The sequence below is a fragment of the Podarcis liolepis genome, assembly GCF_965112155.1.
Source record: "Podarcis liolepis genome assembly, chromosome: 5".
In the NCBI taxonomy this organism is placed as follows: Eukaryota; Metazoa; Chordata; class Lepidosauria; order Squamata; family Lacertidae; genus Podarcis; species Podarcis liolepis.
In genome coordinates this window covers 52114501-52258679 of record NC_139556.1, presented here as the reverse complement: position 1 = coordinate 52258679, position 144179 = coordinate 52114501, and the positions used below count along the sequence as shown (strand labels likewise).

General features: G+C 41.4%; 3 protein-coding genes and 1 long non-coding RNA gene across 12 annotated transcripts in view; 1 reads left to right on the top strand and 3 right to left on the bottom strand.

Annotated features, from left to right (window-relative positions):
• GFRA1 (GDNF family receptor alpha 1) overlaps positions 1 to 68016 on the bottom strand; it is a 187129-nt gene extending 119113 nt beyond the window's left edge. Inside the window, exons 1-3 of the mRNA XM_083504983.1 lie at positions 66286 to 68016; positions 64758 to 65060; positions 63101 to 63184 (exon numbers count right to left, since the gene is read on the bottom strand). Of these exons, the coding sequence (XP_083361109.1) occupies positions 63101 to 63184; positions 64758 to 65060; positions 66286 to 66325 (427 nt within the window). The 5' untranslated portion in view covers positions 66326 to 68016. The remainder of the gene's footprint in view (positions 1 to 63100; positions 63185 to 64757; positions 65061 to 66285) is intronic.
• A 9854-nt stretch (positions 68017 to 77870) lies between these two features.
• Positions 77871 to 83198, bottom strand: LOC310707723. The gene is made up of 2 exons (XR_014526694.1): positions 79387 to 83198; positions 77871 to 78946 (listed from the first exon to the last, which is right to left on the bottom strand). It is a non-coding gene; the product is annotated as an uncharacterized lncRNA (long non-coding RNA).
• A 1991-nt stretch (positions 83199 to 85189) lies between these two features.
• On the bottom strand, positions 85190 to 132111 carry LOC310707687 (uncharacterized protein). Of its 9 annotated transcripts, none has more exons than XR_014526638.1 (5): positions 128070 to 132111; positions 92579 to 92755; positions 88653 to 88714; positions 87562 to 88554; positions 85190 to 87349 (listed from the first exon to the last, which is right to left on the bottom strand). XR_014526638.1 is itself a non-coding variant. In XM_083505038.1 (5 exons), the coding sequence occupies exons 1-5, from the start codon at positions 128200 to 128202 to the stop codon at positions 86831 to 86833; spliced, it is 489 nt and encodes a 162-aa protein (XP_083361164.1). In that variant the 5' UTR covers positions 128203 to 132111; the 3' UTR covers positions 85190 to 86830. The 9 variants fall into 9 exon arrangements, 1 of the variants encoding a protein (XP_083361164.1); XM_083505038.1 differs by having other exon boundaries at positions 85190 to 86878; positions 88486 to 88554; XR_014526641.1 differs by lacking the exons at positions 88653 to 88714; positions 128070 to 132111 and adding an exon at positions 113571 to 113781.
• On the top strand, positions 113139 to 140339 carry CCDC172 (coiled-coil domain containing 172). Its single transcript, XM_083505025.1, is given in 9 exon segments — positions 113139 to 113438; positions 114458 to 114543; positions 117367 to 117483; positions 119201 to 119366; positions 122489 to 122590; positions 123462 to 123564; positions 137875 to 137962; positions 139552 to 139560; positions 139563 to 140339. Coding segments are annotated over 9 exon segments (774 nt in total). The 5' UTR covers positions 113139 to 113359; the 3' UTR covers positions 139587 to 140339.
• Positions 140340 to 144179: the final 3840 nt, after the last annotated feature.

The window sequence follows — 144179 nt, the reverse complement described above, 5'->3', positions numbered from 1 at the left end:
AAACCGTTAAATGGTACCAAAGGGAATCCATTATTCCCTCACCTCCCACCCTCTCTTCTTCCCCCAGTTCTGTGGATCAAATAGAAGTCCTTCTTTCTTCAGAGGTGGGAGCAGATGGTGGCTGAAGGGTTACAGGAAGGAAAAGTCATGGTCCATCCTTTTTCATTACAGCTGAAAACAGAGCTCCTTTCCTGTGACTGTTGTAGGAAAGCACATATGCAGACCACAAATGGGAGCCTCTAGAAAGCTGTGCAAGTTTATTCATGCTCACTCATGTTCAGCAACATTCCACGCATGGCATGATAGCCAATGCCTTCCCAAAGAGTTCCTTTCTGACCACACAGAAAGCACCAGGTGAACAGACCTTTTCCCCTAGAGAGTCATGTGTTGTCTCACTTTATTTTCTCTCAGTATTTTCCCTTCTTTTAAAGATCCTTTGTATTTGCTACCTACATTCTTGTTCACATTACAGCAAAAAGCCCTTCCTAAGAAATGTTGTCACTGTGAAAATAAGAGCCCCAAGTCATAAATCCATGAGTCTTGTCTAGCAATGCTCAAGGACTTTGTCCCACCTGTATCTTTAAGTGAACCAACTTGATTCGTTCTTCCTGGAATAATATGAGGAGATTGTGTTAGTTACTTGTGATGTCTAAATCAGCCAATTCAAATTCCTCAAAATCCAGATCCCTGCCTGCTATATATAAGTCCTTGGCTTGTGACTTGATGGTGTTGGAATCTTCTAAATCCCAGAATTCCAACCCTCCTCTGGTTGCCTGAGTTCCATGGTCCCATTGACTAACTGACCAAAGTTGAAGCATGATGCTACTTTGCAGATACTGTCCTCTCACAGCATACAGCTGATGAATCTCTTTAACAGCAGGATTTGGAGCGTCCCACTTCACTACAGTCTACAACCTTTTTAGGTCACCATTGCCCAACCTTTCACAACATAAGGCTAATATTGAATTTACTAGGAAGATGCATTTGCATGATCTTAAGCCTACTACAGTCTTCAGTGATGAATCTGTACCCCTTGATTTTACTTACTTTACACAGGACCCCATATGTGGGACTGCACGGAACTCGTGAAGAAGAACTGCCAAGATAAACACAGCATCTCCAGGATGCAACTAGCAACTTGAGAGACCGCAGGTGCAATGATGGAGAAAGCTTCAATCTGAACATCTTTTTGCCAAAAAGAACATTACATTCCTCTAAATATCTGCGTTGGGGACACAGTTGTGCTTTGGCTATTTGTAGCTGCTTCCATTCATACTTGTTCCTACTCTTCATTCTTAAAATGTAACCTAGCACGGAATCCCCATTTCACTCACTTTGCCCAGTGGGACTTTAGTGTACCTTCTCTGTAAGAAGTATTTAGCAAACTTTGTTTTCTTACTAGACCCACATTTCAAGGATGTGCATCTTGATCCATTTTGCCAGTCCAGTTCATTGATTTTGAAATACGAGCAGGGAGAGGTAGCATATGAGGCAGCTTTTAGAGTAACTGTACCAAAATATAGTCACTGAAGTTAATTGATGAAACATGAGTAGAGAAATGAAAAACAGCAGGCCGCAGCACTGCATTAAATGATTTCAGTAAGAGGTAGGAGGGGGGCAATTTTAAGCCATTAACCAATTTATCACCATGTTCATGCATCACTCATATTCTCTCAAATTCCTTGTAATGATCAAATGGGTTGCAACTGACACCACAATGTTTGAAGAAATTTGATAATGACTGGCTCACTTTTCAGTATGTAAATGCCTGCTGAGTTAAAATCCAGGTCAGTCACCTGCCATGTTTAATTTCCAAAGTTAGAAGTCCTAGAGTGTCCATTAACTCATCATTGTGTTATACAGCCATCACTGCTGCCGCCATCATCATTAAACTATCTGCCTTTCACCAGGGTTAAAACTATTTCGAATTCAGAATGAAAAACAGTTAAAACAGAGTGCAGGTGCAAGAATAGGGTGGGCCCTGAAAACACACATTTTAGGTGTCAGAGGCCAGGGTTAAGAAGTACAGTGGTACCTCGGGTTACATACGCTTCAGGTTACAGACTCTGCTAACCCAGAAATAGTGCTTCAGGTTAAGAACTTTGCTTCAGGATAAGAACAGAAATCGTGTTCTGGCGGCGCGGCAGCAGCGGGAGGCCCCATTAGCTAAAGTGGCGCTTCAGGTTAAGAACAGTTTCAGGTTAAGAACGGACCTCCGGAACGAATTAAGTACTTAACCTGAGGTACCACTGTACATCTTCAGCATTTGCTGAAAGCTGTATATAAAATACACACCTCTGCGAGTAGGGAAATTCACAGCTTTGGGGCTGCCCCAGAGAATGCCCTCTTCTGCGCCACCTCCTTAGAGAAAATATGAATCCAAGTTAGAGGAGATGTGTATGCAATGCCCTTGTAGAAAGGGACACACACTTTCTGATTTATCTTCCAAATGCTGGTATGTCACAAACAATACAGCAAAGTTTCATTCAACAATCTTACTATTCCCTGGAGGGAAGAGCACATTTTATCTTGTTCCCTCAAGAACCCTAAAGCCATCTTTCTACAATATTTATATTCTAATCTTTCTATGTTCACTTGTAAAAGCTGATAATTAGGAAAGCCTCTTTGATGGTCAGAAGCTGTGCACTATTTCTGTATGCATGGTAACCAGATGAATCACTGGCGGCACTAATCCTGTAAGAGTGTTAAAGGTCCCCTGAGACGGTTACTGAGAATGCTAAACCTGCCCTGTATTATGCTCTTTCCTGCTAATCCCAAGAAAATGAATGTTAATTTCTCATGAAAAGGGGTTAATTATACATTTATTTCTGATTCAGCCATATTAGCCTACTTTTTTGTGGGGGGAACACCCAGCTGAATTTATTTCTTCAAAGAGTATGTTAAAGGTTGCACCTTAAGCATTCGATCAAACAATATTTACTAAGAAATAACAGCTCTTGGGGGAAAGAGACAGCATAATGAGAAGTAACAATGATTATCTTAATTTAACTTAACTTACGGTACAATTTAAACATCTTTTGCTTCTTCTCCCCCCCCCCCGCCTTTTCTCCTTTTGCTGTAAACCTTGAAGTAACTATTTTTCTTCCACTTTCTCAAACAATAGTTTCAATATTTGTGCAGCTGCCAAGCCTGATCCAAGATATTGGCTTTTCTTTGGTTCCTTATTATTAAAGTAATAACTTGCACAATAAAACATTGTTCTCTTCTTAAATATGTTACAGAAATTAAATTAAAAGATCTAGCTGTCTTAAAGGGAAATGGCACACAGCTCATGCTTTGAATGATTTGCAAAAATTAGCAGATGACAAATGGTTGTAATTTTATTGAGTATCATGAATTGTTTTGCATTGCTGTTTTGTTTTGCAAAAACCGTTATTGAACATTTATTGCAAAGTGAGGCACTTGGCATAGTCTAACGGCCTGACCCTAAACCATTTCTACTGCCAAAGCAGGGCAACAAAAGCAGCATCTTATCCTGGCAACTGGGGCAGAACCTAATTGAGGCTACCACTCTGTACCACAGAACAGAGGGTGGCTGTCCTGACTTTAGTGGAAAGGCATTCTGTGAACATAGTGTATATCTATGAAGTACATATTTACATCCTATTATGTTCATTTCTGCACTTACATGGACAAGCAATTAAGCTCACAAGTAAGGTTGAATTTTAAATACAAAAAATCTCAGACCCCTTGCACTTGACCTGGCAACTGCTGTTAGCGTAGAAAGTTGTAGCACAGTTGCGACAGCATATAGCACCGATGTCTCAGAGAGCTGTACTAGTTGCCCATTCGTTACTAGACCAAGTTCAAGGTGTTACTATTGGTTTATGAAGCATTTAATTGTTTGGGACCAGCTCACTTGCAGGATTGTCATATATGCGCACTGAGCCACTGATACAAGTGACACATAATACCCATTTCACATTTTTAAGAAATCAATATTTTAGAGTTGTTGGACCTGCATTTTGAAACTCCCTGCCTATTGGCATCAGGCGCGTGCCTTCTCCATACCCTTCTCAGCACCTGCTTAAAATGTTTTTGTTTAGGCAAGCCCATCCAGACACATGGATGTTGATGCGTTTTAACCTATCCTACTGTTTAAAACAATTAAAAACAATTAAGATTAACTGTTTTGTATTGATAATTTTAATATTTCTTGTAAATGGCTTAGCCATTTTACTACAATGAAGTGGTATATAAATTTTGTTAAATATAAATCCAAAAGAGATGAGGACCTAAAGCTGTTAGTTCTGTGCGAGAAAAGGAGGATAGGTTAGCCCTATTATGCGCCATGTGTATAGCTGTGCTCCTGCTCTACCCTATCTTTGCGCTGTGCAACAGCTTTGAACATGGCTACAGTACTGCTTCCAGCAATGTAATTGGAAGTGCCGATACAATTTTCTGAATCTGCTTGTTTCATCAGGACAGCACCATAGGCTGCAATGTTACAATGGTATGGAAGTAATTTTCCAGCAACAACCACCTGTGTGCTTGCTCAACAAACCATAAAACCAGATATTTAGACTGTCCGCTCTTTTAGAGCAAGACTGGCTCTTCGCTCTATAAAGAGTCTTGTACATCAAGGGTACTGCATACTGGAGGAAATGAATAGAAGTATAGTGCTTCAACATCAAACCACTGGTTTTTAATAGTTTACAAAGATTGGATAGGATCCTAAAGCAGCTTACATCAATGAAATGAGAGGAGTAAATGATTTTTGAAGAAAGATTTATAATAAAGATTTGCTTTATCAATTTCGACTACAGAGTTTGGGAAAGATTATTACTGCCATCATAGTCCAAATGGAAAGTGGACAATAATAATAAGGGAATAATATCAAAATCCGACCTAACATGCAATTGACACATAAATTGACGTAAAAAAGATTATTGCCAGGATCTAGTGAATAACTGGTAAGTCTAGCTGGACTCTAAATTTTGATGTATTATGTCTCCTGGACAAAAGAGTGGTTCCTGAGAACTTTAAGGGGACGCTGGCATTGATTAATTACTGGTGCGGAGTTTGTTGTACTGTCACCATAGCTGTCAACTTTTCCCTTTTCTTGCGAGGAATCCTATTTGGAATAAGGGAATTTCCCTTTTAAAAAAGGGAAACGTTGACAGCTATGACTGTCACTTCTGCCCCCATGCTACAGGAAACCTCTGTATGGAGCCATGTGGATGCTTGGGCAAAACACCAGCAGCAAGTTGATAACATGCAGCTCTACCTTTCTTTTCCATCTTCAGATATCAAATGGGCTACTGAATCTGGGAAGCAGTGCTGGAGGCACTGAATTAGATAAGGACAAACAACGAGGTTAAATCAAGGGGAGATGGAAGTGCTGTGGGTAGGGAGAGTGCCAGTTCTGGAATGAGGACTACAACTGGCATAAGATAAAAGACCTAACCTGAAGTTTGGAAGCAACTAAGAGGCCTAGATAACATTGGTAGTCAAGGGTTTTATCCATTTTGGCTGCTACACCAACCATACCCCTCTTGAGAGGGGCAGACCCAGCCACAGTGATCTTTACAAAACTAGACTATCGTAAAGCACTCCATGTGGTGTGCAGCAGTCAGCTTCAACAATATCTGTATTATACCTGCCATACCAGTTGCCAGAACATTTCCAGCCCCAATTTAAAGTGCTGGTTTTAACCATTAAAGCCTTGAACTGTTTTGGCTAGAGCTACTCTCATACCTTCCTGCCTGCACACTGAGAACTCAATTGGAGGTCCTCTGGTGTCTCCACCTCCTGGGTCTGTGATGTAGGCAGGAGTGCCAACTTGAATAAAATATTTGGGGGTCCTGGGAAGCCCTGCCCTGCACAAACAATCACAAGACATGGCACACACACACCACTTCAATGGCAATGCCCATCAACTGGGGGGGCAGTCCCCTCAAATATTTTATTGGAGGGCCTGAAGGGACCTTGGCTTCTATGGATGTAGGCGACCACAACAGAGAGCTTTTTTATGGTGGCTCCACACTTTTAGTCCTCCCTCCCAGCAGAACTGCAGCGTGTGAGTACCATTCAGGTTTTTTACAAGGCTATTTTTTGTGTCTAAATTGCTGGATGGAGGCTGGAGTATTATTATGCTGCTGTACTTCTGAGTGTGTTTTATTCTTTTGAATCTGTTTTATTCTTGGCTTTGGTAATAACTTCTCTTTTTTATTGTTGTACGCAGCTTTGAATGGACTTCACCCCCCAAAAAACAGACACATAATATTTTAAAATAAATAAAAACAAATAAATAGGACACTCTTGATTTCCCCCACATTTGATAAGCTAAACCCAGTTCCTTTCAACAGAACCACTGTTAATTCCACAGCTTTTCTAAATGCAATATCCAATTTACTAAAAGGCAAGAGCAAATTAATTCCTTGCATCATCCAACCAACCTTTTCAAAACATTCTTCAGCTTAATATACTATGCATTTTAATTTTTTGAGAAACATTTTTCAGTGTCTTACTCTTGGGTCTGCAATATATTATGCTCCATTTTCTTCTTTTAAAAGACTCCAAAATGAGTCAAAACAGATTTAGTTTTAGCATTCAGAAATCAAACTAATAGGTTTTAATTGAAAGGAATGTCTGTGGCTGAGGATAGGCAAACAAATGGATTCAATTCCCCACCCCAACTTCTATTACTTGACCAATGATCTCTCCGTAGAATGCCAACATAATATACTATGATAGATTATCAAAACTGACTACTCAGAGCTGTAAATTATTCATTTGAAAGGTTATGCACCAGTGATAACATAAATTATAGTTGAAAAATATTCATGTTACATTTTAATAAGCTTTAAAAAATGATTTATCTGCAAATATTTAAAACTAAAAATAATGTTAAGAATTGGAAGAGTTGTGAGTTTATCTCACATTTTGAAAATCTCCAGGCAGGTTGATTTTAGAATTCAGGAAAAAACCTAATCATTGGCATATTGACTTAAGATTTAATTATTCTGTCAATCAAACAAAAATAATGCATATATGAATGTATCGGCATCATTACTATAGATGTAATATCAGCCATCATTCTTGCATACTCAATGAATACGTAAAATTTATTGGACAGCCTATATATTCCCCCCTTTGTAATTCAGAAGGTCACACACGACCAGTGTAGGATGTAGTTCACTTAGTCAACTACTTTGATGTATATCACTAAACTTATTATTTTAATGCATTTGATGGTTGCTTTTAATTTAATTCAATGTGTGATCGACTAATAAGACATCTCCCTATATGGGTGTATCCTTTTCTCTCATTCTGCTTCTATTTCTAAACTAAGACCTGGGGATCAGGGATCCACAAACCATCACTGCCCCAGCCAGTCTTCTTAGCACATGCAGTTGGTCTGGGGAAATGCAGGAATTTCTCATTTTTGCACTGGAGTATGGAGAAAGAAGGGACGCGGGTGGCGCTGTGGGTAAAACCTCAGCGCCTAGGACTTGCCGATCGCATGGTCGGCGGTTCGAATCCCCGCGGCGGGGTGAGCTCCCGTCTTTTGGTCCCAGCTCCTGCCCACCTAGCAGTTCGAAAGCACCCCTAAGTGCAAGTAGATAAATAGGTACCGCTTTATAGCGGGAAGGTAAACGCCGTTTCCGTGTGCTGCGCTGGTGCTGGCTCGCCAGAGCACCTTCGTCACACTGGCCACGTGACCTGGAAGTGTCTCTGGACAGCGCTGGCTCCCGGCCTCTTAAGTGAGATGAGCGCACAACCCTAGAGTCGGACACGACTGGCCCGTACGGGCAGGGGTACCTTTACCTTTATCTTTATGGAGAAAGAAGGAAAGAGTGGGAAAGACTCCTATTGTTTTGTATCTTCCCCACACCTCAGCACAACTGAGAGAAAACTCCTGTTTTCCAACTCCTTGCCACCAACTGCTTCCACTGACAAAGTTCTTTAGGATGTGCTAAAGGTTTTAACAAGTAGCAGCATTTCTCTCGTTTCTGCTTCAGTTTTGAAAATCTTAGAATCAATCATCAGCTCCTGTCTTCTTCATTTTTTACACTCCTCCAATTTTCATCACAACTGAAAATATCCCTCTGCTAGACAACAAGAAGACCAGGAGAAAGACAGGATTTCATTTCACCTGCACTGAAGTCTGATACAATAAGGAACAGGAGGAGACACAATTGCTGCTTCTCATTTTCTTCAGACCAAAGCACAAATGAGAGCCTGTGGGGAGCTACTGGGTGCCTTTCAGGGACAGTTGTGCTCAGCAAGTGGGTTTCTGGATTCCTGCTAATGATAGCAGGTTTTCCAGTTCGTGTTCCTGATGGACATGTCACATCCATGACTGAATACGATGAAATTTAGTCCCACTGTTATCCTCCAGCCACAATTTACTTTTTCTCCCCCATCGCATTTCCACAACTGCTGACACCAAATGCCTAAGGGGAAAATGGGGCAGAAGGTGACCACTTAATCTCTTATAAACTATTAGTTGTTATGATGGTGCATTCAGAGCTTCCTTGTGTTGGATGGGGGGCAATGCATGCTCATTTATTGTAATCCATTTTGTCTACTCGGTAATTCTTTCTAATCAAACATCTAATCTAGTCAGACAACAGCATCCTGACCCAAAGCCTTTCCAGCTGAGAGAGGGGTGTGAGAATTCAGGAAAGGCCACAGCATTTACTAAAGGAAAGGCTTACCATTCATGTTACTTCTTTTGTAATCAGACACATTTCACCATAAATTTGGTGCATATGACAAGAAAGCAATTTGTGAAACAAAAGGCAAGGAAATAAATACTGCTCATACATTTCTACAGACCTTCTATAGTATGCATTCACCCTCCACCTCCAAAAGATATTCATGTATTCCTAGGTACAACCTCAGAAGTTCCAGTATTAAGTGTTTTGGTCCAAAGACTTTGTTACAAGTCAACAGCCCTTCCTTTTAAGCACTGAAGTAGAATAATAGCCTTTAAAAAAAGAAACAAGAAACCGCACAACGAATAGATTGTGCTAGTTATGCACCATGACCTTTAGTATCATTGTCCCCTTAGTTCCATGGAGCCAGCAGATTCTCTCTGTGCATTCTGAATTATTAGGCCACATCAATGCATATTTAGAAACACATAATGGCCAGAATCCAGAGTTTTAGATTTTTATATGTAGGGTTTGCAGTAGTGAAAAGGATTTATACTGTTAGAAGCAGCTGATGAGAAATGGCTAGATAGAAGGCTCTTTGTGATGCTGTATTTCATAAGAAAGTCAATTCCTGCACTAAGGTGGATTTTTATTTTAAAAAACCTCCGACGGAATTGCTTTAAACTGAGTCAGACCACTTGCCTGTCTGACCCAACAAAGTATGTTTCGGATTGACCGTGAATAAGATGCTGTGGGGGTTCAACGTAGGGCCTGCATGAACCAACCTGGTGCTCTGCATCATTCACAATGCTGGTAGACCAAGCTCGGTGCTTCAAACTGCAGTACCAACCCTGTCACCTGGTTGAGAACTCACCAAGCTTACCTGCAATTGCCAACCCCTGTCCACTAACTTCTATTAAAGTCCCAGCCTCAGAACTTACTCTTTAGTCTGAACTATTCATTCTACTGGAGAAGGTGCCACCCATGAGGAATCTATGTAATTGTAATTGTAATTTATTATTTGTACCCTGCCCATCTATGGGTTTCTATGCTTATGTTTTCCTTTATTGCTGGCTTTTGGAACCCAACTGCCTGCCTGCCTGAGTTTTTCCCCCTTGAGGGTCAGATCAGGCCCTTGGGGGCTAGCCATTCATGCTTTAAACATTTCACTGTGCTGAACTGGTTGTTCTAGTCTGTGACACCATATTACTGCAGCAGCATTGTGAGTAGTTCATATGCAAGTTAATTTACATAAAGCACACATATAATAAATATTTTAGTGTTCATGTCTAACTGTCTGCAAATTGTACAGTCTCCAGACATCTCATTCTAGATGTGACAAGCAGTAATGCTCCAGGTGGAAAGCAAACTTCCATAGTGTGATGATGGCAACATCTTGAACGGCACAAGAAATGAGCCAGACAAACCACGAATTCCTTGGAGAAATGGTATAATATACTTCCTGAACAAGCTGGCAGCTACACTACCTTTTCCTACTACATGTAGCTTCAAATTGCCATTTAAGGATCACCCTATGTAAAAATGGACTGCCACAAATACAGTCACACTGGTAAGAACAATTCACAGCAAAAGAGTTCCAGCCACAATGTTACAAGAAAGGAAACAAATGGAAGCTTTGGACAACTGTTGCCTTTTAAGACCACACACAATCATGATTCTTAAAATCCTCTTTCAATTACCTGCATGTCTTTCAATCACCATGAAGAATTTTGATGCATTTGTATAGACTCTGTAACATCTCTCCAGTAAGCAGCAATCCCCTCTGCCAACTATACCAATAACGTATTTAGCATTCATGCTCTGATGTTGTCCAGACAAGCAAGAGAACATATTTGATTTTGATGATGTATACTAGAGCACTATGTCACCTGAAAATAAAAAAATTAACCGAATGTCACATGTCACATGAAATGGCTGTTGGCATCCGTCTGTCTCCAGAGGCAGTGGAGTGCGCCTCCAAGGGTGAAGTCAAACTGCTGTGTTAGCAGCACCGAAGTGACCTTCCTGAGGCACAAGGCTGGGAATTGTATATGAAGGTCCTGAGCTGAACAGACCTTGCTGATGAGGTCCAAAGGAAAGTGAAGCAATACGTTTGGCACCAGCTTGGCTGCAGGAGTTGCTGGAAGGAGGCGTACAAGGCGCCATCCAACTGCCTTAGGGACTCCACTCTGGATTTGTGTAGAGTTTACTCCTTAGCCTTTTCTGCAGAGATTCAAGACCAGAGCTTCCCCTCTTCTAGATGGGCTGCATTCCCATCTTGAAGAGCCCCATCTGCCCCTTGCTTCTCTCTACAGCATGTGCAGAAACCGTCTTCTTGACTGTTGGAACCACTTTTAATCTTGTCAGCTCAATTCACCAGAGCCTGCCTTTGCATGCAGGGGAAGTTCCTAACTCACTGAGGGTTTGAGGCTCATTGGCTACCCTCACCTGGCTTAGCCAGCTAGCCAAAGTCATTTTCCATGCTGTGGCCACTGTTGCATGCTAACAGCTTCTAGGAGCCACAGCTGATGAATACAGGGTGGGGACCAAAGTGGACAAACTACCCCAGAAAGAGCATGACATGTCCCCCACCAGAGGTACTACCCCTCCCTTAATACCCCATACACATGAGATGGTAATAAAATGGTTATTTTCATGAGGAGGAAGAAGAGGGAGGGAGGGAGGAGAATGGCTCACCTGGAGGGCATACATCCTCAAAGAGTGCCCTTAGTTCCTTCTTTGTTTCTATGCACAGATGCCCAGTGCAAACTGTTGACTCTTCCTGATCTCTTAACAGTTTCCCCCTCCTTGTGTAAATTTCCCCTACCCTTCCCCTTTCACTTCTCCTTTCATCTTAAGTTTGCAACCAAATTGAAACCTTGATTTCAGACTCTGGTTTAAAGTTAACCACAGTTAGAACTGGCATCAGTGCAAACAAACCAAAAAAAAAAAAAACCCAAAACAAAAACCCAAAAAAAACCCCCCAAAAAAACCAAACCACCAAGCTGGCTTTACCATTAGTCTGAATGCAGCATTTGCCTCAGGGAGCTGGTTTGGGTATCATGAAAGATTAGTAACAGCATTTATTATTCTTGCATTTTTACTGCCAAGGAGCGAGAGAGACACTTGTGGGGTTTAAGAGATCAAAAAACTTTAGATCTGCACCCAGCCATAGAAAGCCACCGAAGGCAGTGTGTAAAACTCTCCCATTTTGCTTTCCCACATGCCTAGCCTGTATAATTGAGAGTGTTACGATTAGATGGCAGTCTAAAGTCTTATCTGACCAAAACCTGGTCAAAAAGCCAGTCACTTGTAAGATAGTTTATATGGCTACCAACACTTACAGGTATTACTCTTGTCCCTGGATAAAATTTGGTTGTTGTTTTACGATCATGTTACCTTTCCCGCAAGAATATGTGTTTTCCACTTATTGCCTGGTGGAAGGTTGAATGGCTCAGGAAATGGTGGAAATGGCTGTGTACTGAGTGCCTTCAACACATACAAAGCAAGCAAACTGGATAAAGCGGAGAAATTGTTTTGCCTTAGATCACTTTCAATTATAGTTATCTTAGGTGTTAGAAGTAGCATTAGTAACACATTTTCAGGCAGAAGTGTGATCCTCCCCCCCTCCCCCGCTGATGGTGTCACTTAAAGCTGCTCACTTTTGGTTCCGACAAAACGGGTTATTTCAGGAACAGCACCTCCAAACAACAGCAAAGAATGGTTGGTACAATATTTTTTAAGGTTACAGTGAGAACGTCACCTGATGCTTTGATTTTTTTGTTGTTAAAAAAATAACAATGGAATAAATTTGTAGTCTCAACATGGTATTAAACTAATTAATGTGGCTTTTATCGCTTGCACTGGGCTTGAGCTCAGTGTTTTGTTTCTGAATTCCACAGATTATTCAGATCATTGTAGTGAAATGCAGGTTAATTTATACCGGTAGCATAGCTGATAGAGCAGAATCTCTACAATTTTTTTGTAAAAAGGAGACTCTTCAATGATATGAAACAGCAAAAATAAATAAATACTTTGTATAGTTGTATTTTGGGATATCATATACACCTATTCAGGCCTGGGGTTATCTGTAAACCTTAGTAGGGGTGATGTGGCAGTACACATGTCACCTGCCCCCAAACATCCCTGTCACTCACCTTCACTTCCCACCTTTGGATTAACAGGGTCCCCAATTGTGGGGAAGGTTTCAAAAGCCCCCTTTGGGCTTTCATAAGATTGGAAATGGAACAGACAGGGACATTGGAGTGGGGACAATGTGGGTGTCCTTGTGTCCTCTACATGAGTTGATTTTAACCCAGATAGTGTCTGGGAGGAACACAAACACCATGGTGCACCTGTAGCAGCACAACCAGACGTCTTCATCTGCCCCACCTGAAGTATAACATTGTCTTTCCCATATCAGTGTCTACAGTCACAGCAAGGACTGTAACTCTCCAACAGTCAGACTTTACCCCCAAAGGTACACTCTTCCATTGTCTCCCAAGACAGGCAGATGCCAGGAAGTGGCTGAATAGGGCTTATTTCTTAAATCTATTATACAACCATCTAAATAATACTAATAAAACAATATATGGTCAAATACCCTGCACTCCACAGAATTAGAGCTTCACATGATTTTGTCTCATCATGTGATGACACAGATGTAACAGGAAACAATGTTTTTCCAGTATGCAACTGAGCTAGGTTGTGCCTCCTGGGCATGCACTCCTTGTTCTTACTAGCTGTAATTTAAACAAACCATAGTTCCATGAGTTCAGGTGTCACAGGGTACACTGTTGTTGTTGTTTAGTCGTGTCAGACTCTTCGTGACCCCATGGACCAGAGCACACCAGGCACTCCTGTCTTCCACTGCCTCCCACAGTTGGTCAAACTCATGCTGGTAGCTTCGAGAACGCTATCCAACCATCTCGTCCTCTGTTGTCCCCTTCTCCTTGTGCCCTCCATCTTTCCCAACATCAGGGTCTTTTCCAGGGAGTCTTCTCTTCTCATGAGGTGGCCAAAGTATTGGAGCCTCAGCTTCACAATCTGTCCTTCCAGTGAGCACTCAGGGCTGATTTCCTTAAGAATGGATAGGTTTGATCTTCTTGCAGTCCATGGGACTCTCAAGAGTCTCCTCCAGCACCATAATTCAAAAGCATCAATTCTTCAGCATACACTAGGGTACACTTCGGCGTACACAGGGTACACTATGTTTGTTTAAAAACAGAAGTGAGGGGAGGGGATACATGAGATCAAGGCTCACCATAGGCCACTTATGCATGTTTTTGTTTTTCATTTTGCTTCAGCTGGGTCAGTGTAAACTTTTTCTGTTGAGAACCAAACTAGATGTTTAATGGCACACTAGAGTTTAAAATGAACCATCATTAAATAGTTGAAAAATACCAAAAGACAGTAAGGTTTGGAGAACAGTGACTGTAGGAGAGGAGAAGGTGCTCAATCATTGCCCAGACTGCCACAGTGGAGGGGCAGCATGAAGGTGAAGCACCTTGCCCCCTTTCTGTTGCTTCCATACACCAAACTGCACCCTTGCCATGCCATTTTTTCAGCAGTTTGACAGTAACTAGGTTGATCAGACCTGGATTTTCTGCCAAACAATTAATTTAATCTTGAAATACAGAACAATGTGAGCCAATGTGAAAGTTAAATCTGTCATGGCTTATTTGCACATGTATCGGTAATTCGCCAATTAATGCTGCAGTGCTCATGTGACAAGCATGTGCATATGAACCAGCTGTGGGGATTGATTTGCATGTTATACTCATCACAGGTGTGCCATTACTTGACCACATTAAGGCTTTCTAGATCCTCACTAAAGGGTACTGGCATAGAGACCTGCACCACAATCACAGTTATCCGGGTCTTCTTTTGCTAGATCAACAGTAGAAAAAGTCTGTCCATCAGGCAAGGCTTGCTAAAAACAATGGCAAACAGTAGTAGAAGAAGAAGAGTTTGGATTTGATATCCCGCTTTATCACTACCCGAAGGAGTCTCAAAGCGGCTAACATTCTCCTATCCCTTCCTCCTCCACAACAAACACTCTGTGAGGTGAGTGGGGCTGAGAGACTTCAAAGAAGTGTGACTGGCCCAAGGTCACCCAGCAGCTGCATGTGGAGGAGCGGAGACACGAACCCAGTTCCCCAGATTACAAGTCTATCGCTCTTAACCACTACACCACACTGGTACCTCCGGTTGCAGACGGGATCCATTCCAGAGGTCCGCTTGGATCCCAAGGTTTCCACAACCTGAGGACCGCTTCTGTGCATGCGCATACGGCAAAACCTGGTTTGCCACGCGCGCATCCCAAAATTTATGTAACCAGAGGGTTACGTAAACGGAGGTATGACTGCATAGCTGCTTATAATATACTATATTTAAGAGGCTTCTTAAATGTCCATTTATATCTGCTTTACTTACACACCACAAACTGCAAACTATTAAGCTACACACATACTCACATGCATGCACACAGGAAATTAGGAAAACAACCTGTCCTCTTTGCCTGCTTCATAACAAATTTTATTAGCTTGACTTTTTTAATTACATTTCTAAAAATGCCACAGAATTAAAAGTAGTCCAGAGTTATATTAATATGTGAAAATATGTTTGTATAGATAAAATGTGATATACACGTTTTATTAATAAGGGACAAAACAGCAAAGGGAGAAAAAGTGTTATTTCATATATAGACTGTGACAGTTTCTAATTATTGATGCATCACTAAGCAAAGCTTTGCTAACAGCCAAATGAGTTATTGCACTTACAAAATGAGGGCATGTGGCATATCTGATTAGCTTTACTTGTATGTTATGATATTATATAATTCTAGGAGACTGATGTCTCTTTATCTCTGGGAGGGGGCATGTGCCACTTTAGGAAAAAATTAGTGGCATTAAAAGCCATACTGTTTCCCTTCCAATTATCTTTTGAATTCTCCATGCAAATGAAAAGATGCTGAATGCTCATATTAAGGTGCTATCTATCATGATCATCATTAATTGTAAGAACAGCTCCCGTAGCACTTCAGTGCCACACAAACCATACAGGAAGTAACATGTTTTTAACAAAGGAAGAGCCCTATAAGAAACACGTTTTCTTGCAAACTAAATCAAATAAGCACAGTACCATAAGCACCTGCAACCAGCAGCAACAGAGCTTCAGACAATTTGGTTCTGCTTCTATTACTGAGTTCTAAGCTGATGTTCCTCAAGCTGTGCCTTTATTTATTATTAGTACTTATTAAATACACTTATTAACTAAAGGATTCAGAACACAGTACAGCATTAAAACACAAGTAACAATAAAGTTTAAATACAAGAGAATGAAATAACCTACTCAATAAAAACCATATAAAAACAACATAACCCCCCCCCAAAGCTGCGTTCACATGTGGCATGAAGCCATAGTCTGGGCTAACCGACCCCATGTTTTAGACTTCCAGGTGTAAAAAAATGAAATTCTGGTATTGTGCTACTTGTCTTCTTTTGTTTCCCATCTGCTCAGGGCTCAGCTTCATAGGTTTACTCCCATCCCCATGATACAGCAAGCAGGCTGTTGAGGCACATCAATTCCTATGGTTCAACACCTTCTTGAGGCAGAGTTAGCAATAACTCTGATCTACAAACCAGTTTCAGACTCTTGTTCAGACATTAAAACAAACCATGTGTGAGCATTATGCCTGAACTCTCTTTGCAAAAGAACAGGCAGCATAATAGACCCATTATGGAGAACGAGAAATCCCCATTATGTCTCCCCCCTTCTAACTGGCCAGGTTTTTTGAGTTTGACAAATCTGCTTGAGAGGACACCTGCATGGGAATATGGATGGCATGCAGATGACTCCTATTGCCTGCAATGGCCCACTGCTCTTCTATCTGACTGAAAGATGGTGCAAACAGAAAGGCCTCTCAAGCAAGTTTTTTGGGATGGGGAGTCCAAAAATGTTCAAAAACCAAGGCACGGCTTCCGATTGGCTGCAGGAGCTTCCTGCACTTAATTGGAAGCCGCATCGGATGTTCAGCTTCCAAAAAACGTTCACAAACCAAAACACTTACTTCCGGGTTTGTGGTGTTCGGAAGCCAAAATGTACGAGAACCAAGGTATGACTGTATATAACCTCCAGGACTGCCTGTTATGCTTACCTGAGCAACCTGGGGTCAAGGGAAAGCACAAGAATGTCATGGCAACCTGCCAGTTCAAAATCTGGCATAGATATCCCCCCCTCCCATCAGTGTGGACAAATATCCTGAAGTTTCTTGATGGCCAAATCTATCCAATTTACTTTCTGCCATGGAAGGCTGGGAGGCAGGATATAAAGTGAGAGAAGCTGAGCACACATTTCAATATGCATTGGGATGTGCATCCAAATGTGCATTTCCATATTTAAGTTCAGCATATGTGATGACAGCTAGAGAAATATGGGCAAAACCCAATGCACAACATAAACAGGAGAAAACATTTTTGACCCTGCAGGTGGCACTTTCTAGAATGGTCTGAATGCACATGCCTGCATATACTCCTTTGCTCTTCTCAGATTGTCTTGGTGCACACGCACATGCGCAAAGTAGCAAGGTGTAATGGAAACTGTGGCACAGTCAGCAAGATTTTGCATGATTTTGTGAATGCTAAATCTAAACATGTACCTTACCACTTGTGTAAGTGATACTTTCAGGGGGAACCTCCTGGAAACCACAGGAAAAACAAGCATACAGTGGTACCTCGGGTTAAGTACTTAATGCGTTCCGGAGGTCCATACTTAACCTGAAACTGTTCTTAACCTGAAGCACCACTTTAGCAAATGGGGCCTCCTTCTGCTGCTGTGCCACCGCTGCACGATTTCTGTTCTCATCCTGAAGCAAAGTTCTTAACCCGAGGTAATATTTCTGGGTTAGCGGAGTCTGTAACCTGAAGCGTATGTAACCCGAGGTACCACTGTATCTGAAATGTTCTGTTAATTTTCTGGAAGTCTCAGGGAGCAAGGGGAGGCAACGCAGAAAACTGCATGGAACTAAATGAATATAGTTTGCACATCCCCAGAAAGCACTTCATAGCTCCTCTACACCTGTCAGACAATCTTCACCCACCCTGACTTGGCTGGCATCTATGCCTGTGTACCTGCCTGGCTTATTCTGCCTTGACCTACCTTGCCTTGCATTCTAATAGGACCATTTTGATATCTCCCCTGACCATAGCCTTCATAACAGCTTGCCCCCATCTACCTCAGTCCTCTATAATTGCTGAAGTCTGCTCCTGTCAAGGCCCAGAGACACAGCACCTGACAGAAAGATTGAAATCTGTTATATTAAAGGGTGCGTTTTGGCCCGTCTTCAGTGACTTGAAATGGCACAGGTATTCATGACCTGTAAAAGCCCAGCAACAGCTCAAGTAGCTTCTTTTTTTTTTATGGAGATTGGCTATAAACCTCCAGGTCTGACAGTCTACTTATTCATGAGCTCAATTGTTCTTCCCGCAAGTGAAAGAGGGTTGGGAGCATTTGGCTTCGTGAGACTCCAATAAATATATTAATGGAATCTGGCTGACATCTTTATACTGTGGATTATGTCTGGCTGGTGGACAAGAATCCCACAGCATGAAAGAAAAGCAGGGACACCCACACCCACGTTCATAGGTTAGAATCTTGCAAGTACCATTATTACCAATATTTATTTATTTATTATAAACATTTTATACTGCTTAATAAATAAAAAAGCTAACCTGTTTACATGAAAACAAACACAACAAAAATCAACACAATAAAAACAAAACACAGCTGCATATCACAATCAAAACTGAGCCACGTACAAAAACAAAAATAAATTAATAGTCAAAACTTCAGTAAGCATTTAGATCTTAAACAGTACTTGAAGATCGTTAGTGCCTTTGCCTCACAAATTACCAAAGGGCTGGTGCTATCATCGAGTCAGATACAAGGAAAACTTGGGCAAACATATCAAAGGCATATAAAGGCCACTGCTGTCTCTACCTCACAAGCTATTTCAGAGGGTGGAGGACAATCACTGAGAAGGCCCAGTTCTGTGTTGTCGCCAAATGGCAATTCACCAGTCACAGAATGACCAACAGAGTCTCCTTGAGAGATCTTAAAGATTGGCTTGGTCAGTACCAAGGGAAGCAGTCCACTAGCTATCCTGGTCCCAAAGTTGTTTGGGGCTTTATTAATTTTTTTAAGTAAGATTTTTTAATTAAAGTTTTTCACAATACAATAAGATAACAGCTACAAAAATACAACAGAAACAGTAAAATGTGCAGCCCTCTCCTAATGGCAATTCTCAGTCCCCACCACCCACAGAAAGTAGCAGCCCCTCCCATCTCTCACCTGGGATCCTTCCTTTTTCCTCCCAGACTCTCACCCATGTCTCACCACAGACATGCCCCACCCAGGGTCCTCCACCAACTATCTACCACCCTCATGAGTACACAATCGTTTGGGGCTTTACAAATCAATGAAAAGAACTTCACTTGGTAGCTAATGTCAGGGACCAACAGTCTGGGTCCTCTTCAGAAGATGAAGCAGAGGACTCCAAAACAGAAGAGCAAAGGCATGCAGGCCATTCTCCAAAAGCACTGACACCTGATGATCCTGGAGGACCAGCGGGCACACCCTCCACCCCGGCCAGAGGACATGACACTGCCATTTTCAGACTCAGATGACTCCATAGAGGACTCAGTGTGACCATAGGACTGCCCCTCCCCACCACAGTAACTGACTAATGGAAAGGGCTGGTGGGTGGGGAAGCACTCACTATCACTTACTGCAGGAGATAAGTGCTACACTCTTATGCAATGCTTCTCAAGTTTGCCTGAAAGCACGTCAGTACTATCATGTGAGGAAACCTTACTGAAGAACTCTGCAAGCCAAGCTCCCAGGGAGTTTAGGAGAGAAGCCAGCTGGGAACAGCTGCACTGAGAGGAGGCAGTGAAGAGAAGAGATGACTGTCTGCTGAGCCATAGAGAGAAAGAGGATATTTCCAAGGAGAACATCCAAGCCTATGCAGCCTGTTTACAGAAGGAAATACAATACCAACTGGGACCAATCGGGAGAAGGTTATGTGTTTCCTGAGATAAAAATCATAGAGTGAAAGTTGAAGGCACTGAGGTTTTCCTGTGAAGAACAATAAGCCCAAAGCTGGCAAAAGAATGGCAAAGTACAGCAATGCAGAGTACCACGGTTGGCTTTGTAGCATTCTGCAGCTGTTACTGCTCCACCCTACATTGCTGACTTCTTCTGTTGCTATGGCAAGGATGGAGAGCCTGTTATCCTACAGACCAGGGTTTCCCAGATATGGGTCTACAGCTGTTTTTTGACTACAACTCCCATCACTAGCAGAACCGGTGGTCAGGGGGGATGTGAACTGTAGTCCAAAAATAGCTGCAGACCCAAGTTTGGGAACCACTGCTCCAGACATCACATCAACCACAGCAGGAATGGCAAATAACCAAGGCAGTGGGAAGGGTTCATAATTACAGACCTGGCCTCCCAGCACCAACATCACTGCTATTTCCTGTGACTGTGCTTGAGCAGGACTCCTGCGCCCCGTCCTCACAGCTACCCTGCTCTGCCCCAGAATGCTGCAGCGATGTCAGTGTCCTCTCTGCCAGACATTTTTGATGATGGGATCTGTCATCCAAAAATGTATCTGGAAGATTCCTGGTTTCCCATCACTGTGGTATGGAATGAAGACCTATCCCTCCATGCATTGCTGCAGTAGCTTTTATGTTGTTCTTTCCCTTATACTGGTTACTCTTTTACGCTTATTGTTCAGGCTAAGCTTAGTCAAACTGGTGCAAACCACACCCCCCCCCCACACACAACAGAAATCAATAAAACATGTTCCTCTCCCTTTCAACAATTTTCTCTTAGGATCCCCCCCCCCCGGCTTTCTAATTGAATATTGTGCTTCTATTAAAACTGTGAAAACATCAAAATAACATTAATCACACATACACACCTCAACACACCCCAGTCCACTCACCACACAGCACTCATTGAAGCACATTTCAGACAGTTTTTTTAAAAGAAAGAAACACCCTTAAACACATTACAGTAATTTGACAATTTAAATTTACATTTAGGATCTTTTACTTTTCTGGGCTAGAGCAAGATCTCACCTGTAGCACACAAGAAAGAAAGTGAAGTTTCTTTCAGTTTCTGCCTCGTGTATTCCAACAATAAACAATTTTCTTAGGCTGCAATAACGTATTTTATTTATATATTAAAAGGTGTTTCTGTCAAAACACATGAGAAGTTAGTATTTTCAGTTCCTCGCAAATACTGCAAATCTTTCAGTCTTTCAACGTACATAACCGACAGCTGGGAAAGCAATCTTAAGATATGAAAACTACAGAGAAAAAATAGAGAAGGCATGCTGTTCTTTAAAATACAACTTTAGCCATTATAGCTTGCAACCTTCCCCAAAATGGAACTATAACTCCCATCAACCCTGATCACTGGTCATGCTGGCACAGGATGATGGAAGTTTGGAGTCTGGAGAGCAGCAGGTCTTTTGGGGTATACCTTCCCCACTCAATAGCCTCTGCCACAGATTAAATATACAGACTACAGATTGCCAAGTGGTTAATATATAAGGAAGTTTATCACCTGATAAGGTCTCCAACTTTTACCACTGTTTAGAACCAGATTAGGACAACTCTTGGACTCCAACTCCCATCATCCCTAGCTATTAGCAACACTGGTTAGGGAAATTGGAGTTCAACAAAAAATATTGAGGGCACCATATTAGCCACTGCTGTGCTGGAATGCATTGCAAGGAAACAAAAATCTCACCCCATTTGCAATCATGTGTATGACCAAACAAACTTGTGACATAAATTCTGACCACTTGGCACACTGGTCGCTTTCACTGCTCTCTTATACAGTGAGAAAACAGCCAACAAATCTTTGAAGACTAGATTTTCAAAGAGGCTGTTTTAGAATCAATCATCCAGAAAATGCAAAGGGTGCTGGGGGCGAAATGGGCTTTGAAAGTCCACTACTGTTTTACCCAAGGTCACTACACAGGAGAGTGTCAGAGCTGGAACAGAACCTAAAAATGTCTTAATCCCAATTTAGAAAGCTGTCTAGTGGACACTTCTGCTTCCTAAGAAATAGACCGTACACACTTCCTGATAGCTTGACCCTAAAACATAGCTTAGATACATAAACCAGATCCAAAGCTTGTCTCCTTGTATCATTTCAACTAAATAGCTTCAGAAGTTCCATACCCTCCAGTGATATAATGCTTTAATGAATATTAACTGAATATATTCATAAACATATAGTAACAAATAAAAAGGTTTACAAGTACAGAAGTCACTGCAGCGCTATTTGAATTACCCACACTACAATTTAAGCCAAGGCTTTTAAACCAATTAAATCAATTACAACGAACAACATTCAAGCTGAATATTATCAAGCAGAGCTTATCCTTTGTTAGCAAAACCCTAACTCTATCAAAGAAATTAAATTCATATGAGCCACCCTTAGAACGAGCATTATGTTGGCTCCCTACGTTCTAGCAAGCATGGAGCAAAAAAAGAGGTTGAAAGATGTTCTTATCACATAAAACACAAGAGGTGCAGGGAGAGATAAACTTAAAAATTCATTTGTTCCCATACAGCCCAAAGGGCACAAGGCTGGTGCAAAGCGCTTTGGTATCAATGCAATAATTTCTGGATAGCTGCCAGCGCGAAGGTTAAAAAGCAATATTACAAGGCTTCTGTGATGACAGCCTACTGGGAGACATTTGTTGAAAACTGCTTTGCCTATCATTTAGTCAGCATAAAAGCACACAGTACTAGTTATGTTCGAGCCGTGTTGAGTGTGCATCTATAAATGATTCAGATCACAAGCTTCTAAAGCCCCCATACAGGTGCAATCATCATAAAAGCCTCATTTTCTTGTTCTTATTCTTAACTCTGATAAGCTTTATACATTTTCACCATATGTTGCTCAAATGAGTACATATAATTATAACGGAAGTACACGCCTAAGATTTAAATTCTGGGTTCAAAAATTAAATTTAAATGACATCTGTTGACAACAGGTAATAAAGTTTTCAGCCATTACAATGTGAATGAGGAGAGGCCTCATATATCCAGCAGCATCAACTAAACTGGCACAGTTCTAACTATGCCCTTTAACTCTGTAGGAAATGGCAACATGCATTACAAGTGCTAAATTGCAGCATTTTAACTGCATTATACATACACCTGTCCCTTAAATTAATGGAAACATTTTGAAGCAATTGGTAAGGACCCACCATTCATTTTTCAATGCTGTCTTCGGACTCAGCTAGACTGGTAAAGAAAAAGCGATTTATATGCATTGTATATGCAGTATAACATTGTGCTGCCAGATGGCGATGTGGAGTCCCATTTTTCTCTACCGGTTTTCTCTGTTTAAATATACAACGCTTTAAACTGAAACGCTTCTTTGATGTGTCTAGATCCAGCCTTTGTGGATGTTTCCTTGTTACACCCATTCAAAGTCCTGAAGGTCACTTGCTCAATTCCCAGTAACTGGCTTTGGGGTGTGTAACAACATGAATTGATTCGCTCTATTATAATAAGCAGGCCCAATGGATGTCTCATTATTCCAAACATCTTGACATATTTTTCATTATTGCTACATGTGAATATGTCCACAAAACGTAAGGATCATGACCTGATACAGGAAAAGTTGTACTATTGTCTTTATTACACAGCACTATGGTGCTACTCTGCACTCTCCTTGTGATCCTCCTATTTATCATCTGATCTTAAAAGTCTTTAAAAACTCAAATGCCCATTTAAGAGGGTCCATCCAGGTGAGTTCTATTAAGTAATACAAAATATAAAGGAAACAGGATTTATTTTTGTTTTAACAGCACTTCTAGATTTTAATTCTTGCAAAATTAACCTTTCTATCTATTCATATTCACCACCCTCCCCCAGGGTCTAACTAGTTTTCAAAGAATGGCAGGATAAACCGGGTCATGGCTGAATTCTATATGAAGTCAATAATGGAACTGTGGTAATAATAGCGCGGTAATAAATTCTAGCAATTTTATTTTTTCTTTCCACAACGGGATGGAGGCCCAACTCAAATGAAACTGTTTAAATGGTGAAATTATCCATCACCCACTTAGCTACCTTTGTGCTTTGCTCTAAATCAGGGGTCGGCAAATTTTTTTGTGGCTTGGGCCGGTTCACGGTTCCACAGACGCCACGGTGGGCTGGAGTGCTCATTGTGCGAGCGCACGCACAAACGCCATTTCCGGTGCTCCTTCTGGCACAGAGGTGTGTGCAGTGTCCCATTGGCTGCAGGAAGCTCCTGCAGCCACTGGGAAGCCAGCCAGCATCGCGGAAGGCCGTCCCCGCTCTGCTCCGCAGCGCACAGGAGCTGATCAAGCGGGTGGCAGGGGTCCCTGAGCTGGTGTCTGGGGTCCATGGGCCGGTTAAACAACCCCCATGGGTTGCTTGTGGCCCATGGGATTTAGGTTGCCAACCCCTGCTCTAAATGCTCAGGGCTAGATCCAGAGGGGCCCTTGAGAAGATAAGGAGAGCCTGCTGGATAAGGCCAATGATCCATCTAGTCCAGCCTCCTGTTCTCACAATAGCCAACCAGAAGGCTGTGGGAAACCCTCCACTGACTGAAGGTGCTGTGGTCCTGGGGAGGCATTCCTCCATCCCACTTTAGCCTTCCATGTCACCTCACACACTTAGGAGAGCCCTCCAGTCCTCCAGAGCAGACTGTGGTGGCACTAGTGGCTGCAGGAGGGGTGGGATCACAGGCCATGATGACAAGAAGCATTGTAATTGCACGTAAAAGTTCCTGGGAGGTCCTATGGACCACACAGTAATTCCCTCACATGATAAAGCAGCATTCATAGCCCTGAGGAAGGCAGCATGCGAGATGTAGCAGTGATGGTACAAAAGCTGAAATAGTGCTTACATTCCCTGTCAAACAAAGTATACTTGTCAATAAAACCTCTAGATGCATCCCCCTTTTATTGGTTTGGAGGGAACATTAAATAGACTCAGAAAAATCAATCTCTTGAGTGACATACATTTTATATGTTGTTGACTGTTGCGGCTTGTACGATTAAAGGATTTAAGTTTACATATAACAGAGAGCAAATGTGTGCCCTTTTAGAACTCAGATTGAGGTATTTACATCTGGAAATGCTGATTGTGAGCTCTCACTGTAATAGCATAATAGAAGAAAAAGAAGAGGGAAACCCATGTTTAACTGTATGCACTGGAGTTTTTTTGGGTTTTTTAAAGGGCTGAAATTAAATATTAGGAAGGACTCACTGACTATTCAGTACGGGAAGAGTCATTCTATAGAGATGGAACTTCCTTGAGAGTTTTCAAAGTTATCTCTTGCTTGGACTACTGCAATGTGCCCTATGTGGGGCTACCTTTGGAGGTACCTTTGGAAACTACAACTAATCCAGAATGCGGCAGCTAAACTGGTGACTGGGAGCAGCTGCCGAGACCACATAACAGCGATCTTGAAAGACATACATTGGCTCTCAGTACGTTTCCAAGCACAATTCAAAGTGTTGATGCTGATCTTTAAAGCCCTAAACAGCCTTGGTCCTGTATCTGTATACCTGTAGGAGCATCTCCACCCCCATTGTTCTGCCCGGACACTGAAGTCCAGTGCCGAGGGCCTTCTGGTGGTTCACTCACTGCGAGAAGCCAAGTTACAGGGAACCAGGCAGAGGGCCTTCTCGGTAGTGGCTCCCACCCTGTGGAATGCCTCTCACCAGATGTCAAAGAGAAAAACAACTACCAGACTTTTAGAAGACATCTGAAGGCAGCCCTGTTTAGGGAAGCTTTTAATGTGTGACAGACTACTGTATTTTAATATTTTGTTGGAAAGCACCCAGAGTGGCTGGGGAAATTATTATTATTATTATTATTATTATTATTATTATTATTATTATTATTCAAAGGAAGTCTGAAAGTCCAACTGTTGGGGATGCATCCAGATTGATGGTACCATGTCTTATAGAAGGGCACCTAGTTCTGGACCAGATGACATATAGGTTTTCTTCAAACTCTATGGCCCTAATCTAGAAAGTAATAATTCACATCGAATTTCCATTATTAACTAACTGTATCTGAGTGGATAGAGAGGTGGAGACATTAAACGATCTGACTGGTACTATCTGATGGAAAAGGATGTCCCATGCAAAATCCACTCTTCTTTTAAAAGCATGACTACACTTCAGAAGCACATGCTCCCTCATCCCCTGTACCAAATAGGGCAGCCTCTTAATGAATTACAAAAGAAGCTCCAAGAAGTTTGTGGCTCTTTGATATACATCTGCTTCCTTTTCTAAGCTGGGAGTACAGCCCATACATTCTAGAGCACGTGTGCAACTCTCTGGAAAGGGGACAGAGCAAAGAAATCTGTGGTGCTACCTCCCTGCATGAACGCTGCTCCTGTCATGGGGTGGGGGTGGGAGGCTTAAAATCCATCAAATCACAGGCTTTGCACATAAGCACAAAAATCTACTTGGAGTTTTACATGAAGTGGCAAAACAATATTGCACGGTGTTGTGCTTTTCTAAACGAACTGATACCCAATAGTACTCAAGCCAATACCGCTGTGCCACCATAAAATCCAGCCCAGTGGAATTTCTTGAGCCCACTGCCACACGCCAAAGATCAGATAGAAGAATTTGGGCCAATGGGTAGCAGGTGGCATGTGCCTGGTAACCAGGGAACAGAAGTGAATATGCCAAACATCTCTGTATGTGTGCCCTATCTCTTGGCTGAGTAACTGACAGATACTGCTAGCAGCTACAGAAGCTGAACATTACGCACACTGGCCAGGAGGTGAAAACTGTGCTGGCAGCAGCAGTTGGGAAAGGGGTGGTGTGTAGGAAATAAAAAGCACATAGGAAGGCTTTCCCCAGCCAAAACAGATAAACACACTCACACTTACATAACGTCAAGAATAATCACTGCAGAATAATCCATCAAAAACAGCATTGAATGTTTCCTGGAGAATTGCATCTTGTTCCCAGAAGCCAATAATCTAGCTACAGCAAAGCTAGTGTGGAAAAAGTATTTAACCACCAGTAACAAAACACCAACACACAAAATAGTTATTTAGACTCGCAGAGACAAGGGCAATTAGAAAATGTTGAGGTATGCAGTCGCAAAGCCATAATTTATGCACCATTTTGAAATATTAGTGGCCATGTTGGTTCCAAGCAGCCTTCTCAATGACATGTTCTTCACCCAGCATAAACTTGGCACATACAATATATTTAATTCTCCCCTCCAAATCCCTTGCAGTCATTTCTTAGTGATCATGAAGCTTAAGCAATGCATCTCAACATTTGTTTTGCTTTGCCCCTTTACTGTATTTTCTAATTTTATTGTGTGGCTTATTGGAGACATGGGTTCAAACATTGTTCATCATATATTAGGGAAATTCTGAATTAGAATGGCATTTCTTGTATAAAAATGATTTAAAGAACTGATTAAATCTCTTTGCCTTCAAGTTGCCACATGACTTTTGGCCATTTTCCCTCCAAAATTTATTGTATTCATACCGCTCTCCATGGGATGTTTCCACACATGATGTGCAAAATTTACACACATGAGATGCATGCTTCATAATCACATATATCTGGAGGCAAGTGTTTTCAAAGCAGATTGCTCTTTGAATCACAGTACTGAGGTTGAATCAATCATCTCTGTTCTGTCTTGATGCTCCTTTTGTGTTCCAAGTTAACTCATTCCACACACACACATACGAGTTATCTATTTGTGATAAAACACGGCATTCCTCCTGATCCTGTGAATGCAATTCCAGTTGCTATGACACAGCTTTCTCTTATAAGCAGAAGCTTATGGGGTCAACGGTAGGTTTATCTAGAGTAGGTGGTCATATTTGGCTCTCAGTATTGCTGATTCCTTCAGCAATATAAAGCAGCAACTAGAGGCTTGGAAGTGAAAGGGTAGATACAGGTAAAGTCCTATACAGTGGTAGGGGGTAATTCTGTGATGGAATATAGAGTAACACATTGCAATACTGTGGCTGAAATAGTCAAAGCCAATTTAAGCACCAGAGAGCATGTCAATGTCAGATACCGGGGAGTGTGCTAGAGCGGGTGTTCTTCATTACACAGTAATGATGTGTGATGCATTTTCTGCACTGAACACCATGCCAAATCCAAAATGGTCACTGGAAGAACAGACTGAGGCTGAACAAAAAGATGTGGCGCTATGATGGAAGTATGTGGAGGAAGGCTTTAAAAAATATTGGTTTACTTTTCTTTCTGCATTTCAAGTTTCTTCAAGCTCTGATGTCTTCTCTGCTGGCTGGCCATATTATCTTCTCATTGATGGATCACACACAAACAAGACAGAAAGTCTTTGTGTAAGTCTGTCAGTTGAGAGCGGAGCCTCGCCAGGTGATTTAAACCTTGGCAAATGCCATTTTCTGCTGATGGTTATAGAACATCAACATTTTCCCTCTTGCATTGGAAGGGAGGAAAGGGGGGGAGAGAGAAATTACAACAATCAAAGAATAACGCATGCCTGTCTAGCTTAACGTTTTAAAGGGGAGCAGAACTTATGGACATCATCCAGCCAAAGCTAAGCACTTGAAAGTCCTATGAATTTTAAGGGAGCAACATAAAGGCATACTTAAAACTCCCACTAAAGGTTGTCAACTGGATTGTGCCCTGTATTTTCAGTTTAAGGAACATTTTAGGGAAATTACTCTAGTTCAGCATAACATTTCTTGTATTCATACTGGTCTCCCATGAAGTAGTAAGCAATTTTTTCAAGTGACATCTCGTCTCCAGTTAGGATGCAAACAGAACCCATGTAATACACAAGATGCAGATGATGCTACATGAAAAAGAGAGTTTTGCACACATAAGAGGCACATTTTCATTTACCATATTAACATTTTGTCAGTTTTACTAGGCGTATGATTAGATTTCATGTTCATCCACAGGCTGCCAGAAATATTTACTGGATATGGGGACAGTGGGGTGCACATTTGTCATTTAGCAAAGGTTAAGCCACGATGTTAACACACAGACACACACACACAAGCTTTACAAGTCACTATGAAGTCACAGCTGTAAAATGAACTGCCTGCTGAATAGCACAAAAACATATGAAGACTTTTTTAGTAGTAAGTTAAGATTACTTACATCAGCCGTGGCCAGGATTATTGCAAACGGAACAATTTTGTTTTTGAGATCAAAATGAGTTTCCACTTTTGCTCAAGTGGGGTAGAAATTAATCAGGATTCTGTGTTTTATATAATTTCAACAAGCACTGTGTAGTGGGGGGTATTTCTAACTGGTTCCCCATGAGAAAGAACAGGAACCCAATCCTATTGACACGGGCAAATGACATTTTGCTGACAATGGCTGTCAATCACTGAGGCGCCCCTTAGGCACCGTCAACTCTTCCTGGAAATAACTTGCAGAGATTCAGCACCATTAGAGAAAGTGGCGTTGAGGTTGATGACAGGTCTAAACTACTTTTGACTCTTCCACAGCATCTCGGAAAATAAAGTTACCATGTGGTGAAGGGCTGAGATATTGTCTAAAAATGGCAACATAAGATATGTTCCCATTTATCACATGTGCTGTACTTTTTTTTTTTTTTAATGCATCCAGTCTTTGGAATGATAATGCAATCAAACACACTCACCAGTCAAGGTTGTTGTTGCTTTTAATCTGACAGCTTTCTTTTTCTTTAACAGGCAGTACTATGGATGGGAAAGAAATGTGATTGTTTGCATTTAAAGGCAAACCTACTTAATTCACTTTTTCTTTTTCTTTTTGATGGGTGGGGCATCCCAGAAACCAAAACAGCCATCCTTGCAAATTCACACTTCTCCAAATTTTGCAAAGCAGTTCTTCAGCCAAGTAATGTGCACCAAAATCCATACATAAGGGTAAAGGATGTGTATAGATGCAATAACATACAAAAACACTCTGCAGAATGCGTATATTAGAAGAAATTCACACTAAAATACTGACAAATGTTCAAGAGAATTTTAAGAATTGCAAACTAATGTGGAAATGTGAAGAACTGAAAATTGGAAAAATGAGAAAATGAGAGAAATCTAAACCGAAATATTCACTCACCCCTACTCAGCACCACTTTTGTACAATGCTTTGAGGGTTTTGTTTTGTTTTGTTTTACAACCAAGCAGTATATAAAGTTTATGTAATAAAACAAAATAAAAAATTACCGTATTTTTCGCCCCATAGGACGCACTTTTTCCCCTCCAAAAATGAAGGGGAAATCTGGGTGCGTCCTATGGGGCGAATGCAGGCTTTCGCTGAAGCCTGGAGAGCGAGAGGGGTCGGTGCGCACCGACCCCTCTCGCTCTCCAGGCTTCAGGAAGCTCTGCGCAACCCTCGGGAGACCGGCTCCGAGGGTTGCGCAGAGCTGCCTGCAGTCCCCGGCTCAGCACAGCTCTGCGGGGCCATCAAGAGCGGGGCACTAAGTCCCGCCCCGCTCCGGATGGCGGCGCAGAGCTGCCTGCAGTCCCGGGATCAGCGCAGCTCTGCGCGGCCACCGGGGGCGAAGCGATGACTTAGCGCCCCGCTCCGGATGGCGGCGCAGAGCTGCCTGCTGTCCCGCCCCGCTCCAGACGGCAGGGCAGAGCTGCCTGCCGTCCCGGGACTGCAGGCAGATCTGCGCCTCCATCCGGAGCGGGGTGCTAAGTCCCGCCCCGCTCCAGACGGCAGGGCAGAGCTGCCTGCCGTCCCGGGACTGCAGGCAGATCTGCGCCTCCATCCGGAGCGGGGCGCTAAGTCCCGTCCCGCTCCAGACGGCAGGGCAGAGCTGCCTGCCGTCCTGGGACGGCAGGCAGATCTGCGCCTCCATCCGGAGCAGGGCGCTAAGTCCCGCCCCGCTCCAGATGGCGGGGCAGAGCTGCCTGCCGTCCCGGGACTGCAGGCAGATCTGCGCCGCCATCCGGAGCGGGGCGCTAAGTGGGGCGCTTTATTTCCCGCACCTGGGGGGGAAATAATTTTTTTTCTTTATTTCCCCCCAAAAAAACTAGGTGCGTCTTATGGGCCGGAGCATCCTATGGGGCGCAAAATACGGTAGGTATCTCAGGGCATATGAAGACCAAAAGTTCACTGATGCAAGTACTATACCCTCCTTTGTGGATGGAGCTTTCCTTTTGTTCTCCTTCCTGTGAGCTTAGAATTTGTATTCTTTTTTTTCTTCTGTGAGCTCACAAGTTTCTAGCCATCATGTCTGAGGAAAGTTCAAAAGGTTAGCACCCACGACAGACTTGCAACCTCAAAGAGAACATTAAGCAGAATGAAAGGTGGATATAGGCCTTCTGAGTAATACACCAACACAGAGACATTCCTCGTGTCTGATACTCTCACAAATAGTACTATGTATGGTCTCAACTGCAATGTCAACAACATAGCCCCTTCTGCTTACTTGTCTTGCCACCCAACATTCAAAACTAATAGAAAACCATGTGCTAGGCATCTACTCCAAATCTTCAAAACACTTGCTAGTAAGAAAACCACCAATTTCCATCTAGTGATCTGGAAGCTCTCAGAGGAAATAAGGAAAAGGGGAGATGCTGTTTTTTAGATGTGAGCAACAACTGCTAGTATATTTTCCCCCTGTCAACTTCTTGCCATCTCAAGAGTGATTTCTAGGACAAGCACAGGCAGTTGCAAAAGCATATCCACTTCTGGAGCAGTTTGATCAAATAATGCTCACTTCACTGTTACTGCCAATGATCCTCCCTTTGGTACTATATCTCACTCCAAATTTGATCCAAAAATATTTAAATGTTGATTATTTCAAGACATTGCTCACCTTTCTACACCCTTTTTCTAAATGAATCTGAACATAATGCAAAATTAAGATGTGGGATATGTGGAATGAAATTACTAACTCGTCCAAAAGCGAAATAAATGAAATAAGCACTTTATTAATATAGTTCAATTCATATTTAAAACTTACTTTATATTCCACAACAGAAAACATAATTCTGCTATGCTTAATTCAGTCAGTTAATTTTCAAATAATTGATCTAGATGAGTTATTTTAGTTTAGAAATCAACCCTACATCTTGTGCAGTGCTCTTTTTTAATCACACATGGATTATAAAACAAACTGTCAGCAGAAAATTCTTGGATCAGTTACTCGCCTGTATGCAAACTTTAGATTACTGAATAACTGCAGTAGTGGGGGCTGTTTCGTCCATATTCGTTGGCCCCATGTGCACAGAATGTTGAAATTGCTTTTACTGCAGGAATGTGCTGCATTCATTCTTTAGAGGAAAGTGTATGGGGTTGATTTCTACTTTCCCCCATTCTGACCTAGTAATCAAATGAAGTAAACATTTGTTAACCTGTGTGGTTGCTGAGAGGCAATCCTGCGCACATGAGATGCTAAAATTAAACTATTGATTTCTTGTTGAATGGTAGGTTATTTTGCAGAGAATAATAGGTTTAGCATTTTTTTAAGGTGTTTTTTTTACACCCACTAATATAGTTGTGAGGTAGGTGGTCAGATGTTGAACTTCTGATGTGTAGATTTCACATGCTACTTCTAGGCTAGGGGATGCATAGCTTTAGACTTGCACTTTACAAGTGTGTCTGAGGTCAACGTGTAGCCAACTTCTCATTACAGTGATGAATCCACCAGACAATTACTCTCTCCTTAAAGCTGACATTGGTTCTGTGGCAGTCGGAGGATCCTTTAAATTGTTTCAAAGGGACTTCTTCATTGAGGACTGACTGACATACTTTTAAGACTCTTTTATATACGTAATAAGATTCACGCAGCTTTGGCCCAATTAAGACTGCCAGTTTTAATATTTCCTGGTACCACCACCTTGGTCACAATATTGTCAATCTCATATAACTTGTCACAAAAGGGGTCCCCAAGTGCTAAAGTGATTTCTATGGCCTTTGAAACACAGGTGAACCCTCTAATGTTTACACTCTGGACCTGTGGATTCATGGTGGCTTTTTACTTGTTGGCAGGTCTTGTATACCACCAACCTGTGCATATTCTTAAAAGGTTTTAAGAGTTCTGGCACTACAAGAAGGAAAAAGCTATCAATGGATGGAATTCTTGCAAACAGCAAGTTTACAGAATCTGAGTGTTCTGAATGTTCTCTGAAACATTTACTGTTTTATTAATGGTCAGTTTTCACTATGTCTGACAGGAGCAGCCATAAATAAAAACTGACTGTGCCTAGCTATCCCTCCCGCAAGTGTGTTTGCACTGCACTGACCTTGCTGCCACCTCAAGCCTCCTTCTCACCCTTCCAGTTACGCCACAGCATTAGCGGTGATGGGATCCAGGTAAACAGAGCGATCTTGCCCTCCCAACGGCTACTAGGAGCTACATTTTAACAAAACTGGTCTAGACTGCAGTAGACAGTAACTTCCAAAACTATTGAAAACTGGGGAATACATTTAATAAAGAATACATAAATAAAAACCTGAAAACATATGAAACAAAGAAAACTAATTTCTGCTACAAACATAAATGAGAGCTAGCCTGCTTAAATGAGAGTTCCTGAAGCTAAATGGGAGGGAAATGACTTTGAATAAGAACAATGGACAATTGTCATGCATGCATGCTATCCAAACTCAATTGGTACAGACGTAAGAAAAGAAACTGTTAGAATCCTGTGATATTTTTTCTAAAACTGCCTAGAATAAATTGTGTAAGTACTATAAACTGTGTAAGTGCTATACATTTTAATTCACTTATAACCTTGGTTTGTTGCAGAATTTACAACTTTTTAAAACAAAATTTGGAAACTTTTGCCTCAGCTTTCAGTCAGGTGCTGGGGAAGAACAAAGACAAGAGCAAAGGAAGTGAAGATACAGGCTTGCACTAGGAGAGGAAGAAACTACAAGGACAAAGAGACACAGAGAAGAATGAGAATTGACTTCTAAATGTGTGAACCAGTCAAATTATTTTATAGCATTTTTCTCAATGCCAATGTTCCATGTTTTTCAAGGTAATTTTTTTCCTGAAGACAACCTTCTGAAACTTGGTGACACTGAAGACTGTGGACGGAAAAGAACAGCTTTTTTAGATCCTCATGTCTATTCTTTGCAAGTCTTATAGATCAATTATGACAGTATTGTTCCACTTTTGCTGCTCAAAATCCCTTTGTGAAACGTGTTTTGAACTGTTTTGCTATTTCTTTAGTTGTTGGCCTCCTTTCCCTTATTAGTATTAGGCAAGTCTTGACTTGCCATTCTCCCCCAGTATTTATTTCTGCCTTTGAGAAGGATATGAAATTGCAGATGTTTCCTGCACCCAAATCTGATACTATTGTTCTGAGTGATTTTACAGCTCTCTTCACATCATATCTATCCATTTCAAATAGCCTTAATCATCATTTTTGGAATGATGCAAAATGGACAGCCAGTCTACTAAATATCAGTGATTTTCTCCTTCAAGTGCTTTCTGAAGTGCAAGTTTCCATAACAGCTGAGTTTAAAGAAATGTTGGAAAAACAACAAATGAACACAACCGAAAAATTCAAAATGAATGATGCAAATCTATATGGAAGGGATAAGTCTAGATGGTCCGTCCGTCCCCCTTCACCAGGTAAGATTAGGAGAGACTTATGCAACTTGACCAATTAGTTATTAACTATTAAAGAGTCCAATCCATAAACCATCATGGTATCCTGACATAGATAGATACCTTTTATGTTAGATGGGGAGGAGTGCGGAGGAATTCAAATCAAACAAATCACGTGAAACTTCAGGTCTGCAATGTAGGAGCCTAACACAGCCAGCAACCACATCACAAAAGTTAACCTGAACTGGACTCAAGCAGAAGCATCGTTGCTACAACTTACCTAGGTGGGGCTGGAGCAGGATGGAAGAGGCAATCCAGGGTTCTTGCTGTTGCAGCCTTCAGTCCCAACCTCGCTGCTGCTCTGCCCCAGCTACATCATGGAAAGCTGCAGTACCGCCTGCGATGCAAAGGCAATGCCACAGCTCTTCCCCAAAACACAAGCCAGTACTGGGCTTAAGTTATAGTTAACCCAGCTTTGTGCTTGGCTCTGCATATTCTATGGGCCCATAAAAGGTTGTCCTATTCCTTTCCCCATCCCAGTCACGGTACCAGACCATCCACGAGTACCGGAAAGAGTTTTTAGGAGGTATTTTAATTATTGTTTGATTTTATACTAATGTTATATATTTGATGTTAGCCGCCCTGGGCCTGACTTCGGCCGGGGAGGGCGGGATATAAAGAAAAGTTATTTATTTATTTATTTATTTATTTATTTATTTATTAGCACACATGGTCCTTGGCACAAGACAGCAAAGATCTAGGGGGCTGCTGACTCATTAGGGAGATCACAGGACTGGGATGCTGGGCATCCCTTAAGTACATGAGCACTGCTATCAAAACAAAAACCTATTTCAACGTTATGGAAGCAAAGCCACACTCAGTTAATTTCTTTTCTTTTTATCATTTTTTTAGGTTATAATTAATGAGTCTATATTTTTTTATCCTAAGTTTATAGAAGCATTCCCTCCTCTCCTTTGTATAAGCAGATGTGTCTCAAACTGCTTTTAAAGTCATGTCTCCTACTTTGCAAATCAATATTTTCAGACTTCTCTAGATAAATGCTCTTTGAGTTGTATTTATGAGTCCACTGCCTAATTTAATCATAAACATACATACTCCCCATGGAGAGCTCATAGGGTATATGACAGGTCTTATTGAATGCTAACAGCTAGTAAACTCAAATGCAAACATCTGCTGAACCTGACTGTATAAGACATAACTCTCCGGTAAGGCTTTTATTTCAACTTGCAAATTTTAAAATAATATATAAAGGGATGTCAATAGCCATTACACAGAGAGCTTGGTTCCAAAGCATTGTCTAGCCAGAGAGCCTCTGCGTGTCTGCAGTAATTAAAGCTTATGCTCCGAGACAGGGTTTTTTGGGTCCATATTGCTGACTGGACTGATTCCTAACAAATTCTTTTGAGCATTCCTAAGTATCTTAAAAACTTGTATTAAAAAAAAAAAAAGATGAACCGCAATTTATGGTTTCAAGTATACACTTTATACAAGGTGACTTCTTCCACCCAAAATCCTTTAGCGAAAACAATCTATTATTGCCATTTTACAATTACACTTCACTCAAGTGCAAGTCCTGTTGCTGTGAACCACAGCAACTCAGGTGGGAGGAATGAAGCAGTGATGTTACATTACAAGTTTAGGAAAGGAAGCGAAGAATACCCAAAGCTATTAAAATTAAAAAGAAAACCTTTGAAGCACAGGGGTAAATAAACAAAATTGGATTTTTGCCAGAGCATCAAGATTAGCTGCCTGGAGAAAGATGCCGTAATAATGTTAGTGAATGCCTTCCCTGACTGGCAGGAAGGACATAGAAAGTGAGAGAAACGTCTGCTGTTTCTTTCTGTTGCCACTTTCCCCCTTTGTTTCTTTTTTTAAAGGGAACTCTGAATCAATGCAAGCACTTACTTATTTATGTATAAAAATTATATGTATCCTGCCTCTCAGACCTCAAAAGGGCCCTGAGGCAGTTTGCAACATTAAAAGCATGCTACTCAGAACAGATAACATTTATACAGAGAAAAGAAATAAATATCCATTTAGCAGGTTAAAAGACCAATTTATTTATTTATTTATTTATTTATTGGGGGGGAATTGAGAGCCCCCCCCCCCAAAAAAAATCATGGAGTGAGCAAATCAAGACTTCTCTAGGGAGAGAATTCCTGAAACAGGGTACCACAACAAAAAAGGTCCTGTTGTGCCACCCAGTCAAATGCAGTTTTTCCAGTAGCAACACTTGGATTAAGGCTTCTGATGGTGAATGCAGCAAGTGGGCAGGTTCATAGGAAAACTGCCAACCTAGTGTCACTATCAGAAAAATTAAAGATGGGCTGCATGAAGACATTGTGAGAGGACTCATCTCTCCTAATGTGTAACAACTATTAACATCCGTAAGTCTACAGTTATCTGTTTGGCTTACAAGACTAGACTCTATCCATCCTCACTACCAAATCCATCCCCATCTCTGGGATGTGCAGAAGGCTTCTGGAACAGCAAATTCTCTAATTTGTGTTGTGGTGCAGAAAAGCTAAGAAAAAGAAGCAATTTATTCTGTTTGTGGTTGTTGTTGTTTTTAAACCTCAACTGTGTAACTTATGAGACAACTCTGCCTCTCGTTCAAGCCTGTCAGAAAGCAGAGAGGGCTTGGGAAAGTGGCAGAGTGTGATCTGACTTGCACAGAAGAATAGATAAGATCAGGATAAGAAATGCTTTTTGGTTCTTTCCTTATTCAAACTGCAGTTCAAGTGAGAAGAATCTCCAAGGCATTCAAAACCATTAGAAGTAGGCAAATAGATTAGTTATTTTCCAGTTGTCCTGCAACTCAAGCTACAAAATAACAAAACTACCTGCTAAATAATAATAATTATTATTATTATTACCCACCCTTCATCATAGGTCAGAATAATATAAAATACAACATTAAAAACTCTTTAAAACAAATTACAGTCACGACTATAGTAGGTCCTTAAAAATATACCTCAATGTCAAGTATAAAGAGGCACAGAGTGAACTGTTGCGGTCCAAAGAAGTATGCAAGAAGAGAAAAGAGCAAAATAATTTAAGAATTGCCTTGATATGGCCAAGGGTGAACCCAGTTGTATTTCCAATGGGAGCCAGCTAGATACCTCAGACTCTCAAAAGCAGGGTAGCAAATTGACAGCCTTCCAATGTGTATCCATATGAACACACTGCACTTCAGTCTGGGTATACACATGCAGTAGAATGAGGTGGTGAAATGCTGAGGTGGAAGAGTAGACTGAACCACTTCAGACTGTATCTGATGCTACCAATTCACTTGTGCAATGGATCTTCCCTCTGGAGCAGACTTTTGGGGCACACAAAAAAAGGAAGGGAAGTCCCGTTGTGTGAGTGGAACACCTCTTGTGCAGCATTAGATACATAAAACACAGTTCTACACATATGAGAGAAGCGGTGGAAAGGCGTTGGTAGCATGCTAAAAGGGATGCAAAGATTGGCTATGGGTTATGGGTGGGTTTTCCAGTTTTGACGGCTTCCCTCATTAAAAATAAAGAAATAAATAAATCCTTACAAATGGAAACTGAGCCCATGAGGGAGCAATATTATATCCAAGCCTTTTGCTACCTGTTCCCATGCTTTTCTTTTAGAGCATTTGTTATGTAGGGGAGCATTCAAAACAGGGCCTTTACAGCCTGGCACCCCACCTGCACTATGCACTTAAAGCAGGCATAGGCAAACTGGGCCCTCCATATGTTTTGGGACTATAACTCCCATCATCCCTGACCACTGGTCCTGTTAGCTAGGGATGATGGGAGTTGTAGTCCCAAAACATATGGAGGGCCCAGTTTACCTATGCCTGACTTAAAGCAGTATCACACCACTTTAAACAGTTATGGCTTCCCCTAAAGGATTCTGGAAACCGTAGTTTGTTATGGGTTCTGAGAGTTGTTAGCAGAATGCTATTCCCCTCACAGAGATGCTTAACAGATAATCACTCTACCCAAGGAACTCTGCGAGGGGAATTTCCTTCTGTCAAATGATATTTAAACTCAACATATACACAGTTAACATACACACAATTATACACACCTCTATAATTAATTTTAGGAAACTGATACCTATCTCCATACAGAAGAAAAAATTCCCTGATGCAAGCATTGCAATTTACACAACTGAATATTCATTTTTCTTGAGAACGTTATATAGTCAATTGTCACCTGTTAAGGAGCTACGGTTTTAAAAATGTTCTGTACACTACATTTAGTCTAATTTTATGACTTCAAAGGATAACAAACATGATGTATTGGTTGACCTAAAAATTAAGTCAACCATTTGAAAATGGGGTGAGGAAGTGTGGTCTTTCCCAAGTAAAAGCTATAAGAACAACCCCACTCCCATGAAAGAAACAAAATACTTTTGAAGTTCATACACACACACACAAAAGGAAAAAAGACAGAAAGCAGCTCATCATTTCCTAACTGGGTCAATATTTTCATTTCTCTAACATATATTTGGGAACATAAAAGAAAAGGGGGAACTAAATGAGAAAACTGAAAATCTGACTCAAATCAGAAGGCACTCCATGTACATGAATACAAAATAAGACACAGAGCATCCTCCAGGAATTTGGGTTTTATCCTACAGTAATAGAAACACAGCCATCCTTTGTTAGTCCAATGACTGTTTGTCAGTGGCATTTCTATACCGCACATCAACCAAATCCTCTGAGTAGTATACAAACAACATATCAAAAACTAACCAAGCACAGTGTTTTGTCAGCAAAGGTGCTGAAGGTATTGTACACTACAATCTCTGAATATGGGGGTGTATAATCTTCTATAGAGCTAGACCAAGACATTTGCACCAAACCAGCAATTCTTTGTATGCATTCTGATGTGAACAAAGCACCTCCACAAAGTATTTCCTACTGCCTTCAATGGAGGGGCAGCTCCATATGCAAAATAGCAGCTGGTATGATGGAGCTACGATCCCAACACTGTGGCACAGCAGCTTACCTGGATGGTGCTGATGCAGAGCAGTGGTAAGGTGAAGGCTGGACAGGTGCATTGCTGGAGCCAATCTGGCACTCCCACTGGTACAGCCACACAGTCTCAACTTAACCACCAGCCTGCCCCAGGCTTTGTTGTGATGCCCAAATTGACAAATCAAGGTTCATGATCAACTGACAGGCCAAAATCAGAAAACATAATAGGAAGTGGCTTTGCAAACCATGATTTGTGCTAAGTATTTAGCTTGGCACGAGGGCTGAACTGACACACCACAGTTACGGCCATCACAATGCCTCCAGGTGCTGCAGCTCCATTGGTAGAAACGAACTTTAGAGTCAGAGCTGAGTAGGTGTAAATAATAACAAGAAAGCAGTTCTAAACCGTGATTTGCCATGCTGTATTTGTACAAACCATTGTTTATTATGATGTCTGAATTGAGGCAAATTTCTGTTAGATAACTTAGCTGCTATCAGCCTCAATAAATCATAATCATTATTCTCAGGAGGAAAACTATCACCACAATCCTGAAGCTATGTGTAGCTACGATAGCACAAAGGATGGTTGACAGCAGAGCTACGAAGCCATTCCCTAAGTGCCAAGTACGAGATATCTACTCTCCGATTCCTATGAATTGCAATCTTAACTAAATTGCAAGGTGGAAAAGATGGCATCAATTCTGATGTCTCTACGATGGGCAAAATGTCTTAAAGATGTGGCACAGGCAAGTTACCCTCGCTGTCATGCAATGCTTATTCTACATCATTTGGAATAAACTTTTCTACCTATGAGTCAAAGATGGCTACCAAGTATTATTTCAGTTCTATGTTGATAAATAACAAAAGAGACGGCTGACAACCACTAGAATCTCTTTCATTTCCCTCTTTACTAGGGAGAATTATCTTGTATAGACTTAAAATGTTAATTATCTCAGAAGTACATTCAGCAGTTATAAAATTCATGCTGCTCTGAATAAAGAGGTTCAAAAGGTCCCTTGTTTCCAGTATTACGTTTATTAATTCCTGTGGTTAGGGATGCCAATTCTCTGCACAAATTTCCCCAAATGACACATGGCCTTGCACGGGGTATTTAGAAGGCACACTTTTTTCCAGATCAGCTTGGTTCAGAAAGCATACTGAACTACATAATTTAAAACAAATATTTGGAAAATGAACCATTTTTACTACAATTATCTTTAAACAATGATTAAACGTATAAAATCTAGAACACTAAATTGTCCTATTCAAACCTTTAATAGTTTAGGGCATTGTTTAAACCTAAGAGATATGTCTGCTAGCAAAGTAATGCTACCTTGGGCCTTTCTGCGCTTACTATTTATAGTAGTAGAGTTGTTTCCCCCCCCTTTTTTTTGGCATGCTGCCAACTTAGCATCTTTGTTAGTCTTGTACTGGAGGGGGGGAAAACCTGACATATGTGAAATATTCAAAACAGATCCTCAGTATTTTCATTGTGTAGCAGGTGTACAAGCACTGTCTGTTTCTGTGTCAAGAGGACTGAGGTTGATGGGTGTGGCTTGGGAGACATCTGTTTTGAGCCTATGCTCTCTTACTGGTCAGTCTGCAGGCTCAGAGGAGAGATAGCATAGGCACCAGCTCTAAGGGGTGCTTATTTGCTGTCTGTCTGGGAGACTTAAACCAGAAGTTCAGGTACTGCCACAATCTAAGGCAAACTATTACTTCACTCAGGGCAGGGCAGCAGCAAAATGAACATGGCAAAAGAAAATAAGTGGCGGCAATCTCCCATCCCGGAGTCTGTGTTTCTGCGCTAAGCTATGGTTTGGATAATGTGATGTGCAGAGCAAGCCAGAGAGAGTAGCAGCCTCAACCTCAAGAAGAGAACAAAGAATCTATAGCTTGTGACTAGAAGTATGAAATGCCTACACTAAAAAGCATTGTGCTTGATGAAATAATAAAATTCTACCTGTGGCGTTTGCCCATGAAACATATGCAAGATATCACTGGATACTGTAGTGCTCAGGTAATGAACATACATGGATGAGCAGGACACGTTTAAAAAAAATGCCGGTTGTTAATTTTGCTTGCACAAAGGGGATTTTGGTTTATAACATTCTTAAGTTCCTGCAATACTGTGCATAGAAGATATAAAAGAAACACACAAATCCCATGTACGTTGTCTCTGAAATAGCTTCCATATTCTCTATGTATCAATGGATTTAAATCATTTACTTAGCTCTGAATCAATTCTGTTTTTTCGTCATTTGGAAAACATAATTAATAGTTCAATGCGAATTTATACAAACTTAACAGTTATATATCACTGATTAATAGTTTAGCCACAATAAAACACATTTATGAGAAAAGCTATGTTCCACTTGCTTTAGAGTAAGACTCAAATGCTGCACCTTCTTCTCATAGAAAAGAAATCTTGCCAAACTGTATAGCACAGTATTAAATGCTGTGGGGGGGGGGGGTTATATGACGCAGGGAATAACAACCGGAGCAAAGCTTTTTCTTTCTCAGCATCAAAAAAAGTTATTTATGTAAACTATAAAATGTCACCTTCTTCTATTCTGTCACCCACCCATCCAAAACATAAAAATGACACCTTTCATATTTACTTGGATTGATCTCCACATTTTCTAATCTCCAGTCAAGGAAAAAATGCTGAAAATATGCTTGTTTAAATTTTAACTATAGTATAAAATGTAATGAAGCATGACAGACATCCTAGGATACATTTCAGAACTGCAATGAGAGATAGTACTCTTTGAATAAAATGTCTCTTGGAAGATTTAAGTAAAGGTTGCTGACGGAGATAACTTTGGTTCATTGAATGGCAGCATTCTGCTGAGCCATGTTCTTTGGAGCAATTGATAATTAGGAGTGGTTTGCTGTGGACTGTGATGATGATGCCAGTATTTCAGTGATGACTTGAACTGACTTTGTAATACTTTCTAGAATACTTGGGACTTCCTGATCAACAGTCACCAAAAGAATGAAACAGAGCACTCCTGGCCTATGAATCCTATCTACTTCCCATAAGCATTTCAAAAGCCAGGAACACATATGACATCACCAAAGGACAATGGAACAAAGCACCAGCAGGCTCACGTATCTTTTTGAGATATAATGTACAATGAAGCAGGAAAAAGATGACTATGGCTGTATTCTACCGTTGCTGTTGGAGGCAATGTGCCTCCATATATCAGTTGCTGGCAATAACAAGTGGGGAGAATGCTGTTGCACATATATTCTGCTTGTGGCCTTTCCGTAGGCATCTGGTTGGCCACTGTGAGAAATGAATCCTTGCCCAGATGGACTTCTGGCTAATCCCACAGGGCTCCTCTTACATGGGAAATTTCTTAACCTTCTGATGGAGGAGCCAAGTGTTGACTACCAACATTCAAGTTCAAAAGCATTTAACTTTTCCCAAACTGCAAGCAGTCATCCAGAAATATGTAACACAAAATAGTTAGCTTCATAGAGTCCTCACATTTCTGTGCCTGGATCAGTAGCACTTAGGACAGCGAGGGTAGAATGGTCTTGATCACCTGGATTTTCAATACAGTGAGTCATTTCAAGTTACCAAAAGGGGGAATGTGAATGCAACAGCAAAGCCAACCAGCTGTGTGCCCCCCCCCCCCGTATGCAGCTCCCTGCCACCTTGCCCCTCCTCCACTTTGTAACTGATGGCGATGTACAGCTTTAGGAAGCCAAGTGAGCAATGACACCCCACCCATGCCTGGCCTGGAAGTCTCATAACAATGCTTAGCACCTCTAACTACGGTTCCCAGGGTTCTTTAGGGGAAGTCATAACTATTTAAATTGATTCGGTACTGCTTCCCCCCCCTTTGGTACTGCTTTTAATGTTGAGTGCAGTTGGGTCCTTATTGTCTTAGCAGTGGCACTACATTACCTCTCTTGATAAAAATGCATAAAATAAAAATTATACATGATTGTATCAGGGCAGGGAGCAGAGTTCTCATCAGTGCATGAATACTGTCAGTGCAAGGTTTCCCCAAGGCACACATCTTTCCTGTTTGGAGAATGGTTTCAAAGTGAAAGCAAGAGAGTATGTGCAGTCCACCAGTGCGAACATTCACATAACAGAATACTCTCTTTGCTGAACGCAAGCTAATATTGCTTTATAACTAAAACATGCCTAACATAAAAGCACAAAAAGTGACACCTCTAACATGCTGCTACGGTTTTATAAGCACGCATCTGGGAGTCACAGCTAGAAGGCAGCCCACTGAATGCTTAAATCACAGGCACTTTTTTTGAAAAGCAAAACCCTTACCACCACTGCCACCATCTCCAAATCAAAGCCTTCTATATGTTGTTGATAGATGGGATATTTTATTTATAGAGGTGGCCTTCCTCTACCCTTTCAACATTTATTTTGGAAATGAGGGGATAAAACATTTAGCCTCAATGAGTTTCTCCACAATGACAAAAGACACCGAGCAGCAGAAAGAAAAGAACAGAATAGGTCAGAAGGAACAACTTTTCTTCCACTATTAGAAATTTGGGTAAAAACTGCTGGAAGTGTTTTCTGAAATAAGGAGAAATCTTTGCCCTTAAGAAAAAGTCAGGTTACAAACGAATTTATAACCTTCTCCCCGCCCGTGAAATGGTCCCATCTTGCTTGCCTTGACCCATCAGCCAACAGTATTACATCTAAAAGCACTAATATCATAGCTCCAAACAATAAAGTAAAAAATGCAATTGACAGAGCTACCTTGGCAGCTTTCACTGAATGCTGGTGAACTAGAAGCTATCTCTTTTGACTTGACTTCAACACGCAACAGTTGTTACCTGACAGCTTGTCTAGTAACTTGTTCCAGCTGAATTTTTCAGCCCCTTGCTACTTGACAAGCAAGGCTTCTGCTAGGAAGCAGAGGTTGCACACAATCAAAAAATGAAGAATGGCTGAATGTTTCTGGATAGAAACTACAAGCATGACTTTTTCTTCCTAAATGATGTTGGGGTGCGGCTTCCTTTTCCATGGAATGAGTGGGGTGGAACGAGTTCATGCAGGAGCAGTACACAGAAGTCCTGTTTGTCAACATGTACACTGCTATTTCCCTGTACTATTTTATTATCCTGTATATGCAGACAACTTCGTTACAGACAAATGTCTGAACCCTCCCAATTTTCAAATTAAGGCTGTAGTCCTTTATGCACTTGTCGGAGAGTAAATTTCATTAAGTTCAATGAGGCTGACTTCTGAGGAGACATGCATGGGACTGCACTATAAATGATACTATGCTGTTTTTGTAAAGGGTATGTGCATCCCAACTGCAGTCAAGCCTCTTACATCCCCATGTGGTCAAGCAATAATTGATCAATACAAAGCTAACAGCTCAAATCTTTATTTGTTCTAAGTTTCTATTTGGTCTTTGTTCCTAGAACAACTTAAATGTGATTTAACAATTGCATTTTAAAAATCAAACATGGGCCCATGCCCAATTTTGTCACATACACATTAAAAAAAAAGTGATTACGATCAGGTTGTAGGCAGATGGCACAACTGCGTGCAAAAAAATGATTTGCTTACCACCTGTTCAGCATCTCTGCATATGTTTACAAAATTTACATTTTGAAAATAAGCCCCTGGCCTTTCTGTCTTAAATATTCTAGAAGTAGGCATGATCCATCAGTTGTACTCAGGCTTGCATTGCCCTGAAAAGATTGAATCCTAACCACAGACAGTATTGTTTGAACCCAAGCAGGTGAATAGACACTCCAGTAGCCATTTTATGGTGAGCTTTCAAAAAGCTTTTGCAAAAGTTCCTTACCAGAGACTCTTGAGTCAGAACAAGTCCTCTTATGAATCAGTTATTGGTTTCAGATCAGGGAGCAGAAAATAGGAATAAACATAGTTCTCCAAACATAGAGATCTAGGAAGTTGGGCTCTCCAAGACTATGTGCTTTTTTAAACTTCTTCATAAATAGTTAGGAATGAGCAGCAAAGTTTGTTCATGGTGGTAAAACAAACAGGGACTGTAAGCAGCTTTGGAGGGTCCCTCCAAATTATGTGAACAGGCATTAAAACATCAAATGCAATTCAATGTAAGCAAGCATAAAGTGATACACACTGGAACAACCCCTCCCCCCAACTCTAGTAATGGGGTCTGAACTGGCCAGAAAAAATGGTATTGGAGTCATTATCAAAAACTTGATAAAAATATCAGTGTGTGGCAGCTGTGGGGGGAAATGATTTCTATGCTAAGGGTAATTAGGCAAGGTATTGAAAATAATACTGCCAATGTCATAATGCCTTCATACAAATTTATGGTGCAATCATAACTGGAATACATGTGCAGTTCTGATCACCACCTATCAAAAAGGGTATTATAGAACTGGGAAAAGGGCAACCAGGTGACCAACGATTTGGAAGAACTCCCCAATGAGAAAAATTAAAAGATTTGGGGATTTTTAGTTTAGAAAAGAAAAAAGGTGAGCTGGGGAGAGGATAGGATAAAGGTATATAAAATTATGCATGGTGTGCAGAAAGTGGATAAGGAGAGGCTGTCCCCCCTCCCCCCCCCCGCTCTTATAATACTAAAACCTGAGACCAACCAAGTGGGAGATTTAAGAGATAAAAGCAACACATAGTTTAACTTGGAATTCACTGTCACAAGAAGGTAATAGCCAACTTCGGCAGCTGTAAAATTCATGGACGGTCATCATGGACTAATCAATGGCTCCTACTCATGATGGTGATATATTACCTCCAGTATCAGTGGCAGCATGTCACTGAATACCAGTCTCTGGGGATTGTGAGCAGGAAAGTGCTATTTCAAACATATCCTAGTTGTGGGCTTCCCATAGGTAACCCATGGCTATTTGGAGAGCAAAATGCTGAACTACATGGGCCTTTGGTCTAATCCAACATGGCACATGTTCTTTAGGAGCCAGTTTGCATGTAACACTAAGCCAAATCATGGTGAAGTATGAACTACAGTCATGTTTCTATTTTGCTCCTTCCTCAGTCTTCCTGTAGTCGCAACAACCAGAACCAAAGCCATAGTTTCATACAGCATTAAAATTGAATCCAGACAAACCATGAGCTGAAACCAAGGTTTGTTCCTAGTTTATCATTCATGGTATGTCTGAGGGAGACACACCACAAGCCTGGGTTCAGATATAAAACTAAACCATGCTCTGGATTAGCTCTGTGTAGTGCAGCAGCACAACCTGAGGAGGAGTGAATAGGCCAAGATTTTTACTGTGAGGACTCTCACGCTCACACATTCATACTCAGTTTGGCATAGCATTACATGTGGCAAAGCACCTACGTATCACAGAATGGACGCTCACCCCAATTCTGGGTGGACGACAGTTGGGGCCTGACGCAGCTTTCCCAGGGCACAAAGAACACATCCTCCCCTTGCAGCTGGCCATTGGAATTCTCCTTAGCTGGCTGTGAGGACTTGTGTGACTACCCACCAAAATCTTCATTTGAATTGGCCAATCATGGCCTGAAGGGGTGTGGTGTGGAGCTTGAGCAGCAGATCAGAGTGAAGTCTTCACTCCAGTCCACTGTGGAAACATTTAAACCAGTGCAGCTGGAAGAATGGCAACCCTCCCGCCCACCCTATATACTGCTCTTTTGGGTCTATGGTTCGAAGACCTTGCTGTTGTTCTAAATGGTCACCATATTCAGGGCTGGGAAGGAATTTGCCTCCAATCAAACTGGGCCCACTTTTGCCTTCCTCATAGCAATCATCACAATTTTCAGGGAGTAAGGCATTACATGGAGTCTAATACTGGGTGTGGGGGTGATTTGGTGCATCACCCCAACCCTATGCAGGTGCTAAACCACAGTGTATCCTGATAAAAGTGTCTATAGTAAAGGACAGAAGTTTCTGTCCTGAATCCAACCAGAGGGCAGATGAGTCATAGAAATTCCAACTGCAGCTTGGGGAGTGTCAGCTTAGTCCACCTGCAACTCGAGATGGTCCTTAACCCAGGCATGACCTTGACCAAATTCTCGGCTTTCAATCTTAAGGCAAATTCAGGATACATACTCAAAGCCTACTCACATCTGTAATCAATAAAGTTTTGGCCAATTTTTAACCCCATAAAGTTGTAGTGTCAATGTGGTATCCTGTCAATACATCTATCTTTTATCCATGTGAGAAACACTGTGCCCGGGTCCGCAGCAAGATGGAAATGTGGCTTACTGGAGCAGAGCTGTGGCCTCTCTGGCCACCATGAATTCACACAGTACCAAACCGCCCTGCAGTTATCTTCCGGATTCTGTTGTCACTCTGATTTCAGAGTAAATCAAGTGCCTAGGAACACTTTACTTCAATATTAATTCCCACAACGAAATCCCAAGCTATTAAATTAGTGCACTTTACTGTTTGAAGGAGTGGGGGAAAACATTTGTCCTCTTTGGTCTGTGGAAAATAATTTCAGCAACTTGTAAATCAAAGCCTTCTTTTAAATGACAGCATCTTAATTTCCTTCTGTTTACAGTACTTTGGCCAAGACACTGATTATAGCCTGCATTACAGTCTTTTGCAATTGTTTTCTAAAAATCCCACTGAGTTTAGCTTGAGAGGAAAAATTGCTATTTACCAAATCAATTTCTTTTGCCTCAAGTCACTGTCCTGGGTATAGTTACTTATTGATTAGCTTCTTGATATGCCTTTTGTTTAGTTTTCTTTCATCTATGGGATTACATGCACATATTTAAATCTCTTGCTCATTTAAAGCAATGAATAGTAATCTCTTGTTTGTGCTGGGGTTCTGCAGATTCGCACCCTGATCCCAAGCATATTAATTGGAAGGCTCTTTGATGCCAGTGGGACTTGGAAGTAAGTAAATATGCTTGGGACTGCAGTCTTAATTTTGGAATAAGGCAAAATGGAACAATAGTGTATTACTGTTTTGTAGGCTTTGAAAAGGGATTGATTTATAAAAGTAGTTCCACAGCCCATTACTTTTAGAGTTTTCTATAAATGAAATAAAAAGCAATCTACTCTCCTATTGATACCATGAAGAATTTACAAGCTTAAGCTCCATTAGCATTAATGAAAGTTACCTACATACTGTGAAGCTGTGACAGAGGCACTGAAGGACATAAACCAAAGTTAGCCAGCCAACTGTGACCATTCCTGGCCTGCTATAAATTAACTCTGAAATGCCTAATTAAAACTCTTTAAAGGGAACACACACAATTACCAGTGTAACTTAACTGATCATTTTTTTAAAAAAACGAAAGAAGAAACCTGACATTTTGCAGAAATGTAAGCATATTTAAATTATGCACCAGTTAACTCTGGAAAGCATAATTATAGTGTTATTAAAAAGGCTAATAACAAATAAAAAACCCTGCTGTGCAGGGTTTTGTCTGCGGTCCAGAAACACCAAAGCTCCCAAAAGTCAATGTAGTACCTTCCAATTTTCATCAGTGTGCTCCAGAGTAAATGTTTCTGTCACAGTCTTATTGTGCCAACAACACTGTGTGGATGTACTGTACACATTGGAGAAGATGTTCTGGCTCTTTAAATGTGCATTTCACAGATAATTATACAAAGCTAACATAAGTTTATTGGGGAACAATGAAAACAAATTCACAGTAAATGAATTTGTTTGAGATGACTGAATCTATTCCCACCCAGCTGCATCTCCTCTGCCTGGTAGTCTTCCACCTTCCTTGTAGGCCCGAGGTTTTTTTACATTCAAGTATATAAATTGTATGAAATGTATCAATAAAAAGGATGAGAAACAGCACTTTAAAATGGACCATATATATCGTCTGTGCAAAACTTACCAAGTGACTATTGCCCTTGAGGAAAGTTCAAGGGATGTCAAGATCATTTGGAATAAACATCTTAAACTGGACCATGTCTGGTCTATATCCATACAAGAAGACAGAAGGGAAACATAATGAAATACCAGTGCCACCAGTATAAGACAGTTTCCTCTTCTTGGAAGAATGTGCCATACACCACGAAGAACTCACTCTGCAATCAAGGTATCATCTAAGTTAGATTACTGCAACATGTTATACGTGGGGCTGCCTCTGAAGACAGTTCAGAAATTTCAGCTGGTGTGGAATTCAGCAGCCAGGTTGCTCAATGGCCTTTTCTTAAATGAAGAACCAATGTAATGAATTATTCTATTTAATTTTTCTCTTTTTAAAAATATTTTTACTCAGGCATTCAGCTGTTGGAATGGAAACGTTACAATTCTTGCTTGAAAGGGAACCTAAAACTGCATGAACTAAAATAAAAACTATAAAACTTCCACTTAGTCACAGCAAACATTATGAAATCATTGCTTTCTTTCCCACATCTCCCCTAGAGCACAACTATAGATCAACTCAAGTCTTCCCCCTTCCCCTCTGACAGTAGGCACTACAAAGCTGTCAAATAAACCCCACTTCTCCAAACTGCCAACAATTTCAACACCAAAATTACAGATAAGATTAAAGCCATAGTCATCTTCCTCATAGTATCCTCTTTAATTTTCTTCTGTGAAGGTGGGGCATTAACAACAGGAAGAGACATCTTGCACATCGTCTGCCTTGGGGAATGCTTGCTTAGAAACACATACAATTTGACCTCTCCAAGCATCAAAGCCATTTACTTCATCAGCTATCTGAACATTTCATGTTTTGCAGTCTCCATTTCACTTTTAAGAAAACTAAAATTAAGTGAGATGGCTGTCAGCCAAATAAAATAATGCCACATTTTCTCTGTCTCCTTCAATTAATATAAGAGCACACATCATTTTCATGACTTTCTATAAGAGGAAATACCTTTGCTGTCCCTTAAAATATTTTTATTAATTTGCAGGGGGAAAGACGTCAGCTTTGACCCCTCACTTTGACTACGTGACAGAATGTTGGGATGTAAGTCTTTATTGAAACGTTTATTATAAGCTGGTGATACAGGAAACGGCTTTATACCAAGTCAGACCACAGATCCATTGGTATCTATGCCTGGGGTGGGAAGCACCCAGCTCCTGCGCCAAATCTGGCCCACAGCTAAATGTCATCTAGTACCCCAAGACAGCCTGTTCTGGTGGTTCTCCTCCTTCCACTGGAGAAGGCGGAAGGTTTTCCTCCTTCCACCATGAAGTTGCTGCAGTGCTTGCTGTCCCTCATCCCCATCATGAAGAGGTTTCACAAGAGACTTAATAGGCCAGCCCCACGGCTCCAAAATCTAGCTCCTGCGGTGATTCTTCTGTACCTCTTGGTTGCATATGCACTACTCTCTCTTATTTTTCTGACTGAGGGGAAACAAGGGAGAGCAATCAGCAGATGACAAGGATCTGTCCAGGGAGAAGTGCACGCGACAGAGCTCTCAGATTGGCAATGTGCCTGGACACTTTATGTTACTACCAAAAGAAGCCTTTTCAAAGTGCCTGTCTCCCTTGCCTAGCCCGCTGGAGAATGAGATGGGCATAAGTACAGCATCAGCATCTGTATCACTGTCTTCTTGGTTGGGCCAGGGGATCGATGGATTCCATTGTGTGTAGCACTGCACCCATTAGGATGCCCTAGAAACCTTCTGCACTGTGCACCCTGGTTGAGTACCTAAGCCTAGCATTGTGTGTGCGCGCCATGCACGCATGCACACATGAGAGATGGGGGGAAGAGAGAAAGGCTGCAGTAAGAGGAAAAGAGGCAAAAAGATCCTTTTTTCTAAATGAAGCTTGTCATAAGCAGGAGCACATCTAGGACTCATATCTGAATGTTGTTATAAATCACAAAAAGAGAAGACCATTTTATATTTGTCTTCTACGTAGCTGCTTCTTAAATCCCATTCCTGGCTGCACCCAAATTTTGGCTCTGGCAGCTCATTTTTCCTGTGGGTATACAGTCCTTTATAGGAAAAAAAATATTCCCAGTCAGGTTTAGCCTGACTAGCAGTGGCCCTTCAGGGTCTGTAACAGCCCTGCTAGAAGATAGAACCGTTTGATTTCTGCATGCAAAGCATGGGCTCTGCCACTGAGCTACAACTATTCCGCCCTCAGGGTTCTCTCTTTACTCCAACCCACCCTTTCACACAATTTTGCACAGCATCTGTGGTGCATACATGGAGAGTTTGCAAACTCGCCATCTTTTGTGCACCCATCAATGACAATTAACAAGGATTCCACAGACCCAAATGGGTCCACATCCAGTTATGCACATGAAAGTTAACAACACCAATTCAATGTAAATAAGCATGTAGGATTGCTTTCCTGATCAGAACTTCATTCCGAAACCTTTAAAAGGTGAAAAATTGAATAGCTTTTCTTCTGCTCAATCAAGCAGCATCCATAATTATTAATAATTATCAATGGGCTTGATTAGCATTTCTGCAGAACGCTTGAGATAATTTTAATCTGCCACTTTAGGTACCACTAATGTAAATCTGCTAAGTGTTCATCTCTGTTAAACTCTATATATTTATATATCTATGCAATAATATTTTAAACTTTGATAGCCAATGGGCAGGTAGCACCTTTTGTGGCTTTGTCGTTGAAAAGCATTACTTCTCCCATAACAACACTCTAAAAGTCTTGTCTCCTCCCCAAAATTAGATCAGTTCCCTACTGATCTAAAAAAATGGTCAGTGTTTTATCATAAAATATCCATACTTAAATTACTGATATGTGAACAGCTTTAATGTTGTTAGGGCACAACAGAAATTTTAGTTGGAATATGTTTATTTAGTAACATCTAAACACGAAGTAAACCATGCAGATCTGCAAATTATCTTGCTCTGAGCATTGATACAAGAGACAGCAAGCAAGAGACTACCCAAGTTTAATCTCTATACTGAGGCCCACCAGTCACAAGATTGTGGTGCAGGGACAAAACTAGTCATAAAATGGTGGGCAGATGGAGGTAGAGCTTGGCACAATCAGCTGCAAATATTGACACCAGTTTCTATGACTATCTTAATCCATCTTTGGAAATTCCTAAATTCTTTGCCGTAGCATTTCTCTTGTGCCCAGGAGTTCCATAGCTCATATAATTAATGAGTGGCGGAGTGTTACATTAACTGGAATAGGAAATGGAGGAGATTTGACTTATGCATCCTCAAAGAGTTCCCAGGCCAGTATATTAGCTAGGGCACTCTCTTTTCTATTTCAGTCAAACAGCCTTCCCCAACTAGTACCTTCTATATGTTTTGGACTACATCTCTCATCATCCTTGCCCACTGGCCCTGCTGACCGGAACTGATGGAGAGCTGCGAGTCCAACTCTGAAGGGAAAGGCTGCAACAGAGAGTGTCAGTACTGCAAAGGCATTCTAGCCTAATTTCTTAGACTTTGCCAGTTAACCTCTGCAGGCGAAATGGAAGCCCAAGAGATGATAGCAGACGAACTCAAAATGGAAGAGGGCCAAAACGGAGAGCTCTATCTGTGGCAGCTACAATCAATGACAATACATAACCAAAGGCATAAGGAACTATGGATCTGGAGTAATTAGATAGAGATATTTCCCAAAGAACTGATGGGAGTTCACTAAGCCTGGATTTAAAAGAGTAAGGAATGAACAGCAGAAGGGGAAAGTGAAATCAATGGAATTATCCATTAGGGCAATGAAGATGGACACTTGATTAAGAAAGCATGGAGAATTCTATGCTGACATACCCAAGCCTGAGCACTAGGCATTACAGACAAGGTTTTTTTTAAAAAAGTAATCAGAAACATCTTCTGCACCTCAGTAGCTGGTGTCAAAACTTTAATGGAAAAATGTAATTTTTGGATACTAGAGAGTAATAGGATTCATGTAGATTTTGAGGGCAAGGATGCATCTCTGCTGCTCAAATTGTCTGATATCATCAGCTCTTTTAAAAAACCTGTCACTTCTACACATTTCTAAAGCCAAAATGGGCTATTTTTCTGCCATTACATTTTTTTGTGCTGTGCTGCATATCTCTTACACTGCATTTGTAGCGGGAGAGCAGTCTACATAGGACAATAACTTGACATTTGCAAAAATTGCCTTTCATTCACTCGACTCTGCCATTTAAGTGCTTCTGAGCAAGTAAATAACTGAAATTGTGTTAATGACTTATTTGAATAGCAATGATTCCAAGTAATTGCATGAGTTTTAGCTACAGAAAACTGCCATGTTGCTCATTTTACAATGTTAGCAAAATGGTAATATGAAAACACACACACACACACAAACAATTGTCAAGTTTACTGTGGAAAAACTGCTCTGCAGCAAAGCAAAAACTGTTCATGAAATCATGCTTGTAAAATTTATATACTAGAACAATATTCTTTCCCAAAGCTTAAGCAAGATTAATCCCAGAATAGCCTGTTTACACTGACTCTTAAAATACAAGAAATCTTATTTGTTTTTATTAAAACACACACACTTTGTGTTTGTGTTCCTAACAAACTATCAACAGTTGATATATGCTGCAAACTCTTTAACTGATGCCAGAGTAATTCAAGGCAGTAAATTGTAAATAGTATAATAAAAAAGACAGGGGAAAACCAGATACAGTGGTGCCTCGCAAGACGAAAATAATCCGTTCCGCGAGTCTCTTCGTCTAGCGGTTTTTTCATCTTGCGAAGCAACCCTATTAGCGGCTTAGCGCTATTAGCGGTTTAGCGGCTATTAAAGGCTTAGCGGCTAAAAGGCTATTAGTGGCTTAGAAAAAGGGGGGGAGCGAAAAAAATCGCAAGATTTGCAAGACGTTTTCATCTTGCGAAGCAAGCCCATAGGGAAAATTTGTCTTGCGAAGCGCATCGAAAAACAGAAAACCCTTTCGTCTAGCGGGTTTTTCGTCTTGCGAGGCATTCGTCTTGCGGGGCACCACTGTATTTGAGTATCAGGAAAAGCCAAACTCTATAAAGTGTAAACACATTGCAATCTACAAGTCACGATTTACAAAGTTTTAACAACAGAGAAGTGACCTTTTTTCTGGATTGTCTTATTGTCTTCCTTCACCCACTCTCTTTCCGAAGCAATATTCTGTTCTGCAAAATTCAATGAATACACAACCAAGCAGCCAGGGGTAACCCATCCAAAAGTCTCCCACACCTCATAATCTGGAGGTCATTCAGCTGGGGAATTTAGGCTTGACATGTCATTGACACAACAGCATCCCTTTCCTCATGGGGAGAGGCAACTGCGTTAGCAGAAAAGGAAGACTGGACACTGGAAATGTTCCATGAGTAACTGCATTTTTTAAAAAAGGCCAAGAAACTCACAACATTACATAAAATATTCAGATAAGAACCAAGAAACTTATGTAAACCCAAAGTATGCAAACAGCAAGTTGCTGGAGCGGTCAAGCAACAAGATTTCCTTCTCTGCAAGGATCAATCTGATTACACACACACACAAAATACACACACACAAAAAGGCATCAGCTACTAGCATCCATGCACAACGCTGATAATTGCTGTCTGCCTGGAAGCAAAGTTGGCTGCCTCTGCTACCAGAATCTACAGTCAGAAATGTCAGTGGGCACAAACACTTCCACATATTCATATCAGCTTCTTATGTAAAACTACTTGAAAATGGACGCCTGACTTGTATGACAAAAAGGTGCCATCAAGGTCAAAAGCATATTCTGGTTGTTGTTACTGCAAGACAGACAGGACTGTTCTAAACAATGCAGCTTCGATACCAACAGTATTTCCAATATTATAGCTGCATTCAGACCAGCAGAACTTCTGCTATTAATAGTGACACAAGAGTCCTATTCATACATGCTACGCACAAGCAAGATAAACACATAAAAAGGGATCAGTCACACTGAGCAGCCCCACCATCAACACTGTGTGTGGGAAGCATTGGAAACTCTTCTATGAGGGCAGAGCTTTCCAAACATTCCATGTTAGTCACACACTTTTTAGACATGCATCATTTTGCGACACAGTAATTCAGTTTTACTAGCAAACCAGAGGTTAAACTAGCCCCTTTCCAGCCCCAGGAAGAGCACTGGGAGCGTTCACGCAACACACCTACACACCACAGCTGATCCAATAACATGTCGCAACACAGTTTTGACAGCTCTGTATTAGGGTTACCAGAGCACAGCTCTCCCAAAAAGAATGCCAAGATAAAAAACAACACCCCACCCCAATCTCAAAGCCACACACCCCTGCCTGTCCCACACACATTATTCACCTTGGGGAATTTACAGAGGCTTGCAGAGACATTTCTGTCAATCTCCTGCTCTCTAATCAATCAGGTGTCTGCACCATTCTGTCAATCCTAAGCCAAACACACACCTATTGCAAAAGTGCTCCTCCCATATGTCACTGAGCAGAAAAACAATGTGACTGTATTAGGACTTACTGCTTTTCATCCCCCATTGTGAAGGTTCCCCCTCTGTCATAGGGGAGCAGAGAAAGTCGCAGGGTTTGTGGTGAGCCAGGCTGGGCTGTTCCAGTCCCTGACCATGTTCATTGTAGCCTGTTTCACCATCAGCCTGACAGTTGTATCCAATATTCTTTTTTAGGCTGAGCTTTTTTCTGGATTCCAAATCTTATTTATCAGTATTACATGACCCCTTTCCTCTAAGGAGCTCAAAGTGGCACTCATGGGTCTCCTTTCCCCCACGTTATCCTCACAACAACCTTTTGAGGTAGGTTAAGCTGAGAAACAGTACTTGCCCAAGGTCAAACAGTGAGTTTCATTGCTGATTTTAACCCTGATCTTCCAGGTCCTAGTCTACTTAATTCCCCTACATTTTGTTCCATATTCTGGTAAAAAGAAGCGGAAGTCATTAAGCTGGGGGAGGGGAATAATCATTTCCCACATAATCCCGATTCTGTAGAGCAGGACTTTTCACATAGTGAACCAAAGCCTTCCTAGAGTAAGGACATGTGCCCTGTATTTTACTTATCATTGTGGCACTGTAAAACTGTATTTTATCCTATTCCTGTTGGGTGTTTACATTGTATTTTTTAAATTCTTGTGCACTGCTTTGGAGTTGTTATTTTTTCAATGTTACGAGTTTTATAACAACTCATAAATATGTAAAAAGTGAAAGCAGTATAAAACTTCCGCTTTTCTGATCCAGACAGAGAAATGTCCTATGCTGTTCCCCTTCTCAGTCATTGCCCACAACATATTTATTATCGAAGATTTCTCCTTTCTCAAAATTGCACCACTGAGCTGATTCATCACAGACACCTTGTAGTTTTGTCCTCTACTTATATTAGCCCCTTCCACTTCCCCATCATGAAGAACTCCCAGGGAAGCTCTGAGGGAAAAGGATTCCCCCACTCACTCTGCCTACCTTAGATTTGAAGTATGCGACAAGTGAGATTGAAGCAACTGTGAGAAATCAGCAGGCATAAGGAGTTCTAATTGTGTCATCCCATGAGAATTCCCTTCTTAAATATCAATCCCCTGCAAATCTCCCATTTCTCCAACAGCCATAGAGCCGTAGCACAACACCTATCACTGGAGATGGAGAACTGGAGGGTAAACAAATATGACAAGAGCCAGATGAAGGTGAAAGGTATAGTAAGGTGTTCAGCATCAAATTACGGATGTGAGTTATTTTATGATGAGCTTGTTTGGTATCTGGCAACGGTAGCACTAGACAGGATGGAAGGCTGGTTGAAATGATAACCCAAATATTGGTGGCTGAAGGATGGTCCAAAAGAGGCCAGTGCCCCAAGTCTCTCCTTACTAGGTTTGCCCATCCTCAATGCCACAACATAGCTCCTATCCACTCTCATCCTGTCAAAAATACAAATGCTTTGGCTGAAAAGTACCAACACAATATGAAAATGCTTCTGAAAAGGTATAAACATAAAAAATTAACGGTTAGCACAGACACACTTTACAGAAAAGTAGTAACATATTGAACACATGCTAACATTCTCAAAAAGTGGACTTTCCTTCAGATTTTTGCACACTGGGAGTGGAGGTCTGCAGGAGGCTTCGGTGTTTGTTTGGCTGGATGTGTTTCAGAGCCCTCAACACAATTCATGACAGCACAGTGGCTTCTAAGCACCTTCACACTCAACACATGAAATTATGAGAGGAGCCAGTGTGTGAAGGCGACACTGGGGTGGGTCTTGTGTGCATGGCTCCACCACTCTACTGACTTTTAACCCTTGCATATTCAGGCAAGTGGAATTCATACATCAATTTACTCTCTAGTACGCATATCTAACGTATTTGAATTTCACACATCTTTAATTATCTGTTGCTTCCTAATACAGTGGTACCTCGGGTTACATACGCTTCAGGTTACAGACTCTGCTAACCCAGAAATAGTGCTTCAGGTTAAGAACTTTGCTTCAGGATGAGAACAGAAATTGTGCTCTGGCGGCATGGCAGCAGCGGGAGGCCCCATTAGCTAAAGTGGTGCTTCAGGTTAAGAACAGTTTCAGGTTAAGAACGGACCTCTGGAACGAATTAAATACTTAACCCAAGGTACCACTGTATGTTAGGTATCAAGATCTGCCGCCACCACCAGCGAGTAACCAGTTTCTCATTCGTAATGATAATCAAAAATGTAAACTTTATATGCTTTGCTACTGAAAAGACTTTGGTAAGAATTCTTATGTTCTGTACATCTTGAGTTGTATTTATTTTTAGAAAGGCATATAATGGCACAATAATGCTACTATTAAAAGCTATGTTTTGCCTGTGTGCCAACGCAGTAGCATTGTAAGAACAAGCTCCCCACCATATCAAGTTTCCAGAATAAATTTTTGACAATGAAAATACATATGCACAGCCCCCTTCCAGCTCTGACTTCTGCATTCTAAACCACCCACCCCCAACTGTTATCACACAATATCCCAGCTCAATTGTATAAAAGCAATACGAAAGTAGATGAATATATCTTCATTTTTAATTCAAAGCACAATCTACAACCCACCTCTGTATTTCTGATTATTTCATTTCACACTTGTAACAGAAGTTGATCCACTGGACGCTGCCTCTGATCTAGAAATGTGTACAGGTGTGTGCACCCACTCAGTGGGCCTGTTCAATTTCATGCTGCATCAGCCACTGCAAACGATACTCAAAAGACTCTGGTTGCCATGCATAAAAATTCCTTCCCAAATGAGTCTTACAGCTGCCGTCCAACATTCAGTAGGACAGAAAAACCCAAACTTATACCTAAATGTCATTATTTTCCTCACTAGAGTTAAATAGTTAGGGACCACCACAGTAAGCAATTATTGCCAATAAAGCAGGGTTGCTGCCTTGCAGGCGCTAATCTGTCGCCTTCAAGATGAAGTTTGATGTCCAAGTTTGACCAATGGTAACAGATGATGTGAGTTGCAGTCCTACAACATCCTGCTATAAAGGTTCAGACTGACAGTTCATTCATGCGGCAAAAGCTCTGGTAGACCAGCAGGCACAAGTCATGTGCATTTCTGCCTATGTTTATGCCACGCCTGTCAAATGGGTCCAAGCAAAACTGGTCAGGATACCAAGCAGCCATTGCCAACTTTACATGCAAGTACAGTTGGAGCTGATCGAGCTATCTAAGAAGCCCATGCCTAAGTGGAAATCTACCTGGCTATCCCTTGCTGACATTACTTATTGGTTTGTTTTCATTAATAGATGTCTTCAGCAGGACTGCCATATTGTTGGCAGTAAGTATTGAAATTAATGCATCAGAATAAAATGGGGTGAATTTAAAAGCCCTCTCCTCTCACAACATGAAGCCACTTGGCGCTATTTTTTGCCACTGGGGATTGTATGTGTAGAAAGTCTTTACATGAATGGGATAGATCACATGGCTTTTTGCCACTCAGCTATCCCTTCTGGCCCAGTGGTGATCAAGTGGGAAAGACCAGCACATGAGACCTGCAGATATAGGGTGGTATAGAAATTTAATAAATAATCATAATAATAATTTGCAAAACTCATGTGCCTTCTCCATTCACAGAAGTATCATGATCACACCAAAGGAAACAGACCTACTGCAGCTACTGAGAACTGCCCTGAGACCTCCGGGTATAGGGCGGTATATAAATTCAATAAATAATAAGTAATAATAAAGGAGGACATTCAGTGTGTGGGTTTTTTGGTAAAAAGGAGAAATATTCTATCTAATTTGAAGTATACTTGGAAGATAGCTCCTGGTACTTTACTGCTGCATATCCAAATTCTGAAGACAAGAATTAAGTAAGCTGGGGTCTAGTTCTGCACAGCTTGAAAATCCTTAATTTAGAGGACATGTGGTCCGGAGACAGGATAATGAAAAGGTTGCCAGACAAGTCTTGTTTCAAGCATTGGCCTTGAATTTCAGGTAGATGCAGGCTAAAAGTTATGAGAGGACATATTAAATGAGGCCATTTCTCCACAACACCTAGCTATACCCCACTTCCTTCCACAACATGTCTATTCAAACACAAAATTCTAGAATTCTATATTTGAAAGACTGTTCAGGTTTACAAACAACAACTTTACCACAGATTTGTAGGACTTGACTCTAAAGTCTCAGAACTAATTTAAAGTCCCTCCAGATGTTGTTTGCTACAATTCCCATCAGCCCTAGCCAGCACAACAAATAGTCAAGGATGACAAAAGCTGTAGTCCACAAATACCTCAACACTCCTGCTTTACACAACCTTCCCCATTCTAGATGTTTCCACAGCCTAGATGATTTGGATCAATGGTCAGGGATTATGGGAGTTGTAGTTCCAAACATCTGGAGGGAACTAGGTTGGGGAGGGCTGGTGTAAATGCTGATGTCCCCTTCCACATTAATGTAAGAGAAGTCTGCACACTCCAGCCTCCTTCACTCTTACCAACTATATCCCTCCTCATGGAAAAGTAAATAATTTCTAAAATCAAAAGCTGCATAACTGTTCCGTCTTTGCTTAGCACAATGTGCTTTTCAACTGCAGCAGCATACACTTACGACTACAGCTAAAGCAACCACGCAGTCAGTAAAAAGCAATGCACACACACAAGTATGAGAACTGCTAAGCTCATCATATATCTGACACCGGAAAATCATAACTTGCATTTATTAAAGAAGCATGCACTAAGTAAGAAGAGTGAACAATTCATTTTCATCAGTCTACTGTTCACTCCACAATTGTTCCAAAAGACAGTTATGGATAGTTCCCAAATTGCATCAAATAAATTATTAAGAAGCTTGTTCTGAGCACAGTAAGGAAAAGCTACACAGAAGGCACACAAAATTGTTGTCTTATAAAAGGGCCAACATCTGACCTCAGTTTACTTATATATAACCCAAACAAGAGAAAGCATTGTCTGAAGTATGCTTAATATGTAAACACTGACCAGGTTTGGCAGAAGAGCAGATATAAGCCCTGCCTTAAGCAAGTTTGCTAATCAGATCAGCAAAAATCAAAATCAGAGAATACAGCACAAAAATTCTGGTACCCTGGTTAAATAGGCAGTGAAGTGGAAAGAGTACAGTACATGCAAGGGTTTGATAATTTAACCTTAGCTGCACAGTAAAGTATAATTAAGAGGTATCTACTGCTGTTCAATACTACCAATCTGTTAGAATAGCTTTATAACCAGGTTATAGTTGGAAGTATAAAAAGACACTTATCTTCATATGTTGCGGTCAAGTGAATTAGCACAGAAATTCTGGAAAATTATTGTTATAAAAAGTGAAAAAATAACAGATATTAAACTTCATTTAGCTCCTTTGGCGCTTTTATTGACCTTCAACAAAAACTGTGCCTTTGGCAAGCCAAGAGTTAATATGAAATATCATGGCTAGAGCAAAGATATGGTGCACCAGATACTGGAAGTTGTCAACAATAACTAAATTATGTGAAGTAGAAAATACACTGCATGAACTAATTATATATGTGTACAAGAAAGGAAGCAGACTTACAATAATTTTATTCCAAACTGATAAATACATATTTATTACTGGAAAAATCAACCACATTCTTCAAGCAATATTATTTATGCCTTCAATTTTGAGAAAACGAACACACCTCTCTCTCTCTCTCTCTCTCTCTCTCTCTCTCACACACACACACACACACACTCTCACACAAACAAAACACGACACACACATATACATATACAGTTGTCCACATTCATCGAAAAGCTTAAGCTAATGAAACTTCTTCGTGATTATTTCCAAAACTAATCCTGCACATCTCTAACTTCTACTGAATGTGTGGAAATACCAGACTGAGGAATACTGAACAGATCCAATTTGCCTAAGTAGATCATACTTATCAGTTATAATCACTGTTGCACCAAGTTCCAGGAATCTAACACCTAAATAAAACACCTCCAACCCACTCCTTCCCATTTTGCTAAAAAAGAAAAAGAAATCAGAACTGAGGCAGAAAAGAAGCTTATGTTCTGATCAAATTAATTTTAAAAGGCAGATAAACATTGATCTTAAATTGATTTAAAGGAACATTAAGAGCTCACTTTGCAAAGTTTGCATTGGCCTATTCAGATGAAATTGTCATATATTACTTATTTGGAAAGCCTTCAAGAAACCATTTCCTCTCTACACCATTTATCCTGGCACTCTGCTACTCTAATATTTTAGGTCTCTCCTCCCTCCCCACCATTTCGCAGTCTAGCCAACACAGTTCCTGTCTTCACCAAGGAACTGAGCAGTGAGTTTAAGTGCAAACATGCAAATGTTATATTGGCTGGTATCTCAGGTACTGTATTACCAGTTTTCAACAGAAATGTCCTATATTGTGGATAAAGTGAATTCTATAGTTGAATGTAACAGACTGCAAGATTGTGGCAATGCCTAAAATATACGGTGTCAGTAAATATTTCTTATCCACAAGAATTGTAATTTAAATTTGGAAGCACAAAGCATCCAGTCCCATTCCACAAAGGAGAAAGTACTAGACTTGCTAAGGATTATCATACAAGGAGAGACTTTTGAAAGCAAAACTGCTGAAAGAACAATGAGAAAACGAATCATTTATGCAAGCAGTTTTAAAAAATCATTATAAAGGAGACACTCATTTCTTCCTCTCCCAGAAGTGATAGGGAATTATTTCATTTGCCTTAAGTGCTTAAGTGTCAAACGAGGTAATCTACACAGGCCACGTTAACCACCAGGTGTTGCACTGTAAATTCTGGAGGCAGAGAATTAGATTGCCACCTGCAGGTGTACTTAGCCTCCCCCCCCCCCACTTCTTTTCCCCAATAACACAATATAAGAAGTAAAAAATGCAATGTTACAAGAAGTATTGATCATTTATACTCTGCATGCAGCAGTCTAACAATAGCTACTTATGCTGAACAGAAAGTAAAACATAATTTCCAATAAATACCAGTGACACATATCTTATTCATACACAATACGTGTTCATCACTGGATGTCTTAGTACTTGGTGATTCACAAATTAATGTATGGACTGTATTTGAGTTGATGTCAGCTGATCTGAATGCTTTGTATGTGGTATTTGGTCTGGGATGACTGTTTCACAAACTGATGTGATCACTTGATGCTGCAGTCATCCAGAGATGATACAGGCATATGCAATCTCTCCCAGTCTGTCTATTAAAGAGTCAGGCATTTATAATGGACAAACAGTGATTGAGCTCACATCAATATATTTGCAATCCTATACATTTCTACTTGGACATAAGTCCCAATGCTTTCAGTGGGGCTCACACACAACTAAATGCATTTAGGATTGCAATCTTGGGCTATAATCCTAAACACACTTACTAGCAATCAACCCCCATTATACACAATCGAGCTGAACATCCAATGAAACCTGTGTAGGACTATACCATGCATGAAAGTAGAATTCGTGGTACAGTAGGCCCATATGGTTTTTCCATAGGTACCCAGACTATAACTTACATTTACTACAGAACCAGTTGTGCTCATTTTGAAATGGAAGGAAATACATTATTAAACAACCTCACAAGCAATTCTGAAAGTTAGCTAGTAGCCCACAGTTCAGAAAAAGAAACATAAATCCATTTACCTGATACAATTGGTGCTAGCCTGAATATGTCTGATAATCTGCTGTTAACTGGTTCATAAGGCGACTCTTCAAGCAAGTCATTCCCTAAGGACAATGAAAAAAAATGCTTTGTTTTTCTCCCATGTTTATTACCTTTTGAAACCTCAATACAACCAGAAGTTCCAGCCTATAAAGCTCAACATACAAATCTAACCAGCCACTACTTATTTGCTCCAACTGGGTCACCAGTTCATCCCCAGGCCCTTTCTCCAAAACCTAGGCCTGCCCCATCTTCTTGTACCCTTTGCTGTAGGGTTACTGATTCTACCATAGAAAGATAGCTTCCACAGAACTATCGCCTCCCTCCTGTGGCTGTAGTGAAGACAAATGCTAAATAGCATCATGCTGCAGCATATAGTCTATAATAATGAGGGAAGGTCTTTTTTTATTCCCATCCTATATCACTTATTCTTAAGAAACTAGTGTTAAAATCTGGTTCCTTCTACATTACAAGAAGCTTCAGGAGAGAAGTATTTTGCCAATAACTCCTCTTCCTCCTCCACCATGACATGGAATGATTATGGAACAGGTGGTTACCTGAAATAATCCTGATTTCAAGAGATACAAGGGGAGGGAAGTTTTGTGGTGTGGTGTGGTTATAAGACTATTAAGTAAATTCCCCATATATCCAGAGTTGTGACTTACTTTGCATTTAGATATTATCTTCCCTTACTTGGGACATGGGGAACCAATGAAACTGAATCAAATGCTACAATCTTACACAAAATTACCTGGGAGTAAGCCCCATTGAACTCACTGGGACTTACTTCAGTACAGATGTGCCCAGTAAAAGCAGCCACTCTCTCTTAAAAGTGAGAGGATGTAATATACAGTAGAGACTAGCCAGTAATAGGTATAATTTAGTGTGAAAGCTAAAACCAATAAATCCAAAGTCATTAAATTATTCAGTGTTGTCATTGACTAAAATATTGATTTCAATTAGGTGCCAAAGGTGTGGAAGCTTTAGAAGAGATATTATAAAACATATCAAGGACAACAGAACTGGGTCTTAAATTCCCAAATCAACAGAGTCAGATTCCAATACTGTATTGTCTTGCTGCATCAGGAATCAATGAACATTTTGTCAAGTTCAATACTCTAAACAGTGAACAATTAGTAGGTTCTCTTCATCTGGACCCTTTCCCCTAAAGTATCTACAATCCTACAAGCCATATGCTTACGTAAGTACACAAGCGGAAAGGAGGCCGCTTTTAAAATGAAGACCCTGTGTAACTTTTCGGGTCAGTTAGGAAACAATTAATTACAGTTTGACACAGTGGGTGAGGAGTGACCCCTCAACCCTGTGAAGTTTGATCTCATTAACAAGTGCTGAGGAACCTTTGGGGTAGAGAAGTAAAGTACCTAATGCCCTAATCTTTTGACTTCAGTTTACAAAGGTCAGCTGAGTCCCCCTGGAGGAAATCTTTTATCCTGCATTTCCCAACAACAGGCGACTGCAGCAGCAACAGCTGCTCTGCCTGGGTGGCTGGAAAAGGTCCTTAGAACACAACAAGAATTACAAGGTCAGCTCATGGTAGATCAGAGGGGCAGAGGCGGGGAACCCCATGCTAATCAGAAAGGGGGGGAGTGTGGAATGGTTCAGTGTTTTGTAACGTACCCTGTAAGCTTTGGTACATGCTCCAGTAAATACGTAGGCAATTTTTCTCCTTCTTCATGCCTCTCTTGCAGCGGCAATTGTAGAGAGATTTCTGCTTCAGAGCCTCCATGGCGCTCTTGCACTCGTCCTTTGCCTCCAGGCCTGTCGCCCGACTGAAGTTGCTCTCTTTGCCTGCCACGCACTGCCTCAATGTCCTGTATTTCGTGCTGCAGCTCTGCTCCCTGAGGCACTGGTCGCTGGCTTTCACACAATCCAGGCGTTCCCCTCCAAGCAGCCCGCTCACTTCTGCGGACAAGAGGACTTCTACATTCAAAGAGAAGGAGGAGAAGAAAACACATTTGAGGCTATGGGTAGACAGAGATGCCAACTTAGGAGGTACTCTAAAAGGACATAAATAATTGTCCTGGGGAAAGCAAGGGAGTGAATGCTTTACTCGAGCTCCTTTTCCTCCCCCATCAAGCATAGTAGAGGAGGAGGGAAACAGAGCTTCCCAACAGAAAATCCAGCTTCCTTCCCTAACCCTCACCCTACAAATCAAGTGCTTAAAACTGCATCCCTACAAAACGAATGCCCCAACAGAACATGCAGAGAGGTTCTCCCTCCCTATTACACAGCCAGTTTCTCCAGCATCAAAAGAGTTTGGGAACGTAACTGAATTTTTGCTACACCTGGATCCTGGACCTTAGTTATTCCCAGAAAAGTGTTCATTTAATTTTATTGGATTAACTACAGCCAGACCAGGAATTCCCAGATTACTTCAATTTACAAGACAAACCACAGGGGTTCACTTGTGGAGTAAAAGATCTACTCCCTCTCTCAATTCAATGCTCTTCTCCTTCATGCGCTGCTGAGAGCAGCAACAGTGGGTTAAGTGCCTGCTCTCAGTTTTCACAAAGGGTTTGCTGTGATTTTAATGACAGTAGTGAACAGCTAGGCGAGAGAAATCTCTTTAAAAGGCTGTGATTACTATACTTTCTACAGGAAAGGTACAAATTGACAAGGGTTTTGTTCTGGTATTGCTCTCCATCCAGGACTTTTCACTGAAGCAGTCGAAGCAGATCGTAGCCAGCCCAGTTCCTCTCCTTACCGTATTTCTTTTCTTGCTTATGGAAACACAGGCATGCACACACACATTTGTACATCATGCCTATTGTCAAAACAGAGCAGATTTGTGGCATAAACCATTTTCCCCAACAGAAGAAGCAACCATCCATCTTATGCATAAACGTCCCCACTTCCCTTCTCAGAAAGTTGCCAAGGTTGAGATGGTTTGAAAGTTTCCCTTCCAACTTGCTAACAGATAGTTGAGATCTCTGATCTTCTGATGAGCACTCTGTCCCTGTCAAAGGATGTTTGCCAAAGCCGTGATTTAAAAACTACAGAAAACTTCAGGGATCCCTCTTTAAAGAGCAGGCTGGCAGACGGCGGTCCACACACATCTCAGATCCCTACTAAAGCAAAGCCTTGGACTTTACAGAGCCCCCACCGCCCCGCTACCCGCCCGAGCCTGAAAACACCAGACACTTACCCATTAAGGGCAAAACGAAGTATAAGGTGGCCAGAGACATCTTGCTCTTTTGCCGGTCGTCCTCCCCAAGTGCGCTCGGTTTCTGCCACTCCAAGAGGCGATCAGCACGTCGATATTCCAAACCAGCGCGGTTCCAAAGCCCCCAAGTTCATATCCACGGAATTCCCGAGAAAAATCCCCCACCCCGCCCGCCTCTGTCCTCTCCGTCCAACAGCACCAGTACCAGCAAGAGCGGCTGCTCTGCAAGAAGAAAAAGAGGAAAGGGAGAAGAAAAAGACGAAGGCTCTCCTCTCAGATCTTACATCCCAGCATCTTGGAAAACAGAAGTGTGTTTTTCTCAATGAGGGGAAAGAGCAAGAGGGAGGGAGGGAGGGGGAGAAAGGGGGACTCACGCCGGGGGAGCGCGCGAGTGCGACACACAAGGAGCAGCTTTCGCCTGCCTCTTAGGGAGGGGAGGCACTTTTTCGCCCCCGGGGAGCGACTCCAAGAAAGAGGCACACACACAAAAAAAACCACAAGAGAGCGGGTAGAAAGGAATCAAAATCCAGCCGCTTGTCCCCAGTCCCGCGGCCACACACGATCACTCCGCCAAATCCGCTTTTCCTTCTCCTTTACAAGCGACTCCAACTCATCATGGTGTCTGTGCGGCTCCGGGCTGGCCCGATTGCGCCTCCTCCTCCTCCACCACCACCCCTTCCCGTCTCTTTCCTGACGGAGTTTACACCTCCTCGAGTCCGCAGGCGCTTTTAGAAATGTTTCTAGTTAGCTTTGCCCATCACCTCATTGAGCGGCGGCGTGGAGGGGGGAGACACAGAAGAGCGGGAGAGACTGCGCCTGGTAAACCCTCCGAGACGCCTTTTGTATCGCTGCCGGGGTTTTCTTCTGAGCTCACGTTGCCCCCTCTGTTGGAGAACGAGGCGCACGCAGCGAGCAGACGGAGCTATTGATCCCGCGGAAGGGGACGGCGGAGGAGGCTCTTCCAGCAGGTGCAGCCGCGCGCCCGGGTGTCGCCGTTCGCCCAGCTTAAGGCAGCGCTGCAGTCCTGGCGTCGCTCACCTGCGTGGAAACCCAATGAGCTCAATGGGACTTGCTTCTCTGGAGACGTATATATGTCCATAGGGTCGCACTCTTTCGAACGCAAACGCGGCGGGCAACTTCACCCAACCTGCCTTCCTCAAAGCTTTCCACCCCCTCTCTCGCCCTCACAGCAAGCTCTCAAATCTGGGTTCATGTTCATTTGGTGCTCTTTATGGCCAAAGGAAAGCGCCAAAATGCACGCTTTTCTTCGCACGTGGAAGTGGGCGGGATTTTTTATTTTTTTAAAAAAACGACCCAACTAGGGTAGCTCTTTAGCAATGTCGTCTCGGAATGAGCGGGAACTCTTCCGCAAGCAAAACCTGAAGGAATCTTTCGTAACAAACCAAGGTGGTGGGTGTCCATTTTGGAAAGGTGACTTAAGTTTTGCCGGGCGGCCTGCAGTTTTCAAAGTACTGCCCAGCAGTAGCTCCTGCCTCTTCGCTTCCCTTCCCCAACTTGCCTCGGATAGAAACTTTTAGGCCGCCTCGCCTTTCAAGGGTCCTCGTGCTTGGGGGGGGGGGGGGGGACGCCGCCTTCCCGGTTCGCGCCGGGGAAGGAGCAGCGGTCTGGATCGACGCAGCATGAGGGAGGGGCGTCTCTCGCGCGCCTCAGAAGCCTCGATCATTGTTACTGATAGGAAGACTTCAAAGAAGTGGCAATTCCTCTCAGCCCTGGGCTATGAGGAAATCACGCAGGGGATTCGCCAAAAAGAAATGCTCTAGTGAAGGTTTTGCAACATTACCTTTCCTTCCTTTCAAGGATAAAACTCCCACTAGCTTCAATTTACTGCGGCTGTTGATACCAAATGTTTGGTTAATGCCACACAGTTAAAGCTACCCGTTAAACAGCAAAGCACTAACACGTTTTTTATTATCGAAGATTTTATCATATTAAAACCACTAGGGGTTTTAAAAATCTAGTTATAGCACCCAGTGCAAGCGATTATAGAAAGCAAGCAAATGTCATTTATAAAGGCATGATCAGTGCTGGATTTATGCATAGGCTAAGTAGGCTGACGCAGGTGGCACTGTGGGTTAAGCCACAGAGCCTAGGACTTGCCGATCAGGTCGGCTGTTCAAATCCCCACGACGGGGTGAGCTCCCGTTGCTCAGTCCCTGCTCCTGCCAACCTAGTAGTTCGAAAGCATGTCAAATTGCAAGTAGATAAATAGGTACTGCTCCGGTGGGAAGATAAACGGCGTTTCCGTGTGCTGCTCTGGTTCGCCAGAAGTGGCTTAGTCATGCTGGCCACATGACCCGGAAGCTGTATGCCGGCTCCCTCGGCCAGTAAAGCGAGATGAGCGCCGCAACCCCCGAGTCGGTCATGACTGGACCTAATGCTCAGGGGTCCCTTTACCTTTTTACGTAGGCTGAAGCCTAGGGCCTCTAAATCTAGGGAGCCTCGCCAGCCCACCCACCCGCTCCCCAGCGGGCAGTCTCCCCTCTCCCAAAATTGCAAACCCAAGACTTCATGCAAAGGCAGGGCAACACGGGCCTCTAAGTCTAGGGGGCCTCACCAGCCTGCCCTCTCGCCAGTGCTGCACTCCCTTCTCCCAAAATTGTAAACCCAAAACATCATGCAAGGGCAGGGCAACTCAGGCCCAGCAACTATGAGACTCAGGGCTAGCCAGTGGGGCCCAATTTGAAGCATTGAGGAGCAACTTCATTATTATTTTTGTAGGGCCCCAGTTCACAGCCAAAATCTGCAAAATCTTATAGATATAAATAAAATCCATCTAGATTGCCCAGGTGCAGGGGCCCCCATAGGAGTGGCCCACGGGGCCCAATTTGGCCAAATTGCACCAATTGCCTTAAGGTCAGCCCTGATGAGACTGTGCAGGGGTTGGACTGACAAGACCTGCACCTTCTAGGTCCCTGGTGTCACTATTCAGAGTGTCTTAGAGAACACACATACCCCTTTTAGAGGAAAAGTGACTATTCAGAAGAGAGCTTTGTTATTACCTACTAAGGCAGCAATTCTGTATCTGCTTATCTGAGAGTAGGCCCACTGAATTCAATGGGACCTCTTACTAGACATTAACTGTATGGTTCCCCACCCCAGTTGATGGGCACAGCTATTCAAATGGTGTGCATGCTCCATGTCTTGTGATTGATTATGTGGGGCAGGGCTTTCCTACCCCCCCAATATTTTATTCAAGTTGGCACCCTTGCTAATCACCATTCCTAGGGACTGAGCCCCACTGAATACAGTGAAACTTCTTTTTGAGTGAACATGCATAAGATTTGACTGTCAAATCAAGACAAAGTCAGCCAACATGGTGTACTCCAGATGTTGCTGCACTACAGCTCCCATCATCCTAGACTATTGGTCATGTTGGTTGGGGCTGATAGAAGTTGTGGTCCACAACCTATCAAAGGCTGCACAATAGCCAGCCTGGCCTGAAGAGTACAAGGAGCCCAGAGAACAGTACTGCAAGCTATTGTGTGCATTTGGCTTATATGCAGAACTACACATAAAATATGCTGAATTTTCCATGAATGACAGATCTCTTGCAAATTTCATGAGGCTTAGAGATGTATGCGCAAGCATGCAGTTATGATATATATTCAGATATGCAATAATTTGAGCCAAATACTAGTTCAGTGTATCAATTTTCACTTGGCTGCTGAATAGACAAAGCTAACATATGTCACAACTTCATGACAGATGGTTCAAGCAGAGAGCTGTTCGTTGTTTTCACACAATTGCTACTTATATAGAGATCCCCAAAAAGTCTAACAAAAATGCAAATTAGGCTAAAATTCCAGATTTTGTCCCCTTTGCACTTATAGCAAAACCCAAGTCAGCTTAATATTTACAGATGTTGTGGCGTTTGCAAAGAAGCAGGAAGGGAGAGTCAAAAGTTTCACAAACAAAAACTGTCTCTCATTTACTTAAAGAATGGAGTTCATATCATGGTGAATAGTGTCTATTCATATGCATAAAGGTAACAACACAATCCTAACTGTACAGTGGTACCTATGGTTACATACTTAATTCATTCAAGAGGTACGTTCTTAACCTGAAGCACCACTTTAGCTAATGGGGCCTCCCGCTGCTGTCGTGCAGCTGCCGCGCAATTTCTGTTCTCATCCTGAAGCAAAGTTCTTAACCTGAGGTACTATTTCTGGGTTAGTGGAGTCTGTAACCTGAAGCGTATGTAACCTGAGGTACCACTGTATAGCTTTACTCATCAGTTAAGTCAATCCAATGGGGCTTAATCCTAGGAAACTGTGCCTGGGACTGCAGCCTAAACTGATCAGTGGGAGAGGTAAATTATGACTAAATAGCAAAGGAGAGAACCTTTGACATTATTTTTAAAAACTCACAAATGCAGGCCACAAATTATTTCTTAATAGACTTTTGAATGGAACAAGATGACCATGTCATTAGCCACATGTTGTCAACTGAAGTCTTAACAGTGACTTCAGTGGAGCTTAACTTTAAAAAGTAACCTTACTTTGTCCTACAGCCTAAGGATAGGATCACAATATTTCTGGGCTGTACTGGTGCAATCTCTTCCAGCAGCGGTACAGATAGTTGAATGCCACCCAACCCCACACCATATATGCTGTGAGGGTACTAGATGGCCCCTACACAGTTTATGATGCAGCCTGTGACAGGTCTTTGCTATTGCAACAGGTCTCAGCTGGGAACAGGGCAACTTTTGAGTAGCAGCTGTTATGACTGTTCACTGGGAGTTTGATGGGTGTGGTGTGGGTGTGGTTGGAATGTGGTTTGTTTGGTTGTTGTTGTTTTGCTTTTGTTGTTTTAAGGGATGGCATCCAATTTCGTTGCACTTTGTGCAATGTTGCACTTGTGTAATGACAATAAAGAATCTATTCTATTCTATTCTATTCTATTCTATTCTATTCTATTCTATTCTATTCTAATAGCCTTAGAGATTGTTGCACATGTAGTAAATTCATGTGGTATCAAGACCCCAGATTTCTGTGGGGTTTCTCGGGCTGGAAGGCCTGGGGGGTTTCAGTGTAGCTTAGGACACAGCACAGGGGGAAGGGCAGTGTTCAGTGTTAGAACACATGCTTTGATTGTAGAACGTTTGATCCCTGGCATCTCCAAGTTAGGCTGAAAAAGACACCCAGTTGAAACTGTAAGCCACTTTCTTATGTTTACCCTTAGCGGCACAGCAGGTTTATGGATCATACCCAGCATTCTTACAAGTTGTTAATATGTTAAGTGTGGGAAACGCATCATGTTCAGAGGAAGAATGCATGCAATGCTATTCACACACTGCAGGGAATGTAATTAGGTGTTATGGAGGGCTCTGAAAGTGAACTGAAATGATTGCTGGTCTGCTTTGCCACATGCTAAATGACTGGTCAGCTCATGACGAATCTGTCCTAGGAAAAAATATCATGAACCACGGCACTGTTTATATGAGGATCCATATAGAAAATCCTATTAAACTAAATGACTTTGGAACATTGAAACCTATGGATAGCTAAGCATTCCCATAAGTGAAAGAACCAAACCAAGGAGATGTTACACACTACATACGCTGGTGGCTCAAAATAGCTGATGAGCTAATACAAATGCCAAATTGTTATAGTAGTTAATTATACTTCCAGAGCCCTTAGAACTGATGAGCCCCCCCCCAACCTGGGTCCTTCAGATATTTTAGATTACAGCTTCCATCACCCTTGACCATGGGCTGTACTCACTACGGCTGCTGGGAGCTAGAGTACAACATCATCTGAAGGGCACTGTGTTGTGGGAAGCCGGAAGTATGCACAACAATTTACTGATCATACTGCATCCCATTCTACCATAGAGATATCCCATTTCATTGTTCTCACAACAAAGCCCATGACATAGTTTACGTCAGGTGAGGGTTTGTAATCTGATCAAAGCTGCTTCTGAGATTCATGGCTAATCAGAGATTGCTGTACTCCCTGTTCCAAATCCAGCACTCAGCCTATTATATTACACTGCCATAGGGTGCAATGGGACCTTAACAGCCATCCCATGCATGTCTACTCTGATGTAAGACCCACTGAGTTCAATGAAATGTAATCCCAGGTAAGGGTGTATAGGATTCCTTCATTTCTCTGGATTGTGACCATAGGCGGCATCTAGTAATTATTTTGCCATTAAACTAAATGACTTTGGAACATTTGTGGTTAAGCCCACAATCTAGAGTGGGACTTGCACTTCAATTTTAAATATCTTATGTAAATAGAACTTAATTCCTTGTAATATCAATACAAGGGTGTTACATCCTGCATAACTTGAGCTATTTTAAGTAGTTTTCCAAGCAGATAAGTGTGATCATTTCTTCTGAAATGCTAATTAAATATAGCCACAAATTGACCTTGCAGATGTCTTCAAGTACAATCTGGATGATGTGATCCGGCTATCTTATTTTTTGAAAATATAATATAATAGGTTTCATAGACACGGTATAAATAGCCATTCCTATCACTACTATAAATCAGCAATAACTCCTCTGAGGTATGGCAGCTGTGTATGAGGAATTACCATTTGCAAAAACATCAACAGAAATGTTAAATAACATAACAATATAAAGCATATGCTAAGAAGGCTTGAAAACTGATACTCAGCTCCATATTAATGGCAAAATAAACAGCTAATATCCAAACAGACCTGACAAGCCAACAGTGTTTTTTTATTTTTAATTGGACTAAAACCAAGTCAGGACACAGGCTAAGAATTAGAAGCTTCATTACATATATAATTAATATAATCTACACTCACAGATCGGGACACGGGTGGCACTGGGGGTAAATCCTCAGTGCCTAGGGCTTGCCGATCGCATGGTCGGCGGTTCGAATCCCCGCGGCGGGGTGAGCTCCCATCTGCGGTCCCAGCTCCTGCCCACCTAGCAGTTCGAAAGCACCCCTAAAGTGCAAGTAGATAAATAGGTACCGCTTTATAGCGGGAAGGTAAACGGCGTTTCCATGTGCGGCGCTGGTGCTGGCTCGCCAGAGCAGCTTCGTCACGCTGGCCACGTGACCCGGAAGTGTCTCCGGACAGCGCTGGCCCCTGGCCTCTTAAGTGAGATGGGCGCACAACCCTAGAGTCGGACACGACTGGCCCGTACGGGCAGGGGTACCTTTACCTTTACCTTTTTTTTACACTCACAGATGAGCAGAACATTAAATCTAAACAGTTTCCTGCAAAGATCATGAAATTTGTGTTATCCTTAGTATATTGGTTGATGTGTATAACTTGAATTTTGTCTGTTGCCTCAAGTCTCAGGATGTTTTTGTATATTTCTATGTATTTTCCACCTCATGTTTCAATCAACTTTGTAGAACAATCCAGTCCGCAAGTTATATAGGATCATTCTTAACATGAACACCTCAACACCAGAGGAACACAATAACTTGAGCAGGAAGCATATACACTTGTATAGTAATACTGCTGTACTGGCAGGAGGATACCACTGCTCAAAGTCATACATCAGAGGAGCAGATCCAGCAGAAAGGGCAAAAAGTGAACAGAGCTGAGATACAGTGGAAGGGAATCATAAGATCCATCTGGATCAGGCTAAAAGCTCATCTAATCCAGCATACTGTTCTCACAGTGGTCAACCATATGCCCAAGGGAAGCCCACAAGCAGTAACTGATTGCAATACCACTCTCCCAACCTCCAGTGCCCAGTAATTGGTATTCAGAGGTGTATTGCCTCTGACAGTGGAAGCAGAATATAGCCACTGATAGCCTTATCCTCCATGTCCAAGACTTCGGCCACATCCACACTATACATTTGAAGCACTTCAAATAACAGTTAACAGTTGTGGCTTTCTGCAAAGGATCTTGGGAACTGTAGTTTGTTAAGGGTCCCCCTCAGAGAGCTACAATTTCTGTAGTAGTAGTTTTAAGAATCAATCCCTCTTTACAGGCAGCTCTAGTAATTGTAGTGAGAACAGCGTAAACCTGAACACTCACTGAGAAACCAGTGCCTGAACTGGGATCACCTCATCCTTATTTCTGCTTTGTTGACTGTTGCTTTTGATAACATGTGTGTGTGTATCCTCGGTAAAACACATCTGAATTATGACTCACCAGCTGTAATATGGAATCTTTGTAAACCATATCAATAAATTAGCAGAATTGGCCTATTGTATGTACTGCTTCTCATCCACCCCACTGAGAAGACTTCTGTGCATTGCTTGCATTCTACCACTGATCTTGTTCAATAAACCTGGTTTCAGCTGTGCCTCTGCTCTTTGTGATGGTGAGCAGAAAGGATACTCTCACTTGTTACTTACCTCGGCTGTCCTTTAATGGGGCACACACTGGGGTTGGGAGCAATGGGTGCTATGAGTTGTTCAATGGAATCGCTGATCTGAACCTTATATAGAAACAAATCTCTCTACCACAAGAATGCTCTCCAAAGCTTTACTGCAGAACAGTCTTAAATACTAGTGACTATAAGGTAAATGATACAAAATAAAAAAGTAACACATTGCAAACAAGCAATGAGGTTCAGTTCTTTATGTAGTTCAGTAAACTTTCCTCTCTCTGGTCCCAGAGGGAGATATGAAGCTTGTTCATCACTGCAGAACTTATGCACAACCATTGCTGCTGCTGCTATTAGCCATCTCCAACAAACACACACACACACAAGCTTCTCAAGTTTCAGCTTCCTGCTGTGAGAGCTCTGCAGCTCTTGTTTTCGGAGATGAATCATCAGGTAGCTTATCTCACGCTAATGTAAAAAGACCAACCTTCTCTGACGCTTCTACCAAAGTGGAACCTTTTTGCCTAAGGTAAACTTCCCATTACAGCATTTAAAACACAATGCATCCAAGCAAAGCATTTTATGTATATTTAAATTATAACTTTTAACAGTGAAGTTCTCTGCCATGGTACTCCATCAGAAGCTGTGATCTGCATAATGGCCAGAGCAATGCACCCACCTTGATTACTATTGCTGGTGTGCTAAGCTGTGCAGAGGTCTGCATGTAAGTGATGTGGGAATTAGCAGTAAGGTTAGCTGGGATAAATAGCCAGAGCACTGGAAATCAACAAAGAGATCATGGGGAGGTGTGACTGAAAAAGAAAGACATTGCTAGAGTGCAAATATGTACCTGAATTGATCCTTGTACCATCCTCCTTTCCCCCCTATATTACAGCAGTCCCTTCAGTGTATCTGGATGGCTTTTCCCATTTCTCTGTGAGAACATGATCAAGGATTAAGATGGGAGCACATGTCTGCACTGTTTCCACTGGTCTACAGACCCACACTGCCCCTCTTTTGTTCTAGTCTATATGGGTGCTCTCCCTGGGTGCCATGAATGGGATGAAGAGAAAGAAAGGGGCATACCATGAGCTGGAGACTAGAAAGACCAGTGACGAGTCTACCTTCTATCTGCTCCTGTAGCTGTGTGACTCGGGAATCTGTCTATAGTGTGGCTGGTTGAGTGTTAGTTGTACTGCTCACCCCTCCTTACACCCAAAATCTTTGTTGCTGGCAGCAGGACACCCAGGAGGTACACTTTACCTGGCAGTGGTCACTACACCATCTCCTCCTGGCATGACTAAAATCCCCACCTCCTGTTTTCCATATACTGCTATTTCTCTCTGATCTAGTAGACAACTCCTGGTGCTTCCTATTTCTGCTCTTCCTTGTGCATGTGGCCCTCTCTCACATATAAGTGCTTTGCCCCCTCACAAAAACACAATATATGGTGGTGATGTTGGCAGTGTTCTGATAATTGCCGATGTGGGACCATTATTCTGACAGCAGGAATTGATTCCTTCCGCTGTGCCCTAGGATTCTCTGTGCATTAAGGTGGCCACTTATTGCAAGAAAGAGGACACAGATATACCTAAAATTTGCATAGGCTAATTTGTGTGTGGATGCAAATTTAGCTATAATTACTGCCATTTTAAAGCAGACACACAGTACATCTCACCATAGTGGGGAAGACAATGACCAGGCGACCTTTGTTCTTGCTCAGTCTGCTGTTTATGCGCTAACTATTGATGGACGACTTCAGTGCCCCTGTTATGTTCCCTTATGGTTCTTTATCTTCAAACCAGACTTGGACCAAACACTACCTACTATGCATGCAACTGGAACAGCCCTTCCCTGTTTGCATCTAGTTGCTTTTTCTGGTAAAAGTGTAGCAGTTTGAAGGCTGCTGACAAGGGACTATATTTCTGCATGTAGAGAGTCCTGGAGATTAGAGCACTGTGTGTTTATTCTTTCCCTATGGTGGCTTGTTCTGTAGAAGATGCTGTGTCTTCTTTCTGATTACCTGGTAGTGCATTGGTGTGCCTACTGGGATAGATGGTATCATTGGGTCATTTGGCCACCACCATGCCTTGCCTGGTGTCCTTGTTGTCTTCACCAATTAACCATGAAATTTACAAGTTATAAGTGCCTGTAAGCATTGTTATTCTGGCACTTGTTTCTGTAGCTGTCTCTCTGTTTGCTGATATTGACCCACCACTTTTCTGCCCCCCCCCCACTTTTAATAACATTAACAGAAATAGTAACAAGCCATAAAACCTCAGCAGCAATAAAAACCTCCAGCTGCACAAAATAACAAAATATCAAAGAAAGAAAGAAAAAGCTATTCCAAAGCATAGTCTGACAGACTTCATTGTGCAAATGCCAACAAAGAGGGAGCCAGATAGTTCTCATAGGGGAGGGAGTTCCAGAGTATTTGAGCAGCAACTGAAAAGGCCCTGTTATGTCTTTACCCACTACACCTCTGTGGGTAGTGGTAACCAGAGCAGGACCTGTGTTGATTCCTTCCACATGCAGGCAAATTCATGAGAAAAAAGATAGTCCTTTAAATATCCTGGTCCCAAACCATTTAGGACTTTAAAGGTATTGAATGACCAACATTTGTGCTCTGAAACTACAAAGAGCCAGTGCAGATCAAACAATAATGAAGCCTCATTTTATGAACAATAGCTGTTGGCAGCACTCTGGCTGCAGCATTTTGCATTAACTGCAGTTTTGCGTCTTTTCAGAGGTGTGTGTGTGTGTATACAACCAGGCATGTGGCCAGATCTGCCTTCTCCAGGAAACGTTTATGACTGCTTTCCAGTTTCCTTCTGACTATGCTGCTGAGTGTGCATATAGCATAATGACTACTTACACCATCATTAGCCCTGACATAGCAGCTGCTGATGTAGAAGGACTATAGGATCAGCATGCCCATTTTTTGATACAATACAGGTGCAATAGTATATTTATAGAAGACGATTATATTTTTTTACAGCCTTTTTCACTTTGGATTCATGCCACAAAGTGCACTCAAGGTATGCAGACTTCCTTTAATACAGTGCCGTCATTCCTTAAATATACTCCCTACAAACTTATATTGTTCCTTTAAAATAAGCAGAGGGAAATAAAAGTCTATACCACATATCTGGCTACTGACAATTTGCCAATACACAGCTATGGAACAAACACTGGGAAAGGTCGCTGAATCCATGAGCGACATTTTGGACAATTCTTAAGACATTAAAATGAAATGAAATAATTTATACCAGTACCATTTTGGTATTCATTTATTTTTTTAAAAAATGTTGTTAACTTGCCTCCATTAAAATTGCTCAAGGCAATTTACAACATAAAAAGGCAAGGTCACAAATTCAACAAATATATAAACATATAAAATTATTTTAAAATGCAAAAAAATCATATGAGCATGGTTCAGAATAATATACCAGAGAGCTTAAAACTCAGTACATTGGCAGGTCAGTTGTTTGTTAAAAGAAAAAGAAAAGTCTTTGCAGTGATAGCTGTCAAAGAGATGCCTTCAAAACACCACTATGCTCAGAAGATTGCCTAGTTTCATTCAAACATTTTTTGCTTTGATTCCTAAGAGGACCATATCACTGTTAAGCAATTACCAAGTGTAATCATAAACACTAGTAGAAGGGTGGAGTAGGGCCGGAAGGAAAACTCCAATTTTTAAAGTGGGATCAATTATGTAAACTGGACATACTTACATAGATTCACTTAATGGTCAATGTGCTTAACTAGCATTCTGCTTGCTAATATTGATAGAATTTGGAAATGATTTCACATTTGCTTTAGAACTGGGGAAGGAATATCTTGAATATGGACAGAGTAAAATAGGAGTAGGAGGAAGGGAGAAGCACTCTGTGCATATAGAAGTGGACGCGAGAGAGAGAGAGGTGGGGGCTATTATGCTGGATATCAAGGTAGTTTCTTCCACCTCTGATACTCCTCACTCCTGACCTGAGAGTCCTCTTCATAATGGAGATGCTGACAGAAGAACTCTTCTGACCTTTTGAGTCTAGGTATAAAGACTGGTGGGGTTGCAAGGTACCAACACTATCACCTTTTGAACTACTTTGAGATGCTGTAATCTGTATGATTACTTAATTTTGATATATTTTTAATGAATTGTTAATTGTTGAATTGCCACTGTTACATTGTAGCAACATTGTGATTCTTATTATGCATTATGGTTACAGCTGTAGTGCTACCATTGTATGTTTAATTTTTGTAAATTGCTTTGAGCAAAAAAGTGCAGCATATTAATAAACTGTGACTTTGCAAAAGAATTGGGAGCTGCACAGAATTCTTTCTGATACTCAAGACCTGTCAGGGAACTGCCATCAGTGCCGGAGGGAGAGAGCAAAATCCAGAGGGATTCCAGAGAGCGTCCCGAGATTGGGAGAGGCAGCCCATCTTCTGGGGAAGAGAATCAGCGTAGCACCAGTGGAGAAGGGGGGCAGATGGGGGAAGCGGCGAGGCGGTCCCAGGACTCCTTGCCGGGGACCAGCGGGGAGAGTAGAGGTCCTCCGCTGCCTACGTCCTCCTTGCACAGAAGGCTTTCGCGCAGAGATAGTAGGAGGAGACTAGGCGTCAAAGAGCTTCTTTGCTGGAAGAAGTTTAAGAAACGCCCACTGACAGATTCTGCCAGCGATTGAGACAGCCACGGGAGAGTGGCTGTCCGGACAGAAAAGGTTCACTCAGGCAACCCAGCCAGGTGTTTGCACCGGCTTACGCACGAGCAACCCCTAGAACCACTACAAGACCATTGGAGGCTCCATCAAGTATACAGCATAGTTCTTCAACACACACAAATCCATTCCTGGTTACCCCCAAGCTTTCTTCATTTTAGTAGTCTAATTTAGAGGATGTTGTTGTTTCTATTGTTAAACAATCTGGAGTCAGATATTCTTACTGATATAATGTGGCCTCCCTCATATGGGCTGAGATAGATTACACTGATTTCTCCGTCCATATTTTATCCCACTGTTTAGGTTCCAGAATACTCCCATGTCACCTTCCTGTGCAGACTTTAGTCCATCAAATTATCCCATAGAATAGATACCAGTTCTTTATACAGTTCTGTAAGCCTATGACTTTGTAAAGAGGCCTGGTGTCCTGGGTGTAGATGTGTGAATCTAACCAAAGATTATTTAGCTGAAGGAGAAGCAACCGTCCTATGTACAGGTCACCAATGGGCAGAGGAAGCTGCTTCTGAATAATAGGTCTATAATTTCTTTTAAAAATAAATAAATCATGCTTCCTAAAGTAGCTTTTCATTTCCCATTTTGAGAGAATGTTCCTTAAAGTTGAATCCAGAACAGAATGATGATAATGTAACAGGGGCAGTGGGGAACATATAGGATAAATGAGACCCTGTCAGTTCTACCATATCTAACTTCAATAGTGTAAGAGGCATTTGGCAGATCTGAAATGCCTTGTAGCATAAAGCAACATTTAAAAGTCCCCCTCCGCTAAATCTGTTGTATAAGCCTTTTAATGCCAAGCAATACCTTTTACCCTGAAAAACGAATTTATTAATGGCTGCCAACCCTTGAGAGTGGAATGATGGAAGAGGAAGGGGAGAGACTGAAATGGAAACAGAAAATGTGCAATAATTTTCATTTGAACCCTTGCTATTTTCCCTAAAATAGAAAAGTGAAGCTTGTTCTATGTCCAACTATATAAGTATGTAAGTCTCATTTAGTTTTTTTCATAAAGGAGCTACAATTAAGATGGAACAATTTGGATTTTTTTTCTTTCTGGGGATCTGTACTTCCAGGTAACAAGCTTATAAAACAGATTGTCATAGGAGATTTAGTGGGGAAGCAGGGCAAAAATCCCAGGAATATATACATAAACAAACAAACAAAAAATGGCAATGCACAATAATTAGTATATTCATCCACAGTTAAGGTTTGCTTTGCAAGCATCTCCATGTGTAGATTCTTTTCTTATTAAGTCTTTTCCTGCTGGACACCGTGAAAGTCAACGTAAGGTTAAATTGACAGGTAGGCTAAATTATTACAGTGGCTGGACCACATCCAGAGAACATGATACATATTTGCCAGACCTTGTTGGGACTCTTTGCATAGACTCGGTCTCAGTGAAATAAACAAAAAGGCACAGATAATACTTTCCTTTTAGCAAGAGAAGCCAGAAACTGCAGGAACATATTGAGGAGAGGGCAGAGAGGTGAGTGAAGCGAGATTGAGGGCAAAAGACTACCTTGAAGTTGCCAAGTTGCTTGGAGAAGGGCCTGCCCTTTGACAGATGCTGGCAATGCCTTGAAGACTGTCCTTTAGCAGGAGACAAGTGGGATCTGAAGTAAAATGTTTCAGTGTATCCCACTTCCTAAAAAGAGTGTTCCTGTTCAGGGCTGCAGTCAGCCAGTATCTCTAAGCTGGACATTCCATTATCCATCCCCAGGCCCATTTCATTTTTCTTTTCCAATTGGGACTCTACACTCCATGGTACATGCTCAGTTTTCATTGGACCTTTCTTGTTGTTGGGCAGGGGCTGCCTTCCTTAGGTGCTTACATTTTTTTGTTTCTTCTACAAACCCCTGTTACCTCTCTCTTGTTACCTTTCTCTTGTAACTCAGTGGCCCTGTGGGCTACCATCCTGTGACCGCTCACTGCCTGAGTTTGCTAATAAATGCATTATTGTTGTCTTACTCCCTTATGTTCTGGGGCTCAGCCTAAGCACAAATTAAAGCCGAGGCTAAACTACTGATGTAATATCATATCAGGCAGTCCAAGGCCTATGTAAAATGACACCGTTGAAAGCTTTCCTTTCATTAGTGACAGAGAGCCAAGATATCAAAATCACCAGAGACTGATGCCTGTTTGCTTTGCTTGCTCTAAATATCACAGCCCATGCAACTGCATTTGCTGACAGCATCTCTCATTTCACTTGCTTCCTCCCAAAAGAATTCCAATTAAAAGTTTTAGGCACTTCATATTAATGCAGCTATGAGGAAGTAGGTTAGAAGACAGCTTTCTCCTTCTTTCACCAATAAGATGCTCAACAGCTGTCAGAGGCGAGCCAGCGGTAAATCACACAAAGTAAGCGGAGTTAACTCTTGATTAGAAGGATCAGGATCTGCTCAGGAGTGTCAGGTCTAATGAGCATAGCAACTCTTCTTTGGTAGGGCTTGCCCCTATGAAGCAGTTGTAGCGACTGAAGATCCCCCGTCTTCCCACAGCTGTCAAAGTTTCCTCCTTCCCAGGGCTTTCCCCAAGCAATCAGAGACTGCACCTATGTCTTTGTTTCTCCTGCTTCATGCCTCTTCACCAGCCGGACTCCTCTCTGTTGGTCTCCCTCATCTCCTGCTTCAGCTTCTGATTCTGGACTTCTCTCTGACCACTCATCGTTATCCCACCATCAATCCCCTGGCTCCAATCCTTCTCCCCTTGGGGGCTCTCCAGCTGGTTCCTCCCACCATTCCTCTGTGTTCAACCAGTCCCTGACATTAGCTATTGCCTCAACTTTGGTGTCTGGAGTTTATGATAATCTCATTATTGAGATCCATCTCAAGCTGGGTTTGGGACAGAAATGCCTTGGTTGCTGTAGTCATTGAACTTTGCTGGAAGATAAACTGGCTGGATGCTCCCATGGCCTGATGCATCTTATGGCTCTCTTGACAGATTTTGACACCATTGATCATAGTATCACTTTGGGTCTCCTTGCTGGGATGGTGAAGACTGGTTTTCTGTGTTTAAAGTCCTTGCTTTAGGCTGGGTGGTGATGCTAGGAGGCTGATAATCTACCCTATAGCTGTTGACTTGCAAAACACCAAAAGGGCCTATCTTGTCTCCCATACTATTTCACATCAACATGAAGCCATGTGACATCATGCAAACATTTGGGTGACTGCTGCTAATCATTAGCAGGTAGATGACACCCAGCTCTATTCCTCTTTGCCAGCTGACCCCAGGGAGGAAGCAGTGTAGGTTGTAATACATTTGTTGGATTAGTGATGGACTGGATAGAGTGAACAAACTGACATTTAATCCAGACAAGACAAAAGTATGGAGTACATTGTTGATTCCGGAGTAGGTATGGAATTCACTTTAGATGGTGTTGCAATCTCCGTGTATACTCAGGTTTGCATTCTGGGGGTATTTTGGATCCAGCATTCCTCCTGGATGCCCATGTGGTAGTGGCGGCAAGGATGCTTTTTACCAGGTTAGGCTGATACCACAATTGTAGCACCCTTTCCTAGGCAAAAGTGACCTAGCCATGCCATAAAAGATGATGTATACAGTCACTAGATGGTGAGGTGGGCAGGCCACAGGGAACACAGACGGCCAGTCTTGAAAAAGCTTAATTAGCTCCCAGATAGATTTCAAGCCTAACTCAAAGTGCTGGTGTTGACTTTTAAAGTTCTAAATTAGGGACGGGGAACCCCTGACTTTCCAGCTTTTATTAGACTGCAACTCCTATTATCCTTGATCATTGCCTTGTTGTGTTGAATGGAGCTGGTGGAAGCTGGAGTCCAACAACATCTGAAGGACCACCCCGTCACAATCCTAAATGATCTGGCTCCAGGATACTGAAAGGACCACCTTCTCCCATGCACACCCACTAACATTTTTAAGCCAGTGTGGTGTAGTGGTTAAGAGCGGTAGTCTCCTAATCTGGGGAACCGGGTTCGCGTCTCCGCTCCTCCACATGCAGCTGCTGGGTGACCTTGGGCCAGTCACACTTCTCTGAAGTCTCTCAGCCCTACTCACCTCACAGAGTGTTTGTTGTGGGGGAGGAAGGGAAAGGAGAATGTTAGCCGCTTTGAGATTCCTTAAAGGGAGTGAAAGGCGGGATATCAAATCCAAACTCCTCCTCCTCCTCTTCTTCTTCTTCTTCTTCTTCTTCTTCTTCTTCTTCTTCTTCTTCCATAGAGGCCTTACTCTAGATCCCTCTACCATTGGTCAACTAGAGAAAGACACAGGGTTGTTGCAGTACAACAGATGATTTGGAGATCTCTTCCTTGTGAAGCTTGTTCTCTTCTGTTAGCTTTTTAGCATCAAGCAGTTTAGACTGTATTGTTTTAAACATCCTGCTTTCTCTGGATACTCTGCTGCTTTGTTTTGTTTTCTTCATCTGGGATTTTGATGTTTGTTTACTGCTGCCTAATTAGTTGCTGGCTGGTTTTCTGTGGGGGTTTTTTTGTATATTTTAAATTATTGTTTTAATGGGTATTTTGTTCTTGTTCTATTCAAGTCCGTTACCTGTCTTGCAGACTCACTGGTTCAAAAATGACAGGATATAAATAGTGTAATAAACTGATATGCCTTTGGAAAGAGGTTTGGGGGGCCTTTTTTTTAGCAAGCCTGGAGACAGATGACAAGTTGTGTGTTTGTTTGCAGGCATGGTAGCATGATTCAGACATTGTTCTATGTGATGTGCTGATCCCACTATCTAGCAAATGTTTGCATTTGTAATGTTCCACCAGTGGATTGTAGTTAGACCTATGCAGTTATATAACTTGCAAAAATAATTATTTCTCTAAACTTCCAAGCTTTATACACAATTAATTAAATACCATATTTTTCCATGTATAAGACTAGGGGGTTTTCCCTAAAAAATAATGTCAAAAATTAGGGGGCGTCTTATACACGGATACATCTTCCCCATTTTCCTGAAGTCCCCCAAAATAGGGGGCGTCTTATAAATGGGGACATCTTATAGACGGGAAAATACGGTAATATGTTCTTTAAAAACAGATTATCTTACACTTGACACATTTGTTTCCAAATATGGTTTAGACTGCAATTCTATATATACCTACAGCGTATTCTTGGGAAGAAATTCACCTAGGACTTACTTCTGATGAAATATGCATAGAATTACAGTGCTAGTTTCTAAATTCCATTAAAGATTCTAATACAGAATAACCTTAATAACGAAGGAACTCCTAAATCTTTCATTAAATAAAAACACACACATGAATTAAATATATAGAGAAATACCAAGTCATTTATTAAAATGATGTAATTAATGAGATTGGGTTGTTATTTAAGACTTTAGGACTTTCTTTAAGACCTAGAGAAAGAAGTTACTTTTCAGGTGACCTGTTCCTATCCCTTTTGCCCAGTAGGGCCTTGTTAGCTGAAAGATGGACAAGCAGAGCCCCCTAGCTGTAGCTTAAAGAATCTATGGCTTGCATAAAGAGGGGAAACATGCAAGTGGATAATGCAAGTGATATTTTGAGAGGATCCTTGCTGTCTGCAGTGTTGCAGGGAATCCTGTGGATCCTTATAGGGATAGCCAGATTGCCCAATAAGATCAGTCATGGTGGACAAGCTTCCCTGAAAGACACCCCTCACTGGTCATCTTCCCCTGCATCATGCAGAGTATGCTTAGGGTGCTCTCTCAGTACCAAAGAGGCATCAATGAAGCCTCAGTGGCATGGGGAGCACTCTGTATGAACTGAGCATACATTCTAGAGCAAATTAAAGCAGCATCTTCAACACAAAAGTCAAGGGCACCCCTGGGTGTAGGAAGATTGAAAACCACTAATCCACAACGGTTAGGACTCTGATTAAAGACACGTTTACCAATTATCCATATTAGTCTATTGAATAATATTTGCACAGGGCTGGAAACAATGGTTCTGAACCAAGAAACACGTTTTCTTTGTTTTTAGGCAATGCAGTTTCTTTTTAGGCAATGCATACGTCTATCATACAAGTCCTGTGTGTGAAAGGAGAGAGGGTGTGTCTTTAGGTGCTTGTCATCTGCAGGTATCTTTTTATAAAATCAGCATTTTGTTTCAAATGTACATTTTTGGGGAGTGGAAAAGATTAGCTACGAAATATGTAGTTTTCAGCTAATGACTGTGATCAGCTTTATTTTGTGCGTGCTCTTATAAGCATATCCTATGTAATCCCCAAAGTTCTCAATATCTGAAGTTTTTGTGGCATGGACTAAAACAGCCTAGCAAGTAGATATTTTGTAATACAATTTTCAGCGCAGGTCTGGGTACAAGTGGGAGAACCATTTTTAATTTCCACAACTACCAGAGCAGTCTGATGAGTGGGCAATGCCTATCCATCAAAGCCCCCTGCCCTTTTAATAAAGTACTATTTTTATTCTCCATCTGGACATTCAGTGAAATTACACTGAAGAAAATCTTACATAAGGCATAATATGAGAGTTCCAGCAACTCTTCATTGTATTAAAATCGAAACGAAAAGGAGGAGTCAGCAGGAAAGATGATGTGTCTGGAGAAAATGCTGTTTATTCACAGTTTAAGTGGTTGAGCTAGAATTGCACTTGGAGGGAGAGAATTGGCATGGGGGGGGGGAATGAAGCTTTGCAAAGCCAATCATAGCCATAATTGTGAGTGAGTGTAGCAGACCACACCATCTTTGAAAGAGAACCATAATTTTTGCTATTGGTTCTGCACAGATTAATTTCCTGTATGTTTAATTTTATTTTTGACATGGCTTTCTCTATCTAGTGTCATTTATTTTAGTGGCTATAATAACTCAGTGGAAAATGTCACATTTCATTTCCAAGGCATAGAGCTCCCAGGCAGCACACAGTGGCTCTCACTAGTCTACAGAAGGTGGGCTTTTCAAATGTCAGGTAATATATATGTATGTGTATATTTATGTGTGCATACATATATTGTATCTGGGGCATAAGAATTGTATTCAGACACAAGGCTAAATTATGGTTTAATGGTATGAGAACAAACAAATGAGTCAAAGCTTGTAAACTCTTTCCTTTCCCCTCCCTCCTTACCTTCCATTACTGGTTTAGCAAAGGAAACCATAATTTGCTATTCCAACCAAACCTGAGGAACTATGATTTGCCTCAACACTAGGATTAAACTATGGCTTGAAATCCTGATTTGCAAGCAAGTAATGGTTTGTGTCAACCACAGTTAACTGGGTATGGCCAAATAGCAAACCGTAGTCTGCTACTTGCTTGTCACTGGAAGTTTCTAACCTCTGTGCCAAGGAAGGAGAAAGGAGAAATAGGAAGGAATGTGTGAACCCAAGGCTCAAGCCTGATTATGGCCGTAATGATAACATTTAGCAGATAAACCATGGTTTAATTCCATGTTATGTCTGAGTAGCCCCAAAGACTAGTTCATGCCATTCCTCTCCCAGAAGTTTTATTGTTTAAGTTAACCTGTGGATTGCCCATTTCTTATTTCCAGGCAGACTGTGGCAGAATGTAATAGTTAGATGTTATAACTCATATCACATGACACATACTTTCCATTGCTTTGGAGATTCTTCTTCTCTAGTGGCAAAAGAAAGATACAAAGGCTAGCAGTAAAAAATACAACAAACTGAAGCTAGCAGCACAAAATACAACTGGCAGATATTAGCAGTGATCTCCATTCTTGTGGCTTAGATCCTTAAGGGTTTAAAGTCCTAAGACTCATTAGGGTAAATAGACAAGGTTGGACCTGCCACAATATACTGAAGAATGAAGTTGCTCTCCATTCAGGATTCTAGATACTCCACTACATTATCTTCCCACTTGACTTTGAGTTTCCCCTGCCTCCCCAACAGTCAGCTAGCATTCCATGGCCACAAAGAATGCTCAGTCTCAACTGGATTACACTGAGGAGGAAATGGGGTAGAGCCCTCACAACTTTAAGTTTTTTACTAAAAATTTTAACATAGTATTTCTGCAAGCGAACTTGGAAATTCCTCTGAGTCAGCCAACACCTCCTTATTTTATTCAGGTGATGCCATATTTGGATGCCTTCCAGTAGCACCTTAAAGACCAACTAAGTTAGTTCTTGGTATGAGCTTTCGTGTGCAAGCACACTTCTTCAGATACACACTTCTTCTTGCACACGAAAGCTCATACCAAGAACTAACTTAGTTGGTCTTTAAGGTGCTACTGGAAGGAATTTTTTTGTTTTGACTATGGCAGACCAACACGGCTACCTATCTGTAACTATATTTGGATGCATAAGCCATAAAACTACTGAGAATTGATATTGCTATGGTGAGTGTACCTTATGGGATTCTATCACAGGCTTCTGTTAACATAAGATTTGTTGTGGTCTTCAGACAGCCACCTTGATCCAGCAATGGAGCCCATCATCTGATTGCTGGATTGGAGTGGGAAACCAGAGTCATACAAGGAGCACCAAGCATGTGTCCCACCGCTGTATGGGCTGATCTCTGGGTTCAGGGCTCAAAGTCTGTTATCAAAGCAATCATGGTGGTGGGGCAGGATAGAGATCTGTACTATGTATCTAAAGCAGTATTATACTACTGTTAACAGTCACGGCTTCCTCTAAAGAATCCTGGGGACTGTAGTTCTTTAAAGGTGCTGAGAGGTTTTAGGAGACCTCCTACTCCCCACACAGAGCTACAATTTTCACAGTGGTTTAACATTCAATCCCTCTTCTCAGGGAATTTTAGGAACTGTAGCTCTGTGAGGGGGAATAGGGATCTCCTAACAACTCTCAGCACCCTTAACAAACTACCTTCCACATAATTTGGGGGGGAGGGGGAGAAGCTCTGACTGCTTAAAGTGGTATGATACTGCTTTAAAAGTGTAGTGCAGATGGGGTCAATATAAGCATGCTTTGCAATGTGATCCCCTCTAGAGGTCTTAATTTAATGTTTCACCATTCCATTTCCAATTTGCCAGGAATGAAATATGTAGAAGATTTTAATTTATTAGATCTATGTTTTACAGTTTCTTTTTAAAAATATTATTTAACAGACAATATGCTTTTTATTGTGATTATTTACCATAGCAGCACACAGCTACCAGAATAATGTCACCTTCTGCGGTATTTTGAATCAATTTACAATATGTGCAAAAATTTAATCAATAAGTACAATTAATATTGCAAATAAATGTCAAAATGATATACTTACTGCTGGATAAACGAGCACCATTTCATGAGTAAATGTTCTTTGTGGCATCAGTTCAACCCCCACTTTCATCTACAGTAAGCAGATTAAATGGAATAAAAAACGACGTGCCAGTTTTTAAAGGTACAAATGGCACAAATTTCAAATTATTGATTGCTGACTATGCTTACAGACATCAAACAGTGCTTTCTTTTCGGGCAGCTGTAATAGCTCACTTCAATGTAGACAAGATCTATTAAATAAAAGTTGAAAATGTGGTGACTCCTGACAAGTCAATGTCCTTTTTAAATCACCCTTATTCTGATTTTTTTATGGGTCAAAAAGGAAAGCTAATTAAGACAGCAATTCTGTGCTATCTACCTGGGAGCAAGCCCCATTGAGCTCTGTGGCACTTACTTCCAAGAAAGAGTATGTACTGATAGTCTAATTTATGAGGCATATATTATGTTAGGGAGTAATCTTGAACATAGTTATGAGGCTTAAATCCCATTGACTCCCATGTGATTTAAACAGTGTGTGCAGCACTTGGAACTGTAGGTTTGTGACTGAAAATACTATACTTTCCTTACAGTGTAATAATATACTGTAAAAGCCTTTTTAAGAAGCAAGCTATCACCCCATTTTATTCTCAGAACTCTAACCACTGGACAATACGGCACTTAAATTCTCAACTATACACACTAATACTTAAGAATTCATTTCAGCTGGTGATCATCATGAGCAAATTTTGCACACCCAGGAAAGAAAATGGGTAATAGATTTGATAAAAGAATCTTGAGCATGTAAACTGAAACCACCTCAGGGTTTTGTTGTTATTTTTTTGCAGTGATAAAAGGGTCTAATTCTTTCATGTCTGTCTGGAAACATCTGTCAAAATGTTTTCATAATCAAAATTCAGCATGCAGCACATCCATTTTTATACTATGAAAGGCCCAAACAAACCTGTTAGCCATCTGAATGCAGACGCTGATTGTTATGTAGTGTAGTTTCACCCTGGGCCAACAGGGGGATACTGTATATAGTTTTCACTCAGGTCTGTAGATAGTTTTCACTCAGGTCCGCGTCTGTTATTTTAGGCGGGAACTCTGGGCTGTTGTGGTTACAATGTTGACAGCCGGCTGCCTATAAATACAGGCCGGCTGAGCTGTTCGCAGTCAGTTCTATTCCAGCTTACCATAATAAAGAGCTACTTGAAGAAATCGCTGTGCCGGCTGCTATGTCAACCCACGACTTAACACTGGCGACGAAGGTGGGATGGATGGACATCAGAGCACAGCCAGATGCGGCCAGCCTCTGAACTGAGCTGAATCACTGAGCTGAATCACAGAGCGAAATCACTGAGTGAAATCACTGGGCAGAACCAATTCAGAGCTGACTGTTCTGGCTAGAGCACTGTGTTCCATCCATCGCCCTTCACGCCGGCATCGGAATCATGGCTTCACTTGTGCCTCTACCGCCGTTTGCGCCAGCCTCTGAATCATGGGACTCCTACCTCGCTCGGTTCGACTGCTACCTCCAAGCCAACGAGCTGACAGAAGTATCACAGGAGCGGAAGCGGGGCCTATTCCTCAGCCTCTGTGGGCCTGAGGTGTTTGAGACGGCCCGAGCGTTGGTTGCGCCTGAAGCTGTCCAGGCAACACCATGGGACACGATCCAAGAGAAGCTCCGCAACCACTACGCACCAAAGCCATCCAAGATTGCTGCCCGCCATGCGTTCTACCACCGGAACCAGGCAGAGGGGGAGTCAATCAACAACTACACCACCGCCCTGCGACAGGCTGCAATGCACTGTGAGTTCCGAGACTTAGACGATGCCCTGATGGGTCGAATCGTCTGCGGGGTCCGGGACATCCATCTGCAACGGCGCCTCCTAGCCAAGCCAGACCTCACGCTACAGAAAGCCATTGAGGAGGCTGTGGCCTCAGAAGCTGCTGAACGCTCCGCCCAGGAGATCCGCAAGTCCAGCAGCCCGCGTCTTGCTAGGGAGCCAGTTCCGGTGCATCATGAAGAGGCCAGCAGTGAGGAGGCATCCTCCAGTGAAGACGATGACGTGCACCAGACAAAGCGGGAGCGCAGGAAGTTCCAACAGAAGTCCAAGGGCCAACCGGAATGTGCTGGCTGCGGAGGCAACCATTCCCGTGCCAAGTGTCGATTCAGAGACGCCATCTGTAGGAAGTGTTCCAGAAGGGGCCACATCGCTAAGGTCTGCCGATCGGCTCCGTCTGACACCCCCCCTTCATCGACTCGCAAGTCCAAGTCTTCACTCCAGTCTGCCAAGGAAAGTTGTTTCGCTCTCACCAACTGCTGCTGCCCGTCTGGAACCACGAATGGCCAAACCGACTCGCCTACGCGACGCAAGCTGAACGTCACGGTGCTCATTGAAGGAGCTCCATGTGACATGGAGATCGACACCGGGTCTGCCCTGTCCATCGTGTCATGGAGCACCATCAAAAGACTGGTACCCAGAGTGTCCAAAAGGCAACTCGACTCTCACCGCGTACACCTGAGAGACTACCAGGGAAACGACATTCCCGTGGTAGGCGTTGGCCAGTTCCGGATCGCCTTCAAGGATTTTTCGGGCCTGCTCCGGTTGGTGGTGGTCGAAGGTCAGCGGCCAAGCCTCCTAGGGCTAGACTGGTTTGATGCCCTCGGCCTGGAAGTCACCGGCATCAACTGCATCTCTAACGCAGAGACTGAGGGTCTGGTCAAAGACTTTGCCGAGGTTTTTGACGGCACCTTGGGCCAATATACAGGTACGCCCATCTCCTTTAGCCTTGATCCACAAGTCGCCCCCATCAAGCTAAAGCCACGCCGGGTTCCCTTTGCTCTCAAGGCTAAGGTGGACGAACAACTGGACAAACTGATCGCCCAAGGAGTTTTGGAGCCGGTTGACCACGCAAAGTGGGAAACCCCCATCGTCACGCCTGTCAAGCCAGATGGGTCGGTGAGAATCTGCGCTGACTACAAGTGCACGATCAACAAGGCACTTCAGCAGCACGCTTATCCGGTTCCTGTTGTCCAACACCTGCTGCATTCCCTGGGTGAGGGTAAGGTCTTCGCTAAGCTGGACCTTGCCCAAGCCTATCAACAACTGCCAGTCGATGATGCCACTGCTGAAGCCCAGACGATCGTCACCCACCGGGGGGCATTCCGTTGCCGCCGGTTGCAGTTCGGGGTGAGTGTGGCTCCTGGCATCTTCCAAAGCCTTATGGAGCGTCTCCTGCAAGGGCTTCCGGGCGTGGTACCATATTTTGATGACGTCTTGGTGTCTGCAGACTCACACCAGCAGCTGTTCGAGCGCCTCCGTGCCGTGCTGACCAGGTTCCAGGAGGCCGGGATTCAATTGGCAGAGAATTAAATCCTGCTCCTCCTTTAGAGATAGTTTTTGAAACACCAAAGTAAGCAAAACAGTCAATAACTCCAAATCTCTGCTTTGTGGCTTGTGATCAAAGTATTAAAATAATTGATATATTATTCTGACTTGATTACTGACAAAATATTGTTCTAGAGCAATGACTTTTTTAAAAAAAGAGAAAGGAAATTTCAAATTGAACACAAAAGATTTATTTTCTATAAAATACAACTCTCAGTATTTGAATTCAGCTTCAACAAATACAGGCTTCCTTTAATTTCTTTTTTCTTATTGATCCAAGCGAATAACAACTCTCGTTTTTCAGAAAATAATCTAATACTCAAAGAAATAGAGAATATGACAGAAAGAAAACAGAACAGAGACTGAAGGTAATTCCAAACTGGTGCTTAATGTGGGATCGGTGTGCCTCATGCATGCAAGTTTCTTGCATGGCCAAAACAACATTGTTGGCATTTAAATGTCACCTAGTATCCTTCCCCTGCATTTAATCAGAATTTACCCTATTGGGGAGCAATCCAATACATCTTAAAATATTATTAGTACAAAATAAAACCTTATTGTCAATGACTATTTTATGATACCTCAGTGATTCGTTTGCACATTAAGGTCCCATTTGGAAGCACTCAGAATAACTGGACTCCAAATCTCAAGCTGACACAAGGAAAAACATATGTTTGCCATTTTCAGAAGTCTGCAGACTCTATAAAATGTAGGCCAGATTACCTGCTTCCATTTTCCTGATTTCTCTGTTGTTTCCCCCGTGATGAATTATCAATTGGATGTTCCTCAGTGCAGGGACTTCTCCTCTAATACTTTTGGAAGTGTCATGCAGGTAGTTGGAGTTATATGAACAAACAAGCCCAGGAAACACAGCCAGAGAAGCTGCAGAGCACTGGAGAACTGGTGAATGGAAAGAAACAGACACAGAGAGCAACACACTCACACATGTTGTCTACTTTGAAATTATATGGTGAGCGCAACCCCGCACCCACCAAAATTGTAAAGAAACACCCAGTGAATGAAGCAGAAAAACAGGAACCTCTTTCAAGGGAAAGCACAGCGCTTATCTCTCTCTACTGGTCATTTTTTCTACTCCAAATTAGCTGCTTTTCTCCTGCAAGAGGTCCAAAATGCATGTGTGCAGAAAGAGGATAGAAACAGCTTTTTCTCCCTCTCTCATAATACTGGAACCTGGGGCCATCAACTGACGATGAATGTTGGAAGGTTCAAGACAGAGAAAGGAAAGTGCTTCTTCACAGAGCACATAGTTAAACTACATAATTTGCTCCCACAAGATGCAGTGAGGGTCATCAGTTTGGATGGCTTTAAAAAGGGATTAGACAAATTCATGGAGGAGAAGGCTATCAGTGAATAGCAGCTACAACGGCTATGTTCTACTGCAGGAGACAGTATAGTGGTACCTCGGGTTACAGACACTTCAGGTTACAGACGCTTCAGGTTACAGACTCCGCTAACCCAGAAACAGTACCTCAGGTTAAGAACTTTGCTTCAGGATGAGAACAGAAATCGCGTGGTGACAGCGGGAGGCCCCATTAGCTAAACTGGTACCTCAGGTTAATAACAGTTTCAGGTTAAGAACGGACCTCCGGAAAGAATTAAGGTCTTAACCAGAGGTACCACTGTATACCTCTGAATTCCAGTTTCTCAGAATCATAACTGGGAACAATGCTGTGGTAACTAAGGTCCTTTGTTAGACTTCCTATAGGTATCTGGTTGGCTACTGTGAGAACAGAATGTTGGACCAGGCGGCCTTTGGATCCAGATGAACTTTTTTATTTTCTTATAGTTAAATGCTACTTGCCAGATGCTCCCCCACTTCCCGAATCTGCTTCTGTTTTAAAAGAAAAACTTTTTGGGCAATGTGGCATTATATGTAAGTGGGAAGGAATAGCAAAAAAAGACCATTTGGGCTGGCCACACACATTTTCAATATCCTTTTACAAGAAATCTCGAACTGTTTTCGTTTTTTAAAAAGCTGTTTCTCTTTCCAAAGCCTCATGTCCTCCTCTTAACTCCTTGACAATCTCATTCTTAACACATGAAAAGAAGCCAGGACTTTTGCAAAATCGAGGATGACTCACAGCAAGAGACACTTGAAAGGATAACTGGAAATAACTTAATAGGAGGAATTCAGTTCTTCCCTTCTGTTCCTTCCAAGCTACTGCTTGCAAGCAAGTCTCCCCAGTTTTACTAAAACATCCTGGGTTGCTTCACTCATCAATTTGCTCTTTGAATCCCTTGTCTTCAAAGAAACCTACTCCACTTCTATCCTCTTGCAAGGTTTGTTCAACTAAGTTTCCACCAACCGCAGTTCACTGGGTTCTTCCAAAAATGTGAATTGTTCAGGTTCCATCAAAGCACAACTGGTTGCTATGCTGCAGCATCCTATGCATATTTACTCAGAAGTATGTCCCACTATATAGGGATGCGGGTGGCGCTGTGGTGCAAACCACTGAGCCTTGAGCTTGCCGATCGGAAGGTTGGCCGTTCGAATCCCCGTGACGGGGTGAGCTCCTGTTGCTCGGTTCCTGCTCCTGCCAATCTAGCAGTTTGAAAGCACATCAAAGTGCAAGTAGATAAATAGGTACCGCTCTGGTGGGAAGGTAAACAGCATTCCTGTGTGCTGCTCTGGTTTCGCCAGAAGCGGCTTAGTCATGCTGGCCACTTGACCTGGAAAAACTGTCTGCAGACAAACGTTGGCTCCCTCAACAGTAAAGCAAAATGAGCGCTGTAACCCCAGAGTCATTCACGACTGGACTTAACTGTCAGGAGTCCTTTACCTTTACCTTTTTATGTCCCACTGTGTTCAGTGGAATTTGCTTGCACATAAGTGTGCACAAGATTGCTCTCATAGGCTCCGATTCTAAGATAAGTGAACAAAAGGCACCTGCCTGAGTCCCCAAAAAGCCTCTCCAGAGGATTGCGGCCCATCTGAATAATAATGGGTCGGGAGTACAGTGGGAGAGGAGAATCAGCCAAAATTAGGAGAATCTCTGCCTGATTTTGGTTGATTCCCCCTCCCCTATTAGCTCCTTTCTCCCACTCCATATTTTTCAGGGGAGTCTCCATCGCCCTCTGGAGAGGCTTTTCAGGGAGTGCCAGTGATTGCAGTGGGATGGAAGGATGGGACACTTTCCTTCTGTGATTTCCTTCTATACAGTCATCCAAGATCCATGCCATATTCTGGAGCCGAATGTGGATTATTCAAGCACACCCACTTAGAGATAACACTTCCGATCTCAGACTGCCCCTAAGAAACAAGAGAGGCGACTGGAAGAAAAGGGAGTGGCAGCAAAGAACAACAAACCCAAACCCATTGTTATTCTACTGCCCAGATGCTTGCTCAGTTTGGGGGGAAAATTGGTGGAGTTAAAAAAGCAAAGCTAACCATACTTTAATTAAAAATATATATTCAAACTAATGAGCTTTTGGACTCAAATTGATTTCTTGCAAGGGATTAACACACAAATTAATTTGAAAGGGAAAAGCGTGCCAAAACCTTGGAAGGCAAGTCAGTCTGTTGAATGCTAAATAGGTACTCTGAGCCTGATACATACATACCTATATCACTAAAACGTATTTATTATTTGACATGGATGGACAAATTCATTACTGATATAATTGCTGTGTTTGGTGCTAAGTAACTTAGGGATCTAGGATACACACACACACACACACACACACACACACACACACACACACCTATATACATAAACTTGTAAGGCTGTCTTTGCACAGCTGCTTTTGGAGGATTTGTGCTGCTGCATCACAATCCTGGATTTGCATGAAGTCCGGGTGGGAGAGGGGATGGAGGGCACAGGAAAGTGGCAGTATTAAACAACGGCAGAGGTTTGAACAAAGTGAGGCTGGAGGGGTAAAGCAACCAAACTTAGCTCTTAAAATTCATGCAAGTGCTGTGTACAATGTTTATACTGGTTGAAGTTTTGGACCTTCCAGGGTAAACTGTAGACATAACACCAGAGTAAATAATCAAGTTTGCTAACAAAGTATCCCAGTTCCCCTTCTGTTAGTCTCTCCACCGAACAGTGCAATTATCTCTGCTATTTATATAAGTCAAGGGTTCCATACAATTGTATTTATATATGCAAACTAACTGTCAACAACTGCCTTTTGAAAACTGCACAACTCTAGTGACATATAATAGGGCAAGAACAATATTTGTATCATCATCATTGTTAATCTCACCATAACACTCCATATTTTTTATTTGAGGGTTGCCAAGTTTGGAGACAGATGACATATCCTGTACGAATGATTGTGTTCTGTTCATGTAACATTTATATTGCTGCATAAAGACAGTGCTAAAGAAATCAACCACAGATGAGATCTGACACATTTTCTGAATCTACCGTATTGCCCCAAATATGAAACACACCTGCAAATAAGCCACGTCTTTAAAAAGCAAGGCTTATTTGCGGGTGCAGCCCACCTCCCAGCACTATGGCACTCCCGGCACTACCTCCCCAAGCTGGCGCCAGGGGAGGCTTGGGAGTGCCTGGCAGGCTGCACACCATTGCCCTGTGCTCCCGGGCTGCTTCCTGGGGGGGCGGGCGGGCATGGTAAGGTCACAAATATAAGCCGCACTTTAACTTTCCACGGCCTGAATTTGGAAAAAAAAGTGTGGCTTATATTCGGGCCAATACGGTATTTAATTTCTCAGAATGAAATTTCAAGAAATTTCATAATTTATTTTGCTATGTAACGTGTGTGGGAAAATACTCCTTGGGCCAGGCCCTTAAAAAGCTCATAGCAATAAATCTGCACTTCAGGAAGGAGCTCAGCTTCGGGGACTGCTAGAGGTATGACATATTACTAATGAAATGTGTTCAGTATTGTTATAATTTGCCCTCTTGATGCAAGGGTGGCCAGAAGGTAGATCAGTATCTACTGGTAGATCTTGGGGTGATTAGAAGTAGATCACCAAGGATTTCCGAGTCTCCGTTTTTTTAAACAATCCCAACAACTACCCCAATCCCACCCTACCCCAAATTTATACTACTGAAATGAAGAAAGTAGTCGGGGGGGGGGGGCGATGACCCGGAGCGGATTGTTATGCAGAAGTTCCATTCTGGTACTTAGAAATTTCTGGGCTCAGATTCTTTAAATTCGAAGAGAACCTCTTTTGCACTGACATCTGGTTGACTGAAATATGTCCACCCAAAAGAATAACAAAAACCATTTTTAAAAAGACAGAGTCGTACGTTTCTACAAAAATTCAACTTATCTACCTACTTGAGTGAGGAAGTCCTCATTATGTAGAAGGGAATATCCCACAGCCGCCAGTGGTGATGTGGGACTGTACATGGTTTCATATATGAAGATTTTCTTTTGTTATTTATGTTATCATCTGATTGTTATTGTTTGACAGAATGTGGGGGACATTTTTAAATTTACATGAGCATTTCTGGACAATGTAAGTTTAATGTTTGCATTCTCAAGTGACTCAGCGAGCTGCTTTAATCTTTGTGAAGATGCCTTACATGGAGGCAGCCTCATGAGTTGCAGTGATCCCTTAGGCTAGATGGTCCATGAGGAGGCGGAAGCTTTCTTGTATTATAGCATTTTCCAGGACTTTTTATGTACAAGAGTTTTGTCCCTCTCACAATTTTTGTCATTTCTCAACAACAAAATTATGGTGCTCTCCTTTCAGTGTAATTCCACCACAAAAGTAGCAATCCAGAACACTTTCGACTTAGGCTCTGGCTCCAGCCAATATAGGCACCAATATAGATTCCCCGTCAGGGAAAAAGGTTGGCCAATCCCGTTATAGAGTTTAAAACTTGGGTTTTCATATGATCAGCTTGCTTTAGCAGTGTATTCATGCTATTTCAAAACCTCTTGCATTATGGATACATGTGGTGTTGCACAATTTGGCATTTGTAAACGGATGACATCTGTTTCCTTTCTGTTGCATATGTGTTTGAGGAAACGGGATCACACACGCAATATTATCCAGTATTTCAAGTCCTGTGGAGCTACTAATAACTACTCAATCAACCATTCCTGAGGACAGGAATGTGGCCAATGCAACACAGTTTTTCTCAAAAAGGGATCCTGGGAGGATCTGGGAAATTACATGGCTGTTAGGTTAACATCTGTTCTTGGGAAACTTGTGGAAAGCATTGTTAAAGATGGAATTGTCAGGCATAATGAAGAACAAGCCCTGATTACTCTGAAAGATAGGAAGAAATGGCAGGATGAAGGATTCAAGAGACTATATGCTGCGAGGTGTGGAGAAGGTGGGTGTAGCCTTGGGGAAATGGCCTTGCAGGCCACAACTGGGCCCCGACAAGGCCTAATTGGGTCTGTGGGCCAGGGATTCCCCATGCCTGCTTTACTGTAAGATTTATGGTTAATCCAATTTTTAATTATGATTAACGGCAGGTCTACACCACACATTTAACGCATGTCCAAATCACATTTAAAGCACATGACGTCCCCCAAAGAACCATGGGGACTGTAGTTTGTGAAGGATGCTGGAGACTGCAGCTCTGTCAGGAGAAAACTACAATTCCCAGCAAAGGCGCCAACTATGCAGGGCCCTGGGTGTCTGGGCATCCACAATTTTTTTTATGAAGGGGCCAGGACCTCAAAGGTTTTATTTGGCGGCGTGCGCACATTCCCACTGCATGCGTGATGTCAGCACGCTGCAAGGTGTGCCAACGTCATGTCAGCATGCGCACACACCTTGGTGATGTCAGCAAGCCCCGGGCACTCACTGTCATGGGGGCAAGGCAGCACGTCTCATACCCAGGATTCTTTGGGATATGTCATGTGCTTTAAATGTTCATTGGAAGTGCTTTAAATGAGATGGATCTTTCATTTATTCATTCATGTGTTAGTTCAGTGCATGTTCGGATTCTACTTTACCTATGTTTCTGTTTGTTTACTTTTCCAGTTGTGACTGAATTGTTTAGGAGGAGTATTCGTTGATTTACTTTACAGCTTTATATCTGTTGTATTTTCTTTTTTTGAAAAAAGTAAAACAGAACCAGCTTGGCTTCTACAAGGGTAAGTCCTACCTCAATAACCTTTTAGAATTCTTTGCAGAGCATCAACAAGCATATGATAGCTCTAATCCAGTCTACATTGTGTACTTAGACTTTCAAAAACCTTTCGATAAAATCCCTCGCCACAGACTCCTGAATAAACTTTGCAGTTATCAGATAAGAGGAAAGGTTCCATTATGGATCAGTAACTAAAGCAGGATTTCTCAAAGAGTATTCTAGGAAAAGAATTGGTGGTTACAGATGACAGGAAGCCTAGGAGCCTTTAAATTTTACCACCCTCAGACAAGAGAGGTGCCATCTCTCACATCCACCATGAAGTTCTACTGCCTTCTGAACTGAGCCTCAGGGTAGGTCAGGTATTGCCCATTAAACCTATAATTCCCCAACAGCCAAGTAGGAGATGCATTCCCATATAATAAACAACAGTTCCTATCAAAGCTGAATCCAAATAAACAGAGTCCATTTTCGTCACAGTCCTCCTGATCTGCAACGTAGTCTAAGGAGTTCTGTGAAGAAGAAGAAATTGTAATGATGGACAGGCGCACACAATTTGTTGTCTCCATTGAGCTGCAGCCATGGAGATTAAATGTGCTACTCAAGCAGTGGTCCTGGGAATACCTTCTTCCCTGACTGCACTTCCTATGGATTACAGTAAATCAGTAGCAGCCAGCAGAAGAGTGCAGGCGGGGTGGCATTGCTTACGCAGCTTCCAACGCGTAGGTGCTGCTGGTGGCCTGGAGGACCTCTGTACCAAGATTTCCCACTACATAAGAATTGACTGTCAAACATACTATTTGTCTCTTCACCATCCCAAAATCCAAGATGGCTTTCCTTTTATAGGGTGAAGTAATTTCCACAGAATGCCAGCTCACGTATGCCATTGTGGAATAATAGTGGAGATCAGGTTTGTGGGTGTTACGTGAAGGTGCCTTTGTTCTTTAATAAAAGGACACCATTCCTTTTATTCTTTGTAATACCCAGAACGACTTGACAATATCAATGAAAAACAACACTAACCTCAATTTTAAATATCCAGTTATGGAAATGTCTAAGAACAGCCTTCTTTTATCAAAAACAAGAGGGAGAGGGAGATGTAATTAGATGGGTAATGTAGCTATTATCAGATAAAGAAAATCATTCATACAGATGTATGGCAAAAGCCAATATAAATACATATACATTTTAAACTTTAATCGCATATATGCCATCTTCTACATTACTGTATTTAAAGAGAAGGTCACACACAGGAAATTTTTATGAACAGAAATCTGAATGAGAATGTGTTATGATTGGACAAGAAAACAGCATTTGTTGTTCATTACAATTTTGTTTCCTTTTCCTATTCCTCCTCCCTACCAAAACAAAGTATTTCCAGTGAGATAAAACAAGATTTATTTCTGTGTGTCTCACATAAGTAAGCAGAACAGACAATCAAATGGACTCAAATAGCCATAGTGAGAGTGCTTATTCTGATAAATAATACTTGTTTGTTTTTATCTGTGATGTTTTTCTCAAAACTGATGCTTCACCTATGCATAGAGCGTGATGATGTGTGCCAACAGAGACCTGTATTTGAAAGAAACCACTGAAATTCAGACATGAAGACACAGTCACCCACGCGTGCATTTAAGAATCAAAGATTGAGGTCCTGTTATTAGCCGCAGCAATGCCAACAATGGGAGGCCAGGAAAGCACCACTACCCCACCACTGGTAGTCACTAATAGCTGGACCTGGAGGTCATTATAGCCCACAAAGTGATAAATGCATAAAGAAATAATCCTGTTCATTCATTTTTGGATTAAAAAAAAATACGATGGTCATATCCAACCTAATGCTTTTTTCTCTATGTTATAATTGAATATCTAATTTTATAACAATTCTAACTAACATGATATTAAACATGTGATATGGTGATGAGCCTTCTTTTTTTACTATTTGAAAAGAACTATAGTAATGTATGAACTTACAAATGATTTTTTTAAGACCCTTGTGCTGAACAGATTTGAAAGGCTTGCCTTCTGGACACATTTCTAGAAGGGATTCAAATGTCAAATTGAATTAAAGCATGAGGAGAAGACTTTAAAGATGGGTGTGCTTTCCAAAGCTCTTGAGTCAGAATTTACACAAATTCTTCTGAAAAAGATATGGAAGAGCTCTGGTGATTTTTCCTCGTCAAACTGAGGGCTTGAAAAAATGATCCATTTCTCAGAGGTAGCACGAGGCTCATTCTACCTGCATGTAGCTAAAGAGCTGGAAAGCAGTACTGCTCCATTACGTACCACAGGGGGAAACTGGTGGGTTGAGAAAGTCAACCATTCTTCTCTGGCTCAAGTTTTGATCCAGCTGGGACTTATAAAGATCAGCTCTCCTTTGAGTCAGGTTTTAATGAACCCCCAATATATATTTTTTGTAGCCTGGCTCAGGGAAACCTCTCTATTAGATTGCAATTCACAAACTGGTTAGGCCAGAATCCAGTAGCACTGAATCATCTTTTGTCACCCATGGCTCCTCACCCAGTCCTCTTCAATAGCTTCACTTTCCTCTTGGCTCCCTGCCCTACAGTCCCCTTGCATTGAAAGCTTACACCATTTGTGGATTGGGATGCCTGTCTTCTCCAGAGAAAATATTGCTCTTTTTGGGAGTTGACCTGGTCTGAACCCATAAACCATACATTTCAGCTACATTCAATGCCCAGATGTATTTAGTTCCTGTTCTCATTCACCATGACTGCCAATGAATAGTCCAATTTTTCTTCTTCCCATGCTGTGCAAATGAGGTAATGGAGCATTCTTCAGTCAAGATCTACTGTCACAAAAGAGGTCATGCTTCCAGTATCAATAGTTCAATTCAGCAAAAGGAAATTACAATAGTCAGACACATATTTCAGGATATTCAGCAAAAACCCCCCAAAGAAGTGTCACATTGCATTCATTGCTATCTCAGAATATTTGTTTCTTGTTCAAAATAAAACAGAAATTAGTATTGAAACCAAAAGGCATTAAAACGTTGTTCTTGAGTTATGTTTGGGGCAGTCCCACCAACAGAATGCTGAAGCCATGTTGACGCCGTATGTACATACCAAAGCCTTATGATAACTATATTCCAGATTCTAAATATGAATTGAATTGGTTTGATGGCTAGTCCAGAAACCACCAAGATGAAATGCTAAAAGCATCACCAGGAAGCACAGCAAGGCGTTTTCTTTTGCTTTGTTAGATTGCAGGTACAGAGTGCGCTGATTTCATCTGGTCTGCAGTGTGCTGGGGAAATTTAACCATTTCCCAGTGATGATCCCCCTTCCTCTGTCATCGGCCCTAGAAAAGAGCTGTGATTTTTGTTGGAATTGTAGCTGGGGAGGGAATAATTAAACCTCTGCTCCTGTGCACTGTGGTCTCATTGAAAATTCCTCTGCCTGCTAGTGGTGCATCTAGTGGTGCCCTCATTTTCATCTGAAAAAGGACCAGGATTATATGGGGGGGGGGGGTTAAGGTTGATTCACATGAAGGAAGAAGAAAATACAAGGGCAGGAGAGTGTGAGATCTATTTTCGGTTGGCAGTCTTACACTCCTGGGCCATCCTCACCCAGGTGGGGTTTTGAATTTGTATGATTTCACCACTGGTGACCTTCTCATTCAATCCAAAAGATATGTGGAGTGCTGTCCAAGGAATTTCTAGGGGGGCCCTTCCAAAAATAGGTCACAAACACAATTTGTGCTTATTGTTGTCATTCTCAGTATCTTGGTTTACTAGCAGCTGGCAGTGTGTCATTTTAAATGTAATGCTAGATGGGGATTTTGAATTTTGCCCCTCGTTCCTAAAAATGTGCATTTAGGTGACTTGGACTTCATAGCTTTGTGAGGTGTGTGGGAGTTCTTTGGAAAGTAATTTGTATTATTTCACTTCAGAATGTGGCAAGGCAGGCCTCCTGCTCTTGGGAGACCCCCGGTCACACCACCGTATACATCTGCCTACTCCTTCACCCTTGACATCTTTAAGGTGGTAATGTACAGTATATTCCTTTGTTTACTTTAAAACATTGGTAAGGCAGTCCTGCTGTGTTGAGGGGCGTCCTGTTCAGCCTGTTCAATGGAACCCGGGACATCTGCCCCAAAATCCTGCCAGACAGCACCACTGCTCATTTCAGTGGACACAAGGGGGTGGGAGAGACAGGGGAGGAAGAACTGTGATATTCCAGACACTGTGCAATCATCTCTCTGTTTCCATCCAGGACCCACACAGGCCTTCAGAGGCAGGAGGAAACGAGCAGTTGGTGGATCTGGTTCTAAATATTGCCAAGGCTTGGTTTGGGTTCTGTGAGATCAGACATCTAGACAGCACTGGTGACTACAATGGTTTCTTATCTCTCCTTGGGATTGCAGAGACTTTATTCACAAGTCCCCAACAGATCTGGCAGTCTGGGGAAACCACCACACCTCACAGACAGCAGGACAACAAATGTACCACCTGGAGGCTTTAAGGGCCAGCCTTATTGTTTTAAAGTGGGGAACATATTTCAGAACAGGCCACCCACCGGGCAGCTTGCTTTTCTTTCCTCACCCTTGGAGTGGTCTTGTACATAGTCAAAAGCCCATTTAATGGGACTCCGTAGCAGCGTAAAGGCACACCCAAAAGGGAAGGCTATTGGACAGATCCAAATAATAGCCTCTTATTTTGCTGCTCCACCTAAACCTGCCGCCTAAGGCATGTGCCCCCTTTTGTCGCCCCTGCAACCACTTCCCCGCCGATCCAACACTGCTGTGCATATTCATCCTAATGAGTATAGACTGCAGGGTAAAAACTGCACCCTGCAAAAATGACAAGTAGAGTTCTCTCACATACAGAACTTACTGATTTCAGGTGCAGACAAAATACATGGTACTTAAGGGTGGAGCTGGGACGCGGGTGGTGCTGTGGGTTAAACCAGAGCCTAGGACTTGCTGATCAGAAGGTTGGCAGTTCGAATCCCCGCAACAGGGTGAGCTCCCGTTGCTCGGTCCCTGCTCCTGCCAACCTAGCAGTTCAAAAGCACATCAAAGTGCAAGTAGATAAATAGGTACCGCTCTGGCGGGAAGGTAAACGGCGTTTCCGTGCACTGCTTTGGTTCGCCAGAAGCGGCTTGGTCATGCTGATCACATGACCCGGAAGCTGTACGCCAGCTCCCTCGGCCAAGAAAGCAAGATGAGCGCCGTAACCCCAGAGTCCTCTGCGACTGGACCTAATGGTCAGGGGTCCCTTTACCTTTACCTAAGGGTGGGGCTGGCAGGTGCAATCCCAACACCCTTCTTTCCATGCACTCACTTCAAGCTGTGTGAAAAGGGCTGATACCCAAAGTAGTAGGTGGTAAACAAAATAGGGTAACATATTAGAAAGGTACATTGTTAATTTAAACAAAGGAGAAGCTGCAAAATATTTCAGACACACACAGTACTCATTTCTCACACACACATACACAGTAGGGTTGCCACCTTTTAACCTGGCCAATTATGGCACAGCCCAGCTATTCAGTGCATCAACAGGGCAAAATGAGTCAAATATCAAGGGGCTTATTGTGAACATACTGTAGTTATATTCGTGGGTGTCTATTCATTTTTAGCACAGTTGCCAAACAGTAATAAAACAGGTGTTAGTGTGATTACGAACAAACACAATAGACAGAAAACTCAAGGGTTTTCAAAAATCCTCACTTTTATAATAACCTACAGAGGAAGAGAGCCAATGTATTTTCCCACAGATGGAATTATATAAAATCCTGGATGCAAGACAGAAATTGAGATATCACAATACAAAGAGCTGCTTCCCTTAACAAAAAACATCTGCTGAAAAGTTGTTTACCTCCTAGAAAAATGCTAAGGATCTTAATTCATTCTGAAGCAAAACTAAAATGGTAGGTGCATTTCCCAGTGATTTTCAGAGACATTCATCAAGTTATTCAAGTGTTAAATGTTTTGAAACCATATAGATTTTTTTAAATGTCAAAAAATATCAGTTTACTACTTAACAAAGTCATTCCATTTCCCTTAATCTTGAAACACTGAACAGCCTCTTAATATGGAAAAGCACAATGAGACAAGTTCTTCACTGACATTTCACATCAATCACTCGAATTGCAATGGACATAAATTTCCATATAATCTGACACAATTATTACAAAGCCATATCACAGCTTCTAGAAGTATAAATACAATTTTCCATTTTAGCCAAGCTGAATAAAATATTCACTTGCAACAATACATTATTTTGTACCTTGTTTGGTTGTGCTATTTTAAACAATCTGGTGCTCTGATAGTAAATACACTAGGCTGGTTCAGATGTAATGCTAAGCCATAGTTTAGGCAAAGCATAATTTAATTCTACAAAAATGAAGCGAGGGGGCCCTAAGATCACACACTCCACTGCCTGCTCTCCAAGCATGGACGTTAGGAGTTTAGAAGCTTTCATCTCTATTTAAATCAATCACAGTTTTATATAGCATCTGAATTTGGACAAACTGTGTTCATGCACAAACTATGGTTTGCTGAAACAAGCTTTACCATAGTTTAGAGCTCAGCCATAATGCTAAACTGTTGTTAATCTAAAATGGTATTGCAAGTTTCTGATCTCTCTTCATGGCCACAGCAGAGGAGGTAAGGGAATGGGGAAATACACAAGTACTGTGACTCATCCTAATAACGTTATGCATTGTTTAATATTACCTGTGAGCCCTTCAATTTACTTAGAAATAAGTACCAGTAATTTCCATGGTGATTAATTCCAAAAAGGCAGTGATCCTAAATACACCTGAGAGTGCTGTGACAAGTAAATGAAGCATGGGTCTAAAACCCTTCCATGTGTGGCTGGGGGACGTTTCTGCAAGGGGAGTTGAAGGAGGAAGTGATGGCCAAAAGGAAGAAGTAAAAGCTCTCCCCTCACCCACAAATTTCCTCACAAATTTGCCTTCTTGGCCTCATTTGCAAAGAGAAGATATAAGGCAGAGACAGAGCATGTTGCTCTGTCATGAAGTTGTGAGACTCAGCACATTCACCAAGACCAGGGGTAGCAAAGATGGTGTCTTTCAAATAATTTGGACTCCCATAATCTCTTACCATTGGCCATTCTGGCTGGAGATGATAGTAGTCAAAACATCTGGAGGACACTGAGTTAGCTATCCCTGACCTAGATCTTCCTTCTATTGAAATTATTCTGCTTTAAAGGTAAAGGGACCCCTGACTATTAGGTCCAGTCGTGACCAACTCTGAGGTTGTGGCACTCATCTCGCTTTATTGGCCGAGGGAGCCGGCGTACCACTTCCGGGTCATGTGGCCAGCAGGACTAAGCTGCTTCTGGCGAACCAGAGCAGTGCACGGAAACGCCGTTTACCTTCCCGCCGGAGCAGTACCTATTTATCTACTTGCACTTTGACGTACTTTCAAACTGCTAGGTTGGCAGGAGCAGGGACCGAGCAACGGGAGCTCACTCCGTCACGGGGATTCGAACCACCGACCTTCTGATCGGCAAGCCCTAGGCTCTGTGGTTTAACCCACAGCGCCACCCGCGTCCCACATTCTGCTTTACTTTTAAGTAAATAAAGTAAAAATAGGGATGTAAGCATGACTTTTTATCGCTAATACCTTTTAAAAAAACTTATGAAAAATGGTTAATACAGCATGCAATATAGGAAGCTTTTTTAAAAATCCAAATGATAGTTTTCCAGAAATGAAGAGTAATAGAAAGCAATAATTTAAATTAAAGATGAAAATTGTTGGTTGCCAATCACTACCTTGTTCATGTCATAAAGGAATGAGACTCTTCTGTACTAAGAAATGAAAAAAGACTTAATTTTTGGACACTTGCAATATCAGTGAGGATGTTATTAACACAGAGACTAGTGACTTTAAAAAAAGATTTACTTCTTGTGGGAAGCACCCTTAGATTTAAAGGAATTGGAACCCACTAGCTTATAGTAAAGTGGATATAGCTCAGTTGTAATTGTCTGAGTTCAGCAGTTTCTGGGAAGCTAAAAAATGCAATTTAAAGTAATTCATTTCCAGTCCAAAGGAACAAGTTGATTCAGTGGCATGTTGTAGTACAAACAAATTTACTAACAAAGGACTAAGTTGTGGTTTCAGCCAATCAAATTCATTGGCAATGCACCATTGATTCTGGGAGTAGCAGGATATTGCAGTACATCGAATTAATCTGTTTCTGAAATTGCCCATAACAAACTCCCAATAAACCAAGTTTAGAACTGTCCAGTCTAATCCAGACATCACTGATGACAGGGACCTGGTTCACATGTAATGCTAAGCCAAACTATGGCTTAGTGTGGATGAGAATGCATGCTAGTGCACAGTTAGCAAAGCACAGCCACTTTGCTTCTCCCCCATTCCTGCTACCACGCTACTAGGAGCTAAGTCATGGTTTGGTTTATTGTTTAATCTGAACACTGAACAATGAACACTGAAGCTGGCTTCATTGTTTGCCTTAATCCAAATAAACCATGACCAGCATTCAAGTTTTGTTCCTTGGGGAAGACAAGCCACAAGCAAAGGTTCAAAAGTAACTTGAAGCCTAACCACGGTTAAGTTCCAGTAGCAGGACAAAAATAGGAGAGAAACAAAGCACCTTTGATTTTTCTCTGTGTGCACCACTCATTTCTCACTTTCTCATACACTCTTAGGCTAAAGTGTATGCAGATGATACCCAGCTCTACCTCTCTTTCAAATCAGAACCAGTGAAGGTGGTGAAGGTCCTGTGTGAGTGCCTGGAGGCGGTTGGAGGATGGATGGCGGCTAATGGACTGAGGTTGAATCCTGACAAGACAGAAGTACTGTTTTTGGGGGACAGGGGGCGGGCTGGTGTGGAGAACTCCCTGGCCTGGTCCTGAATGGGGTAACTGTGCCCCTGAAGGACCAGGTGTGCAGCCTGGGAGTCATTTTGGACTCACAGTTGTCCATGGAGGCGCAGGTCAATTCTGTATCCAGGGCAGCTGTCTAACAACTCCACCTGGTACGCAGGCTGAGACCTTACCTGCCCGTGGACTGTCTCGCCAGAGTGGTGCATGCTCTAGTTATCTCCCGCTTGGACTACTGCAATGCGCTCTACGTGGGGCTACCTTTGAAGGTGACCCGGAAACTACAACTAAACCAGAATGCGGCAGCTAGACTGGTGACTGGGGGCAGCCGCCGAGACCACATAACACTGGTCTTGAAAGACCTAGATTGGCTCCCAGTACGTTTCCGAGCACAATTCAAAGTGATGGTGTTGACCTTTAAAGCCCTAAATGGCCTCGGTCCAGTATACCTGAAGGAGCGTCTCCACCCCCATCGTTCTGCCTGGATGCTGAGATCCAGCGCCGAGGGCCTTCTGGCGGTTCCCTCATTGCGAGAAGCAAAGCTACAGGGAACCAGGCAGAGGGCCTTCTCGGTAGTGGCACCCGCCCTGTGGAACGCCCTCCCATCAGATAAACAACTACCTGACATTCAGAAGACATCTGAAGGCAGCCCTGTCCAAGGAAGTTTTTAATGTGTGATTTAACTGTATTTTTGGTTTCTGTGGAAGCCGCCCAGAGTGGCTGGGGAAGCCCAGCCAGATGGGCGGGGTACAAATAATAAATTATTATTATATATTATTATTTATTTAGCATTATGTATTAATAAAGCCACTCCCTTCCTTTTTTTTTTTATCCAGATTTTGGTCCTTTCTGTGTTTGGCTGTATACTTTTCAAATGTGCCAAGTGTTTAGGATATCTTTGACACACATGGGCCTTCTAAAGATAACACTATGCAGCAGTGGGCAGTTGTTCAGATGCTACTGTTCTTACATATTGGCAAGCTGCAGATTTCTAGAGCAGCTACCCATGGTTGGCTGAGCAGTTTTCAAGGATGGCTGATAATGTCTGAATGGAAGCTCTGACCCCCTTGTTGTTGTTCTTGGCACATGCCTGTCTCGGGAGACAATGGAACAATGCCCCTTCGGGGGTAAAGCCAAACCACTGGAAAGTTACAACACCTGTTGTGGCTGTAGAGACTGATATGGGACAGATAGGCTTTATTGCAGGTGGGGCAGATGACAGCATCCAGTTTTCCTACTACTACAAGTGCACCATGGCATCTCTTCTCTCTGTGCTCCTTCCAGCAGTCATTCCTCCTCTGGTCACTGCTGTGGATACACAACCTGACGGTCTGTCTCCAGGTATTGCAATCGTCTGCAAGGGATTCCCATATGGCAGGGTTAACGTTGCCAGCCTTCATGTTACGTTTGCAGACATCTTTGTAACACAGAGTTGGTCTGCCAACAGACCTAGCGCCTGAGACCAGGCCTCCATAAAGCATGTCCTTGGGGATGCTGCCATCTTCTAAGCCAGCATGGACATCTCTAAGAGAGAAGTGCGAACATGCTGGGAATATGGGCTTGAGACTCTGTCCTGCCATGTGATGCCCAAAAACTTCCTGACACAGCACATATGGAAGGCATTGATGCATCGCTCCTGTCATGTGTAAGTTGCCCATGACTCACTTCCATAAAGCAGCATGCTCAACACACAAGCCTGGTAAACCTTCATCTTTATATTAGACGTTAGCATTTTGGTGAGGTGAGCCATTTTCATAGCCACCTTGCGAATACGTTTGTCCAGCTCAATGTCAATGGAGAGGCTGCTGATTATGATGGAATCCAGGTTGACAAAATTGTCTACCAACTCAAGCACATGGTCACCAATGCTGGTGTGTGGAGTGCCAACGACATCCTGACCCAGGATGTTGGTCTTTGTTAGGCTGATGATGAGGCCAAACTCATAGATGAAATATAATAAATTCTGGAACTATCAGACACAGGGCATGCAATAATTCTAAATCCTCTACAGGGATCACTCATACAATTCGAGGGCTGAGTACATAAGCCTAGTCCTAAAGCAATATACACACTCTGCAAATATTTATGAATCTATTTCAGTTTAGAAATCTGTTTTGGCAGGTACACTGGATCTGAGTAGGAGTTCCACAAAACAGAAATATGGGAAGAGAGGCATTTGCTCCAGTGAACAAAGGGGGAAATGGCATTTATTTATTAGACTGGATTGGTAAAAAGGCCCAATGCGTAAGTTTTAAGTAATAACATTTGCAAGAATTATATAACAAAACTAGGTGATGTGAAAGAATATGAAAGGAAGCAAAGGTTACAGTAATAATATTACTATACTTAGCATTTCTGAGAGATATGCATTATCTTCTCAAACATTAAGATTTAAGGGCTTGTTTGCATTAGAACTTGGCGCTATGAGTATCAAACATTGCCCTTGAAATAATCCATTACTATCCTAGTAATAATCTACACATTGACCTGCTTTAATTGTTTATCTGAAAACAGGATGTTACACAACATAAGCTTACATTGGCTGACTGCAAAAGTAAATTATGAGTTCTAAAGTACATTAGGAAAAAACATGACCTGATTACAACTCTTTGATTCAGATTCAGATGTAGATGGTAGCATGGAGGTACTTTTGCAACCTACAAGATAAAACTGAATCATTCTTTGGGCAAGGCAAATGTTTACAAAAATCTTACTGTTTATTTTTGAGTTGTACAATAGAATTGTCATTAACAGCCTGAGCTATGCTGTTTTCCAAACTATTTGGCCACCAATTTGCAACCCTTTACGTATATTTTTCATTATATATAATTATTCCTGCTGAACTAAAAACAAAGATATGCATAACTTAAAACTGTAGATATATATGGAGTCATGAATCAGGAGATTCCTGATTCAAATGTAGTCTACCTTTCTACAAGCAGCACATTTTATAACACTGCTTGCACATATTTCCTCTTTGTGTCTAAAAGTTCATTTTGTGGTTTGGGTAGCCACTGAAGAAGTGAAGTACACAGGACTTTCAAATGTTGTTATACTATAGGTCCCATCACACTGGACTATGCTGTCTGGGGTTGATGAGGATTGGAGTCAAACAATATTTGGAAGTGCATAGGTTCCCCGTCCATGAGACAGATGCTGCTCAACACAGGCAGTTAATTGTGTGAAGTGACTCGCCACAGGGCTTAATCAGTTTCTTGCATGCCAGAAAGTTACCTCCTCTGAAAATAGAGTGACTAGCTGCTGTAGTTGAAACTGTGTGAACCACAGTACTGGGGACATATGGGGTTCTATTCAGCTAAGGTCTAAGTAGAGGGAGGAATTCAATGATGCGCTACGCAAAGCATAAGCATTTCAGTTTGTCAGATGAAACAATCCTCCCTCTTCTCCTGCTGCATGCTATTCTAGGGGTTCTCTGGACCACCCCCTCCCCAGAGCCATTTTTGGGGTGAGCAGAGGGAAAGTACAAGAGGTAATCCTTGTACAGGACTTCTGCTGACTGGTTCATTAGACATCTGAAGGCAGCCCTGTACAGTACAAGGAAGTTTCTGATGTTTGATGTTTTACTGTGTTTGATGTTTTAATTTTTTGAAAGTCGCCCAGAGTGGCCCAGTCAGATGGGCGGCGTATTATTATTATTATTATTATTATTATTATTATTATTCCCACTGAAAAGAATGTCATTTAGTTATGTCTATTAACTTGAATGGGTCTACTCTGAGTAGGATGTACATTGAATACAAACCATTGCTTCCAACACACAAGGGATCCATGTGGTGCTTCATTCTGACAGCAATCACAGTGGCGTAGCGTGGGTTGTCAGCACCCGGGGCAAGGCAAGTAATTTGCGCCCCCTAACCCGTGGATTTGCACCCCCTAACCCGTGGATTTGCGCCCCCTAACCCCCAGATGTTGCGCCCGGTGCGGCTGGCCCCCCCTGCACCCCCCACGCTACGCCACTGAGCAATCGTGCTGTGAAAATAATGTCTAAAGCAGTCCAAAGATATTTAACTTTCTTCTTTTACTGACAAGCTGTTCCTGTGTCTACCAAGCCCAGCAGGCGCAACTTTTTCACAGCTTGATCAAGGCACCAGTTGATCCCTTAGCAATATCATCTTGAAATGTTGGAAAATGTCTCCTCCATCTTGAGCCAGGCGTACCATTAAGCTCTCTCCTAATTTTACACCAATCTTTTTCAAGTATATCAAGACATCCTAAAGCTCCATTTTTGCCTATATTCTTCATTTGACCTTTAAGGGTGAAAAGCTTCACTGCTGTTTTTTTTAAAAAATATATAGTTTCCTACAAGTTCACCTTCAAAACCCTTTCCCTTACCTTGCTTGTTCTACTACATTTTAAAGAGAAAAAGAAGAGAAAGCTTTGCTTCCAAATAAGATAGGCAGATAGGTAGCAGGTGAAAAAAAAAGACAAAAGTGCTCTCCACCATGAATTAATCCCAGGTTCATATTCCTTTTCTCACACTTTTCTTTAAATTGAAGCACTATTATAACTAGTGTTTTCACTCAATTAAAATTGATCATATAATTTATACAGCACAAACCTATGTCTATTCACAAATAAGTTCCATTTTGTTCTATGCCATCCACTCTGAATTAAATGTGTAAAGAATTGCTGCCTTACAGGGCAACTCTATACAAGTGCATTGAAAAGCAAATCCCATTGATCTCAATGGAGCGAACTTCTGAGCAAGTGGGTGTAGGGTCACTCCCATCCTTACAGTTACAATCCCATATACAGTATGCCTGTTTCCAGGTAAGTGGATGTAGGGCTGCAGTCTTATCAGCTGACTACTCAGTTTAATTTGTATATGAGCAAAACAGACAATTGGAAGCAAAGAATAAACTAAAACCGTACTTTTTGAGACAATATATGCTGTACATAAGATAGGATGCCTATTCCACGATAGTGCTTGCCATCTACCGTTTCTATCAGTAATTATTTAAAAAGTACTTCTTTTTTTAAGTACAACCTGGTATTTTCTTGTATCTTACCGATAGGCTTTATTGTGATTTAAATTTAAGTAAGCCACCTTGAGATGAGCAGAAGCCTCAAAAAGAAAAAAAGATTAAGACACTTTGTAATACACTATACACCTAACCTCGCAAATAAGAATGTAAATAGAGCAGGGAGAATTGCTGACTGTACCACTTTAAAGCAGCAGATGTAAGGCCATGTTTTTGAATACTCCCCCGTCATAAAAAATAATTCCTGGATGTAAATAACTTAACACACCAAGGTGAGGAACTATGATAAAACTTTCTCCATCGTGTGCTAGTTCAGTTCATGCAGGGCATTTGTTGGGGGGTTGGTTGGTGAAGGGAATATAAAAGGTAACCCCCGCCAGAAGTGTGAAGTGGCTCTGTCCAAACCTCTACCAGCTCTGGCCTTGTTATGGACGGAGCCGCTTCACAGGAAGAAGGAGGAGGCAGCAGCTGGGTGGTTCTGTGTGGGCGAGGAGCAAAGGAACAAAATACAAGTAGTTGCCAAGGCACCTCTTTCAAGCAAGCTCCCTCATATTTGAGCTCAGCCCTCTGGCTGAAAAGGGCATCTCTCGTTTTCCCTTTCCAGGAGACACAGCTAAAATGAGCCTAGGCTCCTTGTTCCAGTATATCTTCCTGACGGAGCAAAAAGTAGAGGGCATGCAACGTCTCATGCACCAAGGTTGGTGGCCACACCATCCCTGTGGAATTTGAAGCAAGCGCTTGCCATCTGGGCACACGTTCAATGAACCAAATTAATCCCCTCGACCCAGCTAATGTGCTTGTGTTTTTTTGTTTTGTTTTAAATGCCTACCTCAATCCTGGGTTACTCTGCGTAATAAGTGTTCACAGCACCCGAAAACGGGAATAGCGCCTGGACATTTTCTCTCACAGCTCCAGTTCTATGAATCCTAGACTTGAGCTTTTTAAATGAAAACTGAGAACCAGGGAATTATGGTTTTTTTTTGGGGGGGGGCTGTCCTCTCACCCCATCCTGGGGCATTCATGAGTTAACAGTAAAAATGCAAAATAGGCAATTTAAATGGTATGCAAAACACTATGGGGCTCACTTCTGAGTAAGTATAAACAACTTTGGATTGTGTCCCCTTCTCTGATTATCTTCTTTTGATTTTAGAGAAGTTGTGTGAGACTTTTACTGAGTGAAGTTGAGTGAAGCAAAACTCTGGGAAATGAGCTTTTTTATGGATAGCCACAAATAACTTCTAACTAGAACAGCTTACTGAGTTCAGATGAGGCTGTGTGATTCTTCTTGGCATTGACTTCAGACTTACTTCATTCCACTTTTACTTTGTATACCACCTTTCTGTATATGCACAAGGCAATTAAAAGCTGAAGAAACAACAAAATATACAGCAAACATCACTCACCTTAAAACAGTCTGATCCCATACAAATAAGTCATAATAAAATATGACTTTAAAATAAACAACTTGAATCAAATAATCAAATATTTAGTAATCAATTAGAATATACAATAGTACACAATAAAATTAATTCTCAGGCGGTATACATAATACATAAGAGAAATGTGCAACCTTCAACTTCATAGTGAATTTCCCACTGTAAAATGCCCCTCACTAATGAAACTTTTGCAGCCCTATTTTTTACTTTTGCAGCAAATTTTATAATACTGCTTGCACAAACATCTTCTTTGTGTCTAAAAGTTCATTTTGTGTTGCAGTTAAACAGGAAATAACCCTAGCTAATGAAAGAGCTAAACAACTCACAGAACAACTGGATGGAGAAAAAAGAAAGTTGGAATCAGAGGTACAGAGGATAGCAATTAGAATGATAGATTAAAGAAAATTGGCCATCTATAGTTTTTTAAACTTGGGGGGGGGGGTATTGCTTTTGTTTGTTTTGTTTATATTGTAAACAGTCCTGTGATTTCCCGGATGAAAGGTGGTATTGAAATTTATTTATTTATTTAATAATACTATGTCATTTTAGTAAAGAACATTTTGAGGGCAATTCAAACCAAATCTAGCAGCTGCCTGGTTTCTAGGACTGTCCGGAGTTCCCACTTGAAAAAAGCCCACAATGTTTCTACCCTGTTCAGTAGGCCTTTTTTGCTGAACACCACAAATCTGTAGGAAAAGCCAAATAGATATAATATGGAAAGACAGAATTTACAGAGCTGTGCAGAAGTATGTATTAGGTTGACATCACATAGAGTATTTTACGTGACCTCTGCCTCAGCAGTAAACCCAGGTCACAAAACAGGAGCCCCATTGTCCTTTCTGCCAGATTACACAATGACAGTCATTGTGTTGCTGCTTGTAAAACTAATTTATGACAATCATAATTCTATTTTCATGTCACTAATTTGCTATTGACTCATTCTAATTTACAGTTATGGTTTCCATGGTAGATACAGAGGGTTGTGAAAGTGAGGGAACAATTACTGTGAATTACTAATGAGGAAAACTGGAAAAGCGTTCCTAAAGCAATTAAAGCTTTAAACCCATAGAATTAATTACATGAAGGTCAATGCCTATTAACTTGCATGTTTAGTTAGTATCAGGTTTTTTTTAAGACTACACCTTATAAGTGTAGGAATAGCCAATATGCATTGCCTTCACTGGATGAAATAAATACTGAACGCTATTAAAATTGGCATGACTTATCTCCCCCCCCAGTACAGAAACATAACCTTATGGAGATCTCTGGAGATCTCTAGTGTAATATATATTAAGCACTGAGCAATGATACTCACATAAGTTCCTTTTCCAAATTCCTATAAGTTTTACTCCACATTTTTATATGTCTAGGAATTTGCACAGTCTCATATCTGTAAATATAGGGGCACAGCAAAAAAACCAAAAAACCTCATGTAGCTGAACCTCAGAGTTCAAAGATGTTTTGACATCTATTTCACAGAGACTGCTTGTGGTCAAGGAAATGCTCCCAGGAAATATAAATTTTTGGTATGTTCTGAAAAACTAGGTAGCATGTAATTAGAACTTGAATTATAGCATTTTGCCTTTCAAGGTTCAATGCTTCCTTTTCAAAAATGCTGTTCTAAAGACTATATTGAATAGGTGGTTTAGGGAGCAGTCCCATACTGAAGATCCACTGAATGGTCTGGCTGGCCAGCCAGAAAACCCCTTTCTCAGCAGCCAGTATTGCAGTGGGATGTGATGGCTGAAGGAGAGATCACTATCTCTTCTCTACCAGCTTACTCTTGTATTTCTAATATTCCTGCAGAAAGGGGCAGCCACTTCATGAACAGTTGATTGCAGGAGCCTTAGAAGGCACAGATCGCTGTGTAGATATGTGCCTTCAATGACTCTTCTTGGGTGCAGAGGGTTTCCTGTATTGTTTTAAGTGGGCTCACTTCTGCTGCTCAGCAGAGAATGGAGGATGCCCATGCAAAGCAGCAAAAGAGCATCTACATTATCCAGGGTACTACTAGCATTCTCCTCAGGCAGTGGTGTTAATTTTATCTTTTGCACAATATGGAGGAGTGACATACTCCATTCTGTGCTTAGTAGAAGAAGAAAGAGGTGCAAGTAAGGACAAGCCTATTCAAGGCTCATGCGTGCATGCCTGCATTGGTTGTACTTGCAACTATAAGATGCAAACAGGAGTGTTTGCCTAGTCATACTCACGACATCACTGATCTGGGTTATCCTCCTGAGGAACTCAGATATTGGGAATAACTAAGGTGCCCACCCCCAAACCCTTCAGTGTGGCCTGAGGAAGTAAATTCTCAGTTACCAAGGTAAATAAGCAGGGGTTGGTGGGAAGGGGAGGGGGAATGTCAAATGCAGGAAAGAGGAGAGCTCGCCATTAACTTGTGAACTTTTCATTTGTTAATTTGTAGTTATATAAACATGTACTCAGCAAACTTTAATCCTTTTTTAAAAGACCCAGCTTGGTTTCTTGTTTTCTGCTATTTGAACATGCCTAATTACTATGCTGCTGTAAAGAATAAATGAAGGAAAGGGAGAAGAAAGCTCTCCTATGTTGCAATTCTTTTAGGATGGAGCTGCTTCTGAGAGTTTAGTCCTTGGCTGCAGTCACATGAGCAGGATATCCTAAGGGACATTTGGGGCCACTGTATTCTTCTAGAGGTTAAAATATTGGAAACTTTTAATTTAGATTCCCTGTTCCCCATTGCTTTGGCTTCTGATGGTGGCAGCAATAATGCCAAGTTTGTATCAGTAGTGAGGGAACCCTTTGGTCAGGTAAAACTGAGCACCCACAACCTGATTTAGAAACAAATTCTAAATTTAGAAACAATTTTAGAAACAAAACCTATGTAGTGGTTAGGTCATAGCTGTCCAGACAGAACCTGGTGGGCCTACAGGTGTGTCTGCACAACCCTAACCTCTTTGCCACCCTGCCCTATCCCAGTGCTGTCTTTGGTGAGAGTGACTCCATGGTGCTGCTCCTTGAAACCAGCCACTACTGCTTATGTATGGTTAATTAAATCACAGAAAAGTATAAAGAATACAGTTTCTGAAGACCTCACATTGCTAGAGTTCTCATGCAAAAGGCCCTGCATATGTAAAATAACTATGTATAACTACAACTGCACTCAGGGGTTTTTTAACGACTCTTTTTAATTTTTTTTTTTTTTTACAGGCTCAGTTGCTATCTGGAAAGCTATTAGACTTGGAGCTTTTGAAGAAAAGAGAAGAGGGCTTAGAAAGCCAGAAAGCTGAACTTCTTAATCAGAAGAGTATTTTGCTTGAAACATTTGTATGTTCTCAGTGAGACTGTTCTAGATCAGAAATCTTCAACCTTTTGATACCCAGCATTAGCTAAATTGTACATGAGCTGATATTTGAACACAAAAGGCCCAGGATCTTTGTCCCCAGTCCAGCTCAGGGTTTGTTTGTTTTGAATATGACCTGTTGAAAGCAGCGGAACAAGTTCATTGTAACAAAGTTCTCCCATAGCTTTCAGTGGGTTTTGGCGATAACAAGCTGAACAATCCAAACCTCTGTAGTGGCCCAACCATATACATTCACAGCCTCATTCCTTAGGCCCTCTGGGGCAGAAGGAAAACAGCAGGCAAAAATGTTCTCTGAGCTGAGTCAGCCTGCAGCTTGTGTACTGATTGGGCCCACACTGGTGCTGCCAACTGACAGCACTGGTGCTGGATGAAGATCTAGCAGACCCCAGGCTGGCTCAGCTCCACCATACCTCTGGAATGGGGGCTTTCCAAAGGGCTACTGTTAGTAGGAGTCCTGCCTGACAGCCTTTTCAGTGGGCAGAATGAGGAGATCCATGCACACAAAGTGATACTAGGAATGCAGATGACCCCAAAGAACTCACCTTTTTCAATTTCTTAAGATTTGTCAAGAGTTATTAATATTTACTAACTAAGGATATGGTCCAAGCAGGACTAAGCCCAATGCAGCCCAATGAGACTTACTCAGTGAGTAGATATGTATAAGTTTCCACTGTTAAATTTCAAATATCTTCTTAACATTAAACATCTATTTCTTTTCAATCAGAAAGCACCTTGCTTTACACCTTTTTGGCCCTTCTTCATCACAAGAGGCCCAAACCTCCATTTGCAATCTGTAAAATGAAGCTTCTAGCAGCTCTTTGCTCTCTGGCAACTTTCAGGGCCAGTATGGCTGTGTCAAAAAAAAACACCCAAGCACTGCACAGAAATCAATGCACTGTCTTCATGCCATATATGTTACAAAAAAAATAAGAAGGGAATCCACAAATTCATGTTTTGATTAGTCATGTGCTTCTTGCAAGAGTCTACAGAACACCGTGTGTTATCTTACATGGTATGACCACCTCATAACACCACCTGATTGGCAGGAGCAGCTGAGATCATAACAGAATGAGCTTTTCAGACCATGTTGGTGGAAGGCAAGACAAATACATTAAGTATGCTTAATTATAGAAAAAGTTCACAGACAGGAACATGACACTGACTTCATGAGGGAGACTTCAGAGTCTTCAAGCCCTGCATAAGCGAACACGTTATTGTAGATCTTAGGAAAATGCATGTTTCATTCATTTCCATAGCACGTTCAGAGTGAATATTTACAACGTCTGTGTTCACAAAAAAATCTTTGTGAATGAAGAAGTTCCTGTATTTCCTGTAGTCAAATCGAACATCAAACATATGTCTTTAATCAAACATACATTTGGCATTAGAATTTTTGTTGCTATTGGTGGTTTTGTTTGTAATTGAAATCTGTGCTTTATTTTATATTGTTTTGATTTTATTGTTTAATGTGGTTTACATTTTGCATATTTGCACCGTGGGTTGATTCTAAATACTTAGAATAAATAACAGGTAGTCTTTTACATGTCTCTAAACATATATTCATATATAATTTTCATATATAGTATTCATATATAGTTTTCTATTGTATTTTAACAAAGTCTTCTTTCTTTCTTTCTTTTCCTTTCTTTTTTGTGTTACTTTATTTTATGTCATCATTAGATGGGTACAAAGAAAAAAATTGCCATCGAAGATGAGAGATTTTTGAAGGAAATTACAGAGTTCAACAGTGAATATGGGTTAACATCCAAAAGGGAGCTTTTAATTAAAAAAAGAGTCAAGGCTGAAATATGTGAATTAGAGGAAAAAGAAAATGTTTTGAGAAATGGTATGTCTTGAATTTAATTATTTTATCTTGGACTATCTGAGAATATAAATGACTATGTTGCAGTTCCATGACACTACAATTTCACAATTTTCTTTCAAGCTGAAAAGTCCTATTAAATTGTAAGGTAATGATTTTCCTAGAGTGAAGAACAGCATGCTATACTGGAGCACCAAGCATGTTCCTTGTTGCAGGGAACATTAACTGCATGGTACTCTAACATATTAAGGTTGCTGAACACGACAGGAGGTCAGAGATAAGACTCTTACCTGTCCTTGCCCCAGTCGCAATCCCATCCATGAGTCACTGCTAAAGATTGAAGAGAATAGTTGTTGTATACAGTTTTCTGTTTTTCACTACTAAACATCAGACGTTGCAAATATTTATTGCAAGCCAGTTTGAGCTTTAGCTAGCATAGATAACACTGAATTAAAAATGCCTTTGCATTTTTCATCCATGAACTGTAATTACATGTGTTGCTAGCAAATCAAAAGCTTAACTTCTATAGTTTATCTTTTCTAACAAATGCACAAAATACTGTGTCCCCCCCAAGACTACATCTTCTCCTTCTACATTATAATACTCTGCCTGTCCTCACATACAAGTCCAAGGCAGCAAACAATCACAAAAATACATTAGTAGAATCTGCCACTGTTGTTGCTTTGGGAGCTGCTGCCAAATCTATTCCTGCAATTCAAAAGCCACTGTAACTGCTTAGCCCCCTGTAGCTGACCATTGCTTCCTTAAGCAAGAGTATGTGACAGTATGCAGCCAGTAAGATACTACTTTGGAAATTATATTACATGTCACATTGCTCAAGGCAATGAAATGTGGAACATGCACACACTGCATTATGGCCCAATTAGATCCCTAGCTTGCAGGGGCCAGGCCTTGCATCAGTCCTGCCCCTCATTTGCCCAGGGGCCCCCAGATACCTGGTTTGCACCACATCAAGGTCTAATGATGGCCAACACATATTAGTTGCTTCACAACTGACTGATGGCAACCAGCATTCCAACAACAAAGACTGATGGAAAAAACGCCACATTCTACTGCTATGCCAGCCCCACTTACTTGCTGTAAACCAAGTAAAGTTGTATTTCAGCTGACAAACACAACATGTCCCCCCCACACTAAGAAGCTGCAACGTCACACATAACTGGATATAATTAGAAACGCATATAAAATTAACCGAGACAAAGAGCAAAGACAAAACACTCCAGAAGTATGGGAAAGGATTTGGCAACACATTTCACAAAAATGTGAACAAATTTATAAGATATGGGTTAAAAAAATATAAATTAGCAATTCCCTGTTTTTAACACCTGCAACACCTAGCAGTATATGTAGTGGGGCAGCTAATATATGTTGAAGGTGTGGAGCATCGAACACTGTTATGCTTCATAGTGATATTCGTGAACTGAAATGTGATATTCAGGAAGACTATAATAGATGAAATTAAACTCATAGCAGGGTATGGTTTGATGGTAGACCCATTGGTTGTATTGTCTGGATATGTTAAGGCTATGAATTTTTCCGTGGATACGGAATTGATAACACATTTGTTAACCGTTGATCATATAGATATGTTATAATGTCATATAGATATGACACTTATCTCTGTGTTAGAAGAATCGCTAGTAAGAGTTTGGGAACTGACTCATCTGATAAAATTAGCTAATATTGTAAGAGTGAGGGCAGGCAGACAACTTAATAAATTATTTACTGAGAATTGGAGCAGTGTTGTTATGTATTGGTGTAACAGAACTCAAGAAAATATTCAACCATACGTATTATTGGAAAGAATCTACATAACAATAATTGTTATGCTTCTGTTTTGACACTGCTACCAGCTTTGCCTTTTAAAAAAATGTATTTTTAATGTAATGATTTAACAAAAAATGCAAGTAGCATTTTTTAAGAACTTAGGTTCAGCCCACTAATGCATTGGATAGATGCTCCTAAAGAACTACCCTTTCCCAACAGTACTAGGTACAATACAAACACTGTAATTCTCACCCATTCAGAGTCATAATCTTTATTTAAGATGCTTAGACACTCACAGGATCATTGTGCTATTATACAAAAAAATTGTTGAATCACTCGCCATTGTTCTCCAACAGTAAAACATTTCCCCCCTGTTGGATTGTGCCAATGTAGAACAATGTATCACAATTTTCCAGGCTCTCATGGACAGTTTATTGGATTATGGTAACGCAGTTCACCTGATGATTTTATCTTGCCTTCTTAGTACAAGGTACTCAAGAATTCAAGAAGCTTTAGAAGGAAAGAATGAGAACCAGCAGTAGTTAATACAACATTGAACAGAGTTCAAACTGTGCTATTAGCTCCTGAACAAATAGAAAGCTGTTAGCTCTCCAACAAAACACATAAACTACAGTGATTGTATACTGCACAGCTGTTGCCATCATACAAATAAATTTTGTTAGCTTTGCTTGCATTTGCAGCTCTTACTTTTGACAAACAGTATGTTGAGTAATTTTGTTGTTGTTGATAATAAATACCCAAGTTTCTAATAAACTAAAAAAGACATGTTCACACTTAGGACCAAATTAAATTTATACATTATATTCTGCCTTTCCACACAAATAGAGCCCGAGCCAGCTGGTAACACCAACACCAACAGAAGTCTAATGGTATCTGTCCACCACTGGAATGAACACCATTGGCAGAATGAATTCCCCTCCCCCCCCCCTGAAGCTACCATGCCCCCGCCCAGTATATTTCCAAAATCTCCAGAGAGTTAGGAGGCTCTCTGGAGAAGAATTTTTTGTTTATGGGCAGAGGGCTACAGTAGGGAGGAGGAGAATTCCACTTGCATGACATTGGATGTCATCCAGAATTACCAAAATTTCATCCAGAAATTTGCATGACATTGGATGTCATCCAGAATTACCAAAAGTGCAATAGGTAAAACTTACATATGTCAGTCACTACATAAGAGGTATTATTACATAAGGGATTATTAAATTCGCATAGCCTATATATATGGTTACATATGTAATTATTTTTTCAAAACATATTGAGAAGAGTTGCAACAGAGTTTTTTGGTTATGTGGTAAACTTAAATCTTTAACCTAATTTTAAAATTATCACTTTCTTAGAAATAGAGTCAATGAAACATGAAAATGCTCAGTTAAAAATGTTTCAGCTGCAGAAGAATGAACTGAAGAAGGATTTGTGTACTTTTCAGAGAAAACTCAAAGGTATATTGTTCACTTGATCACCACCTGATTTGATGTTCAGACATAGTGTGAGTACATTTGATAAATGATTCTGATCAAAAAACATTCAACAACAGATGAATGTTTATATCTATATCATGGACTTAATAGTTTTTAAGTTAATATTAATCAAGGCATTAATGAACAAATAATTTAAAGAATATGAATTTAAAACATTTTCTGCCCTTCTTTGCAGCTTTAGCAATTCAGACTGCATTGGATCCAAGGCTTTGTTTAAAAATAATACAGTCATAGAATTGTAGCATTGGAAGGACCCCCAAGGGTCATCTAGTCCAACTGCCTGTAATGCAGGAATCATTCCACATCCTATACTGTATCTTGTGCAATAGGACCTGCTACACCAAGTCCCACTATTGAAGCTTTGGCTTTCATGCATTTCTCCCATGCACCTGCATATCATTTTTTGTATTCCAGCCTTTAGTATTCACGTGCTTTCGATATATGATCGCATATTCTTGTAAGAATGGGAATGACTTAAATACAGCTGAAGGTTTTTTATGTCATAAAACTATAAACCAAATTTTTCATTCTAATAATAGGTTCTTTTAATGTGCAGCAAAACAACTGAGAAACATAGAAAGTTGCCTTAGACTAAGGCAGACCATTGGTCCATCTGGCTCAGTATTGACTGAGTTGACTGGCAGTTCCTCCTCAAGGTTTTGGACAGGGTTCTCTCCCATCCTTAGCTGGAGATACCAAGGACTGAAAGCAGGACCTTCAGTATGTGCTCAGCTACATACACACTCAACTACAGCCTTTCCTTACAGTTTCCATTATATAATAAAGTACTGTATTATAAAATCATAATAGAAAGGTATTGTTTCTTTTTCAGATCTTGAAGAAGAAATAAGAGAAGCTAAAAACACCACAAAGTGTTTAGAAACAGAAAAAAATAAAATTTCTGAAAAACCGCAGACCGATCCAGAATGTGCAAGGTAAAGGTATCCTGCCAAAATGCATAGATCTGAGATGAATTTTGTTTTAGCTAACATGCGTTCATAATGAAGCAAAATAACAACATGAATCTGGTTGAAATGGCGTGTGTGTTTATGTAAGTGACTGCATGGGAGGACGCATCATGGACAGCAAAAGGAGGCTCAGTCATTCCCTAAACCTGGCACCTTTTCCATAGGGAATGAAGAATTTTAAAGGGGTAAAGCAAAGGAGATCTGCCAAGCCCCTTTCCTTCTCCTCAAGTGGAGTTGAAGCATGAACAAAATCTTCTAAATGAAATGTTTTGCTTCAGAATTTGTGTGTAGGAGCAAAACCGTATGTATGAAACATACATCAAAAGGGGACTTTAAATGATAATACTAGTTGCAGATCCATAAGCTGATGTGGTACAGCACACTACAGCTTGCTTTTGCATTATTTATTCTATTATGGTACATTAGCTTTTCTGATGTATGAGGTTGTCATCTTTCTTCTGAATAATACACTTCTCCTGGAGTATCTTGCTATTGCAGTGTCATTTAACATTCAATACAGCATGATTAGGAAAGGGGTGTTTACTATGAATATAAACGTGCTGAAGATCAAGGTTAGTTAGTGTCCATGGGCTTGCAAATGACTTACAGCACAATCTTTTGCATGTCTACTTGAAGTAAGTTCCCTTTAGGGAAGGGCAGTAACTCAGTGTAGAGCATGAGCCTTGCATGCAAGAGATCCCATGTTCAGTTCCAGCATATCCAGGTAGAGCTGGGGGAAACTCTTGACTGAAATCCTGGAGAGCCTCAGCCAATCAGCTAGATGAACCAATGGTCTGACTCAGCTTAAAACACCTTCCTGTATTCCTAAGGTAAGTGGGTGCAGAATTATAATCTTATTTGAATCAGTAAGATATTTAAATAGTGCAAGGTATGTTTGTTTTTTAACAATTGAAAAAAGTGTTGATGTTTATATGAAAAGTAATGCAATGAAGTTCTGCAATTTGCTGAATATGATGCAAAGCAATTATAAAGAATTGTCAAGAATTATTGATAAATATAGTTACTTATTTTGCAAATCATATGATGAACACCAGAAGACAAAGTGCTACTACCACGTCAAAGATTGCACTTTTGGGAAATCTGCCATTTTACACCTTGGGCTTACTTCAGAGGCAGAACTGGATGAATGCACCATTATTCAAGATTTTACACATGCATATTGTATTTCCTTAATCTAAGATTGAAGCATCAGTATGCACCTCCTTACCCAAGCCCTTCAAAGGTCTGTGAAGGTGTTTAATTTAAGCCCTATTGATTTCAATTAAAATGCTCCTGCCCTGGTACTGAATAGCATAAAGGCAAGTAGGCAATGATTGTCCCACTCAACAAAATTCAGTTAGACTATGACTGCTCACATTTTATTTTGTAGGGATTGAATAAAGGAACAGCATTAATACCGGTAATTGTAGATAACATATCACAACAAAGATAAACACGATACCAGTTTATTATTTCTGGGTTCCCCATATTCTCCACTGAACTTGGTCATCTATGGCAGTATTACCCAAATCTTGATACCTTTTCAGCAAAGGCCTCTTCCTGTATTCAAACAGGAAGTACCCTTAACACAAAAAGATAGGTGCTTAGTCAACAGTTCATAGAGCAGTGAGAAGATATTCATGTAACTGTGGGATAAGTAAAGGTAAAGGGACCCCTGACAGTTAGGTCCAGTCGTGACCAACTCTGGGGTTGCGGCGCTCATCTCACTTTATTGGCCGAGGGAGCCGGCGTACAGCTTCCGGGTCATGTGGCCAGCATGACTAAGCCGCTTCTGGCGAACCAGAGCAGCGCACGGAAACGCCATTTACCTCCCCACCGGAGCGGTACCTATTTATCTACTTGCACTTTGATGTGCTTTTGAACTGCTAGGTTGGCAGGAACAGGGACCAAGCAACGGGAGCTCACCCCGTCACAGGGATTCGAACCGCCGACCTTCTGATCGGCAAGTCCTAGGCTCTGTGGTTTAATCCACAGCACCAGCCACGTCCCATAACTATGGGATAGCCTGTTACTAATAGGAATGTTTTGACATTCGCTTTTAACTGCCATTAAGGGCTCAGGGATTAAACCTTGTTTTCTGGGCAATGGTGATGTTCCTGATCTGCATGCAAGAGCTGTATACAGGAGTGAACTGTGCTTCTTCCTGCCTTTTCAAACTGCACATACAGACTAGAAATCAAATAATGATTCCCTCTTTCTCTTTGCACCTTCCCCTGAGCTTCCGGAAAACTGTCCAGTTTGGGTCTTTTACAAAGCCCCTTACATACTTACCTGGATTTAAAGTGAATTGTTAAGCATTTTAAAACCCAGGCATTTTTTGGCACTTGAAAATCTGCTTAGAGAAGGAGGTGTGTGTGACTGCATGGTTGACATAAGGGTCAGCCAGTGAGTGTTGTGTTCTGCTCTGATCCTCTGGATGCTGTGCAAAGCATTGGGTTTCTTGTAAACTCAGTTTGAGAAAGAAGAGCATTCAAGCATCTCCAAGGGACATAGAATAGTGCAGGGGTAGGCTACCTCCATCTCAGAAGCCGGTGTAGACCCAAAATCACACCCACTTGTCAAATCAGCTGACATCAGTTGGTGACATCCATTAATGGACAGGAGGTAGGGTTTATTTGTGCACTGGCTGCACTGACCCATACAGCAGGATTTAATCCCCAATTGCCAGTTGAAACGGGGGGGGGGGTTGGGGGGGGCGATGACTTTGTTTTAGCCACAGTTTAATTCAGACCCCTTCCTGAATTAGGAAGGGGGTTGTCTTGAAATCCCTGCGAAAATAAACATACTAGGAAGGCCTTTTATCCTGTACACTGCATGCCAAGGTTGGTGGTGGTGGAGGAGAAACCTTTCTTTTTCCAGTAGCTGTGAGACTGGATAAATTGAAGTTAAAGGAAAAGTGTGGGTGGTGCTGCGGTCTAAACCACAGAGCCTAGGGCTTGCCGATCAGAAGGCTGGCGGTTCGAATCCGCGCGATGGGGTGAGCTCCCATTGCTTGGTCCCTGCTCCTGCCAACCTAGCAGTTCAAAAGCACGTCAAAGTGCAAGTAGATAAATAGGTACCGCTCTGGCGGGAAGGTATACGGCATTTCCACGCGCTGCTCTGGTTCGCCAGAAACGGCTTAGTCATGCTGGCCACATGACCGAGAAGCTGTCTGCGGAAAAAGGCCGGCTCCTGCAGCCAGTAAAGCTAAATGAGGGCCGCAAGCCCCAGAGTCATCTGTGACTGGACCTAATGGTCAGGGGTCCCCTTACCTTTACCTAAGATGAAGTTTGGATGGATGTTGGCTTGCTAGCACTTGTGGAGTGGGCTATGCTGGTAATTCTGTGGCTTGAATTTTAATTCAGGAGGCAAGTATAACAACTAGTTGAAGAACTGAACCTGGTGTGTTTCATGCAACATCTCTAGATTAAGAAAGTAATCTTACAGATAATACCTCCTAACATGCACCAAGAGTTGCTATTACTTTAGTTAGCTTTGATTACTTTTTGATGCGTAGAGGTAGTTTCCAGAAGGAAAAGGATTTCGGTTGGACTTTCAAAATGATAAGCTGTTTTGCATTATGTATCTCTTAACACTGAATGAAAGAGGCACAACATCAATAGACCTGACAAGAAGACAATTCAGCAGGAAAATAACACACTTCCATAGGAGTTGGTTGATGATTAAATTGTTCGATTTTTTTTAATTGTTTCTTTTTTGAGGACAATACACACTTTGGAATCTTGTTGGAGACAGAACTAATTAAATATAGAACAGCTTAGTTTAGTTTCAAAGTGTGGTTAATGAAACTGCCTCACTAACATGACTGCTGTGCAGCCAAGACCAGATGAATTCTTATTCTTATTATTACTATTATTTAGTAATTTCATGGGATTGTACAGTCTTTGAGGGTGGACAAATATCACAACTTTCACGTGGGAGTACTTCCAATTTGATGTAGTTTATTTCTTTTTTTAACTATAGAAATTCCTCTGGGAATTACGTTACCATTTAGTGTTGTTCCATTGGGCAGTCTGCTAAGCCCTTGGAAAATGAGGGCCAGCAAGGCTGCTGAACACAGCCAAGCCACTATTTAGAGCAGCGCCCACAACTTAGCTTTGTCTGAAGAAGGGCTGTGGAACTTGATCTGGCCAGTGGGCCAGATTCAGAAGTCCCCCACCTCTCACAAGTTTCTTGGACATCATACCAATTCAGGCTGTGGCTGCAACAAAAAAATTGGGATAGCTGTCTTAAGCACGCTCTTGATTCTTTTCATCTATAATTCACCCCTTTTTTTCAATTAGGCAGCTTTTTCTGTTGCCTCAAGACCAGTGATGTTTGTCACCAGTAGAGATGTTTTAGCCTTCTCCATCCTGGGAGAAGGCAACAGAAAAAAGCACCAAATTCTACCATCAGCTGGACTTAAGATTGTACTCCCAGTTGTTCTTTTTCAGTTTAACATGTGGGTTTACCTGTCTCATGCATGGCATCATACGATGTTAGGTGATGGGAAGAAACCTTGCTGCAGCTGTCCCGGTAGGAGAAGGCTGTGACACCTCTACTGACAAACCTCTCTGGCGCATCAGAGCCAGTGCTCACCAGCATACATAGTATGTAGGTGGTAGATGTAACAAAGATAAGAAACAAGCAGGTCAGGTACCATGCTTATCCCTAGCCGTCTAGTCTGCAAAGCATTCAATAAAAGGTTGTCAAGTGAGGTAAGAGTGGTCTAGGACAAAGATAATAATAGGACTTGAACATATGCAGTACATGTGATCTACGTCTGAGCTGAAACCCCTTCTTTTACTAATTTTGTAACTAAATAAAGAAAGCAAAAATGTTGTATCATCTTGAAGAGAGCGAATGATGTTTATTGAAGACCTGGCAGCTTGAGGAGCCTTTGAATTAACAGTGACTCAGCCATCTTTGCTGTCAAGAGTCTTTCCAGGATCTGACTGTGCAGACTGAGGTCTTTGCACTCCAGCTACTTTTCCTGTATTATAGAACTAAGATGCAAGCTAGACCTTGAGACAGGCATAGTCATTAGAAGCAGAATGACTGCCTGAAAAATGCTCGCCATTTTTCATGTGGACTGTTAAGCTACAACCCTGTGCCATAGTTCCATTAAAATCATTGTTACCAGGGTATAACCGGAAGCAAGATCACACCAACTTGAATTTGCTCTTCACAAATTTTCTGGAGCAAAACCTGTGTTTTGTTTTCCCTTTTCCTCATTTATATTCATGACGGACATCTTTTTTTATTAATGATGAAAGAAGAATTGGTCCTTTTTTAAAAAAAAGCCTTGTTCAGAAAAGTGCCTACAGTAGTAAAAGGGTTTCAATATCAGCAGACATTTTCACAAAGATGCTTTCATTTTCACACCAGTTGTGGCAGGTTAGGTGTCACAGCAGAGGATTCAGATGCTTTGAAGTGTCCTGCTAGTTTGAAAGAAATATTACAGTAACAAAATGCACTCCACTGACAGCAAAGATCCACCAAGCCATCAAACTAGAATGTAGCATGCTTTGAAGAAGGCCCATTATCCTACTGGATTATATGATCATGTGTCAGGACAAAATACTGCCATTTCCTTCCATGAAAATCAATTGCAGAATCTCACTGTATTCTCAGCATGCTAGCCACCAACTTCAAAACAGCTTTAACAACATACAGAGCTTTAAGATGTTAAGTGTAAAAGCCAAATGAAAATGTGTCATAAAGCAGTGCATTCTTTAGAAGAAAGCTTATTTGTGGGACTGTAAAAGGTTTAGCATAAAGATGATTATTTTGATCATCCGTTTGAGTTACCTACTGCCTAAAGCTTTTAGTACTATTGTGATACATTTATTTGCTGGGGCAAATTGGTATTTCAGAATGCACCACTCAGGCCTAACTCTCCAGCCATATGACGTATGGTGTCAATTTGAGACATCTATAATATGATCTGATTTGCTTTGTCTGTCCTACAGTGGGCATATGATTTGTGAAGACAACACCACAATATGTTTAAAACTATCCCATGCAAAGCAGCCCCATTTTCACAGCCATATGCAGAAGTAACATATGGGCCAGGCATCCACACTGACATCCAAACCTCACACAGTTTCCCTCCTTGAAAAAGAATGGAGAGAATTCTGATTTGTATTTGTGGGACCTCTTTGCTTGGTGTTGGCATGGACTCTCTGGTTCATAAATTATTTCCTACACATGGCCCTGGTACTGGAGGTCCTTCACATGCATAAACCTATATGTCACTTGCGGGGTTTTGTTTACTTGACAAATCTCAAAGAACTAAGATTACTTTTTACATATTGGAATCAGGGCCAATTTAGACACCCTGCAGGAAACCCTCTACTCACATTGCTGCTAACTGCATGTGGGGAGAGTTAATGCTTAACATAGTATTGGGGAATCTGTGATCCTCCAGATGTTGCTTCACTACATCTGCCCTGCATAATCCCTAATCATGGCTACAGTTGATGGGATTTAGGGTTCAACAACACCTGGAGTTTCCCATTCCTTAAAAGCTTATTGTGTAGTAGATCATACTGTGTTCAACTTCTGTATATCAGTGTTGCAGCTACTAACATACAATCCTTAAAAGCATTTGAGTATATTGCCTAGAAGAGGAAATGTATTTTATCTTATCAGTATATACCACCTATTTAAGGAGAACCAAAATGTAATTATTATTAACTGTAAGTCACAAAAAAACAGAGTGAAAAGAGAAGTGAATCAAAATATGTAAAATTAATTTATTGTAGATTAGTGGGAAAGCACAAATACTAAAAAAGCAGAACCTTGGTTTATATTTGTCTTTCATGTCCTGTCCCCCCGTAGGAACAGGTTAAAGCCATATTTTCATTCATAGATAAAATGAGGCAACTGGATTCATTTACAGTTAGAAGTTTGAATGGCATTCTGCTTTTCCCCATTCTTCTTCTGTTAGTCCATTTCAGAGGGAAATTTTACAGAAGGGTTTTCTTTTTTTAGAGTGTGAACTTCTGCACTCTTTTCAGAAGCCTGGAAATATTGAAATAGTTTGAAGTTGCTTTGTGTTATTTAATAGTTAAGGCGTTTGTTTACTTGACTAATCTGAAAGAACTAGGATTGCTTCTTACATTTCTTATTATAGCCTAAGAAAGCTCATTATTGAAACCATGAAAGAACAAATGACACTGCATTCACATAAATCATCCAGGAAATATGTCCACTAGAGCTGAACAAATCCTTCATATTAACAGTGCATTGCCGAGGGCCATGATTCTGTTGGTTTTGAACAAATATGTTCAATTTAATTTTATGTTAAATTTTATAAGCAAGAAATACCCATCTCTGGAGTAATCTCTGGGGTGCAGAATGAGTTTCTGTAATGACAATGTGCTAACTGATTTCTTAAAACTTTTTATACCAATGCCCAGTGGGGTTATTATAGTTAGAATTGTGTCAGGGTTTCTATTATGAACCCCAATTTCAAGGTTTATAATCCAACAATAAAAACGTGCTCTAGGGTAATGTCTGTCATTGGAAATTTGCTCGGGAGTAATTTTCCTTACACAAATGCATACACAGGAAACTTTGGGAGAGCGGTTCGTCTGTCAATTTACGTAAGTTTTAGTAGGTATGAACACAAGTGTTAATTGTCTCCAGCTTTGAAGTTTGATGCTTGCATCTTTAGTCACTTGGTTAATGTTTTTTACCTCACTAAAAATTCTTCATTTAGAAAGCATTCTGTCTACGAGTGATATCAGGCTTGTTAGGTAGAGTACTACTTACTTACAAAAAAGTGTACTTCTGACAAGAGGCTGAACCAACAGGGTTAAGGTTCCCAAACTTCTGACTTCATGAGAATGCCCTTGTATTGCCAGTTTGGTAATGTTATCTATAAACATTACTCCAGTTTTTGTTGTTGTTGTTTAGTCGTTTAGTGGTGTCCGACTCTTCGTGACCCCATGGACCAGAGCACGCCAGGCACTCCTGTCTTCCACTGCCTCCCGCAGTTTGATCAGACTCATGTTTGTAGCTTCGGGAACACTGTCCAACCATCTCGTCCTCTGTCTCCAGTTTTTATGTCTCACAAATAGAATATTTTGGAAATTCTTCCTGCTGCCTATATGCTGGATTAAGGAATATTAATTTATAGTGGGTTGTGTTGATATTTATGTATTAGTGCACAATTCCCTCATACTACTGCATAAGCAGTATTTGGACGGTGATGAAGGTGCCTGGAAGAGCACTTCCAATTCATGACCTTTGTTACAACTACCAGATATGTAGTTAGCTTTGGTCCACAGGGGTCAGCAAACGTTTTCAGCAGGGGGCTGGTCCACTGTCTCTCAGACCTTGTGGGGGGCCGGACTATATTTTGAAAATAATAATGAACAAATTCCTATGCCCCACAAATAACTCAGAGATGCATTTTAAATAAAAGCACACATTCTACTTATGTAAAAACACCTGGACCATCTGCGGGCCGGATTTAGAAGGCGATTGGGCCGGATCCGGCCCCCAGGCCTTAGTTTGCCTACCCATGGCTTTGGAGATAGAATACCAATTGCTCATGAGTTCTCCCCTGCAGCCCTTCAAGCCCTTTGATCAGCAGGCACAAGCTTCAGGTCTTTTAAAAAGGCAAATGGTTTCTGAGAATTAGCTTGTAACCCTTTTTTAAATGTTTTGGGTCAGAACAGTCCTCCTCTAGACGTATATCTTCCACTCCTGCTGTGGAGACTTTTCAGATGCATATAGTATAGGAAATAATCTTTTATTGGGTCAACTCATTTCAAGCTTCCAAAATCTCACAGTAATTACTGAAGCATAGATTTTCAGAGCAAAAATAAAACCAGTCTTACTGAATGGTTAGGCTGATTGCTGAGACTAACAGGCCGAGAGAAAAGCAAGGTGGGAGAAAGGCAGTTAAAATATAACTATACCCTTTAAGAATCTAAAATGAATCCTTACTTCTTCCTTTAAAAGGATAGAAAGAACAGTACAGAAACATCCATGTTGCCAGGAGTTAAGGACTGCTCTAAATGTCACTTTCTCTCACATGGTTATACAATACTCTTTCGATTGTATCAGGCTACATTCATTTAACTAGTATTTGGATTGAATATCCTTAGTTTCAAGTCCAGCTATTTCATGCTGATTTTGTTTATTTATTTAATTTATTTAGAAATAATTATAAACCACTGAGTCAAAGAGCTCTCTAAGTTTGTACTTAATAAAAATTTAGGTAAAACAGACCTAAAACCCACGGAACTATTAAACAAATATACATAATATAATGTTGCTAATTGACCAAACTGTTGAAACACAGTATGCACACATTAGCTCAGTAAGGTCTTTGGCATTTAATAGCTTTGCTCAGAGATGTATTTTGTCCTGTTCAGACAAGTAGCTAAATATTCATAGTATGTTTTCATCCCATTTAAAATTTGCATTTAAAGTGCATCAAATAGTGAACCTTATATATGGTTAATATTCTTGTTATTACCTTAGTGTTACACTTTCACAAATTTCTGGTTAAGTATAACTTTAAATATTTTCATTCACTCCAGACTTAATGATAAATTTCCATTATTTATTCATTACTTAAGTGTCTCCACAACATTGATTGTGCAGCCTGTAACTTCAGATACATTCCCTGTTTCTTGAAGGGATAGGTCTGGGGTATATTGAAATTACCTAGCTTTTTATTTAAAACAAAACAAAGAATTAACCATATAAATCAAGCAGCCGAATGGGAGCATGAAGCAACAAAAATGTCTTTTACTGCCTTTCGCAAAACTCAGCGAGAAAAGCAAATGTTTCTACCAAATGCATAATTGTTTATCTAGTGCCTTGCAGCTTCAGAGCACTTTGCAAGTAGCAATTAGACATTTCTCTTAGCAGCTCAAGCAAAAGCAACATACATACATCCATATTTTTATTTGTTTGCCGCCTTTCCACTGTTCAAACCATGCTCAAGGTGACTTGCAACATTAAAAAAATACTTAACTACAACATAACAAAAGCAGTCCTAAACAATCAGTAAAACATTAAAAAAATACACAACCTAACAGAACACTTTCCACATAAATCACAAGAAGATCTAAAACAAAGATACAAAAAATCTGCAGCAACACACTACTACTACTACTACTACAACAGCAGCAGCAGCAGCAGCAGCAGCAACACCACCGAAGAGTCTGTTCAGCAGCCTCAGCTTTTGTAGTCAGGGCCAGCCAGGGCTCCACTTGGGTGGAAAAAGGCCTGCAAGGCAGGGAGCAGGTGTTCCAGGATTCACAGCCAAGGTGGTTCCTGGCCTCTTCAACATCAATCATGTTCCTGCATGTGCATCTGAGCTACACTACAACTGGAACAGACTCTGCAAATTTGCGGCATTCCTGGACTCTGAGCACCAGACACAAGGGACAGACAAGAGGGAATGGCTGTTAGTAAACAGGTTCTGACCCAGGAGGGGTCCTGTGTTCTTAGTAAGGATGTGTGTGGGCCCTTGGGCCTGGCCATAGCAAAGAACAAGTCCTACACAGCTGTTTGACTGTCTTATGCTATACTGCTGTGCACTATCTGACTCAATAGATCAGGTGCAAAAGTACACCAAATCATAGACGTGTATGATACATTAATTGTATTGTGGCCATCTCAAATGCTTAAACTAAATCAGGACACAAACACAGTATTGCCGTCCTTGAAACTATATTTCCATAAGGTAAATGAATTTGTTGGCAGATCTTATTGTTTGCAGTGCATAGCAGAAACAACATCAGGCTCAAGGGCTTTGTGCCTGTGCCTTTTTTTAAAAGCAAAAATGCATGATGTGATGGAAGATCAAGGGTATTGTACATGCTCATTTTAGGACTTTTTTCTTCTTTAAATCGGCACATACACTGCAGCTGTACTTGGGAAAATACACCTGTTCTAGTTAACAAAGAAATGTAATTGTAAGAAAGAAAGAAAGAAAGAAAGAGAGAGAGAGAGAGAAAGAAAGAAAGAAAGAAAGAAAAAGACAATTTTACAAGTGATAGGGACCACCATATACAAATAAAAGCAGACAAAAAGTGGAACTATGGAGCTGGGTTTTGGAGTAGTACTCCTTCTACTCCTTTTAATTCAAGGTTACATGTTGCCATTATGTTCAGCATAACCCTTTTGTGTGGAAGAGATATTACCAAGTAATATTTCAGCAATGAAATGTTGTTTATATACAAGGTAAGCTTCTGAATCTTCTTAGCATTCAATATATATAAAATCTCAGTCGAGGTCCCACACTGTGATATATTTACTACCACCAGAATATAATCCTTTCCCTATACGGGCTCATTTCACAATCCCAAAATAACCACGGTGACCCCAGAAATTGCTCCTCTATTATCATGAATGGGTTTAACACAACTTTATACTTATCTTCCATTTTACTATCTTCTGGCAGGTATGACAAGGACTGCAGTATAAGTTTATTGCTGCATATACTGTGGACCATTAAAAGATCTGAAATAGCTTTTTCTTGGTCCAGCAAGTATCCACTTAAGCAAATATAATGGGTAGTACTCAGTATATGGACTCCTTGGTTTCAGAGCTTTTCCATTCCCAAGTAGAAGACATCCCATATAAAGAAGCTTCCATTCCCATATTAGTCACCATTTCTGCTCTGTTTTTGTTATTGCTGCTGACACTCAGTGAGCTGCCTGCCTGTTCGTCAATCCAGATGCTGCATTGAACAAGCCAGAATAAAAAGGCCGTAATCCCCAAACATCAGTAGATTTCTTTAGTCTCTGCCACCAAAATATAGCCTATTTATTGGAAGTTTCTGTATTAATTTCTTTCTTTGCCATTGATGAAATGTTATACAGGTGTTAAAGTAGGAACTTCTTTCTGTGCTAGTGGAACACTTCATATACTTCATACCATGCTCACAACATTCCCCATGTGAAACATACTGTCGAATTCAAACTTATTTCCATTTTAAAGAAGGTTCAGTCTAAAACTGACTAACATGCAGTATTGATTATTGTTCTGCAAAACATTTTTGGTGTCCAACAGGAAAGTGAAGCTTTTGCTGCTCTCTGTAACTATAATTCCTCTCTTCAAGGAAAACTCTTACTAATGTTTCTGTAAGAATCCAATGTAGTCTCAAAGGGCAGAATTTCATACATTATGTGGAAGCTATGTTCCAGGGAACCTAAGGTTTTCAGAAGTTTACCAGGTATTCCTGAAGAACAACTTCCCCCAACTTCATGCCCTCCTGATGACAAACAACGATAATGATGATGGGAGTCGCAAACATCTGGAGGGCACCACATTGAGGAAGGCTTCTCAAGGTGATGATTGGTGAATGTCCGCTTGCCTGCCACTACTAATAATCAACTTTAAAATGCAGTTGTAGGATAACACTGTTCTAGGTAAAACATTTTGTGTCTCCCACATGAACTGAGAGTGTGCACCTTAGAAAATGCCTATACATTCTCTACAACATAGAGGGGTTTCTTGGCAGAGGGATTGGGGTAAACACATGGTAACCTTTGGAAAAGGAGATTGTCTCTTATATCCTATTCTCCCGTTAACATTACAGACGACTTCCCACATATGTGGGGGTTACGTTTCAGGGCCCTGCACGCATAACTGAACATTGCATAACCAGGGAACACTCTTTAAATGCCTTCTCTGCATCTTCTCTCCAAAAATCAAAAACACTGTACCAAACATATCCACAACTGAAATTGAAGCTAGGGCTGGCAGGAGGATGCTCAGGAAAGTAGCGGCTGTTGTAGTACCCTACACACCAGCTGTTCAGTGGGGAGGCTGAGCAGCCTAAAAAAAGCCCTGCTGCTGCTCCAGTCTCTTCTCCTCCCTCACTGAAGTCCTCTGGGCTCCAGGAAGGGTCTCCTTGCAAGCCACGGGGACTCTCCAGCTCTTTCCCTCCATTTCCTGGTATGAATTAAATCATCTTTAATTCACCATTTCCTGGTGTTGCACATATACATGATCACATGCAAGTTGATTATGCGCAAGTGGGAGGGATGCCTGTATATTTCTGGGGTTTTTTGTGTTTTTGTGTTTTTAAAAGCATTTTCTTCCAGCAATCAACATTAAAATGACATTGGTCTGTCTCCTGGTATGGAAGATATTGGTCAGCTCCTCATATTTTTCCTGCATTTTTCTCCCTTTTCTGGAAAATGGGACAACAGTGGGACATAACCTTTGTGCATTGTGGTGCTGACACATTTGCAGCAAGAAATCTTTGAGCATCTGGAATACATTTTCTGTGTCATAAGGCAATGCATGTTGCTACACAGTATCTTTTCATTAGATTCTAAAAATTTTATGCTGTAAAATAACACAAAAGCATAGTAACTTATGAGAAGCAATGAGATTTGATAGTGTCATGATCCAGACGGTACAGAAGATCCATGTAACTATAATATTAGACACTAGATGTCTTTTTCCCTTTTCAGCAGTTGAGAACCTTGAATGCATGTCGTAGATTTCATTAAAGTAAATTGGAGGAGAGATGCACCACCAGCAATCCATTATTTAACACATGGTGACCAACATGATGGTGTTCAGATGTTTTGGACTACAACTTCCATCATTCCTTGCTACTGGCTATGCTGGCTGAGGCTGATGGGACTTGTAACACAACAGTGTCTGGAGGGCACCATATTGGCTACTCCTGACTTAAAATATGCTCCAAGAAATGTTAAAGAATGACCTGATCTTTTGGCAGTGGGAAAGAGATTATTGAAACCCTTGGAGAAGGTAAGCAATAGGCAGACAACATCACCAACTCTGGGAACAAGATTTATAAGAACTTATAAAAGGCAAGGATGAAAGATTCAAATCATGAAGTTTTTGAATGAATAGGATATAATTTCGTCATAGGTTATAATATGCACACAACCCACAGAGGAAAAAAATACAGTCTTTTAACTTAAGCTTGTCTTACAGCACTTATTCTGGAGATATATATTCTTCCTGGAGATTGTCTAATTTCTTCACATCACTAAACAATTGCCAGTACTGTGCAGTGATTTATACAGTCTTGGGTAATGCAGTTTAAATCACATCAAGCAATCTAGCAAACTTTAGTCTCTCTGATTTATAACTGGATAGTGACATGTGATCCACACATTGTTGGGGAGCTTACAGGACTTTTAATGGGAGACAGCTAGGATGATCAAGGTTGAATTAAGAACTAGGACTGCTGTGAAGAAGAGAAAGATTCAGCTGACAGCCTCACCATATCAGGTGTTTTGTTTTTAAATGTTGGCACAGGCTTAAAAAGAAATTGGAGAGTTACAGAGAAGATGAAATGGAAAATGCCTGTGAGGCTCTTCAAACGGAAATTGAATTTCTGCAGATGGTATGCCCTTTAAACTTAACATTTATCATGTTTGATCATTTTAGTTGGGGAGATTCTATTTTTCTGCACATACAACACTTCTGAATAAACAATATACTAGCAGACAGGTGGAAGTTCTTTGCCTTTCAGATTGTGATTTACTAGTAAGAAGAAATTTAGTTCCCATTATAACCATGCCACTCCCTTTATTTCCCATGACTTCCATGACTTTATTTGTTTCAAGAGAGGCACTGCTTGTGAGAACTGGTAGATAATGATTCCCTACCTTAGTGGAAAGTATTAGGGATTTGAGATAAAATGCTGCCTCCTCTGCAGAACAGCTCCAACCATTTCTGTCACATGCATATTTCCCTTCTTTGCTGACAGTTGCTTCTGGGTGAGTCCTGCCTACTCATCCATGGTGATCCCTGAAATTGAAACAGAGAAAGAACTGAACTTGCCTTCATGTGCTATTGCTCAACCTAAACCTAACAGCTGCTGTTGGGACAATAGGAGGCTGTAGTTATATAAAATGGGAGGGATCTGGGTCTTGCAGTACAGTGGTACCTCAGGTTAAGAATTTAATTCATTCTGGAGGTCCGTTCTTAACCTGAAACTTTTCTTAAGCTGAGGTGCCACTTTAGCTAATGGGGCCTCCCGCTGCTGCCATGCGATTTCTGTTCTCATCCTGAAGCAAAGTTCTTAAGTTATTTCTGGGTTAGCGGAGTTTGTAACCTGAAGCGTTTGTATTGAGATAGACGAAAAAGTCACAATCCAGTCTATGCATTTGAATAGTCCACTTGTCCCAAATCCATGCAAGTGTTTAGGGAAAACCCTTTTAAATAATCCCATGCTTTCAACTGATGGAAATTGTTTTGTAAGTACAGTACTTATGTGGGGCAAGGGTTCCCCTGGTTCTTTCCTTTAAACTGTTTGTAGCTGCGTACAAATCCTGCTTCCTGGGTAATTGTATGGAGGAAAAGATGACTGCCCCCATGTAGAATGTCCCTATAAGTGCCTCGGGTTAGTGGTCTTTTCCTCCATACAATTACCAAGGAACAGTTGGAACATCATAATGTACTGCTGCTTCCAGGGGCTTTTTACTTAAAACATTTTCAACAAGTGCAGCAATCCTTGTGCTTTCTAGCAGCTGCAAGCCGTTTAAAAGAACGAATGAACCAGGAAGCCCCTCAGATCACCTCGTACAAAGAAATATATGTTGAATCAAACCATGCTGTTCAAAAGGTTTGTAGATGTGTGATCTAAGCCACATGTCTACGTTCTGATCCGAGCCAGATCGTCAGATGCAGACTAGGGAGAAGCTTTCCAAATTGTGGAGTGAACCTAATCCTTCCCCATTTCTAGAAACAGAGAACCAAAACTTATTCTTTTGTTCTCTCCTTCATCCCAAAATAATCACTCTGTAGTTCCGGAGTGGGGGCCTTCCTCTGTCTCACAATTCACTTTGCCTCTCCACAGATTTTGCATGGATATAGACTTGTGTGAGCAAATACCAAAGAATGTTTTAAAAAAATTACCTTTTACAGTAAAGAGCAGATAATGCTCGGAACAATTAGCTATTTACCACTGTCTCTTTTTTATTGTTGCAGAAACTGTTATACAAAAAAAATCTCCAGTCAAATAAATAACATATGGTGGATTGATTCAAATGTCAGAGAAACAAGTCTTTGTAGCATTTGAGTAAATGCTGCTTTTGTAAGCCTTTGTTGTTAAATTTATCATCCTCTGCATTTCCTGCTAGTAAAACATGGAACCTGTTTTTCGCAACACATATTGTATCTTTTCTTTCGTCTGTTCATTAGCAAGGGTGTCTAGCAACTGTAAACAAATCATTTTCTTTTTGCTGAGAGATATTTTTTTTTGGCAGTGTTCCCATTCCCATATTCAACATTAAAAGCCTGCCTGCATTCCATCTTCACCAGCTCTGGCAGAAGCACACAATTCAACATAACGTGGACCTTGTCACTATTATCTCAATTCTGTGCTTGTCTGTGCAATTTCCCAGTGCTGTTAGGTTCCTTGTGTGCTTCCCCGACCCCTTTTAAACCAGGAAAAGGAAACAGTGGTGCTCCCTCTGAGTCAGTGCTACCAGAAGGAGATTTTCTATGAATATTTAGCCACATTCTCTTTTAGTGTTTAATGTAGATTTATTTCAGCCTATGATCCCTTTTTAATAAGTTTCAGCAGAGGTTTGGATGCTTGTTATTTCTTATTGTCTTGCTCAGGTAGAACTTAGTCTAACTTTCTCTAAAGGTCATTTTAGATCTAACATGTCATATATGAATATTGTCTATTAATCTGACTTAATCATTATTTTTAAACTGATTGCTTCACTTAAGTGCCTAGTATTCTGTGATATAAAAATTATTTCACACAAGTTCTTCACCTGTGCATGTGATTGGTACCTCAGTTTTTCTTACCGGTTTAGATTTTCACGCTCTAGACATATTTTCATGAGTTGACATATGATTATGGTTTTTAAAATGTGGGGAGGGAGGAATTCGCCCTGGTAATTGTGGGCTACGTAATGGAGTGCTCAGGTCACAATGGGAAGTCTGGCATCTAACAGTTTAGGTTTCAGTTTAGTTTTCATTGTACTATATTCTACCTTCTCTGCCTTTTTCACCAGCCACAAATCACACTGGGAATAGAAGAGACAACTAAGGAACATTATTTCATTTTTCTACAGTGTAAAGAGGCACTAGTGTGATGTGTTTGAGGGAGCATGAGGAAATATACAACAGTAGCATACAGATAGGACTGGCAGATGCAGACTTGGCCTGGAGCTGAGTTTGTTTATGAGCAAATGGGTGGGAAGAACAAGTTGTATATAAAAACATACCAGTGATTCAACTCTGGTATCAACATGGGTTTTTTTTTTTTTACTGCAAAATGTTGAGAGGATCCAAAAAGGTCAATATGGGAAGTTATGCAGAACACATTTTTCTTTGTAGCTGCACGTCTGAATCTTCTTTGGCAGAGCACCTCATTATAGGAAGAATACAAGTACAACTCTTGATTTTAGAGTAAGCTTTGTATTCCAGATCTATATTACAATACTGTATATGGAATAATAAGCCTGTGGACATTCATTTATAAACAGATTACAGATAGTGGGATACCACAGGATCCATGGAATTGAACTTCATGTGCTGTTTAAAATAAAAAAGGGAATGGCTGCTTACCCAATTCAGTGGTGAGTGGTGGTTGTGGCCTGCCACAGTGCCACCCCATGCCCACTGAGCCTCGCCATGTTTTCACAATCATTGCCGCTCCTTCGTGGCCACCGCAGAGTATTCTGGGCACTGCCAGGACCTCAGTTCAAATTCAGCCAATCCATGGCTGCCTGGGGGGCAGGGCTTAAGCAGAGGACCTGAGTGTTACAGTCTCCACTCAGGTCCACTCCCCGGGTATAAAAAGCAGGCCAGAGCTACTAAACACTGTCCACTGTTCTACCCACAGTAAATTATACCAGTCCCAGTAACAATTAGAAATTTCAAGTTCTGAGATACTTCCTAAGTCAGATTAATCATTTCATTTCTAAGCTCTATAATCACCCCTGATTCCTAAGGCAGTAACTTTATAGGATGAAAGATATGAGTGTCATACAGTGTGATAAGAATGTAAGAACCTCCGATGATACCCTAGCAGTATACTTTGCAGATGGGTACCTCTCCATGCAATTTGTAATCAATGTGAAGCATAGCCACATGACTCAGGCTGATTTGTCCTGCCCACCTGCCTTCTTACCAGAAGCGGCATTGTAGGCTCAGTGTTATAACAGTGTGTGTGTGTGAGCTAGCTCCTAGCTTTGGCCTGACAGGCAGACTGGTTTCCCACCCTGTGTGGCCACGTTGGGGTCAGGGAGATCCTGCAAGACATTGGGGGCCAATCAGCACCAACCTGGGTTCCTAGTGGGCAGGGCCACTGGAGCAGACCTGGGGGAAGACTTCACCCATCCAGGTCAGCTCAAAGGGAACAGAATGTGGGCTCTGCTGTACTTGGCACTGAAGTTCCCACGTGGCTGTCTGTTCCACCCTCCCTATTTTGCTATGGTTTCATGGCTGTCATAAGGGTGACAGCCTGATTTTCAGAACTTGCTATGGATATTGATAAGTTGCTGTTTTCAGGGCCAGAGAGTAATTTTCCCTGCAAAATGTTCAGGCTGGGTCTGCAGGTTTTGCCTTCCTCATAGCAATCATCACAACCTTAGGGACATGGGATCTTGGAGGGCAGTGTTTCATGTCCAGACACCCAACTCAGGGGCTGGTAGGCCAAAGCCCCCCCCCACTGACCAATTGGGTTCACCGGATGCAGTTCACACTGCAGGGGAACCCCTATATCTATATTCATCAACCAGAAGGTGGGCTGGTTGATCACTGGATAGACGCCCAATGTCTAAGCCGAACCTTTTTGTCTGTAATCAATAGAGTTGTTTCTAATTTGAATCCAACCCATGTGTCCTAGTATTTACTTGGCACCTGCAGACCTCACTATGTACTTACTGGGCCTGGGCATGCAATAAGTGTGCTAGGGAATTTCATTGTTCATTTTCTCAACAATGGACTTCCAATAGTGACTTTGCAGTAGACTACCCATTTTCTACTAGTAAACGCTATCCAACCAAATGTGGTTTTCACAACTCCTACAGTTCTGTGTAGGAGAACACACTCCTACAGTGTGTTCATTTTGCATGTGTTTTAGTTTAAAAGAACAAGTGGCATTATACCAACAAAAATGAATAGAAGGTTTAAAATCAGTGTAACAACAAAGTGGAATAAAGCCTTCTCATATAAAATTGTGATCAATATAAATCAGTACGGTCTGAACAAATCACTCAGCAGCACTGGAATAAAATACAGTTATGGTTAAAAGAAACATTTATGCAGGGTGAGTTTAGTTTATGGTGACATATTGTATATGAAAATGTTCAAATTAGTCACCATTGTCTTACGCATAGAACAGTCTGGGGCTCATTTAATCTATTCTTGCACAAAGTGTGTGTATGAACGTCTATGATTCTTAAATCAAAGATGAGTAATTCTTGAAATAATGAGGAAAGAAAAGATGGATCTTATGTCATTTTTAATTAGAATGCTAGGGAACAGAACATTTCCAAATTGCTAAGGATACATGGGATTATTAGCAATACACCGGATATTCTGAGTAAAGAAAAATGCTCATAAATGAAACTCAGTAGATTTGATTTCAAAAAAAGATTAAGAACATCAATCATCTAAACAAATCTTTGCAAATGAAGAAAATGTCGGAAAAGTTTACTTTGGCTAGCAAAGAAAGGCAAAAAAGTTATGATTGCCCTCATATGCTTCCAGACCTGTTCTGTGTCAATGTCTAAATAATATCCCTTGACTTAAACTGAGTTGGAGTACAGAGACACTCATAACCACGAATCCTAACTGGTAAGGCATTGGGACCTGACCTCCCACTTGTGTGCCCTAACATGTGACACAGGTCCTAAGCATGCACATCTGTCATCCCTGTGTTCGTTTTGTGTAATTCTTCAGCTTCAAAGAGGGGAAACGTGGCTGAAGCAAACATATTCCACCTAGATATGTTATGTTGCTGCTTTGATTGCCTTCCATAAACACAGGATTCAAAGACAAGTCCGAGTGTGCATCCATCTTTAGATAAGTAATACTGTTTCAGTTCAGTATCAGTTCAGATCAGCCTTCCCCCAGCTGCAACTCAACATAGCTTATGGGAGTTGTAGTCCAAAATACTGGGAAAGCCCCACGTTTGGGAAGACTGGCTTAGACAATGAACAAAATGCATCTACAGTATCATAGATTAGTACCGTATTTCATATTTTGGCTGATTCTTGTGAGGGATCAGCCAAGCCATCAATGATTGTGTTCCTCTATTCCGTTACAGTCTTTTAACAACAAGTCCTCATTTTAAAAATGCATAATATCCCATTTCAAAGAATGGAAGCGTGGGGTGTTATATGATGTTATTTGATGTTATATGCTCATTATTGTGCCTGAAAAGAAAGTGTGCGTCTTTCAGAGCACTAAAACAACAGCAGCAGCAGCAGCAGCATTATTATGATTGCTGTCAGGGAACTGACATCGGAGACCAGCAGAGAGAGAAGTCGCCACGATAGTGCAGGAGAGGGAACCAGCAAAGAGAGAGAGAGAGGTTCCGAGGGGGAAGGAAATCAAGGTGACACCAAGAAGAAAGGGGAGGAGGAGAGCAC

Excerpts from the sequence above, each read along its gene's own strand:
- LOC310707687 (XM_083505038.1), bottom strand. The coding sequence starts at position 128,202 with ATGCTGGTGAGCACTGGCTCTGATGCGCCAGAGAGGTTTGTCAGTAGA. Across the intron at positions 88,715-92,578 it reads AATCAGGAAAATGGAAGCAG|ATCTTGTCTACATTGAAGTG; the intron begins GTAATCTGGCCT and ends TTTATTTAATAG. Across the intron at positions 86,879-88,485 it reads TGGTGCTCGTTTATCCAGCA|AGAAGAAGAATCTCCAAAGC; the intron begins GTAAGTATATCA and ends TTTTGCCACTAG.